The sequence below is a fragment of the Triplophysa dalaica genome, chromosome 9 (genome assembly GCF_015846415.1).
Source record: "Triplophysa dalaica isolate WHDGS20190420 chromosome 9, ASM1584641v1, whole genome shotgun sequence".
In the NCBI taxonomy this organism is placed as follows: Eukaryota; Metazoa; Chordata; class Actinopteri; order Cypriniformes; family Nemacheilidae; genus Triplophysa; species Triplophysa dalaica.
In genome coordinates, this window is record NC_079550.1 from 3627162 (window position 1) to 3760674 (window position 133513).

The 133513-nt window shown below is 39.3% G+C and overlaps 4 protein-coding genes and 2 long non-coding RNA genes across 9 annotated transcripts; 4 read left to right on the plus strand and 2 right to left on the minus strand.

The window, feature by feature from the left end:
- The first annotated feature begins 2898 nt into the window (after window positions 1-2898).
- slc8a2b (solute carrier family 8 member 2b) lies at window positions 2899-98274 on the plus strand. Its single transcript, XM_056756982.1, is given in 14 exon segments — window positions 2899-3009; window positions 78392-78856; window positions 80872-80943; window positions 80945-81010; window positions 83883-84110; window positions 84407-84736; window positions 84821-85276; window positions 85381-85757; window positions 86349-86452; window positions 89014-89031; window positions 90706-90830; window positions 91943-92042; window positions 93230-93508; window positions 93590-98274. Coding segments are annotated over 13 exon segments (2904 nt in total). The 5' UTR covers window positions 2899-3009; window positions 78392-78484; the 3' UTR covers window positions 93967-98274.
- Window positions 11966-13110, minus strand: LOC130428758 (uncharacterized). Its single transcript, XR_008907493.1, has 3 exons — window positions 12937-13110; window positions 12776-12856; window positions 11966-12680 (listed from the first exon to the last, which is right to left on the minus strand). It is a non-coding gene; the product is annotated as an uncharacterized LOC130428758 (long non-coding RNA).
- Window positions 41358-42770, plus strand: LOC130428683 (protein NYNRIN-like). Its single transcript, XM_056756873.1, has 2 exons — window positions 41358-41695; window positions 41793-42770. The coding sequence occupies exons 1-2, from the start codon at window positions 41358-41360 to the stop codon at window positions 42694-42696; spliced, it is 1242 nt and encodes a 413-aa protein (XP_056612851.1). The 3' UTR covers window positions 42697-42770.
- A 3168-nt stretch (window positions 98275-101442) lies between the features above and the next one.
- Window positions 101443-116654, plus strand: acsl3a (acyl-CoA synthetase long chain family member 3a). 3 transcript variants are annotated; one of them, XM_056757379.1, is made up of 15 exons: window positions 101443-101521; window positions 104839-105270; window positions 105393-105570; window positions 106436-106545; window positions 106701-106839; window positions 108102-108252; window positions 108896-109019; window positions 109278-109349; window positions 112121-112260; window positions 112376-112548; window positions 113606-113680; window positions 115082-115270; window positions 115442-115556; window positions 115632-115789; window positions 115936-116654. In XM_056757379.1, the coding sequence occupies exons 2-15, from the start codon at window positions 104914-104916 to the stop codon at window positions 116091-116093; spliced, it is 2139 nt and encodes a 712-aa protein (XP_056613357.1). In that variant the 5' UTR covers window positions 101443-101521; window positions 104839-104913; the 3' UTR covers window positions 116094-116654. The 3 variants fall into 3 exon arrangements, with proteins under 3 accessions (XP_056613357.1, XP_056613356.1, XP_056613358.1); XM_056757378.1 differs by having other exon boundaries at window positions 101446-101521; window positions 104844-105270; XM_056757380.1 differs by lacking the exon at window positions 101443-101521 and adding an exon at window positions 101603-101620.
- A 1560-nt stretch (window positions 116655-118214) lies between these two features.
- LOC130429029 (uncharacterized) lies at window positions 118215-120575 on the minus strand. Of its 2 annotated transcripts, XR_008907527.1 has the most exons (4): window positions 119280-120575; window positions 118971-119140; window positions 118609-118739; window positions 118215-118446 (listed from the first exon to the last, which is right to left on the minus strand). It is a non-coding gene; the product is annotated as an uncharacterized LOC130429029 (long non-coding RNA). The 2 variants fall into 2 exon arrangements; XR_008907526.1 differs by having other exon boundaries at window positions 118216-118446; window positions 118971-120571.
- A 1053-nt stretch (window positions 120576-121628) lies between these two features.
- kcne4 (potassium voltage-gated channel, Isk-related family, member 4) lies at window positions 121629-123586 on the plus strand. The gene is made up of 2 exons (XM_056757381.1): window positions 121629-121741; window positions 122040-123586. Exon 2 carries the CDS (start codon window positions 122058-122060, stop codon window positions 122595-122597), a length of 540 nt encoding a protein of 179 aa, XP_056613359.1. The 5' UTR covers window positions 121629-121741; window positions 122040-122057; the 3' UTR covers window positions 122598-123586.
- Window positions 123587-133513: the final 9927 nt, after the last annotated feature.

The window sequence follows — 133513 nt, forward strand, 5'->3', positions numbered from 1 at the left end:
GTGGCGGACACGTTAACAATAGAGTACAGAATATGTCACTGCTTTCGACTGTTTGTATATATAATTCGAATAAAAATGCTTCATATAAACACCTCAATTGTAATATGGCCAAAATTACATTCGTATTTTAAGGTGATGTCGAAGTGAGATAATCATGTATGTATAGAACATGCTGCTGATAAAGGAAATGTTGCATCTGTGTTTGTCGTCATGTCATGTAAAATTCTCTTTACACTTATAGTTTATGAAGTGGTGTTGCATAACGTTGAAACAAAATGCTATGTTTATGTTTATATGAAAGAAAACCATAATATATTTTAAGCAAATAAGTGATGCCCTAATGTAAACTTGAGTTACCTGTTGTATCAAAATTAACCTTGTCATGTAATGTTCTGTGTTTTGTCTAGGCCTCAGCCATTGAGGATGCAGAAAAGGGAATTGCAAGGACTGTGGATGGGGATTTACACAATCTGAGGATACTACAAAACCAGATGATGTAGGAATTGTGATCGAGGGCATCAAGATTTTGAGTAACCTAGACTGTGTGATTTTGGCATTCATCATGCTGAACAGTCTTATTTATGCTCTTGACCTAAACTTTCCCGACAACCTTAAGAACACCTTTGAGTTTATCCAGAAAATCCTAATGAACTTTGATGGACATAAGCTGACCACAAAGATCCAGCAGTTTAAAATTAAACTGTTTGAATGACGAAGACATTTGCATGAATTTAGGATTAATGTGGAATTCTACATCAATGCAAAAACACCTGTTCCATCACATAGCCCACGGATGATTTTGCTTGCATCTATATTATTTTTCATGTTTTCATATATATGACTAAGTATGACTTGTTGTCTGTACTTTAGTTTATCCACATGAACGGGTATTTATAGTTGTTTATAGTCCAAGTTATTTGGCTTCAGAAGTTACTTTTATTATTCATGGTCAAATTTATTTTGAATGTTGTTGTCAGGCTTGTTAATGTTTGTCACCTGGAAATTTACAGAGGCGTTTTAAATGTTTCAAAATGTGTTCTTTGACTGTAACATAATGTTGCTTATTTTGTTAAATAAGTATACAGTTTAACTGTTATCTTTTGAAAAACTATGAATAGTTTTTCAGACATGCATTTTAAAAATTGTTTAAATTTGTACTTGCATATAGGTACCTTAATACATTTTACAATTTAACTTGTACACCTGTTTTATGAATTGTTCAATGTACCTATTAACTGACATGCCATTGAAAATTGTTACAATGTGTACTTTCACAGTTACTTTTGTAAAAGATTGTACAGTTTAATATTTACCCGTTTTACAAATTGCCGGACATGCATTTAAACATTTCTTAAAATATGTACTTTTATGCTGTTACAGAAAGTTTAAGCTAAAGTTGGTTTAAATAATTGTCTCTAAATTGGAATAATAAAAAAAGATTTTCACACAATTTTACATTTCTGGTATTTTATTTTAATTTGGCAAGCGTATAAAGATCACACTTAAACATAAAAAATTAATTTTAACTCTATTTGACCAAATCAAGTTGGGTCAACCCAATAACATTTCATTGTATAAGTCTGTAAGTTTTATCGAAGCTGTATTTATTAAAATTGAGTTGGACCAACTCAGTTCAATTTTATTGAACGAGTCTGTTTTTTATGAGTTTGACCAACACGTATTTATTTATTGGATGGAAATCCTGCCCTCAATTAAATTGAGTTCAACCAATGAATAGTTTTTTTGAGTGTATGTGCAAGTGTTTCATACATTTATATTTACATTTAGTCATTTAGCAGACGCTTTTATCCAAAGCGACTTACAAGTTGGGTAAACAATGGAAGCAATTGGGTCAAACATTAGGACAATGACCAACAAATAGCATAAGAGACATAAAATCATCTCTCAAAAAGCGAAATACAATGTACAGAACCTAGTTTAGTTTATCTAAGGTTTTTATTTTACTTTTTTTTTAGATATTGTAGAAAATATGTGTTTGCTTGAACATCCAAAATTATACATGTGAGCAATGTATATGTGTATGCACGCTTATATGTATTCATAAGCTCAGTTTGACTTTAACCCTAGACTGCGCCTCTGCGCCTCATAATAATGGCTTGTCGTAGTTGTGATGCAAGCTTTCAAGGTAAGCCTAGCCAGAGTTGATAGAACGAACTCAAATCAGCTGTTCTAAAACAAAAAACGCAAAGTTTAATATCTCGGTGTAAAAAAACACAGAATTAACATTTTAACTCTGTATAGGTGGAACATCCTTATTGAAACGGACCCCTGATTTAAACCAGGTTGGGTTTTCGGTGCGCAATTATAAAATCGCATGCAGTTTGTGAAATATTGATTCACAGAGATAGTGGTATACAACATGTTTCTTTTATACGTTGTGAAGTACATGCCAATTAATGGCGAAAACGTATTAAACATACATTGTATTACGTATAAATTAATTTACACACCAGTTGACACGATTTGGATGTGTTGTAAACTAGAACGTTCTGATTAGTTGTGACCAAATGTTTTCTATTTTCTCACTGCAGTTAAAGTGTGTGTTCAGCATTGTAACCAGCTGATGGCGCTGTTGAGAATTATATGTGGTATAAACTAAATTATAGGCATACATTAAATGTGAGGGGCAATGTTGCTTATTTAATAAGATCTCTTAATATAAAAAATGTCTGTGGACATGGTAAACGTTCAAATCACATTTGCCATATGCTTATAAAGAAGGTGATACATGACATTATTTTTTCATGTCTGTCAGACTCTCACACTTGAAACCTATAACTTGGGTGCACTCGCATGTATGCTCGTTCGCGCGCTGCCCTCCCCACCCAGGACGGGCAAACCTTGATGCTCGAGAGTGTTTCTACAACAGTCAAGCCGCAAAGAGAGAGATAGCAGGACATCCGACGCAGCTTTCAATGAATTTTACATCAGCAACATGCGATTCACAGCCACGCCTGCTCTAAAGAACACACCACACTAAGATATAAGGTATGACAAAACACATCCTCACATTGACATTCACTCTGTTTCTTGCCTGCGTTTGAAATGCTTGATGACAGAGAGAAAAAAATCGTGTTTCATCTTTTTGTGGGAGTCCATTGATGCGTTTTTGTGGTCTTCAAAGTAAAAGTCAATATCTGAAATGAGAACGTTTGTATTTCGGTTAACGCTTTCGTGGAATATTGAAAGCATACGTTTTTCTTTGTCTTTAGTACCTGATTTTATATGGTTATTTAGTATAAAAGACGGCAGTATAACTCTAATTTCTGTATTATTCTTCTTGCTCATGTAACTTAAGCTCTATAGTGGCTGAGGACCGTTTCTTTGAGTGTGAACGCGTATGAAGTCAGTCCACGCGTGGGTCGGTCCCCTCTCCTCTTCGTGATCTGTTGTAATCAATCAAAACGTCCAATAATGTCCATGATTTGCTGTAGTTGTAAAAGTTGAGTTAAAGAGGTTCTGGGTCATTTTCATCTCATTGTTTTAAACGCTGTTAATGATGTTATCAATTAAGTGCGTTAAGTCAGGTAGAAGTTGAAGCGGTTTAAATGTCGTTGATGTGCTCCGCTCGTTTCGTGTTTCTCGGGACGTGATGGGGATGCACCACACATCAAGCGGGTTTCCTCTGCAGATGGAGGTTCCCTTCTGCCCCTCCCCTTTTCACGCGAGAAATGTGTGTATGGGTTTTAAGTACTTACTGCAAACGGTACACTATTTTAAATGTCCTTTATTTATGAACAACAGTATATCTTACCTCACAGATATGAAGTATGTGCCAGTATGTGCGCGCGTAGTTGGACGCTTGAACATCTTTAGTTTACTCGCTTCATTCGCGCGTGAAATTCGCTTCACAACAGACGCGAATTCGCGTCATGGGAGTTGCTTCTGCCAGACGGCCCCAGTCTCGTATATATATATATATATATATATATATATATATAAGTCAAATTGAGTTAAGAGCGTTTTTTACAACTTACCATATTGTCCAACCTCCTCACTCACTTTCTTCTAAGGAAGATCCTTTTTATTCCTGTTTCGATAAAAGTAAAATGTATCGTAGGCCTACAGCTCCAGATATCCACATACAGCAACGATTATTTTGTCCTCCATTGTTCTTTTATGATTTCTGCCTCCGCTCACCACGTCATTTACACGTCACTACTAGAGCAAGCTGATTGGTTAACGCGGCACAACTCTTCGCCAAAGATGAAAAGACAATCAGTTATGTTTAAGTTACTTTATTTGTTTAAATAGTTATCACAATTAAATACATCTGGGAAGCTACAGGACAACAAGTTATAGTTAATTTTAAATTATATTTACTTGAATTATTAATTCAATCACTTTTAAAAAATGAATTAATTCAATATTTTATTTACAAATAATTGTTTAGATAATTGGACGATCTAGCAACTGTATGTTATATATTGTATGTTGAATTTTTGTCGTACACTTAAATAGTTTGGGTTTGTAATTGCTTCTGATTATTCTGATTTCATTATTTGACGAATTGTCACAGTTAACAGTTACAGCCTACTGGTTAGCCTAAATGTGGCAAGAATTAAAATTTAAAAACTGTTTTCTTTAGGTATTTGCTTTTTTCTCACTCCAAAAAATATTGGAAAAATCGGAAAAGAGAATCAATTAGAACTGGATTCAATAAGCAGAATGGGAATCGCTAAATTAAAACGATACCCAACCCTACTTACGAAACACCGGAGTTATTTGCTGGAAAAATAAGCCCCAGGTTCAGCTGCAGTCAAGTGATAACCAAATCTAGACATTAATGTTAATAGCGCTATCAATATTTCTCTTAAACAAACGCATCGATTCGCTTCAGGAGACTTTTCTTAAGACCAAAAAGCCATGTCGAGCAGTTCTTTGATTGACTGAGCTTCAAAAAATTGCCACCCATTATGATGCTGATCTATTTGTCAGATATAGTGACCCATCCCAGCAAGCAATTTTTGGTCTAAAAGACGTCTATTAGCCGTCTAAACCCAGCCCAGACGTCCAGGCTAAAACAAGGCTGAATTTGGGCTGTCAGTGAAAATCTAATAGACGTCTAACCTTAGCCCAAGAATAGACAATTACACAGCTATTGGACGACTACATATTTACATCTAATAGACGTCTAACCACAGCCCAAGAATAGACTAGTCATCAGTTAGACCGCTATTAAACGACTACATATATACGTCTAATAGACAGTCAATACAGGTCTAGGCTAAAACAAGGCTGAATTTGGGCTGTCAGTGAAAATCTAATAGACGTCTAACCACAGCCCAAGAATAGACCAATCATCAATTACACAGCTATTGAAGGACTACATATACGTGTGATAGACAACAAAATGAGGCTAAAGGATTCTTTTCCCTCAAATATAACAGGTTCTCATAAATGACAATCATCCAAACAAATTAAATATAAAGGATTTATTTAGAAAAATAATATTAACAACTTATACAAACATAAAAATGATCAAATACAATATTTAATTTTATAAAACAAATCAATTGTTGCCTTTATTCCCATACCCACCACCCCCTGCTCTCCCTGGTGCCTGTTTAAAATGGCCAGAAATGGCATTTTTTATTTCTAATTCTGTTCCTGATGGAAAATTGGTCATCACTGCGTCTGCCAAACGAGAAAAAGAAAAAAATTGCACAAGAAAAGCTTTGTTTACAATCATCTTTTAACTAATTACAGTAATTGTGACAGTCATTCACTTTTGCTTGGATGCACACTAGCTGGCCAATATAGAGTTAAGATACATGTATATGATTTCCAATGGAATATAGATTGATACTATATAATTTATATCAATATTATTAATAGATTTGTATTAATAATTGAACATTTTTGCCTGCATAATGGTGATGCACTAATTATATACACACACACACACACACACACACATATTAGGGGTGTAACGATACATGTGTTGAACTGTTCGGTACGAGGCTTTCGGTCTGATTTTCAGTACGGATTTTCAAACCATTTTACCTGCTGACCAAAATGTTGTTTTTTCAAATGTAAGCGCACTCATAATGTTAGAGATGCTGGCGAGAACACAACATTGACTGGCAAATGCAATGTAAGTGGAACGAAACTGAGCTACTTGTTATTGTGTTTGTGTGGACCGTTTATCAGTTTGGACCAATGTGTTTCATCCTTACCAGATTGAATTAAGATCAATTTTAGTTTTAGGCCACACAGTTGCAGTAACGTTACACGTGCAGGTAACGTTAATTGTTGGAGAAAACAAATACTCTGCAATGCTCACGCTATAATGTCACGGTTCCTACACATAACAAATAATGAATTTTAATACTGAACATGTCAAAAAGAGCACGCATACTTACAATTTTGAAGTAGAAATAGTAAGGTTTTGTCAGTGTCGCTCGCCCGTTGCTCTCCGACAGGTGCAACTGCTGTCTCGTGTAATATAAAATTGAAAATGGCGGAACAGTTTATCGCGAGATCTGGCTAAAGTGATCTCGTCTGGCGATGGCAGTAGTCCCAGTAGGAGTAGTCGTGTCTCAGTAGGGCAGGGGTGTCCAATCTCGGTCCTGGAGGGCCACAGTCCTGCAGAGTTTAGCTCCAACTTGGCTAAACACACCTGTTTGGAAGATTCTAGTCTGCTTTGTGAGGCCTTGATTAGCTGTTCAGGTGTGTTTGATTAGGGTTGAAGCTAAACTTTGCAGGACACAGGCCCTCCAGGACTGACTTTGGACACCCCTGCAGTAGGGCTTCGCTTGTGCCATCTAGCGGTTGAAAATTAGAAATTTGATTTGTATTAAACTTCACATGAATGACAGTCCATAATATTGTAGAATGTCTATGACTATGAATTTTATGTGACAGCAAAGAAAACGCTACTTCAAATTTTTTCAAAAGTGTGGGCTAAAAGCAGTCTACAGGCCGTGTAATTATCGTTGCTAAAGACCATGTCATGAAATGGCATTTGATATGATTTTATAACAACTATCTTATGCGCTACCTAAAACTAAAATTATTTTTTGACTCAAAATGGGCTAAATTAGTCGGTCTGACTAGGCGCTAAATCGTGACTACGGACAGCCTAGAACGTGAAAGAAATTAAACTAAAGCTTGCAATCACTGTTGACTTTGATTGCATGGAATTTCATACATCTGGTAAATTATCTTATAAATTATTTTGGTCAAAATGACATGTATCCAAATTCAAAGTAATTTTGGCCTGTGGGCTGCAGGCTATATCGGGTATAACCTAGACGGTGAAATGACGTCTATTGCTTGCGGGGAAATAGCCCGTCCAACTACGATCTACATCGTGTCTACGCACAGCCTACACATATAACATGTCAAATAAAGCAAACCAAACACCTCGTCATCACAGTTGACTTTGCTAACATGATGAAATACATCTTGCAAATTATTTAGGATAAAATTACTTTTAACCAGATTAAATGTTATTTGAGCTAAAAGTGGGTTACACAAAGCCGGACTATATCGGGTCTATATTTAACCTAGACGTTGAAATGACGGCTATTGCTTGCTGGGATACCCGTAATGTGAACACACGCATAGCAAGTCGTGAACACACGTTCACCCGGAGCAGTGGGCAGCTATCACTGTAGCACCCGGGGAGCAAGTAGGGGTAAGGTGTCTTGCACAAGGGCACCTCAGTCATCACCCGCAGGCTCTCAGGATCGAGACCCACTCTCTAACCATTAGTCCACGACTGTGTGTGGCATGCATTTGACGGCAGTCGTTTGTCACAGAAGTAAAATGGTTAAATAAAGCATGTTGAATTTTGGGAGACAACTATTCCTTCCTTCTGTGTGCGTTCTTCATTTTCTTTTAGGGTTTTATGGTGGTTGGCAAACAAACATTTGATGGCAGTGTGTGTTTGTTGTACATGGCCCAATTTTGTAAATGTCTACGATAAAAAGATGCATAAATTGTGTAATGGGTTGCTCCTCTAAGCAAAGTGAATAAGTAAAAATATTAGGGTTTTTAATAATAAATTAATGGCTGTTGCTTCCCGTTTGTGAGTGTGATACTAAAAAAGGGTCTGTTGCATAGTGGAACATAGTAATATTCTGAATTTATCTGGATATTTTGTGCATGATATGAACAGTTTATTACTGCAGAAATAATAAGACTTATATTTACAGTATATTAGTATTGTTGTATGCTTCTGTAATGTACAGAGTATTTCATGTACCATGACTTTTCAAATCACAATCACGAGACATTAAAACAAATCATTAGACATCTCTGGTGTCATAAAAATCACTATAATGCTATAGAAAAAAACGTTGAAAACACTTATATTGGAAGCACCTAGAGGGGAAACCAAATGATTGTAAACCCTCATCTTCATCAGACTTTGGATTGTATATGTGCTCTCGGGTTGACAGTTTTCAGTCATCTTTCTTTTGTTGAGGATTTATAAGTCGTCTCCTCTCTTACTTAAGTGTATGGTTTGACTGTTTTTTGCAAATATTGTTCCAGGTGTGTTCAACTGCGGTCACTGGCCGGTAATAACTGTGTGTGTGTTCAGCATTGAGACGTGACTGATAGTTTGAGTAGGTAGGTGCTGCAGTGTTCACACACACACTGAGGTATGTCTGGTGTGTGTGATCACTGTGTGTGTGTGAAATTCACAAATGCTGCTCAAATTTATTTCCCAAATAAACATATAAATGATTGTTGTAATATTTCTGTCATAAATATGAAACCGCACATCCGTAGAAAACCTATAGGATGGGTCTTTCATCTATTGCCTGTCATGTGTATATATTTGTCAATCATTCCAGCATTTTTACTCTGCATTTTCACTGCCTGCAGTGTAGTACATTCTCCTGTCTTAAATATTTATGAAGATTATAATGGACCCGAACGGATACAACAGAAATATCTGTCACATGCATCTCTGGTTTACTCCCAGTCTTTTACTTTATTACTTGGCACGTGACTAGTAATTTTTGTGTTAGACAAACAAGAACAGACGCACAGCCAGCTGGGACAACAGGCACTGTACACACTTATACATATGCATATGTGCGCTCAAGCCGGGACCCCTATTGTGCCCACCCACTCGCTCTCATTGGCCAGCGGCCCTTCGCTGCAGGAGCAGGTGTCGTGAAGTTGGTCGCTTCATCTGTCATCCTGACGGGGCCTCTCTCTCTGTTGAGATCATTGTGTCCCCCTCCTTCACTTGTCATCTCTGGACCACACTCAGCTGAATTGCTGGTTCAGTGAAGATGGAAGGTTAATAATCCAAAGCACTGACCTGCGAAATTATGGCCCACGAGCAGAAAGCCAATCCATTATGAGTTGTGTAGAAAACTTGCTGATAAACATGTTTAACTTTGACAGAACGGATGCTACTTCGGGCCAGGGCATGCTGAGACAGTTATGTTCAGATTATTACTTCACTCTGAAGTCCCTGGGGATGAAGGAATACAGCATTACAACATCAGTTGTTTTAGTGAAGTGAATAAAAATACTTATGTCACACTACGAGCAGCTGTGCATGTGTGAGTCCAGCTTTGCATTTAGACTTTTCTACTTGTTTGTGCACACCGATTAACATAGGTACAAAACATTCAGTGATATCGTAATAATGGTAAGTTTTGCACAGGCAAGCACTAGTTCTGCTCTGAAAATTGAGTTAATTTTTTTACATTTATTAATGTAGTAGATGAAATCAAAGTGACATAGAAACAGGACCATATTTGACACATGATTGTACAAAAAATAGCTTGAAATAAAAAATAGATTGCAATGTAAGTTCACCTACTGTAGATGTGTAAATTTTTGTGTCGGTACGTGGAGTTTGAATAGATGGGGTTCTGTCACTGATAAAAGTCTCTCTCTCTCTCTCTCTGGCCTGAAATGGAGCCTGTAGGTTTTCATATGGTCACTTTGACAGCAGGAAGTTTGCACGTGTCTCTCATGTCGAGAGTAATGTGTGTGTCTGTCCATTCTGTTGTGTTGTGGACTTCAATACACATTTAAAGAGGAAGTAGCATATGATAGTAGATAATAGATAGACGATAATAGATTGAACACTTAAATAAGCTGAGTTTATAGCTAGATAAACAAAGTGTAATACCCCAGAAATAATGCATTTAACATTAGCGTTAAATGCATTAGCTAAACACCGACATATGGTACACAAATATTTCTTGAAGTTCAGACAAAAATAAATAGTCACACTTACAGGTTGTGATTCAGTGGAGCTAACAGGTCCAAATAAGATTGGTATTTCCCCCTCTTTCAAGGACAGTCTTTTAACGTATCCTGCAGTGAACGTGCCAAGATTATTGAAGCAATCTTCGGTGAAATGACGCACGCACAGTAAAACCCTGGAGTTATACTCCTTTGCGGTCATTTGAAAATGAATTGTAACCATTGTTTCCTCAGAAGTTCTTCCTTTGGTAGTTTAAATAAGAAACTTAGTTTCACAACGTAGAACACAGGTTTAAGATGGCACATGCATCACATACGAGCGACAGTGTTTTGGGGGAGGAGAGTGAAGTTTTTGCGGCAGTCCCAGCAAAACGTAGGCGGGACTAAGTCAAGTGACGTAGATACGCAGCGGTACTAGCTCACGTCTCGTTTGCGTGATTTAGAGGCGACTCCCTTTTTTACAAGCTAATAACTTTGTTATTTATTCACCTTCATGCTTACAACTTGGCAAACTGCTTACTTTCAAACACGGCAGCATGACACACTGGATGAAATGTAATTTTCATTAACTAATGCTACTTACTCTTTAACCATTTACAGGCCCATCAGGGCAACTGACCCCATGAGCAAGATCTCTCCCTCTCTAAATTTCAATTTAAGTTTGCTTTATTGGCATGACAAAATGTACATTCGTATTGCCAAAGAATTTGCAGCTGGGCTGCGTACAAATAGTGCAAGTATGTAAACAAGCGAAAATAAAGATAATATAGTAATGAAATAAAAGAAACTGTGATGTATTTAATGCAATTTGAAGTGGTTTATAATATATGTAAAAACAGAAATAGAGTATAGTTTAAACAAAGATTTACAAAAAAAATACAAATATAAATCTTCCCCTTTTATCTGCCCTCCCTCTCTTCAAAACAGGAAAAGAGAGTGGGAAGCATGAAGTTTGGTGGCCCAGTTATGGATCCATTAGCCATGTAATGGAAAATGATGTGAACGAATGCTCACCTCAAGAAACTTATGAGTGACCCTTGTCATGTTCATGCAAACAGAAAACATGTACAGCCAGTACCAGGGCGTTGTTATGCGGTTGCTAAGGTGTTCTGTCTGGTTATGGTTTAGAAACATCAAAATGCCATTACACTACCGATCAAAAGTGCATGGTCACTTACTCAATTAGTCATATTTTTACCACATTTGATAATAATAGTAAACTGATCAAAACTATAGAATAACACAAATGTTACTTTGGGAAATATGTTGTGAATGAAGAAAACGTGAAATATTTTTTTTAGATAAAACTTTAGATTTGTAGAAATTTTTAAGCATAAACTGTAAATGACAGGAAAAACATTTGACTTAAGTGATCCTTAATCTTTTAACAATAATGTATGCTTTATAAAATGCTTAAATACGTTTTTTTGATAAATTTAACCTTTTAGCTTCATAGAATAGCTTCTGTTGTAGAATAAAAAGGTGAGATGGTGAGAAAAGATATTATCGGGAGTATATTTCATAGCATTATTTTTGCGGAGAGATTTCAGCTCTGGTTGGTTAAATCAGATCGGATCAGACCTTCTGATCTTCATGTGACGGGAGGGAGCAGTACAGGTTAAATACACATTTGAGTTTGTCGACTACGCCACCCGGGTAACCCGGGAAATAAAAAAATAACCCCAAAGTTTTGTTTTTAGGTCACACAGGTCCGATTCTCATAAATTAAGGTAGGCGGGAAACGTGGATATCAAAAATACAAAAGTTTATTGAAACACTGAATTTTAAAATAGAATAGGCATTTGAAATGGTCTGGTCATGGGGTTCATTCTCTGGCCACACTCTCTCCAATGACCACGAAAAACAAATACACAAAACACTTACTTACAAGGCTGAGGTTACCCACCGGAGTGATCACCAGCACTAGTTATCCAAAAGCACACTTCTACACACCACACCGTGAACTCAGATCACACACGCACACACTTCAAAAGTGTCACACGGCAAACGTTGAAGCAGCACCACCACCACCACCACTAAGGATCTACCACCCGTGGGACCCCAGCTCCTGAAAGGAAATCAAAAACAAAATAAACAAACCTTAAACGAAAATGCATACAAAAATCAGTCGTATGGAATTACAACTCAATCATATCTGTGTGGGTAAAAGCTACAACAATAAGGGCTCAGCAATACAAAAGTATTCAAGCATAAGCCCACACAGTTCACGAAAAGAGAAAAAGTGGAGAGGGGGGAGCTCGGACGAGGCCGCAGTCTATAACCAAGTATGGTCACATGAGCTGAAGATTCATCCACCCCGAGTTATCGGAAGAAAATTATCAATCCACATGAACAACCATAACGGCAGCAGCAGTCTTCCTGGGTAGCGATAGTGGAAGTGTTGGTGAACTGTACGACAGTAGCAAAGAGCAAGCGAGTCACGACGATAATCGCCAGGACAAAAAGGGAGAATCCTGCGGCAAATACGGATGACAAAAACAAAAGAACAGCGTTACTAATAGTTACACATCACCGCTGGAATTCCCCGTTAACAAACACACTGACTTACCAACGGAGCACAACGAGAGTAGATGAGCTTACTATCAGTTCGCAGGCTGGACACGCAGCGTTCAAATACCCCGCTGCAAAGCTGAAGTACAGGGACTGCAGATTAATCAAAACCACCCACCCCTCAGCAAAACAGTTAACCATAAAACAGCTTTCGCTTACCAAAAGGAAGAGCAATCATACAGTCCACAGGAACCGATGAAAACACTGATAAAACAGACAGGCTGGGATGCAACAACCAAAATCATAAGTATAAGTGTTTGCCATTAAAGGTTAAGCGAATGCTACCTGTTAGCAGTGCATACCTGAAGCCACAGTCAACACAAAAAGGGGAGGATCCGGGCGTGACGCATCCCAGGCTAAAAACACGTCCTGAAATACTCAGCACTCGCTGTTGATTGGTGCATATCATGTGTCAATCACAGCCACTTACCTCATTCATCCTATCACAATCACATTGTCAAACTTTCAGCTCATCTGAGAGCGTGAAGGTCTCACAGCACATATGAAAGTAGAACCACCTACATCGAGGATAAAAACAGCATCTACCTGAAATTTCAGAATAACCCAGTAGAACAGATCGCTGGATGCTGATGGAAACGTGTTTCTGTTGGAGTCTGGTCTGAGACAGGAGGAGTCTAACTGTCGTTTAGTTTCGCCTGGTAACAGCAGACTCAGCATTAGAGAGAGAGAGAGAGAGAGAGAGACCAGGGGATTAAAAGAGAAAATAAGAAATAAGTTATAATGGTTTTAAAAGCAATGTCACAGGAGGTGCAGGGGAGAGACATGGAATAGAGAGGGGTCACATTCTCCAGGGACACACTCTCTCTTACTTTTCACATTCAAACACACACAGTCTCTCTCTCTTTCAAAACACACACACTGTGGTCCTGGTAAACCAGAGAGTGTGTGACTGTGAACTGAATGTCCCCACATACTATATAGTTATATCAGACATTGTTTGGTCCTCATGAGGAAAATGGCTTTTAAATCAAACTAAATTGACATACCTTATTTTATCCCTCCCTAAAATTCTGACCTTTCGAAAGCTTATGCTTTAGCCTTTTATAATCATGCTGGTTGACAAACACACATAGAGTGAGCGGCGTCTTTGATTTAATTCTCTAGAGTTGGAGAGATGTCCTGTTGTTCTCTGGGTCTGACAGCTCGTGACAAAGAAGGAAAGACAGAATTTCACTCCAATTGTCAAACAGAGTGTTTAGTGTGCTCCTGTCACAAAACCACAGATCAGTGGTCACACACACACACACACACACACACTGGCTTCTCTTTTCAGAACAGATACTAAACTGTTCGTCTGACTCTTAAGGAAGATGCTTGTTTGGTTAAAAGGTTACAGTGAATTTTATTCTTTGTGAATTCTTGAAGCACACAGAGGTTGACTTTTTGATGGGTGAGAAGTGTTCATTATGCTCAAGCGAGCGTTTATTTTAAATGTTACAATTGACCTCAGATTCACCTGAAATTAAACCAGTGATGCACAATAATATATTGGTCACAGACCAAGATCGAAGTTAACATTTAATCTTTTTATGCTAATGTTTTAATGCCTGATTTCATTGTGATGTGTGTTATATTCTAGAGTGGAGCTTTATTGTTATGAATGTGATTTTTATTTTCATTCGTTTCAAATCGAAATTCAAGTATATTTTTCTCAAATCTTGTTTTTACTGGTTTGGAAATCATCTTCATTCCATTTTTCTCCATAACGTCTCTCTTGAGAGATAAATGGTAAGACTATTTCTATATCCTTCTCCATTTTTCATTCCCTCTATTCTGTCTCGCTTCACCTGTCGTTTATAGCCCATCACTCTCTGCCTCCATCTGTCTGTTCATGTGACTCTGTCAGTGTAACGTGAGATTTAGAGACTGGAGTCTGGACGGAGGTACTCTCTTTAAAATATGGAGGAGAAGGAGATATGGATCAATGTGTCAGTGAAATTTAATGATAAGTCCCGTCTGCAAGTTCAGCACTGAGAGTTGTCGACTGATGTCTGCTTTTGCTTTTCCCACGAGTCAGCACAGCGAAAATCTGGCGACTTTCCTCAGCTCAGCTTTTTCAAGCATCATTAATGACTTCAGCTGTGTGTTAATAATCCTCTAACATTCAGGTTTTATTCCCATAAGAATTAAACCTCTGCAATTAATTTATCCCATATCTTGACAAACTGAGTTTAGATAATTTCAGCATGGAACGTGCTTCTTTGTAAGCTATATATTTTAAAAAAATTGACTTAACGCTTGAAAAAAGGTTAAATGTTTAAAAATAAATTCAGCATTTAAGATATTTCAGACAGCTATAGTGGAATGTTTAATTCAGCCTGGTCTTGTTTTTTTAGAATCATTAATTTTTTTTATATTTTCTAACATATATTATTTAATATTTATTATATGAATATATAGTCAATCAAAGAAAAGTATATATTTATCAACCTTATTTGTCATTGCCAAAGGTTCAAAAACACTATATTATACACAATACACAATAGAAAAACATTCAAAAAAAGATTGAGATGTTATCATCAGGTGGGACTAATGAGTGTGTGTTTGTGATTTTGTTGGCATTCTAGCAGTGACCAAGAATCCTTCAGCAAGTAGCTCAAGTAAATACTTTTGTAAAATATGTAAATCGCATACTGCAAACTGCAATAAACCAACAAATTAATGAATTGTGTTGTAGCTTAAAAACTGTCCTGTGGGGAATAATGAAGAAAAATTATCACGTTGTTGGCAATATTTACTCTCATTGTCATTCTCAGTTTCCTCTCGTCTCCTCTCTGTGTTTCAGCCGAGTAAGTATTTATTACCAATGGAACGCTTCAGCTTTGTGTGCTGTATCTTCTCAAGTAGTTTGATTGGCAAAGTTTGGAGATGTCATTGAATCATTAGTGTGATGTCAATGGGACAGTATTGTGATGTTCGATGCATTAAGGAGTTAAGACTTCTTCAGTGAGCTCAGCAGTCTGTCACTCTGGAGGATGAACCAAACTACAGATTTACAATATCATCCATCCACAGCAGAGCCAGCTGCTGAGTAAACCTTCTTGCAAACAGACTGCTTTTATTAAGCAACACACACACAGACACACAGGTAAATGCTTCAGTTGTTGTTTTTCCGGATAACCTTAAAGGAAATGTGTGTCTGTGTGTGTGTGTGTGTGTGCACAAAAATTGTATATTATACAAAAGAATAGGGATAAAATGATAGGAACTCATTCAGTTTTCAATGTCCTCATTACTGTGAAGCGTCTGTCATTGGGTTCAAAGCATCAGATTAATGTAAGTGATTGATCAGAGACAATTGATTAGGCCTGATTAGGACATTATCATAGTGTGAGCAGATTTTTTCCTGGTCTGGTGCATTTGAGAACACTTCTCCTAACACAGCTAAGTTTCAATTGAAGACACAATTTACACTACATCCTTCTCATATTGTCCACATTTTATAGTAGATGAAGGCAAATCTTTTAGGGGGTCTTTAAATTTTTTCTATCAGTCATAGAAATGCTTGTAGTCTCTTTTTTTCTCACTTGCAAGATGACAATAAAATAGTATTTCTATATTATTGAAACTTCTGTATGCTGGTTTTCACACTGAGATAACTTAAATAATATTAAATTGTGACGGTCTGCAAAAGATCAGTTGATGTATTCATGGAGGATGTCTATTTCATAAGACATTCTCTTTGTTTTGATGTCAAAAACTCCAATTTGCCATTTATTTACTCACCCTCAGGCCATCCTGTAGGTGACATTTCTTTTTAATAGAACCATAAAGAAGATTGTTTGGTAAATCCGCAGCCCTCTCTGCTTCATATAATGGGAGTCTACGGGGTCCACCTGTCTAAGAGTTCCTAAAGCACATACAGTGGGTACGGAAAGTATTCAGACCCCCTTACATTTTTCACCCTTTGTTTTATCGCAGCCATTTGCTAAAATCATTCAAGTTCATTTTTTTCCTCAATGTACACACAGCACCCCATATTGACAGAAAAACACAGAATTGTTGACATTTTTGCAGATTATTAAAAAAGAAAAACCGAAGCACCCTTTTGATTTAATACAGCCATGAGTCTTTTTGGGAAAGATGCAACATATGTTTTACACACCTGTATTTGGCGATCCTCTGCTATTCCTCCTTGCAGATCCTCTCCAGTTCTGTCAAGGTTGGATGGTAAACGTTGGTGGACAGCCATTTTTAGATCTCCCCAGAGATGCTCAATTGGGTTTAAGTCAGGGCTCTGGCTGGGCCATTCAAGAACAGTCACGGAGTTGTTGTGAAGCCACTACTTCATTATTTTAGCTGTGTGCTTAGTGTCATTGTCTTGTTGGAAGGTAAACCTTCGGCCCAGTCTGAGGTCCTGAGCATTCTGGAGAAGGTTTTCGTCCACGATATCCCTGTACTTTGCCGCATTCATCTTACCCTCGATTGCAACCAGTCGTCCTGTCCCTGCAGCTGAAAAACACCCCCACAGCATGATCCAGCCACCATCATGCTTCACTGTTGGGACTGTATTGGACATGTGATGAGCAGTGCCTGGTTTTCTCGACAAATACAGCTTAGAATTAAGGCCAAAAAGTTCTATCTTGTTCTAATAAGACCAGAGAATCTTATTTGTCACCATCTTGGAGTCCTTCAGGTGTTTTTTAGCAAACTCCATGCGGGATTTCATGTGTCTTGCACTGAGGAGAGGCTTCCATCGGGCCACTCTGCCATAAAGCCCCGACTGGTGGAGGGCTGCAGTGATGGTTGACTTTCTACAACTTTTTCCTATCTCTCGAATGCATCTCTGGAGCTCAGCTACAGTGATCTTTGGGTTCTTCTTTACCTCTCTCACCAAGGCTCTTCTCCCCGATAGCTCAGTTTGGCCGGACGGCCAGCTCTAGGAATGGTTCTGGTCGTCTCAAACGTCTTTCATTTAAGGATTATGGAGGCCACTGTGCTCTTAGGAACCTTAAGTGCAGCAGAATTTTTTGTAATTGTAACCTTGGCCATATCTGTGCCTTGCCACAACTCTGTCTCTGAGCTCTTCAGGCAGTTCCTGTGACCTCATGATTCTCATTTGCTCTGACATGCACTGTGAGCTGTAAGGTCTTATATAGACAGGTGTGTGGCTTTCCTAATCAAGTCCAATCAGTATAATCAAACACAGCTGGACTCAAATGAAGATGTAGAACCGCCTCAAGGATGATCAGAAGAAATGGACAGCACCTTAAATATATGAGTGTCACAGCAAAGGGTCTGAATACTTAGGACCATGTGATATTCTAGTTTTTCATTTTTAATAAATCTGCAAAAATGTCAACAATTCTGTGCTTTTCTGTCAATATGGGGTGCTGTGTGTACATTAATGAGGAAAAAAATGAAATTAAATGATTTTAGAAAACGGCTGCAATATAACAAAGAGTGAACAATTTAAGGGTGTCTGAATACTTTCCGATCTTTTCATAAATTTGAATGTCATTTTTAATAATATTAGCCATACTGTATTCAACTCAACTTTATTTATATAGCGCTTTTTACATTTTCATTGTAAGCAGCTGTACATGATACATATTGACTATAAGCAAAACAACTTAAATCATATACCTGTAAAAAATGGAAAATGTTGAAAACACAAAAGACAGATATGCAACATTCAAACGCTCCACACACACAATATGCACACATACTAACACACATCAACATGGCACACACACATGGACAGACACAAAGACAAGCATGCCCGCACACACACTCACAGTGAAAGCACACATTTAAGATAAAGGAGAGAGAAATACAGGACAAATATTAAACGGACTGTAAATTCCTATATGCAATACTAATTATGAAAAACTTTATAAAACAGTCCCCCTGGCCAGGCAAATAGGGCAAAACAGTATGCAAACGGTGGCCAGGAACCCAAAACTCCAATCGAGAAAAAAAAACTCTGAGTCGTAACAGTTGATTATGTGTATTTTGTAAATGTTTGATTTGTTTAACAGTTTTTAAATTACTTTCAAGAGGTTTACACATTCGCTTTTCAGTAGCTCAGTGATAAGAGCATTGCATTGACAATGCAAGGTTGTGAGTTCGATCCCAGGGGATTTCACATGCCTATGTATAAATGTATAGGATGATGAGATGTAAGTCCCTTTGGATAAATGCGTCTCCCAAATGCATAAATGTAAGTGTAAATCTTGTCTTTGCTTATCCGGTGGACAGACACAGTCTCTATTTTATTTTATTTGGGAGAAGGGATTATTACATGTTGTACATTTTATGTATTCTGCGACGTGAGACGGCAAGCAGACAGTTGGTTAAGCCATTCTGTCTGCTTCCTGACCTGGGCCCCAGTGAGTCAAGCTTTAGCATTATTAATACTTTGTGCCATGTTTCTAGACAGGAGGGAACCCCCATCCCAGGAGGGATGGAGACCATCTTGTTTCAACAGGTCAGGTCTGCCCTCAGAACTCTTCCAGTTATTTATAAAAACTATATTATTCTGCAGGCACCACTCAGACAACCATCCATTTAGTGATAATAATCTGCTATAAATCTTATCACCACAATAAGCAGTGAGGGGGCCAGAGAATATTACAGAGTCTGACATCGTGCTTGCGAGCTCACACACCTCTTTAACAATATCTTTGGTGATCTTCGATTGACGGAGTCTTACATCATTTGTGCCGACGTGAATAACAATCTTACTGAAGTAAACATTTGACTATGGGGGCTGGTGCCTCTATGTTAACGTTCTGAACAATAGAATCACTGATAACCAGGGCACTTTCAGCAGGTTTCTCATTCGGTGCGTCACTGAGCGGGGCAAACCTGTCCGAGACCGTAATCGGAAAGGTTGAGTCATGTTTTGTCCTGCGACTATGCCGTCTCACAGTCACGAAGTTACCAAGCTGCGGGGGATTTTCAACCAGAACTGAGCTGTGTGTGCTAACGTTGCTCGCATCCAAACTGTTTTCTACAGTCCTTACACTCTTACTATCCTCAAATAAAGATTGGATTCGAGACTCTAATTTTAAGATCTTCTCCGTCAGCCTAACTATTTACCTACATTTATCGCATGTAAAACCCTCGCCGCTGACAGAGAAGGCTAAGCTAAACATATGACATGAGGTGCACAATAATAGGAATAGAAGCCATAACTCACCGGGTTTGAAGAGCAATTCTGACTTCATTTTTTTTCTTTATGCAGACCAGCATTTCTTATTTTTAGGGTAAAATATGTTGCAGCCATTTCTTGAAACACATGAACCAAGTATATTTAGTCTTAGTTGTAGAAGGAAGTCCTGTAGCTCCGCCTCCAAGCTTAACAGACCAATAACAGTAATATAGGCAGGTAGTAGTGGACAATGATATTTGAGATCTGATATGATAGTCTTTAGGTCTCAAGCTCTCTAGGGAAAGTTTGGTCTGAAAAATATAAATCCATTCTGCATTGGTGCTGCTGTTTTCCTACATCCCTCCTCAGCTCACTGGTATCTCACTTTGTATTGAGGAAACAGTTGTGGTGTTTTTGGAAATCAATGGTCTGAATGAAGAAGCCCCTGAGCATTGCTTATGGATGCGGGTCAGGGGTTTCTTCTTTTCCTCAGGAGAATTCTGGTTAAATTGAGTAACTGCTGGGTTACACCTGCGGGAGAGGATGAGAAAACAATGAAAAGAGAAACATAACAGGGTTTTTTTCAGCAAGGTCTGAGTTTCATCAATTTAAGACCTGTTTTCAGATGCCAATATTTTCATGTGGGAGTAGCATTTAGAACACTTTGATTTTAATTTACCCAAAATGTTTTGACAATAGCCATAGCAGCTTTGTGCAACGATGAGAATCTGTGTGTTTGGCAAAGTAGAAGCATGATTCACAGCGCATTTAGAAATGAACTACATGAATAAAATTACACTGCTGCCCGACCGGAAATCTCATAAGAAGAAGAAAATGAAAAAGAAAGTGGATTCTGTATTTTTCGTATGAGCAGTGCGATAGATGCAATAAATGAGGTATTATGGTTTGATAAGCTCACAGTGCTGGATTTTGAAAAGATGAAGACACACACACAGTCATGTACAGCACACACTGTGCTCAGGTGTAAGAACATTTAGTGACACTTAATGCACGAAGGAGAAAGACAGGGATTAAAATAACAAGTATAAGTGTATCTGCCTTTAACAGCCACTAAGTGAAACATGGAAAGCAGCAGACCTGACCACTCCATGCCCTCTTTTCTGTGCTTTACTCTCTCTCTTCAGCACAAAAGTTGTGAGTATAAAACAGGGCATTATAAAATTGGGGCAAGGGGGGCGTGGTTTAGTGACATCTGTGCCGGGGAGGAGAGACACGGGAAAGACGGTAAGCAAGTAGGTCGATTGCAGATTAAGAACACCTGCGTCTCATTACAGTGATTGGTTAGGAGACCGCTTAAAGGCTCACAGAATCGGAGGAAAGTTGAGAGAGACGGGCTGGGAGACCTGACGGCTGAAGCAGTGGATTGTAGCCGGCTGAAGCAGTGGATTGTAGCCGGCTGAAGCAGTGGATTGTAGCCGGCTGAAGCAGTGGATTGTAGCCGGCTGAAGCAGTGGATTGTAGCCGGCTGAAGCAGTGGATTGTAGCCGGCTGAAGCAGTGGATTGTAGCCGGCTGAAGCAGTGGATTGTAGCCGGCTGAAGCAGTGGATTGTAGCCGGCTGAAGCAGTGGATTGTAGCCGGCTGAAGCAGTGGATTGTAGCCGGCTGAAGCAGTGGATTGTAGCCGGCTATCTTGAGTGGAATTCATACGGACTGTGATCCGAAAAGTCGGAGAAGACAAGTTGCTATATTATTGTTTGTAGACCAGGGCGCAACGTCTCATGGAGAGAATCTAAATAAGGTGATTCTTGTCTCCCATTTCACGCTGACCTCGCCTCCTTTCTTCCATATTCCTATGAACTTGATTACAAAAATCAAGAGAGATGGAGGGATTAATGAAAGAGAATCTCTCTTTCCACGCTCATTTTCATCAATCTGAAGTCAATACACCGCCCCTTCAGACTGCTTTCATCTCTATTAACAAATCAAGTACTTCAGCCGTTGGATTTTTATCCTTTACTAGGCTGTAATATTTTTATTTTTATATTTAATTATTTTAAAAGCTATTGATTTGTTACATTTACATTTAGTCATTTGGCAGACGCTTTTATCCAAAGTGACTTACAGTGCAATTATTACAGGGACAATCCCCCTGGAGCAACATGGAGTAAAGTGTCTTGCTCAAGGACAAACTGGTGGTGGCTGCTGGGATCGAACCAGCAACCTTTGATTTACCAGTTCAGTGGTTTAACCCACTAGACCACCATCTCCATCTGATAACACCACTAATAAAATTACTAATAAAACTAGAATTGTATAAACTACAACAAAAAATACTTTGACAATTTTCATGATTTTGAGTTTATGTTAATTTTAGCATTTAATAACACATTTTCACCCACATTTAGTTCACTAGTATGTCCATCGGAATGAATGAGGTTTGCATTATAGACTGAAAAAGGGCCTGTGTCTTACTAAGTTTAGCTTCAACCCTAATCATAAAACAGTATCATAAAACAGACTAGAATCTTTAAAACAGGTGTGTTAAACCAAGTTGGAGCTAAACTCTGCAGGACTGTGGACCTCCAGGACCGACATTGGACACCCCTGGCCTATAAGGTACCTTTGAATTGTGCCATTCATTTCCTCAACAAGCCCATTCGTCTGAGGATGATAGGGAGAACACAGGCTCCTGGTGATCCCTGTCACACAGACTAAAGTTGACCTTAAATAAAATAAAGGTAATTTTATTTTAATCGTCATGTAAGTACATTTTGACTTGTGCTGTACCTGTACCAACCTTGTTGAGAAACACTGAGTTACTTCTTCGGCACTTTTAGTTTTAAGTGCATAGGCTTCTGGCCATTTTGCGAAATAATCCACCATAACACATATGTAGTGATGACCAGTCTCAGTTGGTGAAAGCCTTCCTATTAGGTCCATACCAATTAATACCAGAGATTCTGTGACCTAAAATAATAATGAAAACATTTTAAACATTAATAACTAGCCAAGAAGTCTGTAATATTTTAACTCTTACAATTATTGGATTGTATTCTGCCATCTCCTTCATTGTTTTTCTTCTGAGCTGACATTGAGGACATTGAGCTATCTGCAAGAAAAGAGATAATGAAATGAGTGAAATTAAATGACACCAAGATCTAAACATACTTGTGTCTTCCTCCATGCCAGGCCAGTAAAATCTAAGGATTATGGCATGGTGAGTTTTTTCATTCCCCTACCCTTAAGTTCAAAGTTCTCACATCTTCTCCGAATATGATAGCGCTCCTTGCTGGAGCTGCTTTCTGGGCATTGTCCGTGCTGTAAAAACTCTCTGATATCTCGTACTTTGGGAGAATCCATTGTCCTAATCTGATGAAAAGTGGACATGCAAATGACACATGATATATATACCTCTTAATCAGTGTTCTGAATGATTTGCAGACAAGTGTATTAGAAGCACATGACACGATAACGCAGGTTGTCACAACAGAAACGAGACACTAAATATTGGTGTAAGTAAAATGTATATCATCAGTACTTTATATTACATGAAGAGACTTGTGTTCCTTGACGTTTTAGAATTGTGACAAAACATTCTGATACTATGAGCATCGGACCGCCACACTTGCTGCATAATAGGATTGGCAACAAAGCTTACCATATTCTAGATCTTTTGGGAAAGAGGCAAGCTAACAAATAAGATGCCAAAAGTTATGAAATGACTATATTTGAAAGATATATGTAGAATCTCATAAAGATATATTTTTAAGAATATCATGGATTTGTTAATGCCAGTCATTAAGTAGTTGATGGCTTTAAGGGAATACATAGAGGACAGCTGGAAAGATCTTAAAAAAATTCCATGATAGCTACAAATAAATAACAGGATACAGGATAGAAGAACATGTGAGTCACAAAAAGCTTTAGTAAGACAATATAAGAACAAAGAAATCAGAAATAATATTTTATTTGAGTTGGACACCTTAACAATCATGAAAAGTAGGTTACTGTACAGTATATTTACAGCTTTGGATCTCATATAGTACGCTACTATAGTTTTTCTGTAAGTACTTAATGGCTATGTCATAGTGTTTAGTCAAATGTGTGAATGCAAGACTCATGGTCAACTTGCATCATGCAACAGCTTTTAAAATTTCAAGGACTATATAACATGCTATTTTAAAGTACCTTGAGTATAACATTGAATTGTTAATATGCCATAACCATAAAATAAATCCTGCACCACCAATATACAGTTGAAAGAAAAAGTATGTGAACCCTTTGGGCTTACTTGGATTTCTTCATAAATTGGTCATAAAATGTCTTCTGATCTTCATTTAAGTCACAACAATAGAGAAACACAGTCTGCTTAAACTAATACCGCACAAACATTATACGTTTTCAAAAAAAAGTATGAAAAGGAAAAGTATGTGAAACCCTAGGCTAATGACTTCTCCAAGAGCTAATTGGAGCCAGGAGTCAGCCAACCTGGGGTCCAATCTATGTGATGAGATTGGATGTGTTGATTAAAGCTGGCCTGTCCAATAAAAAACACACACCAGTTTTGAGTTTGCTGTTCTGAAGAAGCGTTGTCTGATGTGAACCATGCCTCGCACAAAAGAGCTCTCAGAAGACCTACAATCAAGAATTGTTGACTTACATAAAGCTGGAAAGGGCTACAAAAGCCTTGATGTCCATGTGTCCACGGTAAAACAGATTGTCTACAAATGGAGAAAGTTCAGCAATGTTGCTACACTCCCTAGGCGTGGTCGTCCTGTAAAGATGACTGCAAGAGCACAGCGCAGAATGCTCAATGAGGTGAAGAAGAATCCTAGAGTGTCAGCTAAACACTTACAGAAATCTCTGCCACATGCTAACATTTTTGTTGACAAATCTACAATAAGAAAAACATTAAACAAGAATGGACTTCATGGGAGGACACCAGGGAGGAAGCCACTGTTGTCCAGAGGATGGACGATGCAACAGGACAACGACCCAAAGCATAGAAGTAAATCAACAACAGAATGGCTTCAACAGAAGAAAATACGCCTTCTGGAGTGGCCCAGTCAGAGTCCTGACCTCAACCCAATTGAGATGCTGTGGCATGACCTCAAGAGAGCGATTCACACCAGACATCCCAAGAATATTGCTGAACTGAAACACTTTTGTAAAGAGGAATGATCCAAAATTTCTCCTGACCGTTGTGCAGGTCAGATCTGCAACTTTAGGAAAAGTTTGGTTGAGGTTATTGCTGCCAAAGGAGGGTCAACCAGTTATTAAACCCAAAGGTTCACATACTTTTACCACCCTGCACTATGAATGTTTACATGTTGTGTTCAATAAAAACATGAAAACGTATAATGTTGTGCGGTATTAGTTTAAGCAGACTGTGTTTCTCTATTTTTGTGACTTAGATGAAGATCAGAACACATTTTATGACCAATTTATGAAGAATTCCAAGTAAGCCCAAAGGGTTCAAATACTTTTTCTTTCAAATGTATCTTACAGCCTGAAGAGCACCAGTGAGATTACTGATGACAGATGTCAATGACAGATGTCACAGATACAAAGAATGAAGTGACTTAAATTTCAGATACAATGATTTATATTACTTTGAAATGAATACAAGGACACTATCAGTTTTTTTTAACGTGATAGTTAACCCCAAAACTAAAATTCTGTTAATATTTACTCACCCTCTTGTCATTTTAAATTTGTCTTTCTTTCTCCCGCAGAACACAAAAGATATTTTGAAGAAATTTGGTAACTGAACAAGGGTAGCAACTATTCACTTCTATTGTATGGAAAAAAAACCATTGCAAGTGAATGGGCGCCAGTAACCAACATTCTTCAAAACATATTTTTGTGTTCTGCAGGAGAAAGAAAGCCACACGAGTTTGAAATGAATAGAGGGTGAGTAAATGATGACAGAATTTTATTTTTTTGGGGTTAACTATCAATTTAAGCATATATTAAATTAATTTTATAATTGCAAAGATTGTAAGAAATCTAGAATTGTTATAAACATACAGTAAGTTATCAAACCATTACAAATATCAAACATATGTCCTCGCCATGGTTACATTTCATCAGGGCCCAGCTTAAGCATTCGCCTCATTCACCTGTACCAAAACAAGATAATGTAATAATTATCACTCAGATGGAGAACAGAATAAAGTCAGATTATTATAAACTTCTCCTAAAAGTCACACACAGTAGCTTCTAAATACAGCAGAGTTACCTTTTTAAGCATCTATGCATAGCTGCTTACGTTCAGGGCACAGCATGGGGACATACACTCAGATAGGTCTAATCTATTAATACAAGCAAGAAAAACACAGATAATGAGAAGATTGTAAAGCCACTTCAGTACAAATCAACTGACTCTTGTCTGTATGCTTACTTCATCTAAAATGTACAGGAAAAAAAACTTGATTAAAAACAACAATGCACTACAAAGAGATTAAGTAAATGCTTATATACTGTACATGGATTTAATTAGTTGAAACAGAAGGAATTAGTTAAAGAAGGAACCCTCGTTTGGAAAGCACGTTTCAATCCATGTTTGCCTAAGATTCCGGCCAATTTAAACGAAACAATGCCAAAATGGTTTTTGATATGCGATTGGGACACATGTCATCCACTATAGACGCATATTTGCCTATGATACGGTAGTGTTGCAAAGAAAATACTTGCCGTTTTACTATAATTCGAACACGAGTTCATAAACACCACTCATTGAAACTAATGGCCCATTTTAACGTGGGCGTGGCTCATTCTCTCTGCCAGGGAAAAAACATTTCTTGAACTTCGTACAATAAACGGAAATACAAACCAAGAAAACAGATCTTTATTACATCGATTATAACCTTTAATTAAATAGCGTGATCAACGGTTTTAACCTTTACTCAAGTAAAAGTACAAGTATCTAGAGAAATTGTTACTCGATTGTCACTATTTAAAAATATATATATACTGTATACTGTCCATAAACTTTATATTAAAGTCAATAGTTTTATATTATATTTGAATCAATCATTTTAATTATTATCATAAGCAGACATCTTTGCAATATACACACAGACACTAAAGAATAGACAAGCAATTCTGTAAATTTAATCTTGTCCAAATGTCCCAATTTTATTACACTTAATTCTGTATAAATGTAAGTTTAATTTTCACTTTCAATAACTTCTGATGCATTTCTAGCGAGAAATTAGTATTGCTTTTTTCAATATGTGATATAGCAAAGACGCTCTTTTGTAATCACAATGCAGGGCTTTTTAGGTAAAAATGTTTGCTCTTATCAATGGTATCATAATTTGGTGTACACCTGTAAGTAATGATCACAGTTAAATATGTTAACCCAAACCCTTACCCTTAACCTAAATGTAATAAAATATGTTATTAAAAGTACCCTTAACCCAAACTCTTACCCTGAAACCTAAATCTAATAAAACGTTGTAGAACGTCTCAAGATATGGAAGGAGGCGGGAACCGGCAGACATTTAAATAAAGATTTAATACAAATAATAACAGCCGGCGGCCCCTCACGGACGACCACCGGCGAACAAAACATAAATACAAAACGCAAGAACATAAATACAAACTTAACATATGTTCGGGCCCGGTCCGGTCGCTCGTTCCTTTTATATGCTCCCTATCTCCTACGTGATTCGAGCCCGGTGTGCGCACAGCTGGCGCTCATTCACAATTACTCACCGGACTCGAACCACGGTCTCGCCCCGCCTACTCTACTACAAACGTGTTATTAAAAACCAGTTAACAATTAAAGTTTGTTCTTCAGCAAGTTTATTTATGTTAAATGAATAACTTAGTTGCGACTTGCAGAAATGTTAGAGCAACAACATGAGTATGATGTGTGTTGTGGCAAAACTGCTGCAGAAATCAAGACTCAGTGAGAGGACTGGATCAAGTGTTTGCAATGGGAGGAGACTGGGGACGTTACTCAAAATGTGTTTTTCAGTGGTCTTGTGTCCTCGTGTTCTCACTCTACGTAATCGATAACCGTCAAAGTCAGTTTCCAATACTCACGAACAGAGAACGCATGAAAGTACCTTGATGTGTTATCAAGGATGCATCGAATGCAGCCTAGCGCGCGTACAGAATCTTCTTTAAGTCCCAGAAGTCACTTTGGCGTGTCCAATCTACTTCGTTCTTGCGAGGCAGACCTTGCCCCCTGAATCTCGCGATCTGCAGTGAGGAGTGTGTAGTTGTTTCATAATCTTTTGTTGAAGACATGAGTGCTGTTATCATAACACTGGCAAACAAACTGAGATCTGTAGATCGGAAAAACACTCATAAAGAGAGTTTATTATGGGTTATTTTGACTTAGGCCAGGAGGTTGTCACCTAGCAATCACCTAAAACACCATGTCAAAGTGCAAAATAGACAAGCACATTTATATCTATGGACAAGCAACTCTTCTATTATTTTTCATTTTTCGTAAAAGTTTTTTTTTTTTAATTAGTATTTATGATTTTATTGGTTGTTTCTTTTCGTTCCATTCGTGTGAATTTTAAGGTAAAGCATTAATTAGTCTATGTATGTAGTTATATATCCCATGTATCTCAACTAATGAATTGAAATCAGTATGCCTGTGGGGAACCACAAAGGAAAAGTAATTAAAAAACAAATAAAGAGATTGCTCGAGGGACTTCAATGAAGCTGATGAAAGAGAGTTTATTTAATTATATCAGGAAATTCTCGGACACTTCCTTAGTACTGCTAATGGATCGGTACACAAGCGTGTGTCTCTTTGACACCCAGACAGACAGCCCTGAACTTCTAGAAAGACAGCCCTGAACGACAGCCCTGAACTTCTAGAAAGAGAATCTTTGTAATAGACTTTGATGGATTTCATAATGGATTTTCATGTATTATCATTGTACACAACACAATTTTGGTTTACAATACCAAGATGCTAGTTTTTGCATTTGTCTGTTTGTAGTGTGATTTCAGTTTCCAACACTGATCTAGAAACACAGGCTAGACAGAATTAATTTACCGGCCGTCTATTTCACACAAATATAACAAGGACTAGCTGAAATTGGCAGTTTCAATATGATTTGCTTGCCTTTACAAAGTGATGGCATACAAAAGCCCACCTAGAAACGAAATTATTTCTGATATCAGAATTCAAATTTATTTTTATTTTTTTATTATGTAGATCGTCATAAATAGATATTTATGTTGTGGTCATTGGTGCTGTGGCATGCATGACCCACAAATATACAAAAGGACAAGCGTGTGCACACAAGCTCTGTATTTTGTTATTTGTTGTCTTCGGCTGATCGATACCTGACAGCTTGTTCTTGTTCTCTGAGCCCAGAGGTAGGCATCAAAAAAATCCCCAACACCCAGATGTTTCATAGGCAGGCTCTCTCTTTGTCTGTCTCTCTTTCTTCTCTGTGTTGTTGTTTGTTTTGAGGACAGTAATGAGTTGATGTGATGCGTGCACATCGGTCAGCTAGTCGCTAAGTGAGGAAGGACGGCTGGATTCTTATTGGTTGTCTGGTTGCTCAGATGAATGGTGTAGGGGCGAGGCTCAGTCAAAAATTAAATGATCTGCTTCTCATTCGCTCGCTGTCTCCAGTAGCTACAGCAGTTTATGAAGTACTTGCTCGATTACACACAATGTGTATACAGCATGTGTTTTTCTGTCATCTCTATCCTGTCAATAAAACGTTTTCCTATCTGTCTGTCTCTGCCTCTCTTCTTCTATAAGTGTGGCGTCTTTCAAATGTCAGAGTTCAGTATTTTTGTCCTTTTCAGACAGGAATCACACATACACTAGGTGACACACAAACACAAACACATCAAACTGTAGATGTTTATAATGCATCGGTCTCAGTCATTTAAGTCAAGTCAACTTAATTTATAGGTGAAAATAGACACGCACACGCACATGCATAAAATACAACTCCATCCGCACAGAGCACAAAATACACACGCACTGAAAAACACAAGCAAGCAAACACACCCACACACACACACAAAGCGTGGTTATCACAGAGAAGCATACATTTAAGAAAAATGAGAGAGAAAGATAGGTCAAATATTATAAAGACTATAAATTCGTATATGTAATAATAAATCAAATTAAGCACAATGTAACTTTTTAAAGTCATATTACACATTTAACTGCACTCCAGTTATGTTATCAACAAATCCTTAGAACATGCACATACATCATGAACGACTGAAGTGAAGAATACATCAATCACCTGTTATCATCCTGTCATACGCACAACATCAGACAATATAATTTTCATTTTTCACATTCTCTGAGTTGTGTGTTTCTGATTTGCTCAAGAAAGCAGTTAGACAGACACTAGAGCATAACACGCAACATATTTCAATTACATGGTTGGAGAAGCACACACACACACACACAGACTTGAGTGTCTAAAAACTATTGTGCACTTCAGTATCATTAAGATGATATGACTGCACACATAAAAGCTTGCATGAAAACACAGACATTCCGGTTAGCCGTGAGCAGATGTGATCTTCTCTAATAGCCCTTCACAGTTCATGAAAAAATATTCCAGCACACCCTGTTTTTCTCCAACAACCAAAAGATGTTTATTATACCTCACGAAACCCCATTTGCACTGAACTCAGTTTTTCTTCACTCGCTTTTGAACAATAATCAAAGCTCATAACCCGTATGTGCTATTATCGAGTGTCACCTTACAGCAGGTGAAACTACATTGATAAAAAAAAACCTTTTTTGTCCACACTGAGGGGGACAAAATGATTATTTAAGCGTTTGGGTTGTTTTTATACTATACCTAGCATGACGGCAGCTGTACTGTTTTCGTTCTATTCGTGTGAATTATTAAGTAATGCATCAATAAGTCTATGTATGTAGTTATTTATCCATGTATCTCAACTAATTAATTTAATTCTACAGTATGCCTGTGGGGAACCACAGAGGAAAAGTAATTAAAAAACAAATAAAAAGATAGCTCGAGGGAGTTAAATGAAGCTGATGAAAAAGATTTTATTTAATTAATATCAGGGTTCTCTTACAACCTTTGAACTTATCGGACACCTCCAATACCAATAATGGATCGGCACACAAGCGAGTGTTGCTTTTGACATCCAGACAGAGAGCCCAGAACTTCTGGATAGAGAATCTTAGTGATAGACTGTGATGGACTTCAAAATGGATTTCCATTTATTATCATTGCAAACGACCCGCTTGCGGTTTACAATACCAATGTAGTAGAGTAGGCGGGGCGAGACCGTCGTTCGAGTCCGGTGAGTAATTGTGAATTAGCGCCAGCTTTGCGCACACCGGCCTCGAATCACATAGGAGATGGGAGAATATAAAAGGAACGAGCGACCGGACCGTCGAAGAGAGAGGACCGGGCCCGAACCTATGTTATGTTTGTATTTATATTATGTTTTGTTCGCCGGCGGTCGTCCGTGAGGGGCCGCCGGCTGTTATATTACTTTATTAAATGTTTAAATGTTTGCCGGTTCCCGCCTCCTTCCTTCCATTTTATTGAGATTTGTTACATTGGTGCCGAAACCCGGGAGGAAGGAGAGACATGCTGTCGGAGAGTCCTCGCCGCCGTGTGGCCTCGCGGTGCCGGAGAGTTCGGGCAGCGCGGACGTAGGGCGTCCGCCAGTGGCTGCCCGAAGCGGTGGCTCTGGGGAAACGGAAGTGCACAGTGCGGCCACCGTCAAAACTTCGGTGGAACGCCGACCTTTGCTGCCGCTCACCTGGGTCGAGGTGGGGTGGCTTTCGTCCAAGTGGGAGCGGGGGGGTTGCCGCCGTCCGCCAGAGGCCGGAGCCTGTGTCCGTCCCCCGAGGGGAGGAGCAGGGGGCGGAAGTGCCGGTTGAGCCACCGCCTGCCAGAGGCCGGAGCCTGCGTCCGTCCGCCCAAGGGGGAGGAACAGGGGACGGGGAACCCGCCCCGACTCCCGGATAAAGGAGGAGCCACCGCCGGCCGCCAGGGGGCGGACGGTCGAGCCGTCCACCGAAGCCCCAGGGCCACCGCAAGGCACCGCGAAGGAGAGTACTCCGGCTGGTTGAGGAACGAGCGGCAGCATGTCGGGGAACCGGATTTTTTTTTTTTTCCTCTCTCCCCTCTCTCTTTCCGGTCGCTCCGAGGGCTCCCGTCTCCGTTGTCTCGTCTCGTCGCTGCATACCCCCCACCCCACCCCCCCCCGAGGGAGGGGGAGGGAGCTTGCACAGTCGCGGGGGTACCCCCGGCCTGTGAGGGGTGATGGGGGTATGTAGTAGAGTAGGCGGGGCGAGACCGTGGTTCGAGTCCGGTGAGTAATTGTGAATTAGCGCCAGCTGTGCGGACACCGGCCTCGAATCACGTAGGAGATGGGAGAATATAAAAGGAACGAGCGACCGGACCGTCGAAGTGAGAGGACCGGGCCCGAACTTATGTTATGTTTGTATTTATATTATGTTTTGTTCGCCGGCGGTCGTCCGTGAGGGGCCGCCGGCTGTTATATTACTTTATTAAATGTTTAAATGTTTGCCGGTTCCCGCCTCCTTCCTTCCATTTTATTGAGATTTGTTACAACCAAGATGCTGCTTTTTGCATGTAATATATGTACAGTCTGTTTGTAGCATGTTTTCAGTTTCTGACACTGACACTGAGCTAGAACCACAGGCCAGACAGAATTCACTTACTGGCCGTCTATTTCACACAAATATAACAAGTACTAGCTGAAATTGGCAAAGATCCATATTGGTTTCAATATGGTCTGCTTGGAATAGAAACAAAGTGTAAATTCAGTGTTTTGAGTACATTGTACATTGTGCAGACAGTACAATGATAAAATAACAAGTCCACACTGAAGGGACAAATTATTTTTGAGTTGTTTTTATACTATATCTTGCATGACGCCAGCTGTCCTCTTACTGTTAACAGTACAAATGAATATTGCACGTCTTTTGGTTTATAATACTCAACTCAACTCAACTTTACAAAGCAGCTGTACATGAGACACATTGAATACAAGTATGAATTCTAAAGCAGCCCCCGGGCCAGGCAGATAGTGCAAAACAATATGCAAACGGTGGTGAGGAACCCAAAACTCCCATCGAGAAAAAAAACCTCAGGGGAACCCAGGCCCAACCAGGGGATTCCAGTTCCCCTCTGGCAAAAGCTGCTGCCTCTGCACAAGCTCAACAGTGCTTGCACAACAACGCTTTAATAAAAATATAAAAATTAAGGATTTAAGATTATCATTAACAATCTAATAGCGTTTGAAATGTTGTAGGAAAAACAAAGTTGTCGCATCCTTTATCCAGCTCTATCCTCTTAGCTCTTGTCAGGTCACCGCTTCCCATTCTCAGCTCTGCCATCAGGTCTGGGCATGAACTGCATCCTGCGGTAACCTTGGAACAAAGAGACAAGACTGGCTGAGAGTAGAGTACTGTTCTGGACTCTTTGATGCAACAAGTACATCATTTGTTGTTGGATGTGTTCCTGGTTCCGGTTGATCTAAATAATGCAGCCTAAATCCTCTGAGGATTAAAATTATGGAGGTGTAGTGTATGCAAGATTAAAAAGATGAGTCTTTAGTCTAGATTTAAACTGACAGAGTGTGTCTGCTTCCCGGACCGTGCAGGGAAGAATATTCCAAAGTGTAGGCGCTAGATAAGAAAAGGATCTACCACCTGCACTTGATTTTGAAATTCTAGGTATTACCAACTGACAGGACGCCTGTAAAAAAATCTAAAGGAGGTCTGTAATACAATAGAAGTTCATTCAAATACTGCGGCGCTAGACCATGTAGGGCTTTATAGGTAATAAGCAACATCTTAAAGTTAATGCGATGCTTTATAGGTAACCAGTGCAAGGTTGACAGAACCGGGGTTATATGCTCATACTTTTTTGTACGTGTAAGAACTCGAGCTGCCGCGTTTTGAACCAGTTGCAGTTTTTGTAATAGGCCCGCAGGGCAACCACCTAGAAGTGCATTACAGTAATCTAGTCTTGATGTTATGAATTAATTTCTCTGCATCTGACAGTGACAGCATATGACGTAATTTGGATATATTATTAAAATGGAAAAATGCAATTTTACAGGTGTCGGCGACATGGCTTTCAAATGACAGAGTACTGTCGAATACAACGCCAAGATTCTTAGCTGATGACGAGGATTTTATGGAGCATCCGTCAATCGTTAAGCAGTATTCTTGGTTGTTACGCATAGCAGTTTTCGGTCCAGTAAGTAACACTTCTGTTTTGTCCGAGTTTAGTAGTAAAAAATTGTTACTCATCCACATTTTTAAGTCAACTATGAAATCCTTTATTCGATGGAACTGCTGTTTCATGAGGCTTCGAGGAAATATAAAGTTGAGTATCATCAGCATAACAGTGAAAGCTATTTCTGTGTCGCTTTATTATATCTCCTAGAGGTAGCATGTATAATGCGAAGAGCAGAGACCCCAAGACTGAGCCCTGTGGTACACTGTACTGGACTTGTGATTTGCGGGACACCTCATTGTTTATTGCTACAAATTGAAAACGGTCGGATAAATAAGACTTAAACCATTTCAATGCTATTCCGTTAATGCCGACGTAATTTTCGAGTCTATGTAGAAGTATGCTGTGGTCAATGGTGTCAAATGCAGCACTGAGGTCTAGCAGCACCAACAATGAAATACAGCCACGGTCAGACGCTAAAAGCAGATCATTTGTAACTCTGATCAAAGCAGTCTCTGTACTGTGACATGCTCGAAATCCAGACTGGAATTCATCATTAATGTCATTCCTTTGGAGGAAGGAGCATAATTGAGTTGAAACTACTTTTTCCAGAACTTTAGATATAAAAGGTAAATTCGATATAGGCCTGTAATTCCCTAGTTCTTTAGGGTCGAGTTTGGTTTTTTTTAAAAGAGGCCTTATAACAGCCACCTTAAATGCTTTAGGCACATGTCCTAATGTCAGAGATGAGTTAATAATACTGAGAAGAGGATCTATAATTTCTGGGAGCATTTCTTTCAGTAGTTTTGTAGGTATAGGGTCTAGCATGCATGTTGTTAATTTAGATGATCTAATGATTTTAGACAGTTCATCGTGATCTACTGTAGAAAATAATTGCAATTTCTCCTTAGGGGTGCTGTAGTTAGTTTGTTCAGCGGATTTCACTACAGGTTGGATTGTTATAAATTTTTCTCTTATATCTTGGATTTTACTCGTGAAGTAGTTCATAAATTCATCACTGTTATGCTGATAATCAGAATCTGACGTCGATGACGACTTATTTTTTATTAATTTAGCCACGGTGTTAAATAAAAACCTAGGGTTGTGATGGTTTCCTCTATTAGTGTTGAAAAGTAGGCGGATCTAGACGTTTTTATGGCATTCCTGTAATTTCGAGTACTATCCTTCCATGCTATACGAAATACCTCTAAATTCGTTTTCTTAAAGTTGCGCTACATTTTCCGGGACGCTTTTTTTAGAGTCTGAGTGTGTTCATTATACCACGGTGTTGGGCTGCTATTTTTAATTTTCTTTAAACGCAGAGAGCAACTGTGTCTAATATTTCAGAGAAAGTAGAGTTAAAATTTTCAATAGTAGTGTCAAAATCGTCAACGCTTTTACTCATGCTAGATATTTTATACAATTCAGGCAGATTATCGAGAAACGCAACTTTGGTAGTTGAAGTAATCGTTCTACCATATTTTTAACAAGGAGTTTGATTTGCAGCCGTAGGCCATTGAAGCAAAGATAATATCAGATAATGATCCGAAATATCTTCACTCTGCTGAACGATTTTAACATCGTCCACATTTATACCATAAGAAAGTATTAAATCTAAAGTATGATTACGAAGGTGAGTGGGTCCTGACACATGTTGACTAACGCCCATGGAGTTAAGAGTGTCTTTGAAAGCCAGTCCCAAGGCATCTGTATCATTGTCTACATGGATATTAAAGTCACAGACGACAAGGACTCTATCTGCGGCCAGTACTAGTTCTGATAAGAACCCACCAAAATCTTTAATAAAATCTGTGTGGTGCCCTGGAGGCCTATATACAATAGCTAGAATAAATTTTTAAAATGTTTTGTCCTTAGTATTAGGTGTCGATACATGAAGTACCATGACTTCAAAAGAATTGTATTTAAAATTAGACTTCTGAGAGGTGATAAAAGAATTATTGTAAAGTGCAGCGACACCTCCTCCTCTACCTTTTAGACGAGGCTCGTGTTTATAGTAATAATCTTGGGGAACGGATTCATTTAGAGTAATATAATCATCTGGCTTTAGCCATGTTTCTGTCAAACAAAGCATGTCTATTTTATGATCGGTTATCAAATCGTTAACAAAAAGTGCTTTATTTGAGAGAGATCTAATATTAAGCAATCCGAGTCGTAACAGTTGATTATCTGTATTTTGTTCATGTTTGATTTGTTTAACGTTTATTAAATTACTTTCAAGAGGTTTACGCAATATCTTATGTTTGCTAATCCGGGGGACAGACACATTTTATGTTGTTTGTAAAAAGGGATTATTACATGTTGTATATTTTGTGTATTCTGTAACGCGAGACGGAAAGCAGACAGTTGGTTAAGCCATTCTGTCTCCTTCCTGACCTGGGCCCTAGGTAGTCAGACTTTAGCATTATTAAGACTGTGTGCCAAATTTCTAGAGAGGAGGGAAACCCCATCCCAGGAGGGATGGAGACCATCTCGTTTCAACAGGTCAGGTCTGCCCTCAAAACTCTTCCAGTTATTTATAAAATCTATATTATTCTGCTGGCACCACTCAGACAACCAGCCATTTAGTGATGATAATCTGCTATAAATCTCATCACCACGGTAAGCAGTAAGGGGGCCAGAGAATATAACAGTGTCTGACATCGTTTTTGCGAGCTCACACACCTCTTTAATATTATCTTTAGTGATCTCCGATTGACGGAGTCTAACATCATTTGTGCCGACGTGAATAACAATCTTACTGTATTTACGATTAGCCTTAGCCAGCACATTTAAATTTGACTTGATTTCAGGCGCTCTGGCTCCCGGTAAACATTTGACTATGGTGGCTGGTGTCTCTATGTTAACGTTCCGGACAATAGAATCACAGATCACGAGGGCACTTTCAGCAGGTTTCTCAGTCGGTGCGTCACTGAGCGGGGCAAACCTGTTCAAGACTTTAATCGGAACGGTTGAGTGATGTTTTGTCCTGCGACTATGCCGTCTCACGGTCACAAAGTTTCCCAGCTGCAGGGGATTTTCAACCGGAACCGAGCTGTGTGCGCTAACATTGCTAGCATCCGAAGTGTTTTCTACAGTCCTAACACTCTTACTATCCTCAAATAAAGATTGGATGCGAGACTCTAATTCTAAGATCTTCTCCGTCAGCCTAACTACTTCCCTGCATTTATCACATGTAAAACCCTCGCCGCTGACAGAGAAGGCTAAGCTAAACATATGACATGATGTGCAAGTAACAACAATAGGAATAGAAGTCATAACTCACCGGGTATGAAGTGCAATCCTAACTTACCAAGGTTGCTTGATGAGTCTTAGTATATACACTTAAAAAGAGAAACAGTTAGCACACAAGACAAACAGGGGGAGATGATATTCCACAATGTAAACAGAAGGCAAGCTAACACGCTAATATGCTAGCGGCGTTACGTTTCAATTAATATAGGTTTAAAATATAAAGTTATAAATAATTTGGCAACGACAGTGATAGGTAACGATAGAAAAATACACTAATAATAAGACCAATAACAAATGTGAGGTGAAGCAAGTGTCAGAGGATACAAACTAGCTGCCGGCAGCGATGCAATCAGGAACCGATTTTCCTAATAGTTTTCCTAATTATAAATATAATATAAAAATATATCAAAAGCAAAAACTATATAGTTAGAAGCATTTGTATATAAGGGACGATTGTGAACTGCTGTTTGGGGGTTTTTGCAATAACCTTTAATTGCAAATCCCAGATGAGAGGAAAAGATGGATGAAGGCAGAGAGTGAAAGTGAAGGCATAGAGACATACAGAAAAACTGAAAATAGCTGAGATTACTAGCATTGGGTTTCTGATAGCATCACTATACCAACATGGAATTAAAAAAAAGTAAACAATATAAATAAAGTAGACAGTACCGTAGAAAAAAGACCTGAATCTGAAGGACCCTATAGACTACCCTAGCAACAACCCAGAACTGCCTAGCAACCACCGGACAGAGCCGAATTCTCTTCAGATGAAATACAAATCTTTTAACGAGTGAAGTTTATACTTGCTTATTTTTTATTTTCTGCACAGCAAATGGTTTTGTAGTCATGATGTTTGCCACTCCAGCACTAAACGCTTGAAATTAAGCCATGCGTGTGTCAAAGATGCCAGTGAGACAAAGAGCAGAAATCAGTATTCAGCACAGGTTTGTGAGACCACAGAAAGAATAAAGAGGTGTGTGTGTATCTTACAGCATCCTGCCTCTGAACGGCACAAATGCTCTTCCTCTCTGTAGAGTTTCTTATTCTGTATCTGGTAAACCTCGAACCAGACGCAACAACTGCTGGGACATTTACCAACTGCCCTGGCACACACGCACACACAGGTTGACATATGTATTTCCATTTTGCTCATTTATTTGTATGCTCCTTAATTTCATCAAATTCTTTTTTTTTATCTTTCATCGAAATATAAGGACATGCTGTGCCTCCCTAACATCATTTGTAACATCAGCAAGCCCTCATATTTTTCAGCACCTACTGCTAACATCCGACTGTCGACTCAATCTTCAACCGTCAAAGACTGACAATTCTTTGAGGTGGGTTCCTCTTTTAGGCGCTTATCAGCCTGTGCACAAGTACAGCTACCAAAGCGCCCTCGAAAAAGGTGTTTTTTAGCACAATTTAAGCTTACAAATGTTATTTTACAGTTGAAGTTTTAATGCTGTTCATAAATATGTTGTTTAATTGAGATTATAAAACGATCGGTCTTGTCCTAGATTCTGATCTGATGAGCCGAGTTCTAAGACGTTATAAAATACCCCTATGTATAACAGCTGACCCGCATAATATAGACTAAATATCATTTTATTTACATTATTTTATGAAACCTTGCTACACATATGATTTTATGAAAGCAATAAGCCCCGCAAAGCAGTAGGTTACAAGTGCATTTTTTAACGGCTTATTGTTTTTTAACTGGCAATTTTCGAAATATCAATATTCTCCATTCACGTCTTGCTTGAATTACGTTATAACTGCCCGGAGGCAAATTGCAAACATGGCCACCGAGTGGCACGACTTCCGTATTTTGGTAATACCCATTTGACACAATCAAGTCCAATAGAAGAATCAAGAACAGCTCTCTATATTAATATTTATTTGTTGAATATGTCTCATATTCTCAATCAGAAACGTGATCTGTACTGTATGGCATGTATACGTAGATAGCTGGCGAGACTGAGAGTCACCGTTAAGATTGTGAACAGCAGATAATATTCGCTAGACCATCAACACCCTCATTCACACATTACCTGCTTAGGCACATGAATGCAGACGGCAGATGTTTGCACTTCTTGCACATAAAATACTCCATTAGCAGCAGGTCACCTGCTTATGATCTGTGTATGTTTCATAAGTTTTATTTTACATTTATGCTGTGACGAGTCACCCCTGGCGCTATCAGTGTCGCCATGGAGACGGAGGCAATTGGAGCGGCACAGCTGCCGCTCGTCACAAACGGATGCCAATTACCAGCGGCTACAAAAGCCCCTGGTTCACAAGCAGAAGGTGAGAAACATCTCCATCAGACTTGAATGCCACTGAGACGTTTGTTTGCTTATGTTCTGCAGGATCGGACGTTTAGAGACCGGATTAGAAGCACGTCAGCGAACACGAAAGTACCGGATCCGAGAGGACCAATTCTTACCACTTCAAAAGGGGAAGTGAGGAGTAAAACAAGACGCCAGTTAACCACGCGTCTTGGAGGAGGCTTATCTCAGTGGCAATTCAAGCAAAACTTGTGTAATAAATTACCCTTCGGGGTGGTTAATTGTATTATTGCATGCGTGTCGTTGCATTGCCCATCACAACTGGTGGAGAATGCGGGCGTTCAACGGAGCTACGATACGCACAGGAGTCAATAACCATCCTATTGTCCATTACAGAAACCCTACCTGCTCTCTCTCTTTTTTTTCGGCAATGGAGGAGGTGATTCGACGCTTGGCCGAGGTGGTGGTTCGGCAGCAACGTTTTTCGAGCAGTTGACACAACGGCAGGAGAGTACAAACCAGACCCTGGGAATGCTGCAGGAAGCCGCCGCGGCTCATACCCACCTACCAGATGTGAGAGCCACTGCTCATAACTTGCTGATGAAGCTAACGGCACAGGATGATATCGAAGCCTACCTCCACACTTTCGAGGTGATAGCAACAAGGGAACTGTGGGATAAAGCAGAGTGGGCGAGAATCCTGGCTCCATATCTGAAGGGTGAAGCCCAGAGGGCTTACTACGCTCTGCTACCCCCGCAAGTGAAGATTATGAAGCCCTAAAACGGGAGATCCTCGCCAGAATAGGGTTGTCTCCGGTCAATGCGGCCCAACAATTCCATCAGTGGGCCTACGATGACCAAATACCTGTGAGGTAACACAACGAGGTAACAGTGTCGTCTGGCCCAGGGTCGTGGACGCTGGAGAACGGGATTGTTGACGATCTTCAGGTACCGTATTGCTGGGTCGGGACTGGCCCGGGTTCGACCAACTGTTGACGAGCACCGTGCAGGCGGCCGGCCGTGGGGGTCGGGCCCGGGGAGCCAGACCTCGGAGAGAGCGGAAACCCCGTCCCGTCCTGATGGCAATGGACAGTGAGCCAGAGGGTGAGTGCCAAAATCCTAACGTTTTTGCTGACCTCTTCCAGCAGGTAAAGGGAGGTGCCTCCTTCGGACGGGAACAACGGGAGGATGCTAGGTTGCGAAACTGTTGGAACCAGGTCCGGATCGTGGATGGAGAAGACCGCCAGCCTGGCCCTTACCCCCTCCCATATTTTGTAATTAAGAAGGGTCTGTTGTACTGTGCCGGAGGAAAAGCTGCTGCTAGTAGTACCAAAGAACAAGACCGAGACGATCCTCGAGTTGGCACACACCCACCCCATGGCAGGTCATCTGGCGGCCGCAAACACCATTCAACGAATCAGGGACCGGTTCCATTGGCCCGGGCTCGAAGCAGAGGTAAAGAGATTCTGCCAGTGTTGTCATGTCTGCCAACAGAAATCTCCCCAGCGTCCTCCCCCTAGTCCGCTAATCCCACTTCCGGTAATCGAGGTACCCTTTGAGCGTATAGGGATGCGAGATGGTGGTCTAGTGGGTTAAACCACTGAACTGGTAAATCAAAGATTGCTAGTTCGATCCCAGCAGCCACCAAGAGCAAGACACTTTACTCCATGTTGCTCCAGGGGGATTGTCCCTGTAATAAATGCACTGTAAGTCGCTTTGGATAAAAGCGTCTGCCAAATGACTAAATTAGGGATGGACCTGGTAGGACCCCTGCCGAAGTCTGCCCGGGGACATGAATATATCTTGGTCGTTGTGGATTACGCTACGAGGTATCCGGAAGCTTTACCACTACGGAAGGCCACGGCTAAAGCAGTAGCCAAGGAACTCTTTATGATGTGCAGCCGCGTGGGTATTCCCACGGAAATTCTGACTGACCAGGGAACTCCGTTCATGTCCCAGCTGACGGCAGACCTCTGCCACCTCTTCGAGGTGAAGGACGTCGGTATACCTTCCTCAAATGGATGGACTTGTGGAACGGTTCAACCAAACCCTAAAGAGGATGCTCCGCAGGGTGGTGGCAGAGAATGGGCGTGACTGGGACCTTCTGCTACCATATGTACTTTTCGGGATCCGGGAAGTCCCCCAGGCGTCCACGGGTTTTACGCCTTTTGAACTCCTGTTTGGCAGGCTCTTGGACGTCGCCCGGGACGCTTGGGACCATCAACCAGCACCGCATCGCAGCATGGTGGAACACATCCAACAGATGAGATCCCGGATAGACAGAGTGATGCCCTTGGTAAAGCAACACCTTGTCGAGGCCCAGCGCGCCCAGCAAAGGGGGTATGACCGGCCTACCCAACCTAGGGAGTTCCAGCCAGGAGACCGGGTGTTAGTACTGACCCCAACCGCCACGTCCAAGTTCCTGGCATCCTGGAAAGGACCCTACACGGTGGTGGAGAGGGTAGGACCAGTCAATTATAGCCTCCGTCAGCCGGGATGCAGACGGGAGGTACAGCTGTACCACGTCAACCTCCTAAAGAGATGGATGGCATCCCCAACGCAGATGGCGGCGTTCGCGGAAACCGAAGCACCAGTCTTACAAATGGGAGAACATCTGTCCCCCGTCCAGAAACAAGACATCCAGTACCTGGTCAGTCAGTTCAGAGACGTGTTCTCGGAAAAGCCCGGGCAGACTCGGATAATCCAGCACGAGATCCGCACGCCACCGGGGGTTGTGGTGAGACAGCGTTCCTACCGGGTGCCAGAGACTCGTCGACTGGCTATAGAAAAGGAGATCAAACGGATGAAACTGCTTGGAGTTATAGAGCCCTCCCGTAGCCCGTGGTCTAGCCCCATCGTGATGGTTTCCAAACCAGATGGCATTCTCCGCTTCTGCAATGACTTCCGTCGGGTCAACGAAGTATCCACCTTCGACGGCTATCCGATGCCCCGGGTGGATGATTTACTGGACCGGCTAGGAAAAGCAAGATACATCACTACGCTGGATCTCACAAAAGGGTACTGGCAGGTGCCCCTAGCTCCAGAAGCCCGGGAGAAGACGGCGTTTAGCACCCCCTCTGGACACTGGTAGTATACAGTTCTGCCGTTCGGTCTACATGGGGCACCTGCCACATTCTAGAGGATGATGGACATTTTGTTACGGCCCCATCAAGCCTACGCCTCGGCCTATATTGATGACCTTGTTATCCACTCGGGGACCTGGGACGCCCATCTGGATAGGTTTCGGAGAGTGCTACTGGACCTCAGGAAGGCGCTACGGCGAACCCCAAGAAATGTCACCTCGGACTCGCCAAAGCCCAGTACCTGGGATATAGAGTGGGGGTTGGGATAATCCAACCACAGATGAAGAAGGTGGAAGCCGATCGGGACGCCCCCCGACCCCACAACAAATCCCAGGTACGGGCCTTCCTGGGGCTAGCGGGCTATTATAGGTGCTTTATACCCAATTTTTCGTCCATAGCCAGTCCCCTGACCGACCTGACCAAAAACGGGGCAGGAAAGACAAGGTAAAGTGGACTCTGGCAACTGAGCAAGCGTTCCAGACACTGAAAGAAGCTCTGCCATCGTCACCGATCCTACATGCTCCGGATTTTGACTGCCCCTTTGTCCTGCAGACAGACGCATCGGACACTGGATTGGGAGCAGTGCTATCCCATCTGAAGGACGGTATAGAGCACCCCGACGTATGCCAATTACCAGCGGCTACAAAAGCCGTTGATTCACAAGCAGAAGGTGAGAAACATCTCCAGCAGACTTATACGACAATATGCAATATGCAAACGGTGGCGAAGCACCCAAAACTCCAATCGAGAAAAAAAAACTCAGGAGAACCCAGGCCCAACCAGGGGATTCCAGTTCCCCTCTGGCAAAAGCTGCTGCCTCTGCACAAGCTCAACAGTGCTTGCACAACAAGGCTAAATAAAAAATAAATAAACTTACTAATAAGGTAAATTATAGATTTAAGATTATCATTAACAATCTAATAACTTTTTTTAAGTGTTGTAGAAAAATCGTGTCAAGTTGCAGTGTCCTTTATCCAGCTCTATCATCTCAGCTCTTGTCAGATCATCGCTTCCCATTCTCAGCTCTGCCATCAGGTCTGGGCATGAACTGCATCCTGCGGTAACCTTGGAACAAAGAGACAAGTCTGGCTGAGAGTAGAGTACTGTTCTGCACTCTTTTGATGCAACAAGTATATAATTTGTTGTTGGATGTGTTCCTGGTTCCGGTTGATCTAAATAATGCAGCCTAAATCCTCTGAGGATTAATATTATGGAAGTGTAGTGTATGCAAGATTAAAAAGATGCGTCTTTAGTCTAGATTTAAACTGACAGAGTGTGTCTGCCTCCCGGACAGTGCAGGGAAGAATATTCCAAAGTTTAGGCACTATATAAGAAAAGGATCTACAACCTGCACTTGATTTTGAAATTCTAGGTATTACCAGCTGACAGGACGCCTGAGAGCGTAATGCATATGGAGGATTGTGATACAATAGAAGTTCATTCAAATGCTGCGGCGCTAGACCATGTAGGCCTTTATAGGTAATAAGCAAGATGTTAAAGTTAATGTGATGCTTTATAGGTAACCAGTGCAAGGTTGACAGAACAGGGGTTATATGCTCATACTTTTTTGTATGTGTAAGAACTCGAGTTGCCGCGTTTTGAACCAGTTGCAGTTTTTGTAATAGGCCTGTAGGGCAACCACCTAAAAGTGCATTACTTCTGTTTTGTCCGAGTTCAGTAGTAAAAAATTGTTACTCATCCAGTTTTTTAAATCAACTATGCATTCCATTATTCGATGGAAATTCTGTGTTTCATGAGGCTTCGAGGAAATATAAAGTTGAGTATCATCAGGATAACAGTGAAAGCTAATTCCGTGTCACTTTATTATAACTCCTAGAGGTAGCATATATAATGCGAAGAGCAGAGGCCCTAAGACTGAGCCCTGTGGTACACCGTTCTCGACTTGCGATTTGCGGGACACATCATTGTTTATTCCTATAAATTGAAAACGGTCAGATAAATAAGACTTAAACCATTTCAATGCTATTCCATTAATGCCGACGTACTTTTTGAGTCTGTGTAGAAGTATGCTGTGGTCAATGGTGTCAAATGTAGCACTAAGGTCTAGCAGCACCAATAATGAAATACAGCCATGGTCAGACGCTAAAAGCAGATCATTTGTAACTCTGATCAAAGCAGTCTCTGTACTGTGACATGCTCGAAATCCAGACTGGAATTCTTCATTAATGTCTTTCCTTTGGAGGAAGGAGCATAACTGAGTTGAAACTAATTTTAAAAGAACTTTAGATATAAAAGGTAAATTCGATATGACCAGGATGACCGCTAATTTGGGTGACATTATCAAGTAGAGACATAACTCCAGTGGGGGAGATACGGGTACTACCCAATTGCATGGGTTCCGTAGGGTCTGGTGGGAGGTGGTGAGTGCCCTACCTGGGCCTGAACAACCATTCTCCTTGTGGCTCTTCCTCATAAGGTTGTCCAGCCGGACCACTAGGTCGAAGAGGGACTCGAGATTGCCAGTTGGGTCACGTGGAGCAAGCTCGTCCTGGAATCCCCAGTGAACCGCTGAGGGGGGTAATCGATGCTCAGCATGTGGAGCGGGCACTTGAGGACTGGTTGTAGGAACCGATTGGGCAGCATGGGAAACCATAGTTGGAAACATCTTGTCAAAGAACTGGTGAATGGATGAGGTGAGAGCCGACAGCAGCTGGGAGTGATTTCCAGCTGGGCAAGTGCCGCTTCATGGTGTGGGACAGAGCATTCGTGCTGAGCGATGGTAGGTGCAAGGTCTTGAGCCGTAAGCGCCTCGGGGTCCATGTTGGCTCAGTGTTTCAGTCAAGACCGAGACTCGAACTTGGGTCTCCGGTGTGGTGGATGAACACTCTACACCAGTGCCACAGAGGAATTTTGCTTGAGGAAAATCACAAAGATCGTTTTAATAACTTCCCAGAGGACTATGTAATCCACAAGGCTCAATAAGGTAGGGTAATAAAAACAACTCCGAAGAGGCCAAGCAAAAAACAAAGTTCTCTTTGAAATCCTAACAAAAAAAATGCAGATAATGCACAAGGTATAAAAAAGAAAATGGAGAAAAGGGAAACTAAAACAACTCCGAAGAGGTACAGCAAAATAATAATGTTTTTCGTAGAAATCCAAAACAACAGAAGACGAGGCACACACAGACTCTTGACTCTTGACTAGGGGAAAACGGGTAAACTGGCTACAATAACATTAAAGACCGAGCAATGAGACAGGGAACAGAGAACAACTTAAATACACAGGGGACAAATGATGCACAGGGGAAAACAATGACACTAAGGACACGCCACACGTGGTGACAGTTTCATCCAGTGGCTGGAACGAGGAACTACAGTCCCGAATCCTGACACTATAAATCTAAAACACCCTTTATAAATTGTATTTGTTGTAGCTCTGTTAATTTGCTTCTAATTTCCTTGTACGGATTCTAATTGTAACAGTAGCAATCCCACAGGAGTGGTCAGGTGTTAACTGGCACTTAAACATTCAAAGTCTTGCAGTATCAATTAGCATACTTAAAGTGGTGTAGAGAAAATTTGCTAGATAAACCAGTAGACAATACATTTACGGTTAACATGTTTACCACTTTAATTACTTTTGGTTAGTAAAATTTGCAACATGCAAATAGTGCAATACAATCAACTACAAATAAAATTAGTTATAAACAGTATCTTTTTATATAAAAAATAAATACAATTGTAATGAAAAAATAAAATAGGTTTCGAAAATGAAAATTTTATATTAGACAAACTAAGTCAACTTTAATTACCACCTCAATATTCCACATTCCACCTTACAATTTCTTTTTCCTGGCTTTTCTGGAGTCAATGTCGTTTATGATATCTGACGGATCTGAAGGGCAATTTTGATATTACTACCAATTTTTCTTGAGCCATGAAAGAACTCAAATAGTTTTAATCAGTTTGAGTTTGGAAAAGCTCCCTTGTTGAATGAAAAGAATGTTATTTTACAGTTAAAAACGCTATTTCAACAACAACAAACAGCAGTTATTTTAACGTCAAACTATATAACACAGCACCGCAGCATGCCATCTATACACCTCAAACATTGAGGCAAAATTATACTGCAATAAAATAGCAAAGACTCCAAAGGTAGGCTTATAAGTAATGTTAAACTGTTATCAGTACCAAAGTTATAAAAAAGAAGCTTATTATTTATTATCAGTAGGCCTACGTTTATTAAACAGAAGATTATTTTTATTACAGTAATATAATCCAGTAAAGTTATTTTAAAACCAGCGAATATGTTGTGTATTAAGATTGCAAAGCTATTTGCAGATGTTCACCTAAACATACTTTCTTGGTTGCTTAATTAACTAGCCTGCAACTTTAGCTTGCAATATAGTTTACTAGGCTAGCTAGGCTAAACCTATTAAGGTTTATCAATTTACCTTTATCTTGCTGTTTTTTCTCTTCCTCGGTTTTCATCCTTTGTCTTTTCTCTGTACCAGAAGAATATGTCCTTTTTTGTGACATTATTGAGTTGAAATTCTTCAATCAACTTCAATTACGTCAATCAGTAATACTCTAGCTGTGCATGTGCTGAGGCAGGCCGTTAACATAATATTGGGTTTTTTTTTTTTCTTTGAATACTGCATATTGTATCATTACCCATATCCATTGAAATATTGTACTGTATATAAAAAACGATGTCCAGAAATGGCGCAAGACTACATGAAATTACATCGTTTTTTTATATATTTGATATATAGCTTTCCTGTAGCACAGTGGTAAGAGCATTGCGTTAAAAATGCAAGGTTGTGGGTTCGATCCCAGAGAATTGCGAATACCTATGTAAAATGTATAGGCTAAAGCAATGTAAGTCGTTTTGGATAAAATAAACATAAATGTAAATGTAAATATAATATTTCAATGAATATGGGCAAGGGTGTAACCTTGGTTCGAGAAGTGCATAGCAGTATAAAGAAGAGGCCATTCTCACATCTTAGTATATCACGCATTTTAGACCGCCACTAGTCACCATGTTTGCTCCTGAATCTTAGTGCAGAGCAAAACCTGAGTAGCTGAATTTAGAAAGTGCCCTTTTGGACAACAAAAGCGGGAGTTAACCAATTGGCTTGCGTAGATAGTGGACAGAGTCCACCTATTGGGGGATTGTGCGCACGGTTTGACGTTAGAAATGTTTCAAAATCCACAGAGAGCCATCCACAAATGTGTGCACTGATCCACAAATGCGTGCAGCAAATCACAAATGCACAGAAAGCGATCCACAAATGTGAAGAAGCGATCCACAAATAATTGCCATTAAAATAATTTCCTCAATCTCATTGTATTTATTTGTGAATTCCATTTATTTTTGTTGAACGTCTAACATACAGTTGTGTTCAAAATTATTCAACCCCCACTGAAATTGATTGTTTTGGTCGGTTTGACATTGATTATGATCATTCAGTCATCCTGCTTACAATTAAATCAAAGAGGCACGTGTAGGTCAGACAAATATAACATAACATTTATAATGAAATAACCACAAATGTCTTTTCTGAGCTCACATCATTATCAGTTGCATTCAACCCCCAAGTGACATTCAATCTTAGTACTTAGTACAACATCCTTTTACAGTTATAACAGCTTTTAAACGTGAAGCATAGCTTGACACAAGTGTCTTGCAGTGATCTACGGGTATCTTCGCCCATTCATCATAGGCAAAAGCCTCCAGTTCAGTCACATTCTTAGGCTTGCGCACTGCAACTGCTTTCTTTAAGTCCCACCAGAGGTTCTCAATCGGATTAAAGTCTGGTGACTGCGATGGCCACTTCAAAATGTTCCAGCCTTTAATCTGCAACCATGCTCTAGTGGACTTGGAGGTATGCTTGGGATCATTGTCCTGTTGAAAGGTCCAACGTCTTCCAAGCCTCAGGTTTATGACGGACTGCATCACATTGTCATCCAATATCTCCTAGTACTAAAGAGAATTCATGGTACCTTGCACACGTTGAAGCTTCCCAGTACCTGCAGATGCAAAACAGCCCCAAAGCATGATTGACCCCCCGCCATGCTTCACAGTAGGCAAGGTGTTCTTTTCTTCATAGGCCTTGTTCTTCCTCCTCCAAACATAGCGTTGATCCATGGGCCCAAACAGTTCTTATTTTGTTTCATCAGTCCACAGAACACTATCCCAAAACTTCTGTGGTTTGTCCACATGTCTTTGGCATACTGCAGTCGACTCTTCTTATTCTTTGGGGACAGCAAGGGGGTGCGCCTGGGAGTTCTGGCATGGAGGCCTTCATTACGCAGGGTGCACCATATTGTCTGAGCAGAAACTTCAGTACCCACATCTGACAAATCTTTTCTCAGTTCCTCAGCAGTCACACGGGGACTTTTCTCCACTCTACGCTTCAGGTAGCGCACAGCAGTCGAAGTCAGCATCTTCTTTCTGCCACGACCAGGTAGCGTTTCAACAGTGCCCTTTGCCTTGAATTTGCGAATGATGCTTCCTATGGTGTCTCTTGGTATGTTTAACATCTTTGCAATCTTCTTAAAGCCATTGCCCTTCCTGTGAAGAGTAATCACCGGTTCTCTTGTCTTCCTGGACCATTCTCTTGACCTCACCATGTTTGTAACCACACCAGTAAATGTCTAGAAGGAGCTGAGTATCACAGTCATTTTAAAGCTGCCTAATTGGTGCTTATTAGGCTTTATTGCTGCTCCCTGATATCCACAGGTGTTTTCAATACCTGATTGAAAACACTTCATTGAACCTCTGTTCTTCAGAGTGGTAGTCTTTAAGGGGTTGAATAATTATGTCAATGAAGAATTCACAAAAGAAACATTTACAACTGTATTACAAAACTAATTGATGTCATTTTAGTTGCATATGGTTCTTTAAGAAGTCCTTGTAGGATTTCATTCTGAATACAATTACAAATGTAAACTAAATTCCCTAAAACCATTTACAGCATTGGGGGTTGAATAATTTTGAACACAACTGTATATGTATGGTTCGCGTAAATTCCAGCATGTAGTTAAATATGCCAGTAAGTTTGATTGAATTGTTTTATTGGATCGTGTTGACATTGCCCACTGTTAGATAGACGTAAATGTGTGCAAAGTGTGTTGGCCAGATCAGATGTAATGTTCTTAAGAAGTAATTTGATTAGACACCTATCTGTTCCGGTGAGAGTTTGGCCTCCAGTCATTGTTGTGTGACTCCTGACAGCTGGAACAGAGCTCTCATCTATGCTGTTCTTTTGAATAATGAGCAGAGTTGAAGTTGAAGACCCTTAAGGCCCAGATCCAGATCTGTCAGTCTGCTTTAATGATCTGTAACAGAGATGATGCTGAATTTAATGCAATTCTCCTAACATACACTGAAACTATATGTACAGTGAGCTAAAGGAAAAGTTCACCAAAAAATAAGTAAACCTTCATCATATTTATCCTTGTGTATTCCAATCCTAAATGGCTCTTTTTTCTGCAGAACACAAGAGAAGATATTTTGAAGAACGTTAGTGACCAAACAACACTGAACCCCATTGACTTCCATTTAATGAACACAAAACCACTGAGACATATCTCAAAATATCTTATTTTGTGTTCCACTGAAGAAAGAGACTTATAAAGGTTTTTAAAGAATTTCGATTTTTGGGTAAACCATCCCTTTCAGAAGTCATTTTACATTTTTGTAATAAAAAAAGTCATAACTTCTGTAATAATCATGTCTGCATGTGGTTGATGTAATTGTGAATAGACAGCGTTGTTGTGTGTCTTGAGATGTCTTAAAACCAAAACCACAAGATTAAGATTCCATCTCTTGTAATTAGAGCTGACCTATGGTCAGTGTTAAAGTGCCATATCAGGTTGGACCAAAACATGTGACAAAGCATTGTAAACAAAACACAGACATCAGTTTCACTCGCCGCATGTCCCGCATCTTTTAGCGCTGGGATGGCTCCATATATCTGTTTCAAACGATCTCTAAATCCAGCGTTATATCCACAGTTTATATGACATTGATAACCCAATTGCAGTGAACAAACAAACACCTGAACTTCGCGAATTTATGCTCTTTCTCTCTCTCTCCTCCACACAAGTAATGTCTCCGCATGCTCATTCTTCTGCTCTTCTTGCTGCCACGTGATTTTCCGGGAGAATTGTCCAATACGGGACTAAGAAAAGTTTTATATGTTGGAAAGACACTTTCCGAAATCTGTACGATCGCTGGGGGAGTGTATCGAGCACAGAAATAGTATACTACGTAATAGCTAGTTTTTTGACAAGTTGACCCTGTTAAGCATGTTTAACATAGTAAAGAAGTCAGAATGCATGAAACACTGTAGCACGGTCACTTTAACAAACACATTGTAAATGAACAGTTCAGCTGTACATGAGCTATCTGATGTAACAAACCTCAGAACTAAATGAGTACTAGCTTTAAACATATTGACCTTTAAACCAGAAATATCTACCACATACTGAACATTTTACATAACCTATAATATCTTATTTATCATTTTACAGTTTTATTACTTTGAAATGTGTAAAACAAATATATAGCCTGCACAATGTAGCAGAATTATTGCAAATCTGCATAGCGCATTGGTTTGCCATAAATTATTTTTATCTCTCAAAAAGTGTTTAGTGAAACTCCAAGTTTGATGCAGATAGCAGATGACTAGCCGCAAGTTTTAGTAAGGTGATCAATAGTCAGAAAAAAATTGAAACATGTTGCTTAAATACCCCAACTGTTTAACATTATTACATAAATGTATTTACATATTAAAATATTGAATATAGTTTAATTTGATTGAACACACTTGTATCACGCATAAAGTGTGTATGATTTATCGTCTATAATGTGCAGCACAGCATTAAATGAAGAAGAAATGCTTAATGTAGTCAATTTAGAGCGGTAATATTTATTCTGTTTGTTTGGAATGAAAAATTGTATCTGATTTTCTCAATGACTTCCGGAGGTTTTCAATTGTGTTATCTTCAGTCCAGAAATGCAATGCCAACACAAATACACAATGTTTTATTTCTGTTATTCATCACTTTTTTTCACTAAATAGGCATTTAACTTCAGTGAACTGCAAATAAAATGCAGTATTAATCTAATATGAAGAGTCTGAAATAGAAGATTTTTAAGAAATAAAACATTATCATTATAGAACAGATTGGACAGTTATTCTGTAACCGTTTCCAGACTGCTTGGCACTTTCCTCTGGCTGTCGGATACGTCGCTGCGGTGATGTGGCGTTACCCGGGGTGACGGATCCCTGCATGGAACTCTAAAGGTGTTTGTTACTCACTTTCACTGTCTAATGTCATCTGCCAATAGCCTGTCATAAAGAATGATGTTTCATGAAACACAGGTGTAGAAGGCGTACTGTAAATGACTAATTTTGTACAATTTTGCATTGTTGCGAAGCAGCTTTACAGAAAACACACAGTAAAACCTACCCGTTTTTATCGATTTGCGTATAAATAACACGCTGTTGCTATATCGTGTAATACGTACGCCAAAGTTCAATTGACCGTGCATATTATACACCAATGTTTGCGTGCACCTCAGTGGAGAGCAGCCATTTTGAAACGTAAATGAAGAGGAAACGCTGAAGTACTGAAAATAATACCGTTATGTTTAAGGTTTGGGTGCAGGTTAATATAGGTCTGCTCAATCATAATTACGATTATTTTGGCCAAAATTGAGATCCCGATTATTTAACACGATTACTCACAAACATTTGAAACAACATAATTATTTTTTTAAACTTTGCTTTTAAACTGTGAAGTGTGGCCAATAATATGTACAGGAATAGCAAAGTTGAACCATCCAAAATTGACGATTAGGATTCATTTTTGATTAGGTTAACATGACATAATGCCATTTAATATGCACGCACGCTAAAACTGTCGTATTATATGCACGCAAAAAAAAAGGGTAGCCTGTTGTATGCGCGGCACGCATAATTGAACTATGGCATTCGTATTAAACGATTTTGCAAAAATGGGTTCAGTAAAACATCGAGCATTAGTGAACATTAGTAATGTTATCTGTATAAATTATAGTGTATAGGATTTTATTTGGTCAGGTAATTTAATTGCGGTAGTTGCAGGTATGTGTCAATGATCATGATAAATAAAACATTGCATTTTATTGTTCAGATACTGTTTGCAGATAAAGACCAATTGAAATGACATTTGCAATGTGCTTATCAATTTCAAAGTTACTTACATGTGAAATTCATTGAAATTAGACTGGATTGTGAGAAATGCATATATAATGTTTTTGTGTTGAAAATAAAAGCTGTGAGGTGCTTTGTGTGTGTATTTTGATTTATTAATATGATTTTCATTATATATTTTTTATTTAGAATAAAATAGACGGATGAATTATGTGCAGTATACCTAGGGATCGAATTGAGGGGGGGGGGGGGCAGGGGCGGTTCCGGACCCCTCATAATCCTTAAGGAACCTCTCTTAAAGGACAACTCCGGTGAAAAATGAATCTAGGGGTAATTAACACATCATTACCGAGTAGATCGTTCTCTGGGATGCGTTTTCATGAAAATCGAATGTAAAGAGTTTTATCTCTAAAAACAGATTAGTTTGTAGCGCTAGTATATGGGGCACAGAGTAAGTAAAATTAAATCGCTAGTTAATACCACTAACAAGGCTCAAAATAGCCTCACACTAACACGGTAGCATAATGAGGGTCCCTACATGCAAACCGAAGCATTGAACACTTTGTAAGTGTACAAACAGTTTAATAAGAAGATACTTTATAAAGACAGTACATTACGCGTATACAGACATCCGCCAACCTGGAAAACAGTCTCGACAAGTCGATCCACGAACGCTGTGCTAAGTGATGAACTGTGACTTGGAATCTCATGGAATCTCATCGTTCGTGGATCGACTTGTTTTAATATGTACAATTTTTGTACAAATTTCATGAAACTAAAATGTCATTTTTATCTGAACTTCCATGCATGCTCAAGCGCGACACACAGTGTTCAATGAAGACATGTACAGAGATGTCGCTGCAAGACACTGGCTGCGTGCGGATCCTCTCATATTGAAACTAACTGTTTATCTAAAAACTTTACAGTTAGCCTAGTATAACTTTGATATGCAAGTCTTTCTTTTTGTACGATGTTATCTTACATTGTCAAAACAGATGCGACATACTGAGCAACTAAAGGGACATACAGGTGGTGGAAAAATAGGAAAGGGAGTGAAAATATTTTAAAAATTTTACACTCCCCAACATTGCGTTCCTTTGCAAATTTTCGCATTCCCCAGAGATTATTTATTTTGCGCTAACATGAACTCTGACTTTGACGAGAAGGCTTCTGCTTTTGCCCAAAGGAATGACATTCGTTTTTCTTATTCTGCATTGGTTCATATGGATTATTTTCATATACTTGATCTACATTATCAGGTGATTAATCACGCTTCTAGATGAGGGAACGCGTCTTTTCCCTAAATTTTGATTAAAATTCAAGAAAAAAGGCAACAGCAACGCATTCAAAGGACAAGAAAAAATAAGGAAAATAAGAGAAAATTCTCAATTAGGAAGAAAATTGTTATCATACATTTCGAAAAAACTGTTATTCTTATTGCTTTAAATAAGTTTAAGAGATTTTACAAAGAGTCAAAACTCAGCAAGAAAGACATCAGATCTAGGCAGAATCTTATTAAAAAATCTAGGCTACAATGCAAAATAGAAAAAATCGACCGCAAGCATGGTCACTGCAAAAAACAAACAAATATGTCTTTTAATCTCTCCCTCATGTGGATCTGTTTTAATGGGTTTTTCCGTTAACAGTTTTTAACATGTTAAAGACATTTATGCGTGTAATGTGGTCACATTTCTACAATGATCCAAACTATCGCGATTGATGCTTGTACTGGAAGCCCCGATTTTGAGGACTGGTTAGGCGACCCCCCAAAAGCCTTTACACAATTCGAACACTGAGTAAACCAGAAACACTGATTAAGAAAACATGGGAAATGTTTGTCATGTCGTTTTGGTACATTTGTCACACAGGAAATGTTTAATTCCCACAGCCAGCCAAGCGGCACTGCATTGAATAAAGGTAAATTAAAAAAAATAGCCAATAAACAATGTGCTGCTGGATCTTTGTATCTCTGAATGTCTGTATGTATTTGTTTCTGTCGGTTGTTCTGTATTTCATTTACAATCACTATTGTTTTTTATCTAGCAGATGACAGGTTCAGGTTGGATCAGGTTCATAGTGTTTACATAGTGTTTACAATCCCACTGACTCATTGTCTTCTCTTATGTGTCCACAGAGAGACATTAAAAACCCACACTACATAATTACCCAAAGCCAATACTCTGTAAATATAAGCAACATTATTTTCTAGATAATAAAAAATAGAGTAAAATAATACAAGATCAATCAAAGATATGTGGAGAAATACAATTCAATTAAACAATGATCATCTTCAAACTCCCATTATTTCTCTCATATTATTCAGTGTTTTATGTCTGTATAAAAGTCTTTGGATGAAGAGTATTTTGGGTCCACATGGATTTTGCCTTGCAGTGTTGTTAAATAAATAACTTTATACCATGGTCTGTTTGAATACTGTATTCTGATTGGCGGGAAGGTGTGGATTAAAAGCCTTTAACGCACTTGGAGCTCCATTCAGTTTGATCACATTTAAAATTAACTGACAAAATAACAGTCCTTTCCACCGGTTTGACCTAAAATGACACTGTCAACATCAATAAAACCTTTAACTTGGCAAATAGCCTGGTATAACCAGGATCCTCTGATTCGCTTCGGGTAGTCATTCGCCTCTACATCGTGCATAAATGCACAGCTAGCCGTGGATTATCCCTTTCTTAACTGTACTAGTAACGTTTTGACTTTTTTAAACTGTGTTGTTTAGCATTACGCGTTGAAATGTTGATTCTTATTGGCCAGTCGCGACATTTGCAGGTTCATTACACCGTGTCGACACCGGAGACGACAAAAGACATTAGAAACGTAATAGAACCTTTAATAATTTCCAATATTGTCCACACTGGATGCGGCTTAGACACGGTGTTATACCCAGATATCAACCTCTCAAAAATCATTTTACAATTTGATTGACAAATTATATATTTAATAACAAACATACTATTTACAAAAGATTAAACAAAATTGCCTGTTCGTGACATTTGAACATTGTTCATTACCTTAAAACCAAAACTAAACGGCCTTTACTTGCGGAAGGTCTGCATTCGGTAAAAAAATGAGCTAATAAAATATTTCAAATTCACATTTCATGTCCAGTTTTTTTCTAATGTGTCATGTAGCAGTGTAATACACCGAATAATGTACATGCATCCGGCTGTTATCATGAAATAATCCCCTTTTAGTGCGATACAATACCCTCCGCTTCGCGTCAGGTCCTGATCACACTGTCGTAGCTAATTTCTACGATAATAACCGGCTGTCTGTTCATTAACCCTTTCGTAAAAAGCTACGTATACAAGATAACAGGATTGCTTACAGAATGCTTCATTGTCAAAGTCTTAGTTTAAGTTTCGTTCTGATTAAATTCTGGTATCTACAGTATGGGCACTATTTGTGTGTTTTACTTTTCATTTTTATTTGTCCCAAAAATATCAGGCGGCAAATCCGTCATTTCAGTCGTACACATCAAAGATATGTGTTTGTCTGTCTGTCTTTGAGGAGGAAAATGTTGTGTGTTAATAATTTAGTCTTTCTCTCTGTTTTGCCTTCTCTGCAAGAGCGTGTTGATGTATAGCCTGGCCCCTGGACACCGTCGCTTTCAGACCGAACTGGCACTGTGATTGGTTATCAATCAGTGAGACAGAAGCCGGGGGAGCTTTTTTATTGGATAGTCATCAGGGCCGACCTTCCTGAGATTGACAGAGACTGGCACCCTGAGCCAAAAATCGAATTCAAATTTAAATAGCCTTGGTTTAATCACTCCACCTTGAAAATCCTTCTGCTCAGTGTCAAACAATATGCGTGACCTTATTCTTTGTTTATCATTCCAAATATTTGGCAAGTTTCTCAGCCTATAAGCGTTATACGTGTTTAAACGATAGGACAGTCTCGCTGACTCACCTCATGTTAGCTGTTTGGAGCTCTGAGTTTGGTTTAGAAGTGCTGATCACACTTAAGGTTTTTGGGGTTTTGCTTTGGAAACTCCATCAGCTCCAGGGGGCGAGCTGAACATTTGAATATTACGCAGTCACGACTCACAATTTTAAGAGGCCGTGTGTGGATTTGTGAGGATGAGTGGAATTACAATGATATTTTGCGGCTGTATCTGACCTGCTTTACTACAGAGAGACTTTTATGGATGATATATCTACTTTAAAATATCCACGCTTAAGTAATTGTACAGTTTCAGGCAGCTCAGGGGTGGTTATATGAATTTTGAGATCTTATACGTTTCCTCATCGAGATTCTAGCTGTATAATGTTGTGAACACCTGCATTTAATGGACTTTTTATAATTCTGTTCTGCAGCTTTAAAATTCCAAGGACACTGATTTTCCATTCATTTCAGCTTTCGCTCTTTAGACAGCCAAATAGCTTTCAAAATGTTTTGTTTGAAAAATCTGTCTTGAAGTAACACCGAATCACAAGATGTAGATTAGATTTATCACCAGCAGTACAATTTGCAAACTGTCCCCGTCCAAAATGTGTTGTGTTTGTGTGATGGTGTGAAGATGATGTTCCCAGTATGATTAGGAGAAGTACTCTGGATGCGAGATGGCGACGTCCAATCATTTCACTCTCCTCCAGGGGTTAGTCCAATCAAAACACGTCCTCTCTTTCTCTGTGTGTGTCTGACACACAATCATTCTGCACACAATTTGATGGCATCTCTGTGTTGGGACAGGTGACATTTGGCAGATCAATATGATCCTGTAGTGTTTATTAGTAGCGTTTCAGGAGATCTGGTTTTCATTATGTGGTCCCCTGACTGCTGTCCCAGTTGTGGAGGCTGCGTTTGAGACTAGAAACACAGAGGCGAGGGGGTGGCACATGTGTGCTTTACTAGACAGCATGGTGTGGGAACATAAACACACTCCTCTTGATACGGCTTATATTCTTTTGGGATTTTTATTAGGGCACTGCATGAATTCTTTGTGATGGTGACAATCCCAGAATGCATTGCAACACACTTAATGAAAACATAATTGAATGTGGCAAAAAAAGTAAGACCTTGACTATAAGTATTGTGCGTGATTTAAATATCAGGATGGCTGTGTAATTATATTTTGATGAAAATTAATGTGCAGCAGAAGTGCACTATTGAATTTAACCTGCTTCAACCAAAGTAAAACGAAATAGTTGATTGTCCTTTCCACATATTATATACAGTATATACATGTGTATAAGGAAAAAAATTAAGTTACATTTTTATGTGTATTATAATGTACAGTATTTATGCTTAATACAAGATATATTGTAAGATGAGCAGTAAGCTGTGTAGTGTAGACATCAAAAAAGCTCAGTAGGCTTTTGGAACAGTCAGCTACTATAGAGTTACTTATTGATTCACATCAATAAAGAAAGTGAGTGAATGAGTGAGAGAGGAATAGAGATTTGTTACCAGGGAGATCTTGAAGTCATGTTTAGACAGATCTTAGTGGTGAAAACGTGTAAAAGTGTTACATTCTTAAAGTGGATTAACAGAAACACAATTACATATTTCGCGGCAGGCAAATTTAGAAAGGAGAGAAGCAGAGAGAGAGATTGAAGAGCTGTTGGGGATTTGAGAGAGAAAGTGTAGATGGAGAATTTAGTGTGTAGAGCTACAGGCCATCATCTGAATTTATTATGCAATAAAAACACTTGGCACAGTTATGGATTACTAAATTGGTGCCTACCCGAAGTTTATCGGGAAGGTGTCCATAATTTCATCTCTATCTGCCCACATTCACAAAAAAGATCTTAGGCTGAAAACTTTCAGTTTTACGCCGTATCAGAACAACCTGTTTCACTCTGTTGTCACATATACAGAGAGAATTCAGAGAACTGGGGCTGTGCTGAGTTGTGGTTTGAGCAAACTACATTTACTCAACCACACTTTCTGTTTTTATCTTCCTGATATAGTGTTTGGATCAATGGAATGTCAGTCAGACATTTTTCAGTTTTGTTTACAGTAAGTAGTCTGTGATGGAGGTGTTAAATGAATGTCGATTGTAGAGGTAAAGTAATCTGCATTTGGGTAAATTTGATGAGAAATGTTTGAGTTCATATTGAGATCTTTAATATTATTGACTGTTTGATTTGACAAACCTGAGCTCAATTTGATATCTCTTCTGAAATTCTAATGACAGATTTGAGACATTTCTGACATTTTCTCAGGGGAAATATCTGAGACACAGCTGAGATTTAAGCAACAGTTTGCATTATAGTTTTCCATTTAATCTGGTTGATATCTAGAAGGAATAGTTGAGATACGAAAGAGATGTCTGTGATTATTTTCTTATAGGACTGTAGGTATCAAACAATAAAGTGACATTCCTTAGATTATGCCGCATGTTTGAAGTAAAACCTGAAATGCATGATTATATTTGATCACCCTTCTTGATTTGACGTTTATTATTTTATAAATCAAGTTTTTAGGTATTTTCTTATTTGGCCGTTGTTGTGTAGAAGTCTGATGCTTGTGCTCATGGTTCTAGTTTGAAGATTGCTGGGTCAAAGATCAATACTGATTAAGTTAAGTACTGCGCTGTAATTATATGGCTGTCTGAACCCTGACATAGTGCATTCGAAACCTGAAAATATTCATAATTCTTCAGTAAATCTGATGATTGATGGAAACTGTAAAATATGAGATTACTGGAGGGACTGCTGGTGGGTTTCATTCAGTAAATCAATAGAGCAATAGTGTATCAGTTTTTTCTGAATTTAATGTTATACATTTTTGCTAAATTTGTATCTATTTTTTATTCTCTAAATGTCTTGAGAGCCATGTCAACTTGTGTCTCAACTAATGTTTAGAGGATGTGTTTAGACATAATCTGTATTTTTAAAATCACATTAAAGCGATAGTTCACCCTAGAATGCAAATATGTTGTTTATTTACAAGTTTATGTCTTGTGAAGCAAATCGATCGTCATTTATAAAATCACACGGTTTTCTACAGCTTCCACCAAACATGTCCTGATCGCACTTCATGTCGCATAAATGATGAATACACGATGTCAAAAGTGAACGGACACCGCGTGTGCAGATCTTTAAAGATGTAATTTACGTCAGGAAGTGCGGTCAGGACAATATAATTTCATAAATGATGTTCAGTTTATTGCAAATTCACTTCAAAAGATGTTAATATGTCACTAGAACCAGTGGCGATCACGCTTGTGTTGGATATATGTGCTTTTAGAACTTTTGACCCAATGGACCCTATTTACATCCATTATATGAAGCACAGAGGACTGCGGATTCTCCTAAAAAATTATTCTTAATTGTTCTTCTCAAGAAAAAAATTCACCTACCTAAATTCACCTGCCTAAGAATGGCCTAAGGGTGAACAAATTTGAATTTTTGAGTGAACTAGCGCTTTAATTGCAATTGGTGGTATAGACATTACATTATAGCATTCACTCTGTATCTTATTTGCATATTCAACATTATGATTATTTCAGTAGTTTATTTCTATTTTGATTTCTGAATGGACTGGCTGTCTATAGACCTTTAACTGTGTTTAAAATTTGACTTCAAACTGGAAAAGCAAGGATTATAGAACATGACATCAAATATTTAACAATTATTTTATCCTTGGGGCTTTTGCCTTCCTTTTTCACCCAGTTATTTGTGATTGCTTGTTTCTTACAGAAGATGCTTCTGTAGCGACTAAATTAAGTAAAGTCCATTTTTCTGACACAGTCAAAATAATTTTATTAAATGAATCAGTTGAAGGTTATGTCTTTAATAGAGGGTTGAAAAGCAACAAGGTCACAGAGAAAAACTAAATCAAATCTTTGGTTTTTACTGCTTTGACCAGGCTTTTACTTAAAGGGATACTTCACCCAAAAATAAAAATTCTGTCATCATTTAAATGGCTTTGTTCTGATGAACACAGAGAAAGATATTTAGAAGAATGCTTATAACCAAACAGACATTTAAACAGATTTGGAACAACTCGATTGTAAGTAAATGATGACAGAATTTTCATTTTTGGGTGAAGTGTCCCTTTCAATTAACAATGACCATTAAACACCTGCTTATTTTAGTAGCATATCTGTCAGAAGAGAATATTTTGTTCGTAGGATGGCTTTCTGTGTGAAGTCATTAACTGTTTAATCATCTCCATGGACACACAATTACATTTTAAAATAGTGTATAGATTGTATTACCTGTTAACAGAAAACTAGATGAAAGACTTCAACTAAAAGAACGAAATAATCACACGAATCAGCATGACAGCAAATGTGCTTGATTCTGAATCTGCTTAGGAAATTGAAATGCCTTTGAATCAATATTTGGTGTGGATCGAGAGAGTACACAAGCAGTGATGAGACATTGAGCTAACCGATGAAGAGATACTAAATTGCTTGCTTGATGGTTGGAGTACATCTCATCACATCTGGAGTCCAAGTGAAAGAACTGTACATTTAGCATTGAGTTAATTTTATGGGGAAAAAAGTATTACTTCAGGATGGGCAGATTTGTTATTATTATAGACCTTACTCATTGTCATGTTGTCTCTTTGTGTTTTAAGTGGATGATTTGTGGACAAATGAGATTCAGAGAACTTGCCCGATTTTAAAGGAGGCATGAATTAAAATCACAATTATAACCTGATCTTTTGTATATAAGAGGGAATCGTATTCAGAACTGTTACTTTGTTACGCCCTTGTTACTGAGATTAGTAACTATGACGACATTGATAGGTTGAACACCACCTCCACAGAAAAATATCAACGACTACTTCTCTAGCCACGCCCACTGGTTCGTGCATGACAGTACTGAAGTAGCAAGATGCGCGGAACCAGGTAGAGCGATCAAGCAACAAACAAACATGCCGTTAAAGATATCTAAATATTGTGCCATCCCTGGTTGTGGAAGAATACTGTTGCTGCATAACCTTCCTTCAAATTCCGATATTAGGAATGCGTGGTTAAAGTTTATCTTTAAAGACGTTCAGCTCATGTGGGAAAAACATGAAGTGTTTGTTTCGTTTAAATTCTACGAGGAGATCAATACTAGATTTGTGGAGAGTTTAAACTTTAAAAGCAGTGCTGTGGTTTCAATGGATCCGATAGGAATGGTGCAGCAATCTTATGCGAGTAAAAAATGTTTGTACTATGCGTCACTATGCTTTGTTAGAGATCGCTTGATGTGCCCTGAGCACTATTCACTCAAGATTAGTATTACATGGGGACCTCTAGTCATTTGTATTAATTGCAGAGGTTGTCTGTGATCTTAATCCCCTGCGATCTCTGTGATTTGGTGGGCTCATATATAATTTTTCAAGGTTTTATACAACATTTCCAAATAATGGAGGCTGTTTTGAAGTGTTTTGGTATTATTTCAGGTGCTGGGTGATATCTTTCAGTTACCGGTAGTCTCCCGTTTGTTTATTTATCATGGAAACTCTCGTAACATTTGAGACCCGCGATCACGGTGATCTTTTGTCCGGTTCGGGATCACTGGTTTCAAATGCTGACTGGTACAGTCACATATCGTTAAACGCAATACAAGTATAGGCTGTACAAACTATACGCAAAGTCTTTCCATCACATCCGGGATATAAGTCCGTAAATTTGAGTAAATCTTGCGAATGCGTCACATGAAATATTGATGTGGGGGGTCATTTAGAAATCACAGGAGGTCTCCAGATAATACTGATGCCGTGCGAAAACCGTTAATGTTGCTAATGTGTAACCTAACGTTATGTCTCGAACCAAATTCACAAAAGGCTCCAACTACACAAACTGCTATCCAATCAAAGCAGTTGGCGTTTACTTATATAGTCTTCAACCGAGCTTTTATAGAACTGGCCTCAAAATAGCCTATTACTTCATAATTCTGATGTTTTTTAATGTAAAAATCACGGGAACGTCATAACTAGTCCTCATACAACATCATAAAACAATAAACCAGGCCATTTCATGAGACCTTTAAAGCCTGCTGTCACTTAAACCTCTTACGGCGTCTCTTTAAATGAAAATCATGGGAGGTAGACTGAAGGTCAACTGACAATTAAAGCCTGATGGGAATGCAGGTGGGTCCATCTGAGCTGGACTCGCGGGTTGAGGCTGTCTTTGCTGAAGCTCCATAGCTCAATATGTCAATAGTCATTACCTGAGGAGAGAGAGAGGGATATATCGATTTGTTCTGATCTCAGACCTGCAGCCGAGAGGCCGAGCTGTCTGTTGTTAATGGATGATGTGGATGGACGTGCACATCATTCTTCTGATTATGGGATGAGGTTCATGAGGTTTAGAGACGTGACTGATCCATTCTGGAATCACGTTTCTGAATGAACAGCCGAATGTCTCACTGCCTGTGTAATTACTTCGTTCAAGTGATTCTTTAAAAGTGACAGTTCACCCAAATATAAAAATCCATCATCATTTTCTAAATCAAGGAAAACAGATGATGCTTGTCAAATTATTACATTAGGTGAGAAAGTAATTGAACTAGTATCAGTCTATAAATATCTTGGTTTCCTTTAAGAAGAAAGTTTGTCCTTCAAGCAACATATAGAGTGTTTAACAAAAAACAAATTAAAATAAAATTGTGTTTCTTTTATAGAAACAAAGGCTGTTTCTCTTTTAGTGTAAGAAAAACACTTATACAAGCAACATTTCTGTCAATGGTGGATTATGGTGATATTTTAGATATGCATGCAAATCAATCTTCGTTGAAAATGCTGGATTCAGTATATCATCCAGCACTAAGATTTGTAACAAATTCTAGTTTTCGTATTCATCAGTGTGGCTTGTATAAGAGTGTTGGTTGGCTATCCTTGCAAAATCGCTGGCTGGAGCACTGGTATATTCTTTTAAAGGTCATACTGTATAAACTGCCTTTTGACTGCCATTGTCATTTGTCTTAAATGGTATTCAATGGGGTGCAGGAACTGTTTAGTTACAAGCATTGGTCCAAATATCTTTATCTATGAGTCTTTGAGTAAAAGAATCAAGTGAAAGGATTACACATTCTTTTAGGCACACGTTCATCTGCTCGTATGGATCTTTTGCACGTGTAGGTAATGTAAGAGATGGTGTGAGATGGTGGTCTAGTGGGTTAAACCACTGAACTGATAAATCAAAGGTTGCTGGTTCGATCCCAGCAGCCACCACCAGTGTGTCCTTGAGCAAGACACTTTACACCATGTTGCTCCAGGGGGATTGTCCCTGTAATAAGTGCACTGTAAGTTGCTTTGGATAAAAGCGTCTGCCAAATGACTAAATTATAAATTATGTAAATAATTACCTCCTGGTTCTTGGTGATGTATTAGTGTTATTTGTGAGTGACTGATGCGGAAACAGTTATTAATGTCTCCAAACACAGAAGCCCTTACAGCCCAAAGGTCTGATGATATTTTGCGTCATATGCTATAGACCCCTTATTAACTGATGATGCCTGTGCAAGAACTTTACCAATGCAGGTGTGTGTGTGCGTGGGTATGTGTGTGTATGGCATGCTGGGAGATTAGATTAGCGGGTTCCCTTCATTAACAGCTTCCCATCTGAACATTGATGAACAGACACACTTTCAAATCATTACTGTGTTTGTTTGTTCATTAAAGAGCCAGTTAACAAGATGCTAACAGATGCAATGCAGCTGTATTTAATTATTTTCACAACTGTCTAAATATAGTTAGTTACCTCATTGGTTAGTTATATACAGTTGAAAGAAAAAGTATGTGAACCCTTTGGGCTTACTTGGATTTCTTCATAAATTGGTCATAAAATGTGTTCTGATCTTCATCTAAGTCACAGCAATAGAGAAACAAAGTCTGCTTAAACTAATACCGCATAAACATTATACGTTTTCATGTTTTTATTGAACACAACATGTAAACATTCATAGTGCAGGGTGGAAAAAGTATGTGAAAGGCTAATTACTAATTACCCTAAGCTAATTGGAGCCAGGAGTCAGCTAACCTGGGGTCCAATCAATGTGATGAGATTGGATGTGTTGATTAAAGCTGGCCTGTCCAATAAAAAACACACACCAGTTTTGAGTTTGCTGTTCTGAAGAAGCGTTGTCTGATGTGAACCATGCCTCGCACAAAAGAGCTCTCAGAAGACCTACGATCAAGAATTGTTGACTTACATAAAGCTGGAAAGGGCTACAAAAGTATATCTAAAAGCCTTCATGTCCATGTGTCCACGGTAGGACAGATTGTCTACAAATGGAGAAAGTTCAGCACTGTTGCTACACTCCCTAGGCGTGGTCGTCCTGTAAAGATGACTGCAAGAGCACAGCGCAGAATGCTCAATGAGGTGAAGAAGAATCCTAGAGTGTCAGCTAAACACTTACAGAAATCTCTGGCACATGCTAACATTTTTGTTGACAAATCTACAATAAGGAAAACATTGAACAAGAATGGACTATATGGGAGGACACCACGGAGGAAGCCACTGCTGTCCAAAAAAAAACATTGCAGCACGTTTGAAGTTTGCAAAAGAGCACCTGGATGTTCCACAGCACTACTGGCAAAACATTCTGTGGACAGAGGAAAGCAAAATTGAGTTGTTTGGAAAGAACACACAACGCTATGTGTGGAGAACAAAAGGCACAGCACACCAACATCAAAACCTCATCCCAACTGTGAAATATGGTGGAGGGAACATCATGGTTTGGGGCTGCTTTGCTGCCTCAGGCCCTGGATGGATTACTGTCATCGATGGAAAAATGAATTCCAAAGTTCATCAAGACATTTTGCAGGAAAACTTAAGACCACCTGTCCGCCAACTGAAGCTTAACAGAGGATGGACGATGCAACAGGACAACGACCCAAAGCATAGAAGTAAATCAACAACAGAATGGCTTCAACAGAAGAAAATACGCCTTCTGGAGTGGCCCAGTCAGAGTCCTGACCTCAACCCGATTGAGATGCTGTGGCATGACCTCAAGAGAGCGATTCACACCAGACATCCCAAGAATAATGCTGAACTGAAACACTTTTGTAAAGAGGAATGGTCCAAAATTTCTCCTGACCGTTGTGCAGGTCTGATCTGCAACTATAGGAAACGTTTGGTTGAGGTTATTGCTGCCAAAGCAGGGTCAACCAGTTATTAAACCCAAAGGTTCACATACTTTTTCCACCCTGCACTATGAATGTTTACATGTTGTGTTCAATAAAAACATGAAAACGTATAATGTTTGTGCGGTATTATTTTAAGCAGACTGTGTTTCTCTATTGTTGTGACTTATATGAAGATCAGAACACATTTTATGACCAATTTATGAAGAAATCCAAGTAAGCCCAAAGGGTTCACATACTTTTTCTTTCAACTGTATTTAATCTCACCTCGTCTCATATTGTCTCATGTCATGTTGTCTTCTCTCCCTCTCCTGTCTCATTACATCTCATATCATCCTGTGGAGGTCTTGAGGAAAAGAGAAAAACTGAGCGCAGAGTGAATGAGTGGCTGAAGTAGGATGAGAATCAGGGTGGGACCTGAATGAATGAGAAAGTGAGAAGAGAATCAAGGGGTATAGGATATAAAATGCACTGTAAAAAACCTGGCAATTTCCAACAGTCAAATATTGTTATTTCAATAGACTTTTTAATCCTGTAGATTGACAGACAAAGGCCCATAGATTAATCCCTTTCTGTTGTATTGTGTGACTTTGTTTTTGTTGTTTGTTTCTGTTGTCTAAATGTTAGTTTGATTGTGTCGTGATACTCAGGGTGGGTGAGGTGAGAGACAGAGGACCCAAGTACAGACAGGGAGTTAAGGGGATTGTAACAAGACTTTGATAATAAATAATAACAAGACAAAACAAAAACCCACAAGGGGGTTAAACAACATAAAGGGACACAGGAACAAGGGCTAACTACACCTAAACAAGAGTGATGTTAAATTTAAGACATAACTACAAATAACTAAACTAGACAACAGGAATTCACCCACATGACACAAGAGACAGAAACAATGAACCAGCACTAGACAAGAGACACGAGGTCAATATAATGGGAACCAAATCAAGAGGGGACAGGTGCAGGGGATAAACTAATTAACGCTAACTAGGAAACAGGAGGGCAGGAACAATGACAAGACCGGAGAGAGAGTATGTTAACCAATAGGTGCCAAAATAGTCTTTGTTTGATGTATATTACTGTCTGAGATCGCCAACATTGATATTCTAACCACCACTCAGGAAAAACAATACCATGTGCTTCTCTGACCTCATTTCATGTCATTACTGTGTGCTGTTATCTTATATGCTCTGCTTTAAACAGCTTGAAATTGATGCATCCTAAAGCCAACATTTATTTCGCCTGGATCCATCCGCACAGCAGTGTAATTTAAAGTGTTTATCATCTCTGGCCTAACAGCATGAAGGGTTTTGTGTTACTCTACTGTATATTTCTGATTAAATCATTTGAATAAAGTAATTTGGACACGTACTAACTGGGAAATGATTCAAAGATAAAAGAAGTTCTGGTATGAATGGCATGTAAAGGAAAGGCTAATTTAGTAAGTAACTTTGTGTACTGTTTGTGATGAAATACATTTGTTGTTTGTATGTTGTCAGTAGTTTTTTATTTAAAAAAATATTAATATCAGACTTCTACTAAGAACTCATTCCCCTAAAGCCACATAGCCTACTGTACATCCATACAGTACATACATACTGGGGATATCAAAATATAAAATAAACGGCCTGATAAAAGATATTGATGAACATAAAAGTGGGCTAAATTAATTAAATAATAATTTTATTAGACCAGATCTCTTTGAACTTTAATGGAGTGCCACTTTAACTCTAGCCAGAGTTATTTTACCAGTAGAAGAACCGTTTCTTGCCTAAACTTAAATGTGACAAAGTGACACGACCCATTCAACAAATTGTTTATTTAATACAATTTATACAAAAACAATGAATGTAATTTAATATAGAAAAATATTAAATAAAATCTAATTTGTTATATTATTAGCCACTAGCCAGAAGTCAACTCTGGGACAGGCGCAGATGACACCTTTTTGTTTGTAGATGCATTTTGCTCTTAAGCTCTTAAAGCCCTCAACACTTACAGTACTTCCCTTTTTAGTGTTAAATAAGACAGCTAGAGTGACCTTTATCCTTATAAAACCTCAGGCTTCTCCTTCAGACATCTTTTTACAGGTTTGTTTTCTTATCAAACAGAAGTGTGTTTGTATAAACCCAGCAGGTTGCGATCTGCGATTTTTGAGCTCTGGCCAGTTTGGCTGTGGATGCAGGTAGTGATAACATCCAATACATCACAAATTAATCCATTCAGTTTGACAGAAAAGATTTTGGAGATTTAATTGAAAATTCTGTAGCGATTTCTAAACGATTTCCCATTTATTCCTGGCTAATCTTTTTTTTAATAGAATGTACAACAAAATGCTGCTACACATTTGTGTTTATTGTTGGTGTATCAATCTTTTCTCAATTTCATATTCGTGGTTGGCCGTTTATTTTTTAACACGGAATACTGCTGAAATGTATTTAATCTGTTCATGTGTGATGATGTTGAAAGCTGATATCTGCAGAATAGTTGAGCTTTTAAAGTCTCATCTGTCAGGGTCAATTAAGTCACGTTTATGATGTCATGCTTACTGCAGAACATGAATGCAATGCATCAGCTTTTGCATGTCATGAGTATGGAAGCATATGTGGTGCAAAATTCAATTTGCAATGTAATATGCAAAATGGCAATGCAGTATGTAAATTGACAATGCAATTGTGTATCTAAATATACATTTCAAATAACGTATGTGCAACATTAGGTGCAAAATGAAAATAAAAATTCAATTATATAAATTACATTTGTCAGTTCTTACACTAGATTTAATAAGTTATTTAAATGGATATTTTTAACGCTCTTTAAGTTGCAAAATTAAAATGAAAATGCATTCCCGGATTGATTATACATATTTAAGATAGTCAAGCAAAACTGTAGCAAAAAGAAAATTTTCCCTTAATGCATTAACATTCACAGGTTGAACATTTGGGGTTGCATTTTCATTTACACAAAGCGCGTTGAGTGGTGCAAAATTCAACGTGGACTTGAAAATGCATTTCGAGCTGACCACGCCCCCTCCCCGGTACAGCGTCATTGCATGAAGGCGGAGCCAGCATCGCTATTTGCTACTTAGGTGTGTTGTTTTGAGGTGTTGAAAACACGTTCGACTGCAGAGAGAATAAAAGCGTTAAATCGCTTGCACATACACGTTTTCATCATAAACATGTTCAGTATTTGTTGTCTTTGTTTCTCAATGATTATGTTAAGATATTGACTGTTTTGGTGGTGCAATATTTCCTTAACTTCAGGAATCGAGTTATACAGTGGATCTGTCACAGCCCAAACTGCAGCATCCGGATGAATTAGAAACCAAGGTTTATTTTCGTAAGGGCAGATCTCCATTTTGGCAATGTTTATGTGTATTTGTGCATAATCTCTCCCCTTACACTGCCTCCAGCACGAATAAACAGTACAGAGGTGTATTTCACGTGGATGTATCGCGTTTGTGATTGTACTGTAGAGTTACTGAACAGTGGTCTCACAAAACGACCATTTCTGAACAATTGTATGAAGATATTGTGACAAAAAAGACAGTAATCAAAATACTGAATGTGTTCATGATGAAAACGCGTATGAGAAAGTCAAGTGATTATGAGATATTCAACAGGCGAGCTCACCGCTTGATAAGGCAGAATATTCTAGAAATGTAGCTACTAGTTCTAACGTCTACAGAGACGTACTAATCTTAAAAAAAACACCCAAGTAATTTTTTCTTTGTGCTCCGATTCGTGTGCATCAGCTTTGCAGCCGCACATCCATGCTTGTAACTAGCAATGCTGGCTCCGCCTTTACGCAATGACGCTGTACCGGGGTGGGGGCGTGGTCAGCTCGAAATGCATTTTCAAGTCCACATTGAATTTTGCACCACTCTAGGCGCTGTGTGTAAATGAAAATGCAATCCTAAATGTTCAACCTGTTAATGTTAATGCATTGAGGGAAAATGACATTAGAATTTTCTTTTTGCTACAGTTTTGCTTGACTATCTTAAACATATATAATCAATCCGGGGAATGCATTTTCATTTTGCAATTTAAATAGCGTAAACAAAATCTCAATTTAAATAACATTAAAACTAGTGTAGGAACTTACAAATGTAATTGATATAATTGAATTTTTATTTTCATTTTTTTTTTGCATCTAATGTTGCACATACGTTATTTGAAATGTATATTTAGATACACAATTGCATTGTCAATTTAAATACTGCATCGCCATTTTGCATATTAAATTGCAAATTGAATTTTGCACCACATATGCTTCCATACATGAGCGCTCGTACCGGAGAGTCACACACTGGGTTATCACCTACTGGGGGGTCACATACTGTACCGGTAAATCAAACCAATGCACAGAAATTCAATTCCCACCTTTCTGTCCTGCAGTGTGCCTGGTATCAGATTTGTGAAATTGTTTTCCCGGAGAATGAAATGAATCTGGCTTCCGCTTTTCATTTCTTGTTTTTGGCCCGAACGCCGGTTCCTGAACATTGGAGGGAGACTTGGAATGCAGCTTGCTAATCATATGATAATGTTATGGTGCTTTTGTATCAGTCTTTAATTGCATGAAAACCCTTAAAAAATTCAGCTTTGGTTTTCTTCAGAAGAAAGAAATTTTGGGTTTGGAGGGAGACTTTTGAAATCGTTGCATTTTCTCGTTCATTAAATCATAATACATATCAGCCGTCTCTCCCCTCACAATGCTTCATCATTGAGTCTCATCCGTTCACATCAAACATGAAATATTAAAACCCTATTAATACCATATGAAACAGAGGACCTGTGTTCCCTTTAATCAGTTCTCTGACACAATAATAACTCAAGTGTAACATCCGTATGGCAGCGCCGTTTAATCGTATGGTGTAATGACTTCAACCTTTGCATTAATCCTGTTAATGAGTTTGAATTTAATCATCTATATTTAGCAGGTGTGGGAAGAGCGGTGCTATGAATTGTGGGCCATCGTTTGTTTGATGTTCTTCATTTGTGCCAAGTTCACTTTGTTTTGTCTTGTTTACAAATAATAATCTATAGTTAGCATATGCAAATGCTATTTTCCAGTGATTACAGTTTAAGCATTATAATGTGAAGCCTTTGGCCTTTCCAGCATCTGCTGTGTAATGTTTGCTGTCTCTTTGCTGCCTGAGCACATGAAGAAATGTAAAACACGATGTTGCTTTGATGGTGTGGTGAACATCAGTTGACAGTTTTAGAAATTAAATGTTTGAAGCTCTGCACGATTCATTAATCTGTACACTGTAAAAAAATCCCTGTAAATTTACAGTAAAGTACTGGAAGCAGTGGTTCCAGCAATTAACTGTTATTTTACAGGCTTGCAACCGTTTTTTTTTTTTTTCATTTTACAGTTGTGCTATAATTCCACAGTAAAGTACTGGCAGCTATTTACAGCAATTGTACAGTTCAAGTACTGTTTTCTGTTTAATGGCTGTACTGTAATTTCAAAGTAATGGCTGTTATTTTATATTTACTCTACTGCCCAGATAGCAAATAAATACCTTATTTCTTCCAGAAATTTATAAAAATATGTTGAAAATTGGACAAAAACACAGACACGAACCAAATGCAAGTATTGTGTTTAATTGATGCTGACAATAAAATCTACTCATATGCATGCCAAACACAATCAAACTAACATTTAGACAGCAGAAAAAGAACAACAAAAACAAAGTCACACAATACAACAGAAACATATATAAATACGCAACAAATAATATCTAACAATAAACTTAAAGCAACACTGTAAAAGGGGTTCGTAAGTGTATGGAAGAAAGGAGGCGGGGTCGGCGTAGACTGAGAGACAAATTCAATTTAATAAGAATCTTTAAAAAATACTTTGCGTCACTGCGCACTTCAAATCATCAAAAATAACAAACACAGCTCTATTCAGCTTTCTCAGATTCCTCCGTCAGTATCTCACTTCCGGGTTACGATCCAGACTCTCGATCGTCCCGCGTCTCTCAGTCCGTATCTCTCTCTCTTCTCTCTTCCTCCTTCGTGCCTTAAATGCGTCTCCTCGCCAATTACTAGAACAAGAAGCAGGTGATTTCACTATAGCGTTGATCTGCTTACTCACCGTCTTTCTCCCGACACGCCTTCCCGCCGCAGACCGTGCTAAACCACGCCCCCCTTGCCACAAACACATACTATAAATAGTTACAAAATACTAAAAACTCAGCAACAATAAACTGAGCACTAAATTCATATATTAAGGATTAAATTAAAACAAATGTAAAAGATTTAGTGCATAAAAATATAATAACAGAAACCAATAAACAAATTGAATAAACAAACGAGAGAAATTAATGACAAAAAGTATGTTTACAGAGGTGGAAATATATATTAGTATATAATATATATATATATTATAAGTTACAAACAACAAAGTAGAAGATGAAAACAATTAGATGAAACCCAGGTTTAGGAACTTTTTTTGACCTCCAGCTCACCCTTGAAAAACCGCAGGCTGCTGACTTCAACAACCTGACTGCATCGTTTGACCTCAAGCGAGTTCCCACATCAGCAACTCATAAGTCTGGTAATCAACTAGATTTTATCTACACACGCTACTGCTCCACTCATGACTCACAGGTCATCCCGCTGCACACGTCGGATCATTTCCTTATCACTCTTGATCTCGACCTTACCCCCCCAGACACTACACATACCTCCCCACTGGTCACATTCCGACGCAACCAACTTACAATCTCTCCCTCCCGCTTATCCTCTGCGGTCTCCGCCACGCTCCCTCCTTCTGAACAGCTCTTTCTCCTGGACACTAACACCGCCACTGACACTCTCTTCTCTACACTTAACTCCTGCTTAGACAGCCTGTGCCCCCTTACCTCTAGACCATCTCGTGCATCCCCTTCTGCCCCCTGGTTATCTGATGTTCTCTGCTAGCATTCCACCAAGCTCAGGTCTGCAGAGAGAAAGTGGCACAAATCTAAAGAATCCACTGACCTCAGTCTCTATCAGTCTCTCCTCTCTTCCTTCTCTGCTGATGTCTCCTTTGCAAAGACTGAATACTACCATGCTAAAATCAACAACTCGCCTAAGTAAGGAACTCTCTTTAAAACCGTCTCTGCTCTTCTTTCCCCGCCTTCCCCCTCACCTGCTTTGGACTTAACAGCTGAGGAGTTTGCATCTTTATTCGTAAAGAAATCTACCACTATAAGAAGTCAGTTCTCTGTGCTGCCGCCTCTTGATCACTCCCTAACCCCAGACATATGCTCGCTCCCTTCTATCTGAATATGATGTTTCCATGGTCATATCTTCGACCTACCCAACGACCTGCCCGCTAGATCCCATACATCCACCAAACTTCTACAGATGATCCAGAATGCAGCAGCAAGAATGGTCTTCAATGAACCAAAGAGAACACACGTCACTCCTTTCTTCATTAAGTTACATTGGCTCCCTATAGTCGCTCGCATCAAATTCAAGACTCTGCTCCTGGCCTACAAGATCACCACTGGTTTGGCACCCCCTTATCTTCATTCACTTATGCAGACTTATGTACCCGCCTGTAATCGCTCTCATGAACCTTCTCTGGATCGGTTACACATTTCTGGAATGATATGCCTGCTGTTACAAGATGAACAGATTCTGTCGCCATCTTTAATAATCGGCTGAAAACACATGTCTTCCGTCTGCACCTGACTGATCATTTCTGATTTCTATATCTTTTCTACAATATCTAATAAAATAAAAATAATTGAAGTGTATTAAACAAACATCACCCTTTACACAGACTGCAAGCACAACATCCACTTATTTAGTTCCAATAAAGCTGGATTTTTTTACAAACAAAACTCAATCATGGATTAACTTTGGAAAAAAAATTATTGCATATGAACAAAAAAGCCAATCAAGTAGGTAGCAAAACCTGTTAGTTTAGATTTAAATAAAAGTTTCAACTTACCAAACAGTATTGAAGATCAACACAAAGGATGCTTACGCGGTAAGCGTAAATATTATTAGATTATTGGCAGTTTTTAACTTTGTGGCTAATCAAAACCGACCAAAATCTTAACTGAACTACGTCCTTTTTATGGCAAGCCTAACTCAAACCAAGATGTAGCTTCTGGCTGACCAGACAAAAACGACTGTGAAAAAAACATTTAAAAAATTTCAGAATTAAGACTGAATTTGTTGCTATATGGGGAGAGACGAGCTGTGATGTGATCTTGATTACCGGGCTTTTTTGAAAAGTGGGATGTGTTCAAAATCCCCACCCCCACATGCTGCGTTTCACAGCAAAGACGGCTGTACAGTTAAATGCTGTAAATTTACAGAAAGGGATTAATCTTTGGGCCTTTGTCTGTTAACCTACAGGATTGTAATAACAGTATTTTACTGTTGGAAAATGCCTGTTTTTTAACAGTGTATCTTTCTCAAAAGAAAAACGCTTATTTAACTGACCTCAAATAAACTCTGAAGATCGCACAAGACATTAGATTATTCTCGGAACTGTCACACCTAAAAATGCAGATGTCATTTTTAGTCTGTTTATGTAACCGTATTTCTAGATATCATTAAAATCAACATAATTTTACCCCCGAGACGTGAGAAGATACAGTATATAGGTCATGTCTTGATTTAATGCATGAAGACACACAGACTTAAATCATTCAAAAATAAGACCTGAAACGCACATCAAGCGTGTAAATAAGAATTCTGAATTCATGTTCACTTCAGAACATCTTTTATAAAACGTGTAACAGTGTTTCCTTCATGTTGACTCATGTTAAGTTAGGGCTCTCTCATCGCATCGTCTTGACATCTTCAGCGATGATGACATGCTGGTATCGCCATCTTCCTCTTCTGAGAAAGGTCAAACTGGGATACGAGTCGGGATTTGCCAGCTTCCCAGGACCCAGCTGAAATGTCACACAGGGTTTTTAAAGTCCACAGTAAATGTATACAGACATGCTCAGTGATGCACGCCCAGGACTGTGGATCAGAGCGTGTGAGATTTCAGGATAAGCGCGGTTTATCTGGATCCCGGTTAAACCCTAATATCATGCTAACATGTGTAACATTTAAAGCGGCATTCTTGTTCTTTTGAGTAAAAATTGGTTAAAACCAATTATTGAGCAAATACACGAAAGAACTGTGTTTAAAACTGTGTCATTACCAGAGGTGCCACAGTTACTTAGAAAAAGTAATCTGATTACTGATTACTGATGATTCCTCTAAAAAGTAGTTTCGTTTTATATGATCTGCCATGTTATCTGTGTATATTATGCGCTACTGGTGTACGGTGAAGATTCTCACCGCAGCACTGTCACAGGCCACGACTCAAAACATCAGGCTCATCCACGCAGCGAAGCAGTGCCGTATCACAACTCACGTAAAGAAATAGTTGCAGTGGCATTTACAAACTGAGATGGTCTCGTTTTTAAATGAACATGGGTATATTTGAGCAGATCATATCAATATATATCTCGTGGTCAGCAATGAAATGAACCAAATCTGTGTGTCTGCAGAGAATCTCCAAAGAATTATGTAGCAGTTTGAAGAGTTCCACAAAACACGCTTATGTAAGATCTGTGTCAGAATAGCCTGAAAAATGGCACCAGTGTATGTGCGTGTGTTGGTGTGTGTGTGTGCATGTCTGTGTGTGTGTGTGTGTGTGTGGTGTGTGTGTGTGTGTGTGTGCGCATGTCTGAACATGTGTGTGTTGTGACCAGCGTGTGTGTTTGTTGGCATCAGTGTGCTCGGGGCTTGGCATTTGAGTGCTCTTGCTGAAACAGCTAAATGGATGAATCATTGTGCACTTGGGAATGTTTGTATTTGTGGCAGAGAGAGAATAGGAGGATGTGTCATGGGATTAATCTCACAAGAACATGCCCAGGTCACATTTTATCCCGATTACAAAAGAAAATAGATGAATAAAATTTTGCATTTGTAAACTCAGCCTTTTTAAAAGACCAATCATATTTTTTTGCTTTGTGACATTTTTATTACTCTGGTTGTAGTTGTCATTGCTGTAGTAGGCTACAGATATTTTGTCATTGTGTTTACAGAGTGTCTCTCAACAGTGATTATGGGCTGAAGGTATTTTCTGATTAATTTATTAAATATTCGGTCTGGTCATTGAAAAGAAGGTTGAGTCTTTGCACTTTTACTAAAAAATTACAAAAGTCACAAAAAATGATTGAGTTTTTTACGATGCCATATTTTCTTAACGATCCCATATTTACTTCCTTTTCATGAACCATGAACCATGAATTTGTTTCCTTTGCTTTGCAGTGATATATCACAGGCCATGCACTTGACAGGCTTTGAAGGATTAACCCATTTTCTTTGTGTTTGCAATCCAATAATGAAGTGTCTTCCACTCTCTCTCTCTCTCTCTCTCTCTCTCTCTCTCTCTCTATGTTCTGTCTTTCCGTTTCTGTCTCTCTGTCTGCATCATTCCTTTGATAGATCATTCTCACCAGCCCTTCTCTCGAGTCGCTATGGAAACGTCCTGGTTGTGGGGTGAATATCTATGAGCGGGACCCCCTCATTTCTCTCTCACACCCAAACACTTTACAGTCGATGATAAACAAGAGCTTATCAACTGTGCAAAACTCCCTGAAACTAAAGAATTAAACCATAGTGACTTTGTGTTGTGTACAGACAGGTATATTGTACCACAAATCATGTTGAACGTACCCTAACTCCTTAGCATCACCCTAGCAACCAATGAAGTATTCAGATCACGTTGAGCTCATGTTTGTTTTCCACTGGTTGTCTGTTGCTGTTTTGAGTCATACTTTGCATCTACTAAACGTCCTGACAGTCTGTATGTGTTTCCATTCAATTGAAGTTTTCTGTTTCAAACTCTTCATGTCTCATTGTACGATCACATAAGCTGTAAACTAAACGCGCACTCTTTCCTCCCACTCCTGCGATCAAAAAATCATCCGTTTTATTCCTCCTTTATTGTGTTTTTAAAGTCTGCATCCCTCAGCCAGTTCTGGTGTGTTCTCTATTCATCTTATTACGGCTCAGATTATGACTCAGACTGCTAAATCGGGTTCTTCCGCTCTCCACGATTGATGGGTGTGCAGTCACACGTTGTGCTGGGAGAAAGCGAGAGAATAAAGAGGGATGGCCAGAGAAAGAGAGCGAGAGAATGATGCTTTGTTAATGAGAGAGGAGACGATGTAACCCGCTAACCTCACTGCAGCCCATCACTGCGTGAAACATACAAACAAAGACGCTCTGTATTACTGTATTAGTATTCTGAGAGAGAAGCGTTGAAACTTTATGCAGTGTTACTCTTTGATGGATGTAGAGATGATGGGTAAGTTTAATGAGATACTGTATTCTGAAATCATCGACTGTAAGTGTGTGTAAAATTATTTAGCGACAGACCAGCACACCAAATTTCATTTGTAGAGTTTGTTGAACAGCAATACTTTAGATATGTGTATTTTACTGACCCCAAGGAATATTTTATTGCTTTCATAATTTAGGAGATTTGATTTCTCAGTTGAGTTATATTTAGGTATCAACTGATTCTCAGATGTTTGGGTTAAATAAAAAGAGCAATAAATGAGAGTGTAATTGCATAAACACATGAAGATTTTGAATGTAGATTGTAGAGGTCAAATAATCTGGATTTGGGAAAATTTGATGAGAAATGTTTGTGTTCATATGGAGATCTTAAATAATATTGACTTTTGATTGCAGACTTGACAAGTCTGAGCTCAGTTTGACACATTGTTGACATATCTAATGACATTTCTAATGACCCTTTCTTAGGAGAAATATCTGATGAGATTTAAAATGAAATTTTAATTTGCTCTCGTTTTAATCTTATTGATGTGTAGGAGAAATAACTAAGAAAGTAAAGAGATCTCATCTGTGATTTTTCTTTTGAAGGAGTTACAGGAAAAAGCAAATATGCAAAAAGTGTATTTGATAGTTTCAGTAAAATAGACTTTTGTTGGATCAACATTTTTCTTTTATTCCTTGATTTTATTTCAGGAGAAACATTTGAGACAAAGTTTAAATAGTAATAATATAAGCTGTATAGGTGTGTGCGTGCATGTGTGTGTGTGTGTGTGTGTGTGTGTGTGTGTGTGTAGAAGGTGTTTGAGCTCATAATAGTTCACAGTTTTCTTTTTCTGATCCTTTAACCTGTCCAAACATCTGCTGTTGTTCACTGATATTTATATTAGTTTTTCTGTCTGATAAACATGGCCAGCAGTACAGCTCTATCCTTGAAGTGTTGTTTTCTTTTTAGAAATGAATTATTTCACTGCCTACGACATCTATTTTTTCAGTCAAGGTCTGAGATGCTTTTCTTCAGTCATATCAAAGGTTGCATTTATTTGCAATCTTAAAATCTGTCAAACTTGTTCAACTGTTCTATAGTTTGTGTTTGTTTGCACACAGTGAACCCATTTGGTTTGGTTTTGATTTTCTTTCAAATTTTCTCCTCAGGTCTCCAGTGGGCCGGTCTCCTCAGGTCTCCAGCCTCGTGCGTCTCTTCATCTCTCCTCCTCTGAACTCTAGAAGACTCTGAGGAGTAAGATTATGGCTCTCTTCTTATCCCGATGCTCTCCTGTCCTCATCCTGTCCCTGTGTGTCGTCCTTTCTCTTCCTCCATTCTGTCTTCCTGAATCCCAGCGGGAGGATTCGTCTCTCCAGCCCTTCTTCTCTCCGGAGCTTCCGTCAGAATTTAACAGTAACATGACGGATTTCGACGAGGGATCCAATGGGAAGTGTAGCGGTCTGGTCGAGTGTGCACCTGGAATCATTCTGCCTGTTTGGAAACCTGTGAATCCTGGTCTGGGAGAACAGATCGCCCGGGCCGTCATCTACTTCGTCTTTCTCATGTACATGTTTCTGGGCGTGTCCATCGTCGCAGATCGATTCATGGCTTCTATAGAGGTGATCACCTCACAGGTGAGATAAATGCGTTCTCAAATGCTGCATGTCGATTCGTTTTATATACTTAAATTTAAAATGATTGCTTTATTTCAGTGCAGAAGTTTAAAAGATTATAGATTATCTTTGCTTCTTGTACTTTAAGTGATCTGTAACCGTTTACTGCTTAATCCCTGGTTGTTCTTAAAGTGACAGACCCCAAAATCTAAAATCTTTCATCATTTAATCTCTTTTATGTGGTTGTCAACGTGTTTGTGACTCTTTCTTTAGTGGAACACAAAAGAAGATATTTTGAGAAATGTCTCAGTGGTTTTGTGTTCATACAGTAGATGAGCCAATGGGGCTGTTTGGTTATCAACATTTTTAGAAATATCTTCTTTTGTGTTCTGCAGAGGAAAGAAACTCATACAGGTTTGACATTACATGAATGTGAATAAATCATGAAAGAATATTTATTTTGGAGCAAACTATCATTTTAAAACCTTTTAAAGAACTTTTTACTTCTGTTTACACTTTATGTTTTGTTTCTTGTCTCGACAGTCTTGGTTATGGTAAGGAACACAATTGCATTAAAACTGTTTTTTTTTATTCATCACACATCCCCTTCCCTTAAACTGGAGTTTAGCTTGTAATGGCGGGTATTAAAACAAAAATAATTGCGTCTCTTTGCAATCGTTTGAGTTGCATTAAACGTGTGCTTGATGATTCTTTTTTTGTCTCGATGACCTCGCCCACATCTCTCACCTCTGCTAACGGATGCAGCAAAAACCTGTCGCTTTTATATAAGAAACTTGTTTTCTATAGTCAATATTCAACTTTAAGTACTTTATTTGACCACCAAACTAATCCAATTTAAGAGGCCCAGATTATCAACTCAATGTCAGTTTTTTATATTACACGGCTGTTTAAACAGTCAAATATGAAAGCCTCTTTATTCCCCTAACACAGTCATTCATATTAAATACTGCAGGAAAGCGTCTGCAGAAGCATTACAACAAGTGTTTATTTACCACGGCCACCTCACAACGCACCTGTTGTGGTTACAATTTTATAAACATCACTTTATGTATATTATGATAAATAACTGTTTATACTTCATCTTCACATACAAAATATAGATTAAATTCAATTTTAAGGTACTTTATTGGCAAGATTGTGTGTTCTTAAAATATTGCTAAAACACTGAACCTACAACTAAAGACATTCAATAAGTACAAACATTAGAGTAAAATAAAAATAAGGTGCTAAGTAAGAGGTACCATATAGAATGAAATATAAAATAAAGTATCTCTCTCAAGTAAATCATACTTTTATCCTTGGTGAGATCAAACAGAACAGCCTTGAGTTTCCCTCATTAATCAAAGCGTGATTCATGACCGCTGGTCACAGCATCTGAAATGCACTTTGCAAATTATTAAAGTAAAGCGTTGCCAAAGCAGTGCTTGAGCGGATGAGAGGATGCTGAGGGTCTCAACACCGCGTCCAGAACACTTCAGAGCCTGCGGCCAAACCGAACAAAACAAACTCCACCTCCATTCTTTATCTCAGAGGAAACAAATGTGCAGTGACAGGTTGAGCAACCCCAGGTGCGATGAGAACAAACCATTTTAACAATGAGAAAACATTGCCAGAATTACAATATCTCAGTTCAGGAGCGTTATTGAATTGGCAAGTAGGTTTGGCATCCCGCTGAGGCTTACTGGCTGTCAAGTTTTTATTGATTCAAAGGTGATTTTATGGAAATTATTTTAGCAATAGGCTGAAGATTTCCTGTGAAGGTGAAGTTTAGCTCAAAGACAAGATTCAAGTTTTATTGGAAAATTGGTCAAAACTAGATTTTTTAACTACAAGTACCTGATTGTATTGATGATTCATTTCTGTCTGCAACTTATATCGATTTAAAAAAAGTTTGTCTTGAGTCCAACCACAACAAGAATAAAATGTTTTCATGTTATCATTTTATCAGTATATCTGTGGTTATTGAAAGCTTGTGAAGATTTCAGACACAAATTGTTTCCTCTTTAATCACACAGGAGAAGGAGGTGACCATCACGATGCCAAACGGAGAGACGTCTGTGGCCACCGTAAGAATCTGGAATGAAACCGGTGTCTAATTTGACCCTGATGGCACTCGGCTCATCCGCTCCTGAAATTCTCCTGTCTGTAATCGAGGTGGGGAGATATTCCAATGACAAACAATCCTGGCATTTACAGCAGATGGCTCAATGATCATTATTGTGGGTTTGAGATTATTTGCAGAGACCGAAATCCATCTGACATCTCCAGTACCTCAGAGATGACATAGTTTTGTTGGCTAACCCAGAAGTAAATGCTGTCTGGTTCCCTCTACCCAATGCCTATGCATTTTTCCCATTGACTTTTGGAAGGTAAAAAAAATAAGCTCTGTGATTAACCTGAAAGGTTTATGATTTTTACCCATTTTGTCTATCAAGATAATCTTTACAAATGAACACCACATTTGTTACCAAAAATTTTTGTAAAAGCCGAAATGCAATCGGCAGAATGAAAAAGGTAAGACGATGCTATAAACAGAAAACACTTAAGGTCGAGAGAGGATCCATGAACTGCAGTTGCTGTGAACAAAACAGTTCCATTGCAGTGAACGGAGTTGGTGAGACTCTCTGTTTAGTGACTCTGCGTCCACCCTGCCCCCACACCATATAACAGCCAATCACAAAATTTATGCGACTGACACGATTTCACTACAAAATTTCAAATGCTATTAGATTATTAATGATAATCTTAAATCTAAAATGTATTTATTTTTTATGTAGCCTTGTTGTGCAAGCACTGTCGAGCTTGTGCAGAGGCAGCAGCTTTTGCCAGAGGGGAACTAGAATCCCATGGTTGGGCCTGGTTTCTCCTGAGTTTTTTTTCTCTATTGGAGTTTTGGGTTCCTCACCACCATTTGCATGCTGTTTTGCACTATTTGCCCTTCCAAGGGGGCTGTTTTAGAATTCAAATTTTAAAGTTTTACATAATTTGTATTGCATATAGGAATTTATAGTCTGTTTAATATGTGAGATGTGTTTCTCTCTCCTTTATCTTAATGTGTGCCTTCACTGTGCGTGCATGCATTTCTGTGTTTGTGTGCGCGTTCTTGTCTGTCCGTCCGTCCGTGTGTGTGTGTTTGTCTATGTCTATGTGTGTTTGTCTATGTGTGTTATGTGCATATTGTGTGTGTGGAGTGTTTATATGTGGGTATGTCTGTCTTCTTTGTTTTCACCTTTTTTCTTGTTTTCATAGGTATATATCTTTATTTGATTTGCTTATAGTCAATATGTCTCATGTACAGCTACTTTGTTACAATGAAAATTGTAAAAAGCGCTATATAAATAAAGTTTAGTTGAGTTTAGTTGAGTACGCTACTATACAAGTCTTAGTTTTATAGTCCAGATACATTTCTTTTCTGTTTTTTCCCTTTTTTAAGCGAGACAGTTTTCTTAGCTCATTCACTTATATATGGTTACCCCCCTCCTCCGCCCACCTGGAAAATCACTTGGCCCACCTTTCATCTCATATTTTGAGCTCGGCCTGTACACAACGTGCAAAAGGAAATGTTTTCTTTAATCCCATCTGTGTCTCAGATATTATTGCTGAGAAGAAGAGTCAGAAATCTGTCAAATGTCTCTGTCATTAGAGTTTAAGAAGAGATGTCAACAATGTGTCAAACTGAGCTCAGATTTGTCAAGACTGCAATCAAAAGTCAATAATATTTAAGATCTCAATATGAATGTAAACATTTCTCATCATATTTACTCAAATCCAGATTATTTTTCTATAATTTACAGTAATTTTACACCTCCATTCTCTTTATGTGTTTCAACAATTACACTCTCATTTGATTCCCTTTTTTCTAAGCAATTTTAGGAGAAACATCTGAAATGAAACACAATATTGAGATCTGAGATAAAAGGCTTAACACAGCACGACTGAGAACTCCATTAAATCTCATGGACAATGAAAGCTCGACCCCTGAGCGATGATAATGTTCTCAGAGAACAATTTACTAATGCTTCAAGCCAGAAACTGTGTGTGTGAATTGTTTAAAGTTTGTGTGTTGCATGCTGGGTAACATTTGGCCTGCGGAGCGTTGTTCTATCTAATGAGCGTCCAGATAGTCCAATGTTTATTAAAGAGAGCGAAACACAGAGCGCCGCTGCCTCATTTCTCACTGTCCACCGCATAGAGACAACACTATTCCTCGTCTCAGATCTGCGTGTCGGCCTGTGGAAGCTGCTTACCGCTGCGCCGGACGACATTTAGCACATCAGTGGAGCGCCGGCAGAGCTTTATTGAATAACATTTGTCACTGTGTGTTTGTCACTCTGCATCTAATGTGTTAAGACCTTGGTCAGGTCACCATGCTCAACATCACAGTGACATTGCTATCCAAACAACATAGCAAAGCATCCTTCATCTTGAAAGATTCCGTGTTTAAGAGCAGGCAGCAGATGAGAGACTCGCTCTGGCTGATATTCAGCAGAATTTGGTGTGAGATGTGTGAAATCTCATTGGAGGCTCAGCTGGAGTCGAGGAACAGAATGAATTATCTGTGTTTCACAGATGAACCCCCAGAGATATGAGGCTTGACAGTTCCTCCTACTGTATACAGTAGAGAGAGAGAGAGAGAGTGCAGTCATACAGTCACAGGTGTTCACACACATACGTCGTTTTGTCTTCTAATGTTACATAGCGTATACGTATTTTTGCAACATCACCATTTTTTTTTCATTATATGAATAAATAATTTTTAAGAGTTAGGAATGTTCATTATTCTTGCCCCCCCATTGACTCCCATAGTATGAAAAAATATTTGTTTCTGTTGAACACAAAAGAAGACATTTTGAAGAATGTAGGACAACAAACAGTTCTGGGGCACTTTTGACTGCCATTGTATTTTTCCTACTATAGGAATACTGGTTATAAGTATTCTTCCAAATATCTATATTAAGCTTGTGTTTTGATTGGTCATGATTGATGTTTGTGTTTTTGTCACTGTACATGTGTGTGATTGTTTCAGGTGTGTGGTCACGGTTTCTTGGCCGGTGATCTGGGTCCGGGCACTATTGTGGGCAGTGCTGCTTTTAATATGTTTGTGATCATCGCGATCTGTGTGTGGGTGATACCTGACGGTGAGGTAAGGAAGATCAAACATCTGAGAGTGTTCTTCATCACGGCCTTCTGGAGTATCTTCGCTTACATCTGGCTTTACCTGATCCTCTCCATCATCTCACCTGGAGTCGTGGAGGTCAGTGTACATTTAGTTTTTGTCTACTGAATAGGTCAATAACATGTAATATCATATTTATGTGCTTAAATTTTCATAAAATTGGACATAGAATTGTCATGGAAAAAGTAAATTCTCTATAATTTTTAATGTCTAGTAAAATAACAAACCAGTGCAAGATCTTGAAGTTTCTTCAATTGACTATCCATTATTTTATTTAGGTAAAATGAGATTACATACAGTATATACGTTGCGATTTGGATTATGTATATATTTCTTCATTGGTTGTGTTGATTTGCATTGTTGTTGTATTGTAGGTTTGGGAAGCTCTTGTCACTCTCTGTTATTTCCCCGTTTGCGTGATCTTGGCCTGGATCGCTGACCGCCGCCTCCTCTTCTACAAATACATGTCCAAACGTTACCGTGCCGACAAAAGAACAGGGGTAGTCGTGGAGACGGAGGGAGAGATGACGCCCAAAGGTGTAGAGATGATGATGGACGGCAAGTTTCCGCTGAGGGCCGGACCCATAGGGGTCGAAAATTGCCAGGATGGCAACACGGCAGGTGCTATGGCAACCATTCCCAACTCCAACAGCACCACTGTTCACTTGGAGGGTACCAGGGACCTGGACGAAAGTCGCAAAGAAGTGAGATCAAAGATGTTTAATTAACCACAAATGTTTATTCAAAAATAAAATGGCAAAGAGTCCACTTGACTCTTTCTCTCGCAGGTGATCCGCATCCTGAAGGATCTGAAGCAGAAGTATCCTGAAAAGGAACTGGATCAGCTGGTTGAGTTGGCTAACTACTACGCCCTCCTTCACCAGCAGAAGAGTCGAGCTTTCTACCGCGTCCAGGCCACGCGTATGATGATTGGCGCAGGTAATGTACTGAAGAAACACGCAGCAGATCATGCTCGACGTACGGCGGCACCGGGCATCGATGAGGGTGTAGAAGAAGAGGATCTGACCACCTGCAGTCGTATTTCCTTCGAGGGCACTCACAGACAGTGTATGGAGAATTGCGGCACCATCTCCATTGGTGTGGTGTGTCGGGGGGGTCTGGGCGAGAGCACCTTTTACGTCGACTACTGCACGGAAGACGGCACGGCAAATGCAGGCTCTGATTATAAATACTGTGAGGGAACGCTCGTGTTTAAACCTGGAGAAACAAGGAAAGAAATAAAGGTGAGAAATGAATGTGTACATGTGCTTACATTTGTTGTTTGGTCATTTCAAAAGTTTTGTTTTGTGAACTGAACTCACTATTGAATATGTATATAAATAAAAAGGTGGGCATCATTGACGATGACATCTTCGAAGAGGACGAACATTTCTTTGTGCGTTTGCTGAATCTGCGCGTCGGTGACGCCAAGGGCATGTTTGAGAGCGATGACGCTGATCAGGGACCCAAAGCTCGGCTGGTTGAACCGCTGATGACCACCGTCACCATCCTAGACGACGATCACGCTGGAATCTTCACGTTCACCGACCGTCTGATGCGAACGAGCGAGAGCGTGGGCACCATGGAGGTGACGGTGGTCCGGAACTCTGGGGCCCGTGGAACCGTGATCGTCCCGTACCACACAGAACCGGGGTCGGCCCAGGGGGGCGGGGTAGACTATGAGGACACGCACGGGGAGCTGGAGTTCACCAATGACCAGACGACGTGAGTGTGTGTTGTCTTTAACATTGATGTAGGTTATCTCTCCTTCATGTCTGGAGTCATTTCAGTCCCTTTTGTTCGTCACTTTGATTTACAATTATGAATGAACTCTAAACATCACGCTTTCACTTTTCACTGATATTCAGCATGAGTTGGTTTTGCGTTTTTACAGAGAGTTGTTGGATTTTTTCCATGCGGTTTTGCGTGTGTGTATGTAGATGAATTTAAATTTGATTAAATATTGACATGCAACCTTTTGAAGTGATTTAAAAGCTGACATTTCCAGTGATTTGTGTTGTGTGCAATGAGTGTAAGTGTGTGTGTGTTGTGAGTTCATTCATCAGCTTTTTAATGTGGTTTCATGTCAGGGTGGAGTGCTGCTGCTCATGACCCCAGAGGAACAGCATTAACTATTTATAAGTGTGTGTGTATGTGTCTGTCTCATTATACTGTACAATTCAAGGACTGACACTCTTTCCTATTTAGATGCAATTTTCTGCCACTTGTCACAGTAATCGATGTCAGACTTCTTCAGAAGCCACCCCCTGAATACATGATAACTGTGCGTATGTTCGTATGTGTGTGTGTGCGCAGTCAGACTATCCAGCTGAGGATCATCGATGATGAGGAGTACGAGAAACATGAGAATTTCTTCATCGTACTTGAGGAACCTCGCTGGTTAAAGAGAGGAATATCAGGTGTGTTAAGGGTTTTATTTGGTGTTTGGGTTCAATGTTGCGTTTCATTTTCACATATATCATATCTGACACAATTTAAAATCAGCAGTTTATTATCCAACATGTTGAAAAACATGACATATCCACCATCATTTTGACATTGTAACATTCACATTAGAAGACATACAGTGGGTACGGAAAGTATTCAGACCCCCTTAAAGTTTTCACTCTTTGTTATATTGTAGCCATTTGCAAAAATCATTTAAGTTCATTTTTTTATCAGAAATGGTGGATGTGCTCAATTGGGTTTAAGTCAGGGCTCTGGCTGGGCCATTCAAGAACAGTCACGGAGTTGTTGTGAAGCCACTCCTTCGTTATTTTAGCTGTGTGCTTAGGGTCATTGTCTTGTTGGAAGGTAAACCTTCGGCCCAGTCTGAGGTCCTGAGGACTCTGGAGAAGGTTTTCGTCCAGGGTATCCCTGTACTTGGCCGCATTCATCTTTCCCTCGATTGCAACCAGTCCTCCTGTCCCTGCAGCTGAAAAACACCCCCACAGCATGATGCTGCCACCACCATGCTTCACCGTTGGTACTGTATTAGACAGGTGATGAGCAGTTTTCTCCACACATACCGCTTAGAATTAAGGCCAAAAAGTTATATTTTGGTCTCATCATACCAGAGAATCTTATTTGTCACCATCTTGGAGTCCTTCAGGTGTTTTTTAGCAAACTCCATGCGGGATTTCATGTGTCTTGCACGGAGGAGAGGCTTGGTGGAGGGCTGCAGTGATGGTTGACTTTCTACAACTTTCTCCCATCTCCCGAATGCATCTCTGGATCTCAGCCACAGTGATCTTTGGGTTCTTCTTTACCTCTCTCACCAAGGCTCTTCTCCCCCGATAGCTCAGTTTGGCAGGACGGCCAGCTCTAGGAAAGGTTCTGCTCGTCCCAAACATCTTCCATTTAAGGATTATGGAGGACACTGTGCTCTTAGGAACCTTAAGTGCAGCAGAACATTTTTTGTAACCTTGGCCAGATCTGTGCCTTGCCACAATTCTGTCTCTGAGCTTTTCAGACAGTTTCTTTTACCTCATGAAACTCACTTGCTCTGACATGCACTGTGAGCTGTAAGGTCTTAAATAGACAGGTGTGTGGCTTTCCTAATCAAGTCCCATCAGTATAATCAAACACAGCTGGACTCAAACGATGGTTTAGAACCATCTCAAGGATGATCAGAAGAAATGGACAGTACCTGAGTCATTAAATATATGAGTGTCACAGCAAAGGGTCTGAATACTTAGGACCATGTGATATTTCAGTTTTTATTTTTTAATAAATCTGCAAAAATGTCAACAATTCTGTGTTTTTCTGTCAATTTTAATGGCTCCAATATAACAAAGAGTGAAAAATTAAAGGGGGTCAGGATACTTTCCGTACCCACTGTATATCATATTCTAACGTTCGTCTCTAACGTGTTTTATCATCATCAAACAGGTTCTTTGATTCTCTGACTCATTGTGTACAATAAGCTTGTTTTACAGTGTTTAGCATTACATGTGAACAGATCTGAACAATCTTACACTTGCACAGTAGATATGTGAAGTCAGCATCTGTTATATCTCAAAATAATTTTCTACTCACCCATATGACGTTCTACATGTTTTAAGACCACCTAGGATTCTTAGGGACACAAATAAAGATATTTTAGGTTACATCCGAGAGATTTCCAGGCCTCCTCATTGACATCAAGGTTAAAGGTATTGTCAAGGTCCAGAAAAGTACAAAAGACACTGTTAAATTGGTCCATGTGATCATAGTGGCTCAACTGAATTTTTTGGAAGCGACAAGAAACAAACCAAAATAACGACTTTAATGGATATATTCTCCTCTGTCTTGTCAGTCTATGGTGCACGTTCACGAAAGCACTTCAACGCATTTTAACAATGGACCAATTTAATGATGTCTTTAGTACTTTTCTGGACCTTGGCAACAACTATAACCATGATGTCTATGAGTAGGCCTGGGAATCTTTCAGATGTGTTCCGAAGATGGCGGGATGTTATAACATTTGTCCGACAATTAATTGTCTAATAATTAATTGCGATATGGGTATTATTTATTGCGTTATTTATTGCGTGGTGATAATTGTTTTAGAGTTTGACAATAATTTTTCATTAATTTTTAGTTTTTTTAGAAGTTGTGATTTATTTAATCCTTTATGAATCACGTATCACGTGCAGAATAAGATAAATACACACTTTAGTAAATGCACCTCTATAACCATGGCTATTATTGTATGGAAAACATTCATTTTAATCAACTATAATTTGAAGAGAATGATTTTTTAACCCAATCATATTATTTGACCAATTGGGACATACAGGCTACATAGCTCCGCCCATTTTCATGTTTTGCATGAAGTGTTTTTGTCACTCTTTTCTGAGAGGAAAGAATGTAAAAAGGGAACACGGCACAATATCTTCCGACACACACAGAGAAACGTGTGGTGTGTGTGTGTTTATTAATGGAGTAAGGTCATCTTTAGCACTAACTCCATCTCTCTTGTCCCTCTTACATCACGCAGCACTGCTGCTGAATCAAGGTAAGGCCTGTGAATCACCTCTGACATGTGTTCACTAACCCTCATTTAAAAACACTCCACGGGTCATGCCGGAGAGCACAGAGACACCTTTCCCAAACTCGTCAGGGATACGATTGTGATCTTGAAAGAAGGATTAGACGTTCGCCGTTGAGAGAGAGAAGTACACAGAGGTGTAGGTGTAATGAAGAGGCAAAGACGTTTTGCGGCCTCTTGACAGTCAATTTTAAGGGCTTAGAAATAAAAACTTGTTGGATCTCTTTAAAGTGTTTTAAAGGGGGCATATGACGCGAATACATGTTTTTCTGTGTCTTTGGTATGTTTTAAGTTGCCTATGCATGTATTAGACACATAAAATTGCAAAAATTAAAATGAAGAAACAAAAGATGTATTCTTTCTAAAAAAGAATGCTCTCCCAGACCTACCTGAAACACCCACCCAAATGTATACGCAATGTACAATCTTACACTTGCACAGTAGATATGTGAAGTCAGCATCTGTTATATCTCAAAATAAAAATAGTGTTATTTTCACATGATGTTCTACATGTTTTAAGACCACCTAGGATTCTTAGGGACACAAATAAAGATATTTTAGGTGACATCTGATGTGTCTTAATGTATACGCAAGTAAGGTGGCGTACCTGTCAGTACAATTGATTTGGAACCTCAACTCAACTTTATTTATATAGCGCTTTTTACAATTTTTATTGTTACAAAGCAGCTGTACATGAGACACATTTAATACAAGTATGAATTCTAAAGCAGCCCCCCCGGCCAGGCAGATAGTGCAAAACAATATGCAAACGGTGGTGAGGAACCCAAAACTCCCATCGAGAAAAAAAACCTCAGGGGAACCCAGGCCCAACCAGGGGATTCCAGTTCCCCTCTGGCAAAAGCTGCTGCCTCTGCACAAGCTCAACAGTGCTTGCACAACAAGGCTTAATAAAAATATAAAAATTAAGGATTAAAGATTATCATTAACAATCTAATAGCATTTGAAATGTTGTAGGAAAAACAAAGTTGACCTGATGTTCAAAATATGGTAAGAGGCGTTACATTTCCGTCACACGCTTGCAGTTTCGACCAATCACTACGCACTGGTTAACTGGCCAATCATAGCACACCTCGCTTTTCAGAGCAATGAGTATGTAAAAAATCAGCGCGTTTCAGAGAGGCGGGGCAAAGAGGAGATACAAACATGCACTTTGTGTGGAAAATACAGCGCTTTTGATCCATAAATTGTGCGTACACATTGGATTACATCTAAAACAAACCATAATATTTGTTTTAGCCTTGTCATATGACCCCTTTAACTGCTACAATTAGGTTGATTCCTAAAGACTAGAAGGAAACTTAAAAGGAGTAGTTTGAAAAGGAATGTTTGAAACGTGTTTAGATTTAACCCTAAATTTAACATCAAATCCAGAAAAATCCTGGAATGAAAAACACCTCAGACTCATTTTGAATAATTAAATCCGCAGTACACTCGGATCATCTCAAAGCTTTATCTCCAAACCTTATTGTGTTGTTTGTGTGTGTACAGTATGTGTGTGTTGTGATGTACCTGGTGTCTATTGATTGGTTGTGCCATCGTTTTTTTGATTGAAAGGTATAGTTGTCTGCTGTATCTCATCCCATCTCCTCTCTTTCTTCTTTTGTGGTGTCTGTGTCTCAGATGGTCCAGAGGGGGAGCTGATCGCTGAGAAGGAGGAGGCCAGGAGGATAGCGGAGATGGGGAAACCCATTCTGGGTGAACACAGTCAACTGGAGGTGGTGATTGAGGAATCCTATGAATTCAAGGTATTATACTGGTAATGGCCAGAGGAGAATGCTATTGCTCTTTCATAGCTCAGGAGAATTGATGGAGTTCTCAGTGTCGTTGAAGTCTCAGCTTTGTTTTTCAAAGTCAAATGAGAGTATGGAGGTGTAAATGAATGTAGATTTTAGAGGTCAAACAATCTGGATGTGGTAAATTTGATGAGAAATGCTTGAGTTCATGTTGATATCTTCAATAATGCAGACTTGACAAATCTGAGCTCAGCTTCTGAAGCTCTTCTGAAACTCAAATGATATTCGTGACTCTCCCCAGGAAAAACATCTGAGACACACTAAAGCAAAATTTACAATATGCTCTCTGTTAAACCTCACTGATGTCTAAGAGAAATGATGGAATAGTTGTGTTTTATCTCTAATGGGAAGGTAACTTTGATGCAAGGGGCGTGGTCAGGGCGACACTATAGCAACGGCCGCAAATCATCTTGTACTGCCTAGCGACTACCTAAAAATCCCTAGCAACCATCTAGCCTATCAATGAGCCGTTTCAGAGCACATTCATTTGAATATTATCCGATGGCTTGGTAGATCATTTATCCAGCTCTTCGGTCTTACCGAATCTGTTCATCTGTGTATGAAACAGCTCGACAGGAGGTCGGATGGTGGAATCATGCATGCTGAAGTGTACATTAAAACTCTTTACTGTATGTAGGTCATTTGATACATGGTAGGAAACATGTATGTCCATTAGAGATGACGACCCATAGGCGGAGATTCTCACAGCACACCGAAGGTTCTTTTTCATTCTTCACATCACAAGAGGATGAACATTTTAAATTATCAATGTTTGATTATCTACAGAAAAGTCATTTGAAACTCCCACTCAATGATTATTACACAAAGATGCGTTTCGATTTTTCATGGCCGTCGGTGACATTCATTGTAACTTAAGTTTAAAGGATCTCTTTGATTAACCCCACATCATTCATGAATTGCGTTGGTGTGTTGAGGCTGTTGGTCCGTGTTTGTATCATTATTTATTTAGAGCAGCATCTGTGTAACAGGGTCATCATTAAAGCAAACAGGACGCTTTGGTTTGTGGTGTGAGAGAGAGATCACGTGTGTCACGTGTGTTTCAGAGCACCGTGGATAAACTGATCAAGAAGACGAACCTGGCGCTGGTGATCGGCACTCATTCATGGAGAGAACAGTTTGTGGAGGCCGTGACTGTAAGCGCAGGTCTGTCATCACACTGAATTCGTTTTATTCACTCAATCATTCTCAAGCGTGAAAACATAATGAGACTTTAACATTCAGTGAGATGAATAATTCACAGGAACATGTCAATTCTGCCATCTTTAACATAAAACCATTTTTGTTTTATTTTATTTCCTGGTGTTTTCAAAAGCCCATATCCACTGATTCATGAACTTTTTTTTTTATACGGTATATCTTATTTGTGTTTGACAAAACAAATTTGTTCATACACTGTTAAATATAACACAGAACAAATATGATGATATAAACTTTTATTATAACACTATATAATAAAAAACAATAAATTATAACAGTTATTTACTCAACAGTAAATACATTTTTGCATTGTTGCAAAGCAGCTTTACAGAAAATACATTTTAGCAGGACAGATGAGAAAAAGTGCAGAAATAAGTACAAGAAATTGAATAAAATCTTAAAAATGATAAAACATGTGTTATTGCAAATAAAATATAAATCAATTTCAAATATATTTATCAATTATCAGATTGTTATATTCATAATTCTGTCAGAAAATTTTGGTTCTTGAAGGGATTATTGACCCAAAGCTGAAAATGCATGATTATATTTTCAATATTTTTGTGTGGACTATACCTTTAAAATATGGTTGCATGGTGAAAACTGGCATTGTCAATCTGTAATGTTTTTTTAGATGTGTGCAGGGAAGATATGAGTGATTCAGTACTGCCCTCTGATGGTGTGATATTGTAAATACATCATTAACCCACATTAAAGGAATTCTTCACCCAAAAAATTTAATTCTGTCATCATTTACTCACCTTCAAGTTGTTCCAAATCTGTATAAATTCCTTTTTTCTGATGAACACAGAGAAAGACATTTTAAAAAAAAGTTTATTACCAAACAGAACTTGCCCCCCATTGACTTCCATAGTAGGAAATAAATACTTTTTACATTTTGAAGAATGTAGGACAGCAAACAGTTCTCGGGCACTTTTGACTACCATTGTATTTTTTCCTGGTTTTAAGCTGGTTTCAAGCATTCTTCCAAATATCTTTGTCTGTGTCATCAGAACATAGAAATATATACAGATTTGGAACAACTCAACTCGATAGTGAATGATGACAGAACTTTTTCATTTTTGGGTGAAGTATCCCTTTAAAGCATATCTCATGGATTGTGTTGTCTTCAGGTGATGGGGATGAAGATGAAGAGGAGGGCAGAGTGGAGCGTCTCCCATCCTGCTCCGATTACGTCATGCACTTCCTGACGGTGTTCTGGAAGGTTCTTTTCGCCTTCGTCCCGCCAACAGAATACTGGAATGGCTGGGCCTGTTTCGTGGTGTCCATCATTGTAATAGGTCTTCTGACAGCCGTCATTGGAGATCTGGCATCACATTTCGGCTGCACCGTTGGGCTTCGAGACACGGTCACGGCGGTGGTGTTCGTAGCTCTCGGCACTTCGATTCCAGGTGTGTGTGTGAGACGTCTAACAAGATCAGCAACTGCCTAGATCAGTTTTGTCATATTTATATTTGCTTTTTCTTTGTCAGACACGTTTGCAAGTAAAGTCGCCGCGACTCAGGATCAGTACGCAGACGCCTCTGTGGGAAACGTCACGGGCAGCAACGCTGTAAACGTGTTCCTGGGCATTGGGGTGGCGTGGTCCGTGGCGGCCGTGTATTGGGCCGTCCAGGGAAAGAAGTTTTACGTGGATCCCGGGTCACTGGCCTTCTCCGTCACGCTCTTCACTATCTTTGCCTTCATCTGCATGGGGGTGCTGTTGTTCCGGCGCAGACCGTCAATCGGAGGAGAGCTCGGCGGCCCGCGGGTCCCTCGTATCCTCACTATGCTTCTCTTTCTGGGTCTGTGGTTCCTGTACATCCTCTTCTCCAGCCTGGAGGCTTACTGTCACATCAAGGGTTTCTGAACGACCAGCCAGACGAGAAGCAAACATCACAACTGCAGTAAACACCCACTACACACATACAATGATATCCATGAAAAAAACGAGTGGGGAAGCCAATGTCATACACTAAACGCAAGAAAAACTACACACAGACCTATAACACATACAGCGGATGTGAAGCACTGAGTTCACTTAAATAAATCTGAGAAGAAAGAAATGATATGAGAGATGATGAGATGAGATGCAATGAAAGAAATATTTATAAATGAAAAAGGAAAGCATGTAGGGAAGAAAGACAAACAATGGTGTGAGGAAGAAGGAAGAATGGTTTAAAATATTCACATTTCAATCTCTTCAACTCAAGGACGGGATAGACAGCCTTTGTTTCTTATAGATAGGTTTCTTGACAGGTCTTTCTTTATAGAGTAAAAGATGAAAGTTTTCTTCAGATGTTAGCAACTTCGATGATGTTTTTTAGTTTTAGGGAGAACGTTGCAGAAGTCAGCCGAGTCTTTTCCGGGCTTTGTATATCACAGACTCTGAAGTTGTCAGAGATATTGTAGTATTTCTAATCAGGCTGAATGTACACTCTGCAGTTTTTCGGTCTCAAGTGACTGTGATTTTAAAAAGCTAATGTGGACTGTGTCAGACTGTACAGTATAGATTTAGACTAACTTTGGTCATGTTCTGACAGCCTCATTGAGACGTGAAATGAAAACGGTAACGCACGATCCCCTATTAAAAACAATATCTCCTGCATGAGAAAATAAAGAGGAAATGTGGACGGCTCCTGTTCGGTCATTTTGTTGATGGAATCAGAATGAATATAGTCACCTCCAGAAACATCTGTCAGAAACTGATGATTTGATGTGGACTCATGACGTTTCGGAGAACAGAAACTGCACATTGTTCACCTGGTTTAAAACAACAGGAGAAGACCTGTCTTCTCGTCTCCAGATGTGATACAAATTCAATAAAATTTTCACATGAAACACAAAAACTTTAACAACATAGAATGGAACTTTTTTATGACATCATAACACTGACTTTGGTCTCCTGAAACGCAACACAGTGGTTCAATCTGTCTTGTTGCTTAATGACAATAAAACTTTTCTCCATGTCTGAAGAGACCTTCATCGTCGCTGAGATCAGACGTCGGTCGAGTGTTTTGCATGCTCTGCAAAAATATATGTCGACTCCGTTTTATTGTTTCAAGTATGAAATCACAACAATGTTACTTCTACTTTGGAGCTACAAGAATAGCATCTGCTGAATGAGTTCTAACTTGTCTTGAACTGTTTAACTTGATAATGAGTTTTTCAAATGTATTACAGTACAAAAGTAAGAGTGAGTTTATGCTTTTTTATTCAAAGGCTCTTCTGGATTTTATTACAAAACACTAAAGGATAAAGAAGGTGAATCTTACGAAACCACGCCAGAATTAGAGTGAAATGAAAACATAAATATTGTAAAAAGTAAATAAAGCCTGTTTTAGGACCCCTTACTATTCTTTTTTTTACTGTAACTGTAAATCTTGCCATGATGTGTACGTTGTTTACTTAATACAATTTTGTTTTGCAATTTTTCAACGATAGTCATGTGATGGAGTTTTGGTCCTGAAATGTCACAATGCACTGTCACAGGGCCTTAAAACACGTTTTTATTTCTCTAAATGTTATTTTGTGATTTGGGGTGAATATAAATCAGATCTGTTCTCTTTCCTTCTGAAAGGTCACTGGTTACTGTACAGTTTCTCTCCAGATTTGTAAACCTGTTGTGGGCTTCTTGTTCTTCAACAATTTAGCAGATAAACAAGGAAGAAGATAATTAGGTCTAGCCATTCCAGCTGAAATCCAATTCGTTGTGTCTAAACCGAAAGAATGCTGGTTGACTCCCTGTGAGATTTTGACTCCCCTACTTCTGATTGGTTTCTTTGATTTAGGATGCTGCTCTGTGATTGGTCCCATTCTCTAAAATCCGCTCCAACACATAATCTTAACCCTAATCTTCGTTGGGGAAAACAGGGTATCAAAAGGTAGTCCGATTTTGACACCGGTTTCTGACAGATTCACAACAAAATCTAGTTTACGTGTGGAGCACTCAGGATTGTGTGTATATGTATGTTTAAAAGAATTTTCAATGTTTTTTATGTTGTCGGCTCATCTGTCTGCTGTTTGTAAAAAAAAATTAATGTACGTGATGTCCTCCAGTTTACTGTACGTCAGGACTTTAGTCTGCATGATGTACTTCATATGGACAGAATAATAACGGCATGCTTTGACTCTGAAGACATGCATGAATCTGAAGTTTACAGTGTTTGTTCTTAGAAAGGACGATGTGTTGATTTACATTAGACAACAGATTGTCAGACTACAATGACGGCCGCATGTGTCGGATGTGTTTAGTCAAAATATGTTTCTCTGAATTCAGTAATGACAAATTATTAATATATTAATTTATTTAAAAACAGATCTGGATGGTTTTTTTTTTAGATAAAAGGGTACCAGTATTTGTGTGATTTTATTTTGGGTTTTTTTCAACATTTTTGCTTGACATGTTTGTATTGTTTGTCTTGAATACTGTTCAAGTCTCTGTTTACAGTTCAGCAGTGATAATTGAAATCCACTGACTGGCGTGTCGTTTGAAAGAGAACACGTGAGATTTGATTTCGTATGTTCAATTTCATACTTACAAACTTAACCAGACTGTTACTCATTTGGTCATCTGTTTATTCGCACCCGCACAATGGTGTTAAAACTTAATTTCAGTTTAGAAAATATAGAAAATAGTTTCTTGGATTTTCGTGAATTATGTTGATATGTAAAACATGAAGGATTGGGAAACTCTTAGATTATCAGAAACCCAAACCCATCTTTTGTTTCCTGTCCAGTTTTTGCCTTAAGAGACTTCTACCAACTACTATATCACATTTAATTATGTATTTTTTGTCATGTTATAATTGTATCTGTTCTGTGTACTGTTTGTGTTTAACCCTGTGCAATGATAACCAAAATGATTGAGACGGAGCGTGCAATATGCTATCTTCACCTGAGTGTCAGCAATACATTGCATTAAAACTCTTCTGTTCTTCTTATGCCTGTCAGACCCGTCTCTTGCGTCTTTAGCTTTTCTTTAGTGCATGTGGTTGAACACTGATGAGGACGTGCAATACATGAGAGAGATGAGGAGGAGAGTCAGGAGATTTCGAGAACGTCCACTGTTTCTTTCCATGTTCCTTTGTTTGTCAATGTGAAATGATTTCAATGGTGACTGCTGTAGGATTCAGTTTATCTGTAGAAATCACTTGTTTCCCTCAACGTCGGATGTTTACTCTTTATACGACTGTGTTAATGTCAAAAGATTTGTACAACTTTTTGGAATACGACTTTGTGACGTTTTCAGTCTGTGTTTTTCTATTGCCAATTTGCTCAGATTGATCAGTAGTTATTAATGGTTTTGATAACTGTTTCCAAGATATTCTCCACATAACTAACAAGTGTTCTATCTATCTATCATTGATGTAAAATCATTATTTTTGCTCTGGGCCATTCATTGATTTCAGATTAATTTGTCTTGTGACTCATGATAACTCATGTAAATGACATTGTAGTTGAGATGTGTCTTGTTTTCTGGACTGTGTGAATGGTTGATGTTCATTGAGAAGATCCTTCTGGTCTTCTCTGACACCTGTCTTCTTCTTCACATGTATTGATAGTGATGATGATGTGTTCATGACCGTAATGTGATGCGCTCTGCTGTTTTTGTGCACGTGCCTATTATGTGCAACATGCATGATGTTCCTCTTTGTACGCATGAGCAGTTATTAGTGCCAATGTTTACATGTAAAGCGCATTCGCTTTTTATTCATTTATTATGTTTCACAAAATACACTTATTTGAATTGGAGGCTGAAAACAATGTATTGGCAAACCAGTTCTTTACTCTTTCTTCCTTCAAAATTGTTTTTTGTTCTGAATGTGTCTTGTTGTCCTGACCTGTTTGTATGTTGTCTGTCTTTAAATTCGTCTTGCTTTTCCTCATGTTTTTATGCTCTTTCATATGGCCATTCCTCTCTCTGTCTGTTATATTAAATAATGACTGACCTGATGTCAAAAATGAAAAAATGATGTGACTTATATTGATCAAATACTGTAACATTTACTAGAAAGTAATGTTTTATGTTTCTGGAAGTAGGGCAGAAAAGTCAGGACAAAAACTAAAAGGCAGTAGAGATTTGGAGAACATGGCATGTTTTGTGTATTAAGAAAAAACAATGTAGCTGTTAGAGTTTAGGCAGATCTTACTAAATAAAGATTATTTATTTTAAAAATCTTTTGTCCTTGAGTGATTTTTTATTCAGTGGAATTCCACATACCAGATGATAGAAAGATAACACATAAATACGTGTCTGCGTTTGTTTTCATATTAAAAACAAAAACATTATTTACTGTATTACTTGCATATTGATCAGGTATGTACAATCATTAACACAAGATACAATATTAGATGAGGTAAAGTTCATGCATTTAAACTGTTAAGGATCATTTTAATCATTCATTTTCTGAGGTTCTTGGATACGACATTCACAGACATTTTGGCATCTCTGGTTCTTTGGGAAACGTAGTGCTTTCCATTCAGTTGTTTCCTCTGGGAAATGATTGTACAATTGTTATTAAATGTTATTCACCATTCTATGTTAACGTTCATGTTTGACTGATGTAAAATGTATTTATGACGTGCCGATCCTAGACGTCTAGGGGCCCTATGCAAACCTTTGTGAAGTGCCCTTGTCATAATAGTTCAAATTAGATTACAATAACTGTAAACTATAGCATAACATAAGATATAACAATTATAAATCAATTAACACACTTAAATGAATTAAAACTGAAAGACAAAAAACCTTAAACTGACAGTAAGAACAATTAAGTATACAATTTAATTCACATTTTTATTCAAATGTAAATAACCCTTTACTTTAAAGTAACACATGGCTCTGGAACCATCTTTTTACTAATCAAATGATTAACAAAATTGGATAAATATAATTTACTCTTGAAAGCTTAGCTTTCAAAATCACATAAATTCTTTCTAAATGTGATGACACAAAAATTATATATTATCATGGATAAACGAAATATGCAGTGGTGTGCATTATTGCTGAGACACACATGAACAATGTACAGACATGGCCATGTAAAGACTCATTACATTATGCGCATTTCATCGCCTGCGCGCACTGCATGATGTCCGAGTATGACACAGTAATTAAATAAATACATTTACAAATCATTCCCGAAAAGTTCCCACGACGAAGTAAAAAAGTTAAATCCGCAGCTTTTTCACATTATAATGTTTTTGATTCGGTTCTCAAGGAGGCCCATGCCGGTGCAGGGCCTCTTCGCAACTTGCGTAGGTTGCGTATAGGACGGATCGAGGTCAATATCCAGGATTTTGTTTTTCCTATATATTACTTTCTATGGGGTTCTGTTGTGATTCCAATTATCAGCCACTAGAAAGCACTGTATCTCCACTGCGCTATATCGATGCAGAGTGACTTTCCATGGTGAAAAAAACATTTTAGATTGACCTTATAGAAACTTCACACATTCTTTTTTTAATCAGAAACAATGTTTTTACTGTCTCAAGCTAGATAAATCTCTAAATCTCTTTTAATAAAACTATTGTGTTTATTTATGCTGGGGTGTTACATGCATGTCATTTCGTGCCTTAAACATCTTAAATATGTCAATATATTTAATCCGTTTCACTATTATTATAATGACTTTCTTTCTTCCGCAAAAAAACAAATTTTAATAATTGACCGAACTGCGATGGCAGCCGTTCACTTGCAATGGTTTTGTGTCCACACACAAAAAAAGTCAATTGGTGCCACCGCCCACCGCTGTTCGGTTACCAACATTCCTTCAAAATATATTTTTTTGTTTTCGGCGGAAGGAGCAGAGTCTTACAGGTTCGAAATGACAAGAGGGCAAGTAAATGATGACAGAATTCTCCGTTTTGTGTAAACTACCCCTTGAACATTCAAAGGTCTATTGAATGAAAATAAAACGTTTATTTTGAAATAAACATGTATTACTTAAATAATATTTTAATACGTAATATTTTAATACGTAAAGGTTTTATCCAAAGGCGATTTTTCAGCGATAGGAAATGCAGCTTTGCGATGAAGGTTATCACTATGCTGAAAGCTTTTCCTGTGGCTCAGTGGAAAGAGCATTGCGTTAACAACGGAAGGTTATGGGTTCGATCCCAAGGGGTTGTAAAATACCTATGTATAATACAATGTAAGTCGCTTTGGATAAAAGCGTCTGCTAAATGCATGTAAATGAAAGCCCGTTGACCATGACGTCATAAACCTGCACATCGAGCTGACACATGAGTGTCCTCGCACACTTATGCTGACACTGTTTACTCTTTTACCCTTAAAGATATTATTTGTTACTATTTTAACCCAAAAGATATTGCTCTTGAACACCTGATGAACTTTGTAATTCTAAATGCAAAATTCTTTATTCACAAACAAAAATTCGCAAAATCAATACCTTAATCTGGGGGGGGGGCACGGTGGTTTAGTGGGTTAGCACGTTCGCCTCACACCTCCAGGGTTGGGGGGGTTCGATTCCCGCTTCCGACTTGTGTGTGTGTGGAGTTTGCATGTTCTCCCCGTGCCTCGGGGGTTTCCTCCGGGTACTCCGGTTTCCTCCCCTGGTCCAAAGACATGCATGGTAGGTTGATTGGCATCTCTGGAAAAAATTGTCCGTAGGGTGTGCGTGCGTGAGTGAATGAGTGAGTGTGTGTGCCCTGCGATGGGTTGGCACTCCATCCAGGGTGTATCCTGCCTTGATGCCCGATGACTCCTGAGATAGGCGCAGGCTCCCCGTGACCCGAGGTAGTTCGGATAAAGCGGTAGAAAATGGAATGGAATGGAATACCTTAATCTGCACCTTTTCTCATGGAACTAAACTCTTTCCTTAACTCGCTCTTTTTGTTGAAGAACGGAAAACGTAATACCTTACTGAATCATTATGAAACGTTTTTCCCTGAAACCCCTGTTTATTATTCTAAATTATTATTATTATTTTCTTTTTTTTGTTTAATTCAATTCAATTCAAGTTTATTTATATAGCGCTTTTCACAATGTGCATTTTTCCAAAGCAGCTTTACAGGGGCAAACAGGAAAAACAGAAAAGGTAAAACACAGCACAGTGCATTGTGTTTAAAGAATGTGTGTTTACTCAATTTGGGTTTCGTCCTGGATTTATTTATTATTTATGTCAACAATGTGCTGTTTGTTCTGTATACCTTCAGTTTTGTACATTTTAATTGTTCAATAAAAAAAAACATGAGTGCCCTCGCCGTACCGTGGCGTAACCTCTCGGAGCCCCGGCACGCGCCACCACCGGGAGTCCAATCACAGCCCGGTGGAATGCGGACGCGCTCCACGCCCACGAGCTCGCGTGACAAACCGAACCTTCCGGTTCGAAGCACAGGTGAGCAGGTGCGCATCGGAAGCACGTGAACGGTGTGGTTTCTGTTGCGGGAAGAAAATCAAGGTGAAAGAGTTTTGTTTTTCGGTCTCCGCTGAAGATTTTACTTTTTCTGTATTTAAGTTTATAGTATAAGATAAATTAGTGACGGAGTGAAAAAAGCAGGTGCGCTTCATTAAAACACAAGTTTCTATTCATTCGTGTATGTTTCTCTTACAATTGGCTCTATTAATCTTAAATGCCTGAAGTGTTGACATGGATGGATTTGGTTAAATGTTTTTAGGTGATTTTGGTGTTCTGTCAAGTCCACGCCGAATGTGGGTTGTTGTTTAGCTTTTCTATTAATACACGTGTGATTTTTTTGATCTCTGATACACTGCAGTGAGAAAAAGATGTCGTGAGCTTGATGTGCGGCGTTCACTATTTAGCATCAGGTCACTGCATAAGTTACTGATTTGATGTATTTTTCCTTTGCATCCAAGCTCATTCAGTTTCCTGACCTGTAGGGATTTTTCAGGGCATTAAGTTAATGTTTTCAGTTAATGTTTTCAGTTACAATATGTTTGCCACAGTCCTGTTCTGCAAGTTCTACTGCTCTCTCTCTCTCTATGTCTCTCTATCTCTCTCTCTCTCTCTCTCTCTCTCTCTCTCTCTCACTCACTCACTCACTCACTCACTGCTATGTAATACTTCTACTTCTTATGTCTATGAGCTGTTGATATATTAACACTGATTGTGTTTTACTGAGGTTGCTTGATACATTTTGCTTAAATATTTTAAACATATTTCTATTTATTATATTATTGTACAAAACAGATCAAAGCACAAAACCCTCTCCTACATAGCTTACTATAATCTGAATAAATATTTAAAGTGATGTTTTACTTGCACGATAACTCTATCTCATAAGAAATGTAAAGAGGTGTTTGGTGGGGAAAGGTTAAGTCTAAAAACAATGCTCCAATGCAGAAAATTAAATATGCATTATCAAGAACAAGTTTGGGTTTAAAGGGATTGTTCACCCAAAAATGAAAATTCTATCATCATTTACTCACCTCCGAGTTGTTCCAAATCTGTATTAATGTCTTTGTTCTGTTGAACACAAAAGAAGACATTTTGAAGAATGTAGGTCAGCAAACAGTTCTGGGGCACTTTTGACTGCCAATGTATTTTTCCTAGTACTGTCTGGTTATACCATTCTTCCAAATATCTTTCTCTGTGTTCCATCAGATTTGGAACAAATTGAAGGTGAGTAAATGATTACAGAATTTTAATTTTTAGGTTAACTGTTATTGTAACGATTCAGTAATGTGAATGTGGGTATTTCATGAAAATAATGTGAATATGTCATTTATAAAGTCCAAAAAGATGCACAGTAAAACAAACGTGTACTCAATGCCACTCAACAGAATTTACAGTGACACAGTCATCTCTCTCCCTCTCTCTCTCTCTCTCTCTCTCTCTCTCTCTTTCCACAACGTTCAAACACGCCAACCTTTTTCAATACTGTATTTGTTTAGATCCCTGACGCTCGACTTTGGCTGCTGTGCCGTTCTAATCATCCGTATTAGATTTTCTCTTTATAGGCCGGATGTTAAATAATCACAGTTCTACATTTGCACATATTTACACTGATAAGACTGAGCTGTGATTCAACCATGAGAGGATGGGTGGAGCAAGGGAAAGAGAAACTATAAGAGATTCAAAACGTGTTCAGGCCTTTAAGGAATTCTTCACCCAAATGACTTTTACTGTAGAATGGCTTGTTTTGTGAATTCATTAGGTTAGGTTTATCAGATTTTCGGCACTGCCATCCATAGAGTTTTTTGCATCAGTCATGTGACATAGAAGAACCAATAGTGTCAGGTATGACCTCAAATCTGCAGAATAAATCTTAAGTCACAGTGTTTGAAGTGGAATCCATGTAAGAGAAATCATATGACCTGTAATGAATCATATATCATTGTAGCCAAACATCTAATGTTATGTTGCACGTAAAAACAAACACAACAACATGTTGTGTCAACAACATAAGGATTAACTATTCCCTTAAAGGACGCACAGGATTCTGGGAAATCAAACTGTGTGTAGTGTGTAAATGTTCTAGGTTAATTGAACCCGACGGTTATATTCTTCCATACAGTATGTGACCCAACCATGAGTTAAAACAACGTATCTGCTGATATTCACAGAGTTATGACACTAGTGTGGATGTATGAGAGGAATATTCATGGCTCGAAAAGATGAACTTTCTCATCCTCACAGATACGATAAACGTGAATAAAACATGATCTCTGCTGAAATAGATTCTGTAGATCTTTTTTTTAATAACCTGTCGGACCAGCTGTGCTGTATTTTTTTGAAGATCTTTTATTGTTTTTGTGTTGTTAAGAAATAGTCAGTCAATGTGATAGTGTGACAGTATCAGAATATTTTTCTTAAATGTAAGAACATTTCCGTTTTCTTGTGTCTGTGTTCAGGACCATAGACGACTCCAGACCATCATCATTACATCATAAGTGAATCCAAAAATGAAAATGTTGTCATCATTTACTCACCTTTAGTTGTTCCAAATCTGTACAAATGTCTTTGTGTAAACACGGAGAAAGATATTTGTAAGAATGCTTAGAACCAGACAGATAATGCCCTCCATTGACTACCATAGTAGGAAAAAAAACAATGGTATTCAAAAGTGTCCCAGAACTGTTGCTGTCCTACATTCTTCAAAATGTCTTATTGTGTTCAACAGAACCAAAAAAAAAGATAAAGTAATTTTGACTAGGAAAAATTGGTAATTTTATTTGGATTGAGAACTGTTTATATAGAACTGCTATATAGAGACTGAAACTATACACAATGAAAAGTATTGAAATCCACTCTTGTTAAAAAAGAGGGATGTATAAACTAAAATGATTTGGATGAAAGTGTCTGACACATGCATAAATGTAAAATATAACATTGTTTGTGATATCTTGTAAACAGTAATGTAGTGCCTATGCTAAAATATACAGTACTGCAATTTTATGATAGCTAATGAGCAAATATAGCAAATCATAAAGCATGCTTTAGTTTTTTTGATAAATCAGAGACGTGGGCCATAAAATAAACTTGTTTTTCATTCTGTACTATTATTTATAGAACAATTATCCAAAAGGGTGAGTTAGTTCTTCACCTTTCCTCCATTTCTGGATTTGTTGTTGAAATCTGTTGTGGGATTGTAAAGCCGGCCGTCGGTACGCACATGTTCTCTAATCTCTCACACTGTTCCATGCTTTCTTTGTTAAGCTGGTTTGAGCCAAACAGAGGAAATTGTGATCAGATGTAAAATCCTCAAGGATCTGGAATGTTCTGATGTGTGACCTAACGTGTGGTGTTTGTTTCAGTGCAGGTACTGAAGAATCAACTGCCTGTGTTTTCTGCATCTGGACCAGGATAGAGTATCATCTGTGTGTGTCAGTATGAGGTTTAAACAGGAAGTGAGTCCTGTGCTTGAGCTGATGTTTCGAATGCTGGTCAGGTTGTATTCGCTGGTGTCATACCTGCCGTATCTGCTGCTGAAATCTTCAGACTCTGAATCTCTGTCTGAGTGCTCAAGGAGGGTGAAGGCCCGGTCTGTGAGCGCTCATCCGGAGGGGCCGTACCGGGACGTGTCCGCTTTACAGACGCTTTCAGTGTGTGTGCAGCGCGAAGTGAACACACTCGACCGGGTGTTTGAAGCGTCTGTGAGACGAAATCCTGAACATGACTGTCTGGGGACACGAGAGATGCTGAGCGAAGAAGATGAGCGACAGGAGGATGGAAGAGTCTTCAAGAAGGTGAGTGTGCTTGAGAGAAGGATAGTTGCGATTTCTATTGAACCAGCCGGAGGAGCTGTTGATGTAGATTTTGTGATGGTAGGAATGAGATATTATAGTTGTAGTTCAATTCTGTACTGTAGGTGATATTGGGAGAGTATCGCTGGATGTCGTATGATCAGGTGTATAGAGAGGCGAGAGAGTTTGGAAGCGGTCTGACTTCTCTGGGACAGAAACCTCTGACAAACATCGCCATCTTTTGTGAAACCAGAGCCGAGTGGATCATAGCAGCGCTGGCCTGTTTCAACAACAACTTCCCATGTGAGTTCTTCAAGAGTGCCTTTTAGATTTTCACACAAAGTGTGATCTCTCTTCCAATAGCCAAATGCTTCTGTATGTTTGTTTGTGAGTGTGTGTGTGTGCGCGCGTGTGTGCGTGCGCGAGTGTGCGTGCGCGTGTGTGCGTGCGCGTGTGTGCGTGCGCGTGTGTGCGTGCGCGTGTGTGCGTGCGCGTGTGTGTGTGCGTGTGCGTGCGCGTGTGCGTGCGTGTGTGTGTGTGTGGGGAGGTCAGAATGTCCTCATTGAACTGATGTTATGTAAATGTTCCCCCCAAGCCTTTCTTTTTCCCCTGCCTAAGTGCTGTTTTCTCAGCAAACACACATACACTAGATGAGTAAAGACATCTCATATATCTGCACTATTTTTTTAAATATGAAAATACAATTGGTAAAGTAAATCTGTCATACACACACACACGTCTCTGTGTCTTCTGCTGACTTCTGCACCCTGATGTTGCTTTCAACATTAGATGCTCACGTACATGCTGTCATCCGGTCTTAGTGTGTGCACAATGAAGTGAATTAACGTGTTGATGTTTCCATGGTGATGTTCTTTCTGTTTGTGTCTCACGACTAAATTTTAACTCCCTCAAGCTCTGATGCAGACTGATGATGTCACATAACGCAGCTCCATGACCCTAATGATCTCAGTTCAGTCTTGTGAGCGTGTGTGTGGATGCATATATTTTGTGTGTGGATGCATGTGTGATTGTGATAACTGACACACACACACATTAGAGATAAAATAGTAAAGGTTGTGTGCTGATGAATGAAAGAAAACAAAGAGTGTTTTATTTTTGTATAATTTACATGTTATTTTTTTTGTGCGCGCGCGCGTGTGTGTTCCAGTGGTAACTCTTTACTCTACTCTTGGTGGTCCTGCGATTGTTCATGGACTCAATGAAGCCGAAGTTTCTCACATCATCACCAGCACAGAACTTCTGAAAACCAAACTCAAGGTGAACAGACCTCCTTCGTATTCATATACATCCTTTTTGTTTTTTGCTTTGAATTCTCGGAGCTGTAGACTCGGTCATTTTCTTTTATAACAAAATGAATCACCGTATTCTGTACTTACTCTACTCATAGAACATCTGTGTGTGTGTTTTTTCAGGATATTTTGTTGGAGGTACCGAGGTTACGTCACATCATCGTTGTTGATAATAAACTGGATGGCGGGTCAGTTTACCCACGAGGCATCAGTGTTCACAGCATGAGCGCTGTGCAGAGAGTGGGAGCACAGCCTGAGAACGGTACTGTGTTTGTTTGAGGTCTCGTCAGGTCATGTGAATGAGAAATCCTCCATCTGTGTCAGATTAAGCTGAGAGGTCGAGGGTGTTTCTGACTTTCTCTCTCACATCCTTTTAATTCTGTGGAAGTGCAGGATGACCTGTCACTTCAACGATTCAGTTAGTAAATTTAGGGGTAGATCATGAAAGTAATGGGAATATGTCATTTATAAAACCCACAAAGACGCACAGTAAAACAAACATGTCCTCTGTTACTCTACAGAATGTACAGTAACCTCTCCCTCTCTCTCGATCTCTTTATGGGATCTGTGTGTCACACTGAACTGTGTGTGTCAGGCCATGTTTTCTCACACTGCTTCAGACTTTACACACACATTGGTTCTGTTTTGTGTCACTGTACTAAAGTGCACACACATACACACAGATGTAAACACTCTTTCCCCCGTTCCACATTTATGGTTCTGGAAGCTTTCCAACCCAGGACTGATGTTCAAACTAAAACTTTGGTCACATGATAATGTAAATTAAGGTACACAAATACATAATGAACTACTTGTGTAGGAACATGCATATTGGTTGTACATAATTAGTATGTCTAAAGCACACTAAAGCTAGTGTAAATCTAAAAACTACTTTATAAGCAGTATTTAGGAGTGTATTGAGACAAACGTTGTAGTTAATAGTTAGTAAAAAGTGATAATTGCTCCCTATTCTAAAGTGTGACCAAACCTTTCTCTTATGATATTTGAGTCACACTTCCTTTCCATCTCAACCCTATTCTGTCTAATTTTCTGTTTAATCTCTCTCCTTTTCTCATCTCTCTTTTGATCCTACTCTCTCTTTCCACTGCACGCTTAGCTCAGTCTCTCCTCCTCAATCCCTCAGTCTCGCCCTCTTCTGTTTCTCCTATATCTCTTTCCCTCTTTTCCTCCATCTCTGTCACCTCTAGTTGGGTCATTCATTCACACACATCTATATTTCACTGTAAATCACTGTACTTTCATTGCACGTAAAGTAAACTAAACATCTTTATGACACATTTCTCTCTAGGATACATCAAATGTTTTCATAAATGACTGTATAACGGACTGTTTCTCTGAAAACTCATCAGGTCTCTTGCTTCTCAGTTTTTCTTTCAGAAATGTGTTTTGTTGAGATATCTGATTCAGACTTGTTTGCGCTTGTATTTACTTATAATAATTGTAGGTGATTGTCAGTGTATTATCATTATCATTATTATTTAAATGATGCTGGTGTTTCTGTAGCGTCGAGACAGGTACTTCCTCCGTGTGCGTCTGATATCGCTGTGATCATGTACACGAGTGGATCCACCGGAATACCAAAAGGAGTCATGATCTCTCACAGTAACATTATTGCAGGAATTACCGGAATGTCTGAGAGGATTCCCAACCTCGGGTACACACACACACACAAATATATATGCCTTGTGTTTGCCTCTCACTTTATAGTGTGTGTGTGTGTGACAACCACTCAAATAAAACAAATAAACTGAGATAAAGAGAAAACTGCTATTCTCTGGAGAGTTGTAATATGCCATAGACATATTGTGTTATTTATTGTTTTGTCTACAGCAGTGGTTCTCAACTCTGGCCCGCGAGATCCATTTCCTGCAGAGTTTATCCCCAACTCTGATATAAAACACCTGAACTAGCTAATCAGCGTCTTTACAATAGATGCGTTCAACTTAATCCGGCGCTGCGCAAATCTGTCATCATATGACATTTAAGTACCGCAGAAGTGATTCAAGTGCAGATTGCGCGGTACGCATTTGAATCGCTCTCGCGGTACTTTAATGCGATATGACAAACAATCTGCGTAGTTACTGATTAGCCTCTTCAGGTGTTTCATCAGAGTTGGTGCTAAACTCGGCAGGAAAGTGGATCTCGCGGGCCAGAGTTGAGAACCACTGGTCTACAGACTAAACAGATTTATAAAATTATATTATTTTATTAATATTAAATTCAGAAATATTTATTCTGCTTGTTTGTGTTTGCTGATTTGTTTCTTCAGGTGATTTTTTTTTGTTTTGTTTTTACAGTAAGGGTGACGCATACATTGGTTATCTTCCGCTGGCTCATGTTTTAGAGTTGAGCGCTGAGTTGGTGTGTTTAGCTCATGGGTGTAGAATTGGCTACTCTTCACCACAAACACTCGCTGACCAGGTGTTACACAAACACACAACTTTATAAATGGATCACTGTTCTGTGATGTCGTAATTAACACTTGAGATCAAAGCAGTGTTCTCTGATGTCAAAGATGAACATTTAATGTCATAATGTAACATGAGTGATCAGGAGCATGTGATTGTAAAAACATGTGCAGTGTGTTGGAGTTTTTCTTTTAATCAATCTGAGACTATTTTCGACACTTTCTGAACTGTTGTCTTACAGATTTCTCTCTCTTTGTTTTCCCCCCCAAAGTCAACAAAGATAAAGAAGGGAAGTAAAGGAGATTGTAGCGTCCTGCAGCCCAGTCTCATGGCAGCTGTACCAGTAAGACTGAATCCATCTCTCTCTCTCTCTCTCTCTCTCTCTCTCTCTCTCTCTCTCTCTCTCTCTCTCTCTCGCTCGCTCTTTCTGGGATGTTGGGGTTAAAAGTCAGTGAGTGAATGGGTTCGTCCGGAACTGATCGCAGCTGTAAACAGAACGTGAGAAAGCCCCGTGTGGTCGCCCCTCTGACACGAACACACAATAGTGACTCACACACACTGTAACTACAAAATTAATATTTTTTTATTTAAAGCGGCCCTGCAACGGTGTTTCATGCCTTCTGACTTCTTTACAATGTAAAATGTGTTGTCTTTTCATGGTTAACATGGTCAACTTGTCAAAAAATGAGTTGGGGGTATTACATAGTATTTCTGTGCTCGATACACTCCCCCAATGATCTTACAGGTTTCCCAAAGTTTTTTTCGAACATATAACGGGCAGCCGTTGTGGATAAGTTCTGCCCACACTCCCGGCGGTTCACGATTCAGACGTTGCGTCACTGGCAGCAATGTTCCCACGGGACTCCACCACCTCGTCTAGTTCCTGTTCCATGACAGCAGTGGTACACGTCAAACTAGTTCCGCCAGCCTTTCCTTCCTCGATGGTGGGGCAGCTAGAGGATACGTCGATGTCCCCCATTTGGAACGTGCCGTCTTTGTGCACCAAGGACGGCTGCCACCTGGGGGGCTCGATCTAGACTCCCGTTCAAAGGGTGTTCATCTCTGGTGTCGAGCTTACACTTCTGGGGGCCAAGCTGCCCCCTCTCTCATCGCTATGGCCATCCTGCAGGTCCAGACCAAGGCTTTGAGAGAGCTCCACGAGGGTAAGACTGACCCAGCGCTTATGCAGGAACTCTAGCCGCCGCGATCCCGTGCATCGTATGCTTCCCAGCAGCCCTGGTCCTGTTCGACGCCCTCTGGCTCCTGTGCCCCCCACTCAGGCGGCCCCCCGGAAAAAGACGTTGTATGGTGCTCCCTGTCCGAGGCCCCCCTTGGTATGGAAGCTGTAGCGCACAGCTTTGTCACCTGATTGCCTAGAATTTGGGCCCGGCGACTCTCACGTGATCCTGCGACCCCGGCCTGGCTACCGCCCAAAGTTCCCACCACTCCCTTTGGGGACCAGGAGGTGAACTTGCAGGCACTCCCCACTGGGGAGGAAGACCCAACCCCATCCGTGTTGTGAACAGAACGCGCAGTACGCCTCTACTTGAACCGCACGCAGAGCTTCAGGAGCTCTGATCAGATCTTTGTCTGTTTTGGAGATCAGCAGAAGGGGAGAGCTGTCTCCAAACATAGAGTAGTGCTCTAGATTGTGGACACCGTCACGACGGCGTACCAATCTCAGAAACCCTCGTGCCCGCTATCAATGAGAGCTCATTCCACCTCGTACAGCTTCCTCGTGGTCACTGGGGCAGGGCGCCTCTCTAGAGGACGTCTGCAGAGCTGCGGGTTTGGCTACACCCAACACCTTCACAACCTCCGCGTTGAACCGATGTCAGCCCGCATCATGCATGGTAACATTTAAGACCGGCAGCTGGTAGGGCGTATGCCTGCGAAAGCACCTTCCCCCCTTTTCCATAAATGGGTCATTGTGCTACTTAGCCCCCATTCTTTTCCCTCACAGGGCGAAGAATAGGCATTCCGTCCATCACTAAGCAAGCACCCCCTGCGGGCGGGCTGGGCAGAGCCTTCTGAGTTATCCACTCATAGCTCTAACCGGACCTAGTGCTACCGGACGTTGTAACTCCCCCACTCGGGCAGTTCCGTCTGATGTATCCTCATGATTGGTTCCCACCTTGATAAACCATGACCTCTCTAGGTGGACCCCCACCTCGTGGCTAACTACTTCAGTCCTCATGTTTTTTCCCATGAGCTCTCCCCTGACGGTGAGACCATGCGGGTGTCTCCACTAGAACACCTCCCGATGTTAGTAGGTGGTCTCTGTAGTGCGTTAGCGATCAAATTCGCTCACGTCTGACACACCGCGGCCAGTCACCGTCACTTCGCTGAGATTGTGATACAGCACAGCGTTGTGGTGGGTGTAATAGGAACCCCATCTGTCGGTTTCGACACAACGTATAGCGTTTATACGTAGGCTATACCAAATGAATTAACGTGCAATTAGTCAATTCATATCTTGTTTATTGTATGACAGTTTTTTTTTTAAAAAGAGTAAGCGTAACGGAAGTAAACATTCTGGAAAGGATATACTGCTTTGTGTGTTGCAAGCAATCTAACTTCTTCAGAGTAACGCAGTTGCGAGGACAGCATAGACCCAGTTATTTAAGTTGCGGAGTGATACAAATAGTCAGTGAAGCAGTTCAACGTCAGTTCCCGTGATGATCCTGGTAGAATATCTCACGGCTATCAGCCAATCAGATTTGAGAACCAGAGAGAACTGATGTATAAAAACACATAACACACGAGCTATGGTGTGGTTGGATAAGAAAGTCCCTGTGGGGAAAAAATGCAAAAGCCGAGCAAACCTCCATAAATATAGTGACTGTTTCTCAAAAAATTAAAAAAAGAGTAGAAATATCAGTTGTATCACAACCACAAATATTCTTCTCTTCCCTTTGATTTGATTTATCTGCACTGAATAAAAAGTAAAAAACATGAATATACCAATTTTACAGTGTTACAATTGTTTAAAGTAAAAGGTTTTGGTTTCTAATACATAATACATATAACTTTAATACTTGATTTTAATGACTGTGTCTGGACAGCTACATCACTTTATATAAATTGTTATGTTCATATATGTTCTGTGTGCAGGAGATCATGGACCGGATCTATAAGAATGTGATGCTGAAGGTGGAGCAGATGAGTGTTTTTCAGAGAACTCTGTTTCTATTGGCTTATAACTATAAGAAGGAGCAGCTCGCTTTGGGATACAACACCCCCCTGTGTGACAGGTACATCTTGTATGCTAAAAACAAACAAAATAATTTTGAAAAGCTTTGTACAATTATTATTTGTTTTATACATTGGAGTCCGTTCTTTTTTTCATTCTTTCTTTTGATGGCTCAGGCTGGTCTTCCGGAAAGTTCGGGCGTTACTAGGTGGCCGTTTACGGGTGTTGTTATCAGGCGGTGCTCCGTTGTCAGCGGAGACCCAGCGCTTCATGAACATCTGTTTCTGTTGTCCTGTGGGTCAGGGGTACGGCCTCACAGAGACCAGCGGTGCTGGAACCATCAGTCAGCGTGAGATTCACTCCTGTCATTAATATTACAGCTCATTTTTTTATATTGTGAAGTTGACATTCAAGATCAGGTTGTACCAGGTTACTTTTTCATACAATGAAGGTGAAGCAAACAGCATACACATATAAACATAATCCTTCACATTGATAAGATTGTCTGTCGTTTATGACACAACGATTTCCCACCATTGACAGGTTTTTCAGACATTTCATATTTTTATCTTCTGAAAGCATACAGCAAAATCTCTATCCATATTACATTGGGAATGGTGCTCAAAACATAAAGTCTTTGACAAAAACATAATATTCTCAGCTTTTTTTTTAAAAGCATTTTTGGAGAAACCTTCTGAACTCAAAAGTGTATAAAAAATCTAATGTAGATGCTTTGTTCTTCTATCTGATAATTCAAAGAAGACAATATTCTGGGGATCATTGGAAAAATGTTGGAAGCTAAAATATTTTTTGTAGATTTTTTAAGATTTCAAAGGTGCGATCTTAGTGAAATGCTCACAGAAGTTTATAAAATTTTTAGCGTTAAAAGAGTTTCTCTAGTTGTTTATACATAAAATTATTTCTGTACACTTTGCTGTCAGGACATTTATTGTATCATATTGTTTCAGCATTTATCCAAAAATGTACAACTAGTTTGCAAATGAATGGGAAAACGATTTACATTTTGAGGGTGAGAAGGTAATGACAGAGTTCATTTTGAGTGAACTATCCCTTTAATATGAGAACAGTCTGTACACACTTATAAGACATTAAAACATTACCAAGACAGCCATTACACTGAAATTAGGTCACGAGAAGCTACATGTGGACTATGTTCTATTTCTCAGCGGTCACAAGAGAGATGTTCTGTTGCTGGTCAGCTGGTGAGTTTTATGTTCTCAGAGGGTTCGATGGTAAAACTGTCCAAACAGATGGTGACTCCAAAAACATTCATTTTTTTTATTAAACACATTCAGTCATCGGTTTTTTCTGTTACGGACAAAATAAGATAACTGTCATTTGAGATAAAACACAGATCGTTTTGTGTGATCCTATTGTGTATGTAGTTTGGGATTACAGTACGGGAAGAGTCGGAGCACCTCTGGTTTGCTGTGAGATCCAGCTGAAGGACTGGACGGAGGGTAAGAGAAACGCACACACCCGTTTGGTGTTATAAAAACACTGTCAGTTAAGTTTACCTCTCCATCATATGACATGTCTGCCGAGAAACTTAACAGCGCTGAGGCAAAGCAGAGCGAGGATGAAAAGCGAGGAATATTTGGAGCCTTGTAAGGAAGTTCCTTTACTGCACATTTTCTCGTACATATATTTAAAATAACTTTTTACATATTTACACGTACATTTACTTTAACTGAGAAGCAGAATGACCTTCGATATTACAAAAAACTCAAAAATAAACGTGGTTGCTTATGACAAAAAATCAAGAGTAGCATCAGTTCTGTCCGTTCACGTGAGTCAAGAGTAGCATCAGCCGATCACATCAGATGCAGCGAATCAACATTAACCAATAGTCCTACAGCACATACTAGATTGCGTCCTATTTAAGTTGCATTTTTTTTACTCCTTATCAGTTAGACTGCATTCATTCATTTATTTATTTAATTAGAAATTAGATATTATTTATTAGAATGATCTTACTCGTTGTATAAATACCATGCACTGTGCTGTGTTTTAACTTTTCTGTTTTTCCTGTTTGCCCCTGTAAGCTGCTTTGAAACAATACACATTGTGAAAAGCGCTATATAAATAAACTTGAATTGAGTTACTTCCCCACCTCCATCCCCATCTCCTCCATATCTGCCTGTAAATGTCAGATGATTTAATTTAGTCATGTTTAGCATTATGAACCCAGGTGGGGGAACATGCTGCTACGCTCCCGCTCTGTCCATGCAAGGCTGCATGGGCAGGCAGAGAGTTTGCCCAGAACGGTTTCATTCTCCAAGCTTAAATATATGCTATTGTTAAATATTTGACGACAGTGGTCCTGTCGGTCCTGCCTTTCTGCAAATGGTGGAGAAAAAAACTTAAATCAGGTTTCAACTTAATTCAGTAAACCTACTTTATATTTTTGCTTGTTTAAACATAAATTCAAACATGATTTTAATATCTAAGATATTAAGAATTTATTTTGGAAAACAAGACAAAATGTTTGAAGAATCTTTTTTTTGTCATTTTGCGGCTGTTGCTCGTGAGATCCATGTTGAACTTTATGTAAATTCGATTAAATTATGAAACATTTTATATAAAAACTCAAGGCTGGAGAAACACGGTTCACATTCACTGTTATAAAATACATATTAAGAGCATAATTTCATCATTAATAACTCTGTTATTAACTTTACATCGATATTAAACACAGTATGATACAAATTAAAATGTTCATTGAATAATTAATTGTATTCATAATAATAAAAAAATTATCCTGTGTAATATTAACTGATTTGAAGTCACAGGTAAGCATGAAGAATAATTGAATGTTTGTTTATAATGTCTCTTTTCTTAATGTTTGTGTCTGTATGTAGGTGGTTACCAGAGCACAGATAAACCCTGTCCACGAGGAGAGATTCTGATTGGTGGACCTAATGTAACCATGGGGTACTATAAGAACAAGAAGAACTGTGAGGATTTCTTTGTGGATAAGAAAGGCCAGCGGTGGTTCTGCACGGGAGACATCGGAGAGTTTCATGGAGACGGTTGTCTAAAGATTATTGGTGAGAAACTGAAAATCCTTTAAATGACACATCTTACTGTAAACTCACTCCTATAAATGCAGCAGATAAGAGTTTTAAAGCTCAGCCGGGAGGAACGGGTCAACTTCCTGCTTCACAAACTCGCGTACAGATGAAATCATCTCATGTTTATATTGTGTTTGTGCGTGTCAGACCGTAAGAAGGACCTGGTGAAGCTTCAGGCTGGAGAATATGTTTCTTTGGGAAAGGTGGAAGCCGTCCTGAAAAACTGCCCTCTCATCGACAACATCTGTGCATATGCCAACAGGTACAACAACTGTAACAACCACCCATCAGCAACATACACTGAATAAATCCATAAATAAACCTTCTCTTCTTTTAGCAATGAATCTTACGTAATTGGCTTCGTGGTGCCCAATCAGAAACAGCTCATGGCGCTTGCAGAGAGGCGGCGTGTCAATGGTTTGTGGGAAGAGCTTTGTAACAGCCCTGTCATTGAGGAGGAGGTGCTTAAAGTCATCACAGAGGTGGCACTGACAGGTAATTAATGAATAAATAGTTTTCAATCATTTAGTTCCCTGTACTAAACGATATATCGCAAGCTTTTATTTTAATCCTTTGTTGCACTTTCTTACCACAACTTATTTTTAGTCTGATTGTTTTTTCTGTTTGTGTGGTTTTAACAGCTCAGTTAGAAAGGTTTGAGATTCCATGTAAGATCTGTTTGAGTACGGATGCCTGGACCCCGGAGACAGGCCTTGTGACGGACGCTTTTAAACTCAAACGGAGAGAACTGAAAACTCATTACCAGCATGATATCGAGAGAATGTACGGTGCCAAATAAGAACCATTTCTGATTACAACCACTGAAAAATAATGTATAGATTGAATGCATTGTAATTCGCTTTGAATAAAAAGCATCCGCCAAATGCATAAATGTAAATAAATGGACAGCTTGACAAAACTGGACCACCAATCAGGACTTCAAAAGAAGTATTTCAATAATGATATGGCCAGATAAATCCTAGCATCATTTTCTCAGATTTGACCCAAATCACTCTTGAACGTCTATCCAATCAGATTGGAGGTACAGAAGTAGGAATTCTATCCTGCTCGAAAGCTGTGCATCATGTGATAAACTCATGCTCTCAGCAGGAATCATTTAGACATTAAACAGAACAACTTTCTCTACTGTTTGTAATCTTTCTTTAACTTTAATCTCTTGATCTTGTCATGTGTGAACTGTCTTAAAGAGACAAATTGAGCAAATTATATAAAAATATCTTGAACAAATTTGTCTTTCTCTATTAGACTTACATTAATTCAGTTTTTAGTAAGTGTATATTGGCTAATGCAGAGTATGAAATGTATGCCTATTAAAGTTATCCTGCTGGACAGAATACAATTTTTCCAATAAGCAGGCTTTAATATTTTTTTTAAACTTAATTAATTTAAAGCATGTATCATAGCTTGTTTTTATTTTAGACAGAATCGGGTTTATTGTAGAATAATTATAATAATAGTTTAAAAAAAACTTGACACCCCTTAACAGAGGCCATAAACCCCCTTAGCTTTCTGTACAATTTCCTTCAATTGTGTAAAAGTGCTTAAGCTTGACCAAAAATATTTGGAGTCTAGTACAGATTCATAGTAATACTTTCTTTGGTTTTCTTAAACCATTATACATTCTTTGTTTCACTTAAGTTAAACATGATACAGAGTTGAAAAGAAAATATAGAATGACCCACATACACTGTAAAAAATGCCTGTGAAATTAACGGTAAAATCCTGTTGTTTTCACACAAAAAACCCGTTATCAGAAAGGGTCCGTAAAAAATACAGAAAAACACTGTAAAATTGTCTGTAAAATTAACAGCAAAAATTCCATTGTTTTTACGGAAAAACCCTGTAAAAAATGCTGTGAAATTAACAGTGAAATTCTGTAGTTTTCACAGAGAAAACTGTTGTCAAAAAACGTCCATAAAATACGGATAACATTGAAATTTCACTGTTAATTTCCCAGAGAATTTGACAAAGTTTTCACAAGGAGTTTTTTTCAACTCCACTAACACTTTTATCACCTTCACTTACAGACACCACTGTCACTTTATTTCTGTTGCACGTCTACAAAAGTTCTAATTGAAAATGAACACAAGTTTACATGGTGATGAGTGTTTGCTTTAGTTGTGGTCTTGACCCTTTGCTTTCCATGTGAAGAAATATTTACCCAGTACTGACATCTATGAGTTGGAACACACTGACTCAGGTGGGTGGAAAGCTCAGATAAAGCTAACGCATTAAATTATTTGTGTTAGTAAGTACATGTTCAAGAGTTTAGGTAGTGCTTTAAAGTTATTTGTTGTTTTCATTCATGATATTGCTCGAATTTAATTAATATAATGAATGTCTTTAGGAGCACATCTAACACATGATAAATGTTCTAGCAGATATCTAGAATATAACAGTTTGTCTCAACAATGGTGACAACAGAAAAAACCCTCTAAAGATAAACGCAATGCATTCTGGGTATCATCAAAGCACAAAACTCATCACTGACTCCCAGCATGCATTGTGGCTGTAAGCTTTTCTTTTGTTAGTCACCACTGTTGAGATTCATACACTGATTCTTGATGTCTGAGTCAAAGACAAAATACAAGCTTTTTAATGGTTCAAAAACTTTTTAGATTCACTGTAAAAAAAATCCTGTAAAATTTACAGTAAACTACTGGCAGCAGGGTTGCCAGCCAGATACTGTAAATTCTACAGCTACAGTTCTGTAATTTAATTTACAGCCATTTTCTGTAATTACATAATACAGGAAAAAACTGTAATTTTGAATAGAAACAGTATAATGCTGTATTTTTTACAGCCAATTGCTTGATTTTAATTTACTTTATTTAGAAGAAATACATAATCACTGTATATCCAGTATGTTTTGCATACTGGATTTACACTGTTTATTTATGTTTTAATTGATACAAAAATAAATTACAGACAAATTTTGTACCTTGTTGTACATTAAATATTTTTATTCAGTTACAACTTCATAGTTGCCAACATGGCTCTTTAAACAAGGAATGTTTAAACAATACCTTAACCAACATATCCATCATGTAACAATATCGCATAACAAAGCCCAAGTGAGTCTGTAAAACGTTCCACATCTTGATCCATCAGAGCACAACAAGTAGCTGGAACTATGGAAAAGAAAAAAGAGAATAATTTTAGATATTTATACTCAGAGGAAAAACAGAGGACAACATATACAGTCAGAGACAGAGAATAATACAATGATGAGATCTGTGTGTGTGTGTGTGTGTGTGTGTGTGTGTGTATGTGCGTTCGTACGTGCTTCTTACTTTTCATCGATTTCACTGAAAATTCATCATTGTGTTTAGAAGAGCGGCAACATGTGGTTTCACTGCAACCTGTTTCTTCTGTATGCTGGCATTTTAGATGACGCTTCTTGTTCCACTCTCTGGATTAATATCTACAAAGAGTCAGGAAAAACAAAATGTTATATATTAAATATACAAAATATATTATATTAAAACACATGAATTAAATGATCAGCTTGCTAGTGTTAAATAGGGCAGACTTCTAAATAATTTGCACTAAAAAAATCCATCTCTCGTTGAGAAATATTGTTTTAAAGTTCTAAACAGGTATATAACATTAACATATCTATAAAATGCAGGTAAGGAAGTGGTTCAACTAATACCTTTCTGTGGACTCCAAGATAGACGCTGCCCCATCCTGGTACTGAAGATTGAATATTTAACATGCTATGATCAGAGTGGCAAGGCCAGACATGAAGCTGTGCTGAGCACCGTCACACACAACCTAACCTTCAGTAGTCAGCATTCAGTGGCCTGCATGGCAAAGTGTGTCCTAAAACAAACAATACCACATGTGACAATCGTTAATAGATACAATACAATTTTATCTTTAAGCTTTTCACATTTAAACTACATTTAAGTATAAGTGACTCTACAAACAAACTCTAAGCAAATTACACAGAGTAACTTACACTTAAAACCGTACTTATACAGAAATGTAAGCCATTTCTAAGGGATGTAAGGGATGTCACGATCAACAAATTGTCACACTGTTATTTGTAACGGGCTGTCTCACTCCCACCATCCAACGGTCCTATCTGGAGACAGTCCTGCTCTAACGATAAGGGTGTCGCTAACGTCTTTTGCTCAAGCTCTCATCTGGCCTCCGTTACATAAACTGAATATCTATGGTTACGTACATTAATCACTTTACCGGGCTATCCTCCGTGAACATCGACTTACCTCAAGCTTTGGTGACTCGTTTTAATTTGGGCGCTCGGTTTAACGGATAACTGCATTTGCAAATTTGAATTACACCACAAAATAATCACGACCGAGTGTGGTATTCAATAGTAAATTCCCGTGAATCCCAACAGTCGAAGCATGTAACATTTACCGTGTCTACGGCGGGCGCGATGTTCAATATTAAACAAACAACCGTCAATGTACTAATACAATGAACCGTAGCTCGTCACATACCGCCTTCGCACCTGCTGTGTACGAAAACTCGAAATAACGTGAACAACTTCTGTCCTCAGGTGCTATAGCGACGGAGAATGTTTGAAATCTTACCGCGACGGCGCTGATGAAACCCCGCGCAAGACTCCTTCGGTCCCCGCGGATGGAGGTTGAATCCGGGGTTACCAATATGAAACGCGACTGTAGATACTTCTATATAATGTTACCAGTATGATAGTTAACAAATATGGAGAAAATAAACGTAATAAATCACTTACCCCAGGTGTGAATCACTCATTTTGCGCACTTCACCAATCTCGACTGTTGAAGATAATCCCGCCATTGTAGATTTGAAATTTACAGCATTATTCTGTACATTTGAGTTAATCCGTCACGTGACCCCACAATGCCTTGCACTTTACAGCAATATTCTGTATTATTTAAAATACAGTCAGCTTCTGTAAAATAACGCTGTAGTTTTTACAGCAATTCGTTACAGTGTTGATTGTTGCATGAAATGTGAATTTTAAAAGCAGATTCATTGAGGCATTTGTAACAAAAAATACAATAAGTAATTAAACAGTGTCCCAGATAAGGAGTAAATACCTTGGTAAATACCTAATCACACTTTCATTTGATGTGATTTGTTACAAAACTATGTTTTCTATAAAACAATGTCATAGCAGCCCAAAGATAACTGTGAACTTATTTATGACGGCTGAAAGAGCCCAACTAAAGCAAACCCTGATCACAAAAACGGTGACTTTAAATAAACCAATAAAGCATCAAGTCATGGCTGTTATGCTGCAGTCCCTGTGAAGCAGAAGTGATGATCGTCTTCAGTATTCTGACTTGTTTCCCAAATGAATAGTGGGTGTGGCTCATGTTTTCTACTGTGAATTGATTGGATGAATAAAAACAGGATGTTCCCGTAATGGGGGTGCTTCAAATATTGCAGCTTCAAATAGTGCCATGACTTTGGAAAATAAGACAAAATAACTTTTAACCGTATTTAAAAAGTTAGACTTCTGACTGACTAAATAGTTAACATCTCTTAAAGGTTCATAAGAATGACCCTTTTTTAAGACCCCATCTATCAATTGAAACACACTTGCTGTAGACTAAAAAGGCACTGTAAATTGCGTTGGATAAAAGGGTCCGCTAAATGCGTTAATGTAACTATGTAAGTTACTCTAAAAAAGTAATTTATTACTAGTTACTAATTACATATTCAATAGTGTAATTAGATTACTGTACAAATGACTCTCTCCAAAAAGTATTTAGTTACTTATAACTAATTACTTTCTATATCCTATATCAACCTTGACTAGTTAAGTGATTCAAGGATAAAACAGCTTATTTAATTCATTCAATTTAATTTGTATCATTAACTGACCAAAGTATTACAAATGTGAGAATTATACAATAAAGCACGGATTTTAAAGTTAAACTTTGAATTTTGATGTCAATTCCACTATTGCACATGCATATATTACACTATTTAGTTTAATTACATCAACAGTAACTGTAATTAACAGAAAAAATCTGAGTAATCCCTTACTTTACTTTTTGAAGGGAAAAGTTGTATTACATTATTTATTACTTAGTAACTAGTTGTAACTGATTGTAACTAGGACCGCAATTATTTAAGAATATTTCATGCAAATCATTACTTTGAAGTGTATGCTGTTGTGTTGGCTCTCCAGACTGCAGAGCTGTCTTGATACTGTATGTTCTGATAAACGAGCGCATTTGGCAGCACTTGAGCTCCATTACGCGTCATAAGAAAAAGGCTGCGAGCATCTCTGAGGGACGGACGTGAGGATCTCGACTCCCTCAACCCTTGTAACAGATCCTCCTGGCGCGTGTCCACGCACAGCTGCCCTCGTGAGACCAGCTATTTAAACGACACAGCTGACATTCCCCTTACAGCCCAGAAACATACGCGAAAAACTGTCCACGCTGAAAGATCTCGGTGAGTTAATTGAACGTTTTTACATTTATGTCATATTTCACATATTTATGTAGTCTATCAAAGAACGATAAAATGTGTTAGCTACTTGGAAAAACTTCTCTATAACTTTACGTCACAATTTATTGCCATAGGAGTGACAATTCTGAAAGTTTTTCTGGTGTGTTTTAATCCGACAATAGATTTAATTTAGTGGCCTTTTAAATTATTTTGGTCCAGTCGCACTTATTAACCACATCTTTTCTGAATGTGATATATTAAAGAAGTTGTAGTTATTTTAAGTTTTAAAAATCTTTTTCAGGTAACTGCTACTATCGCAATGGAGTCGGCGCGCAACGGCACCGCGCCGGGCGCGCTCTCATCGCAGCAGACCATCAGACTTTACTCGCTCGGCGGAAGGGACGGCAACGCTTCCTTGTACATCGTCATCGTGGTGTCCTTCTACGGAGTCTTCCTCATGGGGATCATGCTAGGTTACCTGCGCAGCAAACGGCGAGAGAAGAGACGCACGAACGCTTTCACGCGCCTGCTGCATGAGGAGGAGCAGCGCGAGTGGGGCGCGAGCCAGAAAAAGAACAGTTTCAGCCTGCCCTCGTTTCCCACTCTGCGCTCCACGCCGGTGCCGTTTTTGCTAACTGGTAGGCACGGGGACTGCGCGCGCGAAGGCGGGCGCGTTCTCGCACCTATGGCCTGCGCGCTGTGCTCGGTTGAACAGATCAGCGTGAGTTCTCTCAGCTCCCCCGCCGATGTGCGCTTTGCTATAGAGGAAGAACCGGTGTCTGGAGACGGGATAGATGAACCGGTGATCTCGCACTCGGAACCAAACTGCGGCGCGGAAAATCTGAACGAGACTTCCTGAGGTTGCGTCATCTGAAAAATGTTTCAAATCAACTCTAATTGGTTCCTTAAAGATCAAGGCGGACTGTATGGTTTCATAAGATTCTTTAAGATCCATAGAAACATTTGAACAAAAACTTTAAAGGGATAATTTTATCACAAAAATCTATGACTATGGAAGATAAGAAAACACTAAATGGCTCTCTTGGTTCTTATATGAAATCGCGCGATGAAGTGCCCTTATTTTTGAAACAATTAACAAGACAGCAAAGCGCATATCCCTGTTTAATGGAGCTTCCACATTCATTAACTTACAGTAGTTATAATAAACACAGAACTGTAGTATTTTGGCAGTGGTAAAGTTCTCCAAGTGCCGAGGGGGTAAATACGAACTCAAAATAACCTGGAAATCACTTGAAAACTCTTTGTTCTTATATATCAACATGTACATAAACGTGTGAAATGATTTGATATGTTTGCATTTTATATAAATAAGTGATCCATATTGCTTTACTTGCATGGATGCGACTATTTAAGAGTCTATTAAAAAGTCTTGCGGTATGGGTGAAGTTTCATTATTTGCACTTACAAATCATTGCCTCACGGGGGCGTAAGAGACCATGTGCGCATATCAAGGGACTCTTGAAGATTAGTTGTTACAAAATGCTATGAAGTCTCTTGCAGATGAGAAACGTTTGTGTCAGTCCAGTTGGGGTCACTGCAGAGATAAAATCTGTTAACTTGCCCCTCCCGAAACTTTTTATTTTGGTTAATCCCCTCAGGAATGAGTTTTGAGACAACGGGGAGGGTTTCTACGATCTGACTTTTTGCTATACGTACGGTAGATCTACATCATAATGCCCATACTTCTTCATCAGCATCATTATAGTCTTTGTTGTCCAAATGAAATGACATCACGCGCACAAGAGTAAGTGACCCGTCTTCCTCTCCAGGGATTGCAGTGGAAAATTCTCTCATGCTTTCCGTCTGAATGGATTTCTTCCAAAGTAAACCTAATGCATAATGAATACATTTTTGGACACTGAATAATTTAATGTTCTATACGCAGAGTTTAGTTTTGAACAATTTTGTGAAATTAGAAATTTAGACGCCTTAAATATATATGTATAAAGACTGACTGTTATAATAGTGATAACTATTACTAATAGTAGTAATCTATTAAAAGTCTCTCACTTAACAATTTTCTCTCTTCTCTCATTCACTTCATCACGTATCACTTATCTTGTAAGGCTAGTATTTGAAAAGTAACCCCCCCCAAAAAAGAGATCTTCAAAAGATCATTTAATTCACTTTATGATCTTTAACTCGCCTCTAAATACATCAAGAATGCTGTTTTTCATCTCCATATTCTAACATTTAATGTGAGCTGACATATCCAGGGAAAACCAGAATGTTGTGATTTAATTTATGGGATCTAATCATACATGAAAGGTCAGGAGCACCAATGATATTAAACATATTGATAAGATGCATACTGACCCTTAGCATCCTCAGAGGACTCACACGCTTCGTGTATCTTTGGTCTTAATGAGAGTTTCTATGGCAACAGGTACCAGAGGGAGTTCTTCATTTACAATCGGCGGTCAGATATCCGGATGCCTAAGACACAGCTGTGCAAGCTCAGGGGTCTTTAGAGTTGTGTGTTGGGGTCAAATAAGTGTTGAAGCGCTTAAAGTTCAAATCCATCAGTAACCGGTGGTCTGTCCTGTCAACATTCAGTTTTAAGTCTGCAGCAGGAGATAAATGTTCAATACTTATTCAACTGTACAGATAAACATAATGTTTAAACAAAGTGGGTAAACAAAGACCACTAACAACATAACCGTTGTGAGTTCAGGAGACCACCAGCTGTTTCATTTCCTGGAGATGGATGCAGAGAAACGAACAGAGACGATTGCAGCTGCTGAGAAACATACGCGTGTAAACACATGAGAAGAAACGTTTGGCAGAGCGTAACGGCTCATTTAATGATCACAAGGGTGATAAGTTGTTTGTGTGCTGTAAATTCTGATAACAAGCATCACTTTGTCATTTTGCAACTAATGAACATCATAAGACGCTTGTTAAGGCAGATATTTTCAGGAGTATATGTGTTTTTTCTGTTTGAGTGGGTCTGTACGTGTGTGGGTGATGGAGAATATTGCTTTCAACTTTCTTGCTTTCAACTTTGTGTAACTGGTGCCATAAAAAAACTTGCTGTAAAATCTTTGGTCTTGAAGAGAAGATGAGTTTGACTTTGCTTTGATCTCGACAGGATTCACTGCGCTTCACCATCTTTGATTTCAGATGAAAATGATCAAATGTAAAGCGTTTCATTGGTTGGCATTTGTATAATACGCTGTATTCATGTTTGTGTACTTCTAAACATCACAGATTTGGAGTTTTGTAAAGCAATGGAATGCAGAAAAAAGATAATTTTTAAAATGAACTCACTTTCATGTCTCTCTCCTTTGTCTTAAATGTGTGCTTCTCTGTAATAACACTAGGTTTGCACCTTCAAGCTCTTAATATGTTTCACTCTCATTTCATTCTCTTTTTAGTTCTCTTGAGCAAGAAACACCGTAGACTGAGTTAATGCTGACATACAAGTCCATCCAATCCTCTCTGAGCTATATGAAAGAGTAACACTCTGAGCAATAATGTTTTACCTGAATGCATTGCAAATGCACGGTTCTTCCTGTAGTCTTGATGGCCCATAATCATTGAATGTTTTTACTGTATAAAAAAGACGTCATTGTCATGATTTCATTTTTGGGTGAACAGTACATTTACTAAAGTATAAATTATGTTTTATAATTGTCCTTGTGGAGAAAAGCATATCTGCTAGTGACATGGGGGATGGAGTTCATGGTCAAGGGTTTCTAACTTCATCTTTCCTCAAGGAACATCTTATCGAATTAATTCCTTGTTTGAAATCGGCTAAAGGCGTTCAGTCTATCTAAATGTGTTTATGCCAAATTTAAATTTTGTTTTAGGCTAGATGTAAATCAATGTGTGTGGCAGAATGGACATAGTTGAAAAGAGCGATTGATGCAATGGTCGATGACTCACCAGTTTGGAGTATTTATAGCACACGCACACACAAAACAGTTTTCATTTGTAACATTTATTTCATGTATTTCTCATGTATTAAATAAGACTTACTCAGTACACATAACTGCATAAAATAAACAACAGAAATTAAATCTGTGTTTTTCAGACCTCGTTCTTTGTGGATGTGTGAACGTATGTGAATGTGTTACTCTTGTTTATTTGTGTGTGAGTAAGTAAAGCTCATTAAATGAGCAGTAATTGGTTGACAAATGGATGCTGTTGCTGAAACGAGGTTTACAGGCACAGAACCGCACTGTTGCCATGGGTACAGATGTTGACAGCTGATGTAGCAGAGGGTTTGGACAACGGACACCTATGACCACCACTCCCATCCCGCCTGTCACTATGACAACAGGAACCCTGCCAATGGGTTAAATGTGTGAGTGTGTGTGAGAAAAGGAAGCACAAGTGGATTTGTGAGTGATCTGTACGGTCTGTAGAGTAAGTAAAGGTGTTTGTCATGTTTGTGAGAGAGAGAGGGAGCCCTATAGTTTTTTCATGTGAATGAGGAACTTGGGGCACTTATCTCTTCTTTACTGAATAACCCGACATTAACGAGAGAGAGAGAGAGAGAGAGAGAGAGAGAGAGAGAGATTGGTTTGGGGAAACCACGCAGGACATTATAGGTGATATTTGCTCATTACACATATATTAGCAACGTGAATGATTCCTCATCAACAAAAACACTTTGTATAAATTGGGTCATCTTTTAGAACTTTAGGATCCACATAGCAATACCCTAGCACCCACTGAGAAAACCTTAGTAACTACCCAAAACACATCGGCAACTGTAAACAACATGCCAACAACAACTCAGAAGAACAATCTAACTGCAGAGCAATGACCTGATAACCTTTGGTCACATCCTCTCAAGTGCCTATCAACCACCTACAACACCTTAACATCGTGATGATGCATTTTAATGGGTTTTAACCATATCTTGTGTTTTCTTCTGATCTTCTAGATAAAAATTTAATTTGGTTTGTCAATGTTAAGGAGCGCACATCTTTCGTTTCTCTCTTTCTCTTTTTTCATTTTCCTTTGTAGCCCCCTTTTAAAACAAATTTAGATTAAGCTACACGCATTCACGGATGCACACACATCTGACCTATAAGTCATTTCTTGTAGCACTGCAAAAACACTCTTTAATCCCCTCTCTCTTTCTCTTTCTTTCTCTCTCTCTGTCTCCCGCTCTCTGAGGTTCTCTGTTGTTTCCTGGTGCTGTGGGCTCACTCTCTGTGTCCTAAGATTACCTGTCAATCACACTGTCTGTGATGCAGCCGGGTCTGGAGAGGTCAGAAGGGCGTCACCAAGTTTTGCATCTGCTACTGTCTTGTCTGTGTTGAACAGATATTTTGATAAGTTTTACTGCTTTTGTTAAATGGTTTCCATTTCAGATCCTCAAAAGCTTCCCTGGAGCAACACCGTATCTTTGTTCTGATGTCTGCTTATCAGCATTTATTGTCTTCTTCTTTACTTTTTACTTTTCCCTGAGCTGTGATAAAGGTAACTGACCTTGTTATGAGAGGCACTGACAACAAAGACATTGCATTTACTTAAAACTCACAAATAGTAAGTACAGTATACTTAAAGCAATAATTATTCTGTCATCATTTATCCCTCTCACGTTGATCAAAACCTGTATGTGAGTCTGTCTTCTGTGGAACACAAAAGAAGATATTTTGAGAAATATCTCAGTGGTTTTATGTTCTTACAATGCAATGGGATTCAATGTTGTTGGGTAACCAAAGTCCTCATCTTCTTTTGGGTTCTGCAGAAGAAAGTCAGTCAGGTAATGACATGAGGATGGGTACATGATGAAAGAATGTTTAATTCATTTCTTAATACAAGGAACCAAATTGGCTTACTTTTTGGTTTATAAAAGTGTACTGTATAGTATGCTTTAAGTGTAACTTGTAGTAAATGGAGTACACAACTAAGCATGTTTTTTTCAGTTGAAAAGTAGTATACACTGGCGAACCACAAGTAATACTGAAGAGACATTGACCAAGGCACTGTACCTTCAAGGGAGGGAGGAGTTAGTTTGTTGTGTTCCGGTTGTAGATGTGCGTGGTTGTTTTGACCTAACTCGCTGTTAAGAGTGAGTTACATTAAAGTGGACAGTAAAGCTGCCTGAACACATATTCATCTCTTGTCTCCTCATTTATTGTACTTCACAATTGGTGACCCCGGACTTTTGGCAGCACAACCCACGGCCGTGGTTTCAACACATCAAGGCCCAGTTCCAGCTGAGAGGAATAACACAGGACGTTAGAAAATATTTCCACCTGGTAGCAGCCTTGGATGCCTCGATGACAGCCAGGGCTATGGCGCTGTTAAAAGCTCCTACGGTTGACGGCAAGTATGACACACACAAAACATTCCTGTTGAAACTTTTTGAACTGTCGGAGCTGGAGAAAGCAGACCGCTTGCTGTCTCTGAATGGCCTTGGCGTCAGCAAGCCATCTGAGTTATTGGAGAGAATGCTAGCTGTGCTGGGGGCAGCGGATCCTTCATTCCTTTTCGGCCACATTTTTTTGCGGCAGCTTCCAGTACCCGTGCGCTCTGCGCTGGCCAGTTTCCCCCTCCCTTCCTCCAGAGACTACTGGGCGCTGGCTGTGGAGGCAGACAGGATTTTCCTCACCAACCGGCAGCAGTTTGTCCATGAGCTGTTGCCTCCCCAGCATGTCTGTCCCTCTTGGCCCCCCGAACAATGACCTAGACACCGGAGCTGCCGTGACGGCCCGCAGACAGCGTGAGGACGGGTGGTGTTATTACCTTTCCAGGTTTGGGGCCAAGGCCAAGCAGTGTCACCAGCCTTGCAGTTTTAGAGCCCAGGGAAAAACCAGGGCCAGCGCTCATTAACAGCTATGAGCTCTGACTGTGACTGCAAGCTGTTATTCATCTGTTATTCAGCCGGCGGCTGGTGGTCGATTCTGGGACTCCACGCAGCATCCTGCCGGCGACACCTGTGGACACTATGGCTGGCGGGCATGGCCCCCTGATGGACGCTGCCAACGTCACACCATGCAGCGATCGCCAGGGAGGAGTTCGCTACCATGGAGCACCTCGGCATTGTGTGCCTCTTTAACAGCCCGTGAGCCTCCCCCCTACACATGGTGACCAAGGCTGACGGCGCTTGGCGTCCATGTGGTGCCTGAACAACGCCACCATCCCCGACCAGTACCCAGTGCTGCACATACAGGATTTCTCCACCCACCTAGCTAGCGCCACCATCTTTTCGATGGTGGACCTGGTGCGTGGTTACCACCAGGTGCCTGTCCACCTGCAGGATGACCCCAAGACAGCAGTCATTACACCCTTTGGCCTTTTCGAGTTCCTACAGATGCCTTTCAGCCTCAAGGGTGCAGCGCAGACGTTTCAACGCGTCTCCGGGACTCCGTGCTGAGGGACATGCCACTCCTATTTGTTTACTTGGACGACATTCGTTGACCACAAACCACTGACGTTTGCTATGGCAAAGTCTTTTGAACCATGGTCTGGTCGACAGCAGCGTCAGCAGCTCTCTGCCATCTCAGAGTTCACAACTGACATTCAGCATGTGGCCGGTAAGGACAATTTCGTGTTGCCTGTTCCGTCCACTTAGGACTCGACTACTATGGCTGTTGATCAGACCGTGGACGCTGTGATGCAAGCCTACAGGATGGCCCCCACAGCGCTGCTCATGGTGGATGTGGTTTTTGACACGGCCAACGCTACACTCCTCTGCGATGTCTCCCCTAGCCAACCGCGCCCTATGGTACCTGCTCCATGGCCTTTCCCACGTGTGAAGGCCTCTACCAAGCTGGTGGGGGCCAAGTTCATCTGGCCGGGCCTGCGTAGGGACGTCAGGGCCTTGGCTGCTGCCTTTGTGGCGTGCCAGCGTGCAAAGCTCAACAGTCATACCAAGGCCCCTTTGGCACCCTTCAAAGTGCTAGAGAGACGTTTTGATCATGTAAATGTGGAACTGGTGGGCCCACTTCCCCCCTCCCGTGGTAACACCTACCTCCTCACCATGGTGGACAGGATCACCAGGTGTCCAGAAGTGGTTCCCCCTTTCCTCCACTACATCAGCTGAAGTGGCCCGGCATTCATTATGGCTTGGGTGGCCCGTTTCGGCACACCGTCTGACCATTCCTCGTAACAAGGTCCATAGTTCTCATCGGAGCTCGTGACATGAAGGCCGCACTAAGGGCCAGCCTTACTAGTTGCGACTAGGCTGATCGCCTCCCATGGGTCATGCTTGGCCTTCGCACCGCCCCCAAAGAAGATCTTCAAGCCTCATCGGCGGAGCTGGTGTACGGCCAGCCTCTGCACGTTCCGAGGGAGTTTCTTACAGATGCCACGGCACAGTGGTCGGTGGCCTCTCATCGTGCTGTGTACCGTGACATTGCTGATTCTGTTGTTCCCATTCCCAGGTCTCACCATGGCCTCCCCCAGTCCTACGAGCATAAGGATTTACCGTCAGCTTAGTATGTTTTCATCTGCCACGATGGCCATCGTACCCCGCTGCGGCCTCCCTACAATGGACCTTTCCACGTCCTGGTTGGGGGATCTAAAAACTTTGTTGTGGAAATGGGGTGGCGATAGACCGCCTCAAGCCTGCTCATGTGGATATTGGTAAACCAGTCAGCTGGCCCAGCCTCCACGGCGAGGGCGCCCCCCTGCGGCAGCCTCGGCCCCTGCCCTACCCCTTCGCCCCTCTCCTGTTAAGCGAAGCCTAATGGCTGCCTGATCCGCCCCCCTGGACGTTGGCTTTTGTAAACACTGTCAAATCTGTTCCGTTTTGCAATAATGAATAGAGACCTTGTTTTATTTGGGGTACCTGTTTGGTCTGGCCTGTTTTTAGGGGTGAATACTGGGGGGGCCTGTGTGGCAAATGACAAGTAATACAGATGAGACATTTACCAAGGTACTGTACCTTTAAGGGAGGTGTGTGTGAGATATATTAAAGAGGAGAGCAAGACTGACTTGACACATCTTTGTCTCTTGTCTCCTCATTTATTGTACTCCACAATACTAATATTATGAGGGGCCTTTTAGGCCTTAATTATTGAAATAACTCTTACAAACACTAGTGCTTTATTTCACTAGTGTTTGTAAGAGTCATTTCAGTAATTAAAGCCTAAACGGCCCCTCATATAATCATCATCAATAAACAAACTACAGTTAGTTCAGAATGCAGCTGCCAGAGTTCTAGTCAGATCAAGAAAATACGATCACTTAACCCCCATTTTATCATTCCTTCACTGGTTACCCATAAGGTATTATATTGATTTTAAAGTTCTTTTAATTACTTTAATTACTTCTTACTTAGCCCCTACCTACTTAACAGAGCTTCTTTCACATTACAACCCATCACGCTCTCGAAGATCTCAAAACTCATGACTAGCACCTAGAATAACTAAATCCACCAAAGGGGCTCGAGCTCTCTCATACATAGCACCTAAATTCTGGAATAGACTTCCCATACTATTTAAATCTATATTAAAGACACATCTTTTCAGCCAAACAATGCATAGTTAATGAACAGCAGCTAAGCTAATTATTCTCTTTCTGCCTCCGCCTCGGGATGCCCATCCCGAGGTAGGGAGAGATTTTGCCAGGCGTATCATCCCAAGGAATGAATACATCAAATGAACCCTAGATCAAATCTTGTATATCTGAATGTTACAGACTATTTAAAATGGCACGAGCGCCAACACACAACTTCTCTCTGGTAAGCCTCAGATGTTAAGTTAAAGATGAGACAGAGACTTATCACCAATGCTTTGAAGCTTAGGAGTCGTAAATATCCTACAGAGAAACCAAAGGGTTATCACACTCTCGGTGAGAGTTCAAAACCTAAAACCAGTCCCTGGAGAAAACCAGGACAAAGGGGAGTGAGGGGTTTATGTCTTTCCTCTCAATGTTCAAGTCACTACAGCTGCATTCAGTGGCCCTGATTGGAGGTTGCTGGGTGGGTGTTTGAGGGGAGTGGGGGGCTCGTTGGTTGTGGGGATTTTATTTGTTGGGGCTTTGTGGGTCTGGTTTGGTCTTGTTTTGTGGTCGATGTCGGAGAAGAGAGGAATAAAGTTACATTATGCCATCAATATTTTTCCCTGGTTGTTCCTCTGTTTTCTGGTGTATATTACGGAGTGGGTTGGACCTACACATTTTCGGCGACTGGGACTTCCTGGGTCGCAAGTAAATCCCTCTTCTTCGTGGATGTTTGCTCGGTGGCTCTTGTTCAGGGTCACTGAGTGCAGCTAGGACACATCAGAGGAGATCTGGTCCTCCCGGCTGAGCCTGGTTTCTCCCATGGAATTTTTTCCTCCATTTATCAATCATTGGAGTTTGGGTTCCTCACAACAGCAGGGCAGTGTGGGCTTGCTCACCGGGAGACTGCATTTATAAGATGTTTTTTATTAGAATGATCTTGCTTGTTCTATAAACACCATGCACTGTGTTTTACCTTTCTGTGTATTTCTGTTTGTCTTATTTGCTCCTGTAAAGCTGCTTTGGAACAATGCACATTGTAAAAAGTAATTTATAAATAACCTTGAATCGAATAATATCACAATTGAGATCATTTTGACATATTCTAATTAAAATGTGACAGTTACCCTTGCAATGAGTCTAGAGTGCCTTAACAAACACCACAAATAAATCAGAAATAAATAGTTCTGGATTTTGACAAATTTAAAGCATTTAATGTTTTTTGCTTTCCACTGATACGTGGTGAGCCATTTCACTGATACTATCTGAAGTAAAGAATCATCAATAAAGGCCAAACAGGAAACAGCGCTGGTTTTAATGACTGCGTAGGAGGCGTCATGGGACACAGAAGGAATGAAAATGATGGAACCAGTGATCAATAATTGAGAGGAAGGAGAAGACTACGAGAAGACAGACACGAGCGATTCGCAGACAGGACTTGTTTGCTCAGATCACAGTAATGATTGGATGTTGTGTGTGTGTGTGGAGGGGAAACAATTCTGTTATAATGTGTGTTGATCTATTTAGAATCAGACTAATGTGGATTATACAGAGACAACACAGGTTCAGGAACGATTTGAAGTTTTGAAGCGTTATTATTGTAATTGTAAAGAAACACACTTGGAAGATAGGAACATGTTTTCTGGCACGTCGACACGAAACAAATCCATGTGATCTGTTGAGCTTGAAATGTTCTGCCTGTGTCTCTCAGTGTGGGAGTCATGATTTGATGACCTGATAAAACCAAATTCCTCGTTGATGGAGGATTCAGTAATATTTAGGATAATAATCAGCACAACGGGACATGGGAAACAAAGACAACAAAAAGGAGTGATATTTGATAAATAAACAAACACACAAATAAAATCTCACTCTATGACACATTAAAACAAAATGTCACCAGTGTATCATGTTCTCAATCTCTCTGTTATAAATGATGTGAATAACGTCACTGTGGCGAACCACAAGTAATACTGAAGAGACATTCACCAAGGTACTGAACCTTTAAGGGAGGGAGGAGTTCAGAGTTAGATATATATTAAAGTGGAGAGTAAAACTCATCTTCGTCGATTGTCTCCTCATTTATTGTACTCCACAACAAAATAATGTTTCATGCTTTTCCATCCAGGTCTTTTATCTCTTCCTCTCATCATTTTACTCTTGTGCACTCAAAAAAAGAAATTCTGATGCTATTCACTTTCCTTAAATTAATTTTGATTTACACAAACATGTAAAACCACTGTCCATGATTGCATCATGTTAAACCAAACCGTGAATAGCACAAAAAATATCAATCTACACATTGTTCATTTAATAATTTCCAAAATATTCTCTTGTGTAGCCCAC

Bases quoted from the DNA above. Each gene is read 5' to 3' on its own strand.
- LOC130428683 (XM_056756873.1), top strand. From the start codon at position 41,358: ATGGACCTGGTAGGACCCCTGCCGAAGTCTGCCCGGGGACATGAATAT. The intron at 41,696-41,792 runs GTGACTGGGACC...CCTGTTTGGCAG, and splicing joins GGTGGTGGCAGAGAATGGGC to GCTCTTGGACGTCGCCCGGG.
- acsl3a (XM_056757379.1), top strand. From the start codon at position 104,914: ATGAGGTTTAAACAGGAAGTGAGTCCTGTGCTTGAGCTGATGTTTCGA. The intron at 105,271-105,392 runs GTGAGTGTGCTT...TCTGTACTGTAG, and splicing joins ATGGAAGAGTCTTCAAGAAG to GTGATATTGGGAGAGTATCG. The intron at 109,350-112,120 runs GTAAGACTGAAT...TTCTGTGTGCAG, and splicing joins GTCTCATGGCAGCTGTACCA to GAGATCATGGACCGGATCTA.
- kcne4 (XM_056757381.1), top strand. From the start codon at position 122,058: ATGGAGTCGGCGCGCAACGGCACCGCGCCGGGCGCGCTCTCATCGCAG.